This window comes from Lolium perenne, chromosome 4 (genome assembly GCF_019359855.2).
Source record: "Lolium perenne isolate Kyuss_39 chromosome 4, Kyuss_2.0, whole genome shotgun sequence".
In the NCBI taxonomy this organism is placed as follows: domain Eukaryota; kingdom Viridiplantae; phylum Streptophyta; class Magnoliopsida; order Poales; family Poaceae; genus Lolium; species Lolium perenne.
This window is the reverse complement of record NC_067247.2, coordinates 187,165,687-187,309,865: the sequence shown is the minus strand read 5'-3', so window position 1 is coordinate 187,309,865 and position 144,179 is coordinate 187,165,687. Positions and strand designations below refer to the sequence as shown.

Here is a 144,179-nt window from a genome sequence, read left to right as displayed (position 1 = left end):
TTTTGTTTGGATTGTTAGATAGCTGGACTATATTCTTAGATGCAGCTCTTGACATACACGTTATGTCTTGCACAGAACACTCTGAAATAGAATAGTGCCGAGTTTCTTTATCAGCGTTGCCCATTCTTATAAGGGAATCTTTTAAACTTGGTATGTTACTGCTTTATGAGCATCATATAAATTCCTTACCGATGACCGGCAAATGCTTTTACACAGGGCAGTTTATCTGCGGCAATAAGAAGTGTGATGAAAATGTTGGGCTGGGTAGTTACGAGGTATGTTCATTTAGTCTTCTCTTTCGTTGCTGGTGCAACAATACTTAAAATCCTTTTGTTCATTTAGTAACTTTGCTTTATTGTATATGTATACTTAAATGTTTTTTTCAGGTGAACTTTTCTTATGTCGAAGCAGGGGAGCAGAAACAAGCACTTGTGAAGTTGGTAGCTTGCAAAAGGTTAGCTAGTCCATTGAACTTATGCGAACCCAGTTTTTACCCACTACATTCTTTGCTCTGTTTTGCTCTCTTCTAGTCTCCTCTTGCCTTCTTTTTGTTCAAGAAAACACCCAATTGATTATTTATTTAGCTTGATTGCTGTACATTATGAAAGATGTGCAGAAAAGCTTGCTCATAAGAGGCAAAAAGAGAAAGAAAAGGAAATGAAACTTTCTGCTGAAGAGGTGAAAGAAAGGGACAAGAGAAAGAGGTACCTGTAGTTTCCGTGCACCCTCGGTATTTTATTACATCATGGTGTCTGACATGATTGTTCACACTGTAGAGAACATGACGACGAAAGTGAAGATATCACAGAAGACGAATCATCAAAGAAACGTAGCAGAAAGAAAAAAGGTAGAGTTGATTGAATTAACTTCTTTTAAAGTGATAAAGTGCTTGTAGTACTTGAAACAGTAGATCTTTGTGTGTGTGTAAAAATTCAAATGCTATTAGCATGTAGTTGTACTTAACTAAAACCTATTCCGTTGTTGGGCCCTGTGGATTATTCTGTACACATACATGTTTATCTGGTTGTTTTTCCTGGGGTATTCTTGTGCTGTGATAATGTCTCATCAGTTGATTTGCTATAGTATTTGGTATCTGCTGTCAGCATGTAAGATGTTCACATATTTTCATTGGTAGACGAACGGAATAATTTAATGTGAAGTATCTCCAATCTGTATTTATACATCCTCCAAAGCCGTGCTGGCTGGCATCATTTGCATGCTACTTGCTTGTATATGTTCTAAAATATCACAAAAGGCATTAGCAATAAACCTAACGTGTGGAAAATCTTGCAGATCTCAAAGGGACTTTGAACAGGAAAGTGGGCAACAAAGATGACGACTTTGAGGAGTTTCTTGAAGGCATGTTCCCGTGACCTGGTGAAAAAGAAAACTGGCACCATATGTTAATATTGAGCGTGAAGGCTGTTGATATTGAACATGACTTATAATCTGTTGTTGCCTGGAAATATCTTAAGGTGTATCACTCAGTTGTATTTTTATGCCTCCTGTAGTCTTGTATGACCTGTTGAGCCCTTACTGTTAACTTTTGAAACCTGAGATCCAATGAGATGAAATTTCTGACAATTACTGTTAGTAGACACATGAGAATTCTGTTGCATTATCTTCTGTTTCGACATTACAAGACGGTTTTGCGTACTGTTATCTGACTTGTAGTTTTGAAACCATTTTCCCTTTATCGGGCTAACTAGTTGAGCTCGAGAGTGACAATGTTTCACTGAAATTGACAAATACAAATTTACAGAGTGACAAATCAGTTGTTTTTTTTTTTGAAAGGGAGGCAAAAGATGTGCCTCCATCCATTAATTAAGGAGAAGAGTTTTGACACGGGATGTTTCACTGAAATTGACAAATACAAATTTACAGAGTGACAAATCAGTTGTTTTTTTTTTGAAAGGGAGGCAAAAGATGTGCCTCCATCCATTACTCTCCTAGGTGATCCAAAGCTCCTACCAAAGTTTAGCCTCGCTCTTAATGGTCAATTTTACAAAGATGCAGTTCAATTGTGAACTTCAAGAGTCAAAGCCTACTTGTGTTTTTTTTTTCTTCGAGTGGTATGCCTGGCATACGATAGCTTTATAGAAGATATAAATTCTTCTCTTCCACAAAGTAGGATGTATGTAGTTTTTGATTGAAGTTATTTTTTTTAAAAAAAATTGATTAACTATATAGAAAAGAGTATGAACATTTATAATACTAAATGCACACAATATGAAAAGATATTTCATGATGGTTCTAGCAATATTGATTTGAGATTAGAAATATTGACAATTTTTCCTATACGGTTGCTCTAACTTTAATTTTCCGAGTTTAACTGAAAACCTATATGCATCCTATTTAAGAAAGGAGGGAGTAGATTACAGCATCTAAAACTACCTTGGGAAGAAAGGGGCTCAGTAAAACTCACTCCACAGAACCTCTAGCCTACTCTCTCGCAACTAGAATACTCGTTTATGATGCGATATGCCACCACAAGAGGGAAACATTGGTTCAGACTGTGAAAAGCTCTTGCATTTTGTTGTTTCCACAAAGACGAGCCGATGAAGATAACTAAAGCATCAAAGAACCTCTCCTCCTTAATCCACTAGTACTCCCAGGTCTCATTCACCTCCGGAATGACAACAACAATTCCAGCCCTTTGGAAACACGTGAACCAAGTCTCACTAGCATAGACACATTGGGTCAGAATATGATCTATCATACTCCTCCGGGTCCCACAAAACATGTTGAAGATTTAATGTCTAGATACATCAAAATTTTGATAAACCTTAGACATATTTCATGGGACGGAGGGAGTATCATGCTCTTGGAGATAGGAGAAGCACGGTTTAACCTCGTCAGGGCATATATAATGATAGAAAAGGCGTACCTTCCCTTACCCAGCCATATCTAGAGAAGGCAATAGATATAAGTCATACAATGTATTATCTTTTTTTAAAAAATCAACATGATCGCCTTTCCTTTGCTAAGGGATCATCTCTTAAAAAATAAGCAAGGCAATTTTCTCCATTGTAGTACATGTTTTCGCTTAGCAACATAATTATACCAAAATTTAATTAATAATCATTAATTTCTAGGCATGGCTATAAGAGATAATTAATACCCATTAGTTAATAACCATTAATTTTGTTGCTAGCTAGCTTTCTTTTTCATGTCAGCTGTGACTTCAAAAGACTTTTTAGACATGATTTTGTGTGTTGTATAAGACTGCTAAACCTGATTTGCCAGGTTTCATTGATTTTAATCAATGGAACTGGGGCTTTTTTTTTTTTACGTTCGACGAACGATTACCACAATTGATCTAGTCTTTTTGACGTACCATGGCGATTTTTTGATGTACCACCTCCACTTCTAGCAGTTTCTTTATCTTTTTTTTGATGTACCACCCGATTTTACCCCTACACCGCCTGCCAACCTTCTCTCTTTATTATCTCTTCTGAAACTAAGCGAAAATCTGATAGTGAAAGACTGTAGAATTCTGCTGTCGTTGCCTATTCGACGCTACTCCAGAGGAGGGATCCTCATGGAGGGAAGAAGAAGTAAGGGCCACTGGGCGGAGAGTCCTCGGGACGGTGGAATGCGATTTACCCAGCTTCGGAACACCTGCACGATGACAGAGCCTACTTCTGCTTGTCTGGAATTATCTGGGCGCTTTCGCGTTGTTACAATGAGTTGTGGTTGTGCCTCTAGGGCTCCCGGGATCCGGCTTATAAAGGCGCCCGGATCTAGGGTTTTTACGGAGAGTCCTACCCGGAATACAAGATGCCTAACTACGGAACATTACATTGCCGTGCACGTCAAGGATCCACCTATTCCTAACTTGTCATCATGGATCCGACTTCCTTCATGGGCCTTCACGGATCTGACTCCTAGCATAGATCTCTTCGGATCCGGCTACCTTCATGGGCCTTCATGGATCCAGCTACCTCAGTAGGTCGGTTCAGATCCGGCTACCTCAGTAGGTCGGTTAGGATCCGGCTCCTTGTTCCTGGGCTGGACATCTTCCATCTTGATCAACATCAACTGGGCCTCCTGGTGGGCCATATGCCATCACCACCATTTGTGGGCCAACCGGGCTTGCCGAAATCGGACCATGTCGATGGTATACCTATGAAGTATATCCACAACAGTAGCCCCGGAGTTCTCGGAGATTCACCGTTCTTCCGTCCAGCTCAGCTTGCGCATGTATCTTCATCCTTTGGCTGGAACGAATAATACAGAATCTTGAAGGACTCCAAACTTCATATCTCCAACCAAGTATTGGTTGGAAACTTTATGATCCAATGATCAGATTCTTCGGAGATACCATCCAACGTAATCTTCTGTATGGATCCGACTAGCCAAATGTAGGTTCGGATCTGACTAGCCAAAATATAGGTCCGGATCCGACTACCAAAATATAGTTGCGGATCCGACTACCAAAATGTAGGTGCGGACCCGGCTACCAAAACATAGGTGCGGATCCGGCTACCAAAAATTGAGGTGCGGATCCGGCTACCAAAATTCAGGTGCGGATCCGGCTACCAAAAATTGAGGTGTGGATCCGACTACCAAAAATATAGGTGCGGATCCAGCTACCAAAAATTAGGTGCGGATCAGGCTAGTTAGCCAGATTTTCGCCATCTTCTAAATTTTCTTGACATAACCATATGTAGCCCCCGAGAGTTGGGCCGGCTTGCTCCAAGGAGACTCGATGCTCAGAAACTTAGCCCACAAGCGTCAAGGTGGAAATTTTTCGGCTTGTTGCTCCAAAGAGAACTTCATCGATGTAGCCCCCAAGCGCCAAGGTGAATTTACTTGAAAATCCGGCTTGGAGCTCTTAGAGTAGCTTTATCTTTATATGTGACTTAGAAATAGCGTAAATCCCAAGCATCTAGACGGAAATTTCCAGCACTGATACTCGAATGGAAGCACACTCTTCACGTAAGATCAAGTCGCAGCCCCCGAGGTTGGTTCCGGCTAAATAGCGGAATCAATCAAGACTCAAGTTGCTTTTCCAGCTGTGCACACTACGGATCCGCCTAACCTTCTCTCATATGGATCCGGCTAGCTTTCCCTGGGCTTCGTGCGAGTGCTAGGCCTACTTGAAAACAGCTTAAATCGAGGATTATTAAACGTCCAAGAGTCCAAGCGTCACATACCTAATACATAAACATAATTTTTTTTGTATTAAATTGTTTATTTGATCATGTTCAACGAACAAATGTAAGGAGGAACAAAAACAACCTTTGAACAAATGTTTTAAAGCTGAAACTATGCAGCAGTTGAACAACATAAAACTGTCAAGGCAGAAAAATCTCGACTATCTTGAACAGTTCATATATAAATTTGTATATTTTAAGCAAGTGCTGGTTTATCCGTTCTTCTGGTTTATATGCTTGACTTTTCGCGAGACGACAAAATTTAAACACAGAACATCTGCTGAGGCGATAGCGTTTAATAGCGAAACAATCAAGAACCTCAGAAACAGAGGCCGGCTTTAAGTACCGAAATGCCACTACTAAGGAATCCACATATAAACAACAGAAAACGTGTAGGCCAGAAAACTTAAGCTAACGTCCGAAGGCGGAAATTTTATAGCGTACTGGAACCTTAGGCGGCAAAAATAGTACAAAGTTTTTCACGAACGCGAGGCATATCGTGGAAAATATATGATCAACAGTGAAAGCGGTAAAAGACTCAGGACATGAGCGAACCAATCTTAATCTCATGATCATAAAATATTAAAATATTAAATATAAAAAGGGACTTAGCTGTTTGCAGCGGAGTCAACATCGGTCGTGGCGGTTTTTCTTCGGCGTTCCATCGATCCGGTGCGAGATGAATTATCGCGTTGGTCCAATATTTATGTGCAGATCCGACTTCCAAAATTTAGTTGCGGATCCACCTACCAAATTTGTGCGGATCCGACATCCAAAATTTAGGTGCGGATCCACCTACCAAAATTTTAGGTGTGCATCCGACTTCCAAAATTTAGATGCGGATCCACCTACCAAATTTTTTATATGGATCTGGCTACAAAAATATAGGTGCGGATCTGACTACCAAAAATAGGTATGGATCCGGCTGCCAAAATATAGGTGCGGATCCGACTACCAAAAATAGGTATGGATCCAGCTACCAAAATATAGGTGCGGATCCGATTACCAAAAACGTAGGCGCGGATCTGGCAACCAAAAATAGGTATGGATCCGGCTACCAAAACATAGGTGCGGATCCGACTACCAAAACCAGGATTTGAAAATTTCAAATCTAAGGCGGAGTCTTCCTTAGGAAGGTCCAGCAACTCAGATCGAATCTTTGCAGCTGCGTCCAACTCAGCGGCGGTCGTAGCTGCAGTACTTACCAGTGCGTTTCCGTCAGAATCGACGGTCTCACCGATGAAGACGTATATCCCGCCGATTGGGATGATGAAGAACTTGGCGGGGTCTTTCCTAGCCGGAATCCAAAACTCGACCGGAGGGATGATCGGAAAGTTGCCGACGTACAAGACACGCCCCACAACGATGGAGTCGTTGAAGCTTCCCATGGCAGAACCCTCCCGGTTCCGGCCTCCAGACGCTGCTAGCCCCACGGTGCGCGCCAACTGTCGTTGCCTATTCGATGGTACTCCAGAGGAGGGATCCTCATGGAGGGAAGAAGAAGAAGGGGCCATTGGGCGGAGAGTCCTCGGGATGGTGGTACGCGATTTACCCAGCTTCGGAACACCTGCACGATGACAGGGCCTACTGATGCTTTTCTGGAATTATCGGGCGCTTTCGCGTTGTTACAATGAGTTGTGGTTGTACCTCTAGGGCTCCCAGGATCCGGCTTATAAAGGCGCCCGGATCTAGGGTTTCTACGGAGAGTCCTACCGGGAATACAAGATGGTTAACTACGGAACATTACATTGTCGTGCACGTCAAGGATCCACCTATTCCTAACTTGTCGTCCGACTTCCTTCATGGGCCTTCAGGGATCTGACTCCTAGCATAGACCTCTTCGGATCCGGCTACCTTCATGGGCCTTCATGGATCCGGCTACCTCAGTAGGTCGGTTTGAATCCGGCTACCTCAGTAGGTCGGTTAGGATTCGGCTACCTCAGTAGGTCGATTTGGATCCAGCTACCTTCGTAGGCCGGTTGGGATCCAGCTCCTTGTTTTTGGGATGGACATCTTCCATCTTGATCAACAGCAACTGGGCCGACCGGTGAGCCATATGCCATCACCACCATCTGTGAGCCACCCGGGTTTGCCGAATTCGGACCATGTCGATGGTATACCTCTGAAGTATATCCACAACACCTGATGACATGTATTTATATTGGTTACATATGTGTGTTTATATTGAAGGGGTGAAGACGGAGTAATCGAGTGATACCACGTTCCATTATTTTAATATATATAGAAACACCGAAATTAGATACCGTAAAAAATAGATGCGGACTGAGCACAATGTGGATATGGAGTGGAAGTGGATGTTTGGCATAACCAAACGATCCCTTAATTATGCCAAAATAAAACCTCAAGCAACTGAAGCAAACTTATTCGCTAACCCAGAATGAAAGAAGGGCGAACAGTGGAAGCCTCCTCGAATGCATGTAGGGATTACATGGCTATCAGTTTTTGAGTATTTGGATGGTCTCTTGATCGACAAGGTCACATACACATCTCTACGGCCGCAAAATACAGTTCCGTTTAAAAAAATCCGTTTCTTTACATTTCTCAAAATTCCGTTTCCCTGATTTGGGTTTTTCCACGAAAATTCGAAAACTGTTGGCTCTATTTTCATAGTACACATCACAGGAGAGAGCAAGCGCTATAACAGAATCGGCTAGAGTGCGGAGTACTATACGAACCTTGTATCATTTTCCCCTACGTCGTTAGGGTTCCCGAGTTCCTCTCACGGCGACCGTGAGAGTCCCCATCTACCTAAGGGGTTCGGCTGTGATCGACGTAAAAGTGATTGCTCTCAATGCTGGTTTCTGATCGGGGCGGCGCAGACTGTTATCGCTCGGTGGTGTGGGTGCCTGCATGGCGGAAGAGACGGGTATGGCGGCGCTGCCGGGAACGGGGGCGCCGGAATTGATGCCGCCGCTTTTAGCGGAGGCTCCGCCAGAGATCGAGGATCTGAGTAAGAAGAAGGGTCCTGCTGTTGATGCTGCAGAGAAGGCGGGTGGTTCTAAGACTTTTGACGCAGATACAGAACTGCAGGACAGATTTGGTGACCTCAATCTGTGTGGGGAAGAGGTGACGGACCTGGATTTCTCGGCAGAGATCGACGATCTGATGGAAGAAGTTCGCTGGATTGCTCTATTTAGAGTTCATACATCAAAAGCCTTCAGCCATGCTGCAATGTTCAAGCAGATGCGCAATGCTTGGTCGACGGCTCACGACGTTACTTTCAAAACAAAATGTGAAAATCTGTTGCTCAATTCCATTGTTTAGGAGATTGGAATCGGGTTATGGATGGAGGTCCATGGTTATTTCGTAATGCAGCATTAGTTATGGTTGAATATGATGGATTAACAAACGTAGATGATTACAAACTTGATAAAATCCCGGTGTGGACTAGAATTCAAGGGATTCCTGAAGGTTTGATGAAAAAGAAGGAGTTAGCAGAGAAGGTGGCCAGGAAAGTTGGAGATCCACCAATTACTGTGATTGTTAATGAAGGGATTATAAACTCCTCCAAATACCTGCGTGCAAGAGTGCATGTGGTTCTCAGTAGACCTTTGGTTCGATTGGTTCCAATAACATTAAAAGAAAGAAATGTATATCCAATTCAATATGAGAAGCTCCCGGATTTCTGCAATTTTTGTGGTATGATTGGTCATATTGTTACGGAGTGTGGCGATGGTGTACATCCTAAGGATCAATGCCAATGGGGTGAGTGGCTCAAGGTTGCTTTTGATCCCAGCTTCCCCTCGGGGGGTGGAAGAGGGGGTGGTAACCGTGGTGGTTTTGGTAACAGAGGTAGAGGAATAGGGGTTGTTCCAGGAACTCCAAATTTTTCTGAAAGTACTTATATGGATTGGGGTACTGCTGCTACTGATCCAAGAGGACAGGGGATACGAAAGAGACCTATGGGATATGCGGGTACGATGAATAATAGAGTTGAGCCTTCTAATAATTCAGCGGCTCCAGGGAGGGTGGCTCATCAAGTCAATCTTCTGGAGTATGGAAAAGATAATGCAGGAGGAGGAAATCAAGTGGATGTACCCTCACCTCAGAAGGTGCAGCCACCAAAGTGAACCAAGAGAGTTGTTGATGGTGTGGAAATTGATGAAAAATATGGGATCGGCGACCTCCGGTTTGGAGGATCGCCGGGAGCAATGAAACTCTGTGGTTTGAACTGCTACGGTTTGCGTAACCGCCGGGCAGTTCGTGCGCTTCTTGACCTCGAGAAGCAAATAAAGCGGTTGTGTTTTTCCTGTCCGAAACACATTTGGAAAAAGCAAGGGCGGAAAATCTTAGAAGGAAGCTGGGTTTTGATCATTCTTTCGAGAGTGATGGCCAGAGTGGTGGACTTTTGATGCTTTGGAAGGACAATGTTAAAATTACTGAGAAAAGTGTCACAAAAAATTATATTGATGTTCTGATTGAGGATGATGTCACATGGAGGTTTACAGGGGTCTATGGTGTTGGAGATATGCCCAAGAGGCAATAATAAAGTGGTTATTATAATATCTTTGTGTTTATGATAAAATTTTGCATACCATGGTATAATTGTATTAACCGAAACATTGATACATGTGTGTTATGTAAACAACAAGGAGTCCCTAGTAAGCCTCTTGTATAACTAGCTTGTTGATTAATGGATGATCATGGTTTCGTGATCATGAACATTGGATGTTATTAATAACAAGGTTATGTCATTAGTTGAATGATATAATGGACACACACCAAATGAGCATAGCATAAGATCAAGTCATTAAGTTCAATTTGCTATAAGCTTACGATACATAGTTGTCTTAGTCCTTCGACCATGAGATCATGTAAATCACTTACACCGGAAGGGTACTTTGATTACATCAAACACCATTGCGTAAATGGGTGGTTATAAAGATGGGATTAAGTATTTGGAAAGTGTGAGTTGAGGCATATGGATCAATAGTGGGATTTGTCCATCCTGATGACGGATAGATATACTCTGGGCCCTCTCGGTGGAATGTCGTCTGATTAGCTTGCAAGCATATGATTTGATCATAAGAGATGACATACCGCGGTACGAGTAAAGAGTACTTGTCAGTAACGAGGTTGAACAAGGTATGGAGATACCGATGATCAAACCTCGGATAAGTAAAGTATCGTGTGACAAAGGGAATTGACATCGTATGTAAATGGTTCAATCGATCACTAAGTCATCGTTGAATATGTGGGAGCCATTATGGATCTCCAGATCCCGCTATTGGTTATTGTTGGAGATATGCCCAAGAGGCAATAATAAAATGATTATTATAATATCTTTGAGTTTATGATAATGTTTACATACCATGCTATAATTGTATTAACCGAAACATTGATACATGTGTGTTATGTGAACAACAAGGAGTCCCTAGTAAGCCTCTTGTATAACTAGCTTGTTGATTAATAGATGATCATCGTTTCATGATCATGAACATTGGATGTTATTAATAACAAGGTTATGTCATTATGTGAATGATATAATGGACACACCCAATTAAGCGTAGCATAAGATCACGTCATTAAGTTATTTGCTATAAGCTTTCGATACATAGTTACCTAGTCCTTATGACCATGAGATCATATAAATCACTTATACCGGAAAGGTACTTTGATTACATCAAACGCCACTGCGTAAATGGGTGGTTATAAAGGTGGGATTAAGTATTCGGAAAGTATGAGTTGAGGCATATGGATCAACAGTGGGATTTGTCCATCCCGATGACGGATAGATATACTCTGGGCCCTCTCGGTGGAATGTCGTCTAATTAGCTTGCAAGCATATGAATGGTTCATAAGAGACCACATACCAAGGTACGAGTAAAGAGTACTTGTCAGAAAACGAGGTTGAACAAGGTATAGAGAGATACCGATGATCAAACCTCGGACAAGTAAAATATCGCGTGACAAAGGGAATCGGTATCGTATGTGAATGGTTCATTCGATCACTAAGTCATCGTTGAATATGTGGGAGCCATTATGGATCTCCAGATCCCGCTATTGGTTATTGGTCGGAGAGAGGTCTCAACCATGTCTGCATAGTTCGCGAACCGTAGGGTGACACACTTAAGGTTTGATGTCGTTTAAGTAGATATGGAATATGGAATGGAGTTCGAAGTTTTGTTCGGAGTCTCGGATGGGATCCAGGACATCACGAGGAGGTGCGGAATAGTCCGGAGAATAAGATTCATATATAGGAAGTCATATTCCAAGTTTGGAAATGATCCGGTGCATTTATGGCAGGTTCTAGAAGGTTCTAGAAAAGTCCGGAATGTTGTGGAAGGTTCCGGAAGTGTCCGGGACGACCCGGGCTGTCTAAGGAAGTCCGTAGGGTTCCATAATAGGTGTATCCATGTTTTCCTTAAGGGTTAAGAAGTTTCCCCTAAAGCAGATTCGGATTTGGCAAAAGAGTCCTAGTTCTGGTAGGTTTCGGATGACAGAAACCTACCGGAACTCTCCCAAACTTTGGGGGCAGGTCTTGGACGACCCAAGAACCTTTTCCACCTATAAAAGGAGGGCAAGGGGAGCCCCAAGAGGTGCACAAGTCGCAGCCCTTGCCCCTCTCCCCAAACCCTAGCCGCCCTTCCTCCTCCTCCCTCTTGCAGGGCTACGGCGAAGCCCTGCCGGAGATCTCCACCACCACCGCCACCACGACGTCGTGCTAGTGGGATTCCGAGGAGGATCTACTACATCCGCTGCCCGCTGGAACGGGGAGAAGGACATCGTCATCAACACCGAACGTGTGACCGAGTACGGAGGTGCTGCCCGATCGTGGCACCGTGATCAAGATCTTCTACGCGCTTTTGCAAGCGGCAAGTGATCGTCTACCGCAGCAATAAGAGCCTACTCTTATAGGCTTTGGAAATCTTCAAGGGTGAGTCTTGATCATCCCCTCGTTGCTCCCGTCTTCTAGATTGCATCTTGGCTTGGATTGCGTTCTCGCGTTAGGAAATTTTTTGTTTTCTATGCAACGAATCCCTACAGTGGTATCAGAGCCGTGTCTATGCATAGATGGTTGCACGAGTAGAACACAATGGTTTTGTGGGCGTTGATGCTCTTGTTGTCTTTAGTTTGAGTACTTTGCATCTTTGTGGCATAGTAGGATGAAGCGGCCCGGACTAACTTTACATGACCGCGTTCATGAGACTTGTTCCTCGTTCGACATGCAACTTGTATTGCATAAGAGGCTTTGCGGGTGTCTGTCTCTCCTACTATAGTGAAGATTCAATTTACTCTTCTATTGACAACATTAGTATCACCGTTGTGGTTCATGTTCGTAGGTAGATTAGATCTCTCTCGAAAACCCTAAACCACGTAAAATATGCAAACCAAATTAGAGACGTCTAACTTGTTTTTGCAGGGTTTGGTGATGTGATATGGCCATAATGTGATGATGAATATGTATGAGATGATCATTATTGTATTGTGGCAACCGGCAGGAGCCTTATGGTTGTCTTTAAATTTTCATGTTGAGTAGTATTTCAAAGTAGTTGTAATAGTTGCTACATGAGGTGAACAACCATGAAGACGGCGCCATGGACCTTGACGCTACGCCGACGATGATGGAGATCATGCCCGTTGATGATGGAGATCATGTCCGTGCTTTGGAGATGAAGATCGAAGGCGCAAAGACTAAAGGGCCATATCATATCACATATGAATTGCATGTGATGTTAATCCTTTATGCATCTTATTTTGCTTAGAACGCGACGGTAGCATTATAAGATGATCCCTCACATTAATATCAAGATAATAAAGTGTTCTCCCCTCGTATGCACCGTTGTACAGTTCGTCGTTTCGAAGCATCTCGTGATGATCGGATGTGATAGATTCAACGTTCATATACAACGGGTGTAAGCCATGTTGCACACGCGGAATACTTGGGTTTGCTTGACGAGCCTAGCATGTACAGACATGGCCTCGGGACAACGGAAACCGAAAGGTTGAACACGAGTCATATGGATGATATGATCAACATGTTGATGTTCACTATTGAAGCTACATCATCTCACGTGATGATCGGTTTTGGTGTAGTGGATTTGGATCGTGTACCACTTAACAACTATGAGGGATGTTATATTAAGTGGGAGTTCATTAGTAATTAGATTAAAACATGAACTAATTATCGTAAACTTAGTCTGAGTAGTATTTTGAATTAATTTTATAGTATTGGCATTCGTTTACTACTATGCGCTAGTCTTGTAATTGAGATAGAAATACTGTTAAAATCTGACAAGAAACTTTACGGATTGGTACCGTATTGTTAAAGAATCAAGAATTGATTAAGTCCTATTGCAAACTTTTAGTAAACCTCACATTGTTGATTCAAAGAGCTATGTTTTCAATTAGTACCTAAAGTTATCTTGTCTCCGTTCAAATCTGTTTGAAAAGTAAGGAGCTGAAAAATTAGTTTTCAGAAATAATCAAGGTATGAGATATATGTGATATCTAAGACCTTATTACAAGATGATAGAATATAATTTGGTGAGACTACATAAACTCATAAGTTTTATGGGAATGTATGAAGGTTGAAGACGCCAGGCGTCACAATCCTCCAACTATTGGGGCACTAATAATATTCGCATATCCATGAAGTTATCGTCCTTAGTATGCACCGTTGCTAAGACTCGTCGTTTCGAAGCATCACGTGATGATCGGGTGTGATAGATTCTACGTGTGCATACAACGGGTACAAGCCAGATTTGCACATGCGAATACCAAGGTTAAAACTTTACGAGCCTAGCATGTACAGACATGGTCTCAGAAAGTCGTCATGATATTATGGATAAAAATTATGAGTGAAATTGTTCATCATATTACAAAGTTACTAATAGTGAAATCTAAAACACTTGTCATATGATGATCAACTTAAAAGTAAGAACCTCAAGGTTATTGGTATTTGACCAACAAACCTAGAAGTTAATAATGTTAAAGTGTTTTTCTGAATAATGAGGAAAGCTAAAAGAGAAACTGCAAAAGATATTTTGGCAGAAAGAAAAGAAAAGACTAGAAAGTCTAGCTCAGGTGTATATAAATGATATACATGTTATGGTTGTATTCCTAGTTAAGTCACACTATGAAATTCTTGGGTATTAGTACTATATTGGTTGGTATGAAGTGTCATACAAAACAACGCAATACAAGAATACAATGGCCTAAGTGACTGGCAAGGAATATGATAGGAATACACGACTGGAACAAAATAAAGTGTTATTATGTTCGTCGTTGGCATTCTATCTAACCCTTAGAATTTATAATAAAGAACTTAATAATTGTTATTTTGCTCTGGTCAAATAGAAACAATGAGTTGTTCAAATTATGACATTACTCCATGTATGATGGATAAGTTATTATAAATCTTAATGGTGAAACAAACAACATAACACTGACGCTAAAATGCCATAAGGCAAATGATTTGAATTCCACTTATTTGTGGAACCGCCATTTAGGTCATGTTAGAAAGGAACGCATGAAGGAACTCCATGCAAATGGATTTTTGGAGTCATTTGATTTTTTGAATCATTTGGCGCTTGCAAATCTTTTCTAAAAGAGAATGACTAAAATACCGTTCATAGGCCAAGAGTTGAACGGGCAACTAACTTAGTGAAAACATACATAATGATATATGTGGTTCACTGGGCATAGTTGTGTGCGGGAGATTCTTCTACTTCATGAAAACTTTCAACAATGAATTGAGTATATATGTGGATATATTCAATAAGGAAGAAGTTTGAAACATTTGAATGGATTCAAATAAATTTCAGCATGAAGTGGAAATCATCGTAATAGAAAAATCAAATATCTATGATTGGATCATTGGGAAAATATTTGAATTACGAGTTTTAGCGAACATCTAAGAGAGTCATGAAATTGTTCTACAACTCACATTTCTTGGAGTATCATAATGATGATATAGTATCCGAGAGATGTATCCAAACCTTGTTGGATCAATGATGAGATAAAATATTGATGCCATTATATTTTTTGTGGATTATGCTTTAGTGACTACCGCTTTTACACTTAATAGAGCATCATCATGATCCGTTGAAATGACACCATACGAGTTATGGCATGGGTATGAATCCTAATAGTCTTTTCTTAAAATTTTGGTATGCATAGCATAAGTAAATAAGTTTACAACCAAAATCGGATGAATGTCTTTGTTGGTTATCCCAGAGAATTGATTGGGAATTCTTCCCACTATGTAGACAAAGACAAAAGTGTTTGTCAATATTTCTTATTTCCAAGAAATTGTTTCTAGCGAAGTATTTGAGTGGGAGGACAATAGAACTTGATAAGGTTTATGAACCTGAGCATAATGATCAGAGTATCGCAGCATCGGAATTGGTTCCGGAAGCGGCCACGACGATCATGGCTCCCATGACTACAAAGTGTTTTAGCCATGGAGATCGAAGTACATATTGAATCTTGTAGGTATGGTTTACTTTGTGATCAAATAAATGATTTGTGGACAAAGGATTGATTTTGAACAATGATAAACCAACTACAAACAAAGAAGTTATGATGGGCCCTGACTCCGTTAAAATGGCTATACGCCATGAAATCCAAGATAGATAAATACTTTTTGAAAGTAAATAGATCTATAAAATTGATGGACTTGGATGAAATATCCTTGAAGAAGCTCGACTTGTCGAAAAGTTGTTTACGACAGAGTTCAAAGAGTTGACTACGATAAGATTAGATCTTCCGTAGCAATGCTTATAGTCTATGTGGATTATTCTAGTAATCACTACATATTTCTTTTATGAGATATGCTAGTAGGATGGCAAAATACATTACTTAACAGAAGTATGTATTAAAGGTATATACAAGATACAACCAAGAGTTTTGCTGGTCCGTAGAATACTAGATAGGTATACAAACTTCAATTGGATGAAGTGAGTATCGCGGAGTTGGAATCTTCACCAGATGAAATAGTCAAAGAGTTTTTGATTTCATCAGAGACAATGAAGAGTCTTGCATTTGCAAGAAATTAAGTGGGAGCGCTGAGACATATTTGTAATACTTTATGTAGATGACATATAGTTGGTTATAAATGATGTAATTATATACTTGATTAAAAGGTTTCATTGAGAAATTAATTTCAATGAAAGAATATGGACTAAAACATATTTAGTGTCAAGATCTATGAAGATAGATTGGAATACATAAATAAGTTTAAGTCAAAGTACATAGAATGGATATTGAATTAGTTCAATATAGAATTATTAAGAAGGTGTTCTTTTCATGTGAAGGTTTAACAAGACTTGAGTGTATCTGACACTCAATGAGTAAAAACACATGAGTGATTATAGATCACAAATAATATGTACACAATCAGATGTCATGTACTCTTAAAAATGTTATGAGCATGTACCAGAATGATTCATGTGATGATCATTGAAAAGCAGTAAGAATATTCTTGAGTACTTAAGAAGAACCAAGGATATATATATAGTTTTGTATGGAGAAATGACAAACAAATCGCTGTAAAGTGTTGCATCGATATTTGTTTTTGTCACATATAAAAATGAAATTTCAATCTCAAATTAGACTAAGTGTTGTTTAAAAGGTAGCACAATGAGCTAGAAGTTGTCTATGCTAGATTTAGAAGAGTTCTAAATATTATGACGGATTCTACAAAATAAGGCAGAGTATGTCATTGTTTTGACAATGACAAAGGATGTTAAAGTCAAGAGGTTCTTTGAGAACTTGGTGTAGTTCCGACAGAGTCAGAACTTTGAAGCTATATTGTGTGCGACAATATTAGTGACATATTTCAGACCGCAGAATTAAGGTTCCACCAGAAGACCAAACATATTTAATGCCGACCCATTTGGAAATGAGTGATGCGTTGAGACGCAAATGAATTACAAAATACATACGGTTCTGAGCATGTCAGATCCGTTGACTAAAACCTCTCCCGTGAGCAAAACATGATAAAGCACCGGAAGGCCAAGGTGTTATATCTTTACAAATGTAAACTAGATTATTGACTCTAGTGCAAGTGGGAGACTGTTGGAGATATGCCCAAGAGGCAATAATAAAATGGTTATTATAATATCTTTGAGTTTATGATAATGTTTACATACCATGCTATAATTGTATTAACCGAAACATTGATACATGTGTGTTATGTGAACAACAAGGAGTCCCTAGTAAGCCTCTTGTATAACTAGCTTGTTGATTAATAGATGATCATCGTTTCATGATCATGAACATTGGATGTTATTAATAACAAGGTTATGTCATTATGTGAATGATATAATGGACACACCCAATTAAGCGTAGCATAAGATCACGTCATTAAGTTATTTGCTATAAGCTTTCGATACATAGTTACCTAGTCCTTATGACCATGAGATCATATAAATCACTTATACCGGAAAGGTACTTTGATTACATCAAACGCCACTGCGTAAATGGGTGGTTATAAAGGTGGGATTAAGTATTCGGAAAGTATGAGTTGAGGCATATGGATCAACAGTGGGATTTGTCCATCCCGATGACGGATAGATATACTCTGGGCCCTCTCGGTGGAATGTCGTATAATTAGCTTGCAAGCATATGAATGGTTCATAAGAGACCACATACCAAGGTACGAGTAAAGAGTACTTGTCAGAAAACGAGGTTGAACAAGGTATAGAGAGATACCGATGATCAAACCTCGGACAAGTAAAATATCGCGTGACAAAGGGAATCAGTATCGTATGTGAATGGTTCATTCGATCACTAAGTCATCGTTGAATATGTGGGAGCCATTATGGATCTCCAGATCCCGCTATTGGTTATTGGTCGGAGAGAGGTCTCAACCATGTCTGCATAGTTCGCGAACCGTAGGGTGACACACTTAAGGTTTGATGTCGTTTAAGTAGATATGGAATATGGAATGGAGTTCGAAGTTTTGTTCGGAGTCTCGGATGGGATCCAGGACATCACGAGGAGGTGCGGAATAGTCCGGAGAATAAGATTCATATATAGGAAGTCATATTCCAAGTTTGAAAATGATCCGGTGCATTTATGGCAGGTTCTAGAAGGTTCTAGAAAAGTCCGGAATGTTGTGGAAGGTTCCGGAAGTGTCCGGGACGACCCGGGCTGTCTAAGGAAGTCCGTAGGGTTCCATAATAGGTGTATCCATGTTTTCCTTAAGGGTTAAGAAGTTTCCCCTAAAGCAGATTCGGATTTGGCAAAAGAGTCCTAGTTCTGGTAGGTTTCGGATGACAGAAACCTACCGGAACTCTCCCAAACTTTGGGGGCAGGTCTTGGACGACCCAAGAACCTTTTCCACCTATAAAAGGAGGGCAAGGGGAGCCCCAAGAGGTGCACAAGTCGCAGCCCTTGCCCCTCTCCCCAAACCCTAGCCGCCCTTCCTCCTCCTCCCTCTTGCAGGGCTACGGCGAAGCCCTGCCGGAGATCTCCACCACCACCGCCACCACGCCGTCGTGCTAGTGGGATTCCGAGGAGGATCTACTACATCCGCTGCCCGCTGGAACGGGGAGAAGGACATCGTCATCAACACCGAACGTGTGACCGAGTACGGAGGTGCTGCCCGATCGTGGCACCGTGATCAAGATCTTCTACGCGCTTTTGCAAGCGGCAAGTGATCGTCTACCGCAGCAATAAGAGCCTACTCTTATAGGCTTTGGAAATCTTCAAGGGTGAGTCTTGATCATCCCCTCGTTGCTCCCGTCTTCTAGATTGCATCTTGGCTTGGATTGCGTTCTCGCGGTAGGAAATTTTTTGTTTTCTATGCAACGAATCCCTACAGTTATTGCTCGGAGAGGAGTCTCGACCATGTCTACATAGTTCGCGAACCGTAGGGTGACGCGCTTGAGGTTCGATGTCGCATAAGTAGATTTGAATATGGTATGGAGACGAAGTTTGTTCGGAGTCTCGGATGTGATCCAGGATGTCACGAGGAGGTCCGGAATAGTCCGGAGAATAAGATTCATATAAGGGAAGTTGATTTCTGGGTTTCGGAAATGTTCGGGATTTTTCCGGTGGTTGACTGGAAGGTTCTAGAAGGTTCCGGAGGGGTCCTCCATGGGGCCCACGACCTAGGAGGCCTAGCATGGGCCGAGGGGATGCTCCCTGGCCTAATGGGCCAGGGGCACATGGCCCCCAAGGCCCAGGCCGGCCAACCCCCTAGGGTTTCCTAGGGGGGGATCAACTTGGGGGAGGGGAAAGCCCTCTCCCCCCTCTTGGCCGCCGCCCCCCCAACCCTAGATGGGAAGGGGGGCCACCTTGGCCGGCTGGCCCCCTATATAAAGAGGGGAGGGGGTGGCCGGCCACACCCCCCATCCATTGCCTCCTCCTCTGGCCGCCTCTCCCTCCACCATACGCTGCTCCGGCTTAGGCGAAGCCCTGCAGTTTTTCTTCCTCCACTACCACCACCACGCCGTCGTGCTGCTGGAATTTGGAGGAGATCTACCACACCTCCGCTGCCCGCTGGAACGGGAGAGGAAGGAGCTTCATCGACACCGTACGCGCGACCGAGTACGGAAGTGCTGCCGGATTGCAGCACTGGGGACGATCGTCTACACCAACAACGAGATTAATCTCGTAGGCTTTGGAATCTTCGAGGGTTAGTCTCATCTTCATCTCGTTGCTTAGATCTTGTAGATTAGATCTTGGGTGTTCCATAGATTAGATCTTGGATTTATTCATTTTGCGGTAGGAAAATTTTTGTTTTCTATGCTACGAACCCCATCAGTGGTATCAGAGCCATGTCTATGCATAGATCCGTTGCACGAGTAGAACACAATGTTTTTGTGGGCGGTGATGCTCTTGTTGCTTTAGTTTGTGTACTTTGCTTCTTGCGGGATGGTGGGATGAAGCGGCCCGGGCTAACCTTACATGACCGCGTCTCATGAGACTTGCTCCACGCTTGACATGCAACTTGTATTGCATAAGTGGCTTTGCGGGTGTCTGTCTCTCCCACCATAGTGAAGATTGCAATTTACACTTCTATTGTCAACACTAGTATCACCGTTGTGGTTCATGTTCGTAGGTAGATTGGATCTTACTCGAAAACCCTAAACCACGTAAAATATGCAAACCAAATTAGAGGCGTCTAACTTGTTTTTGCAGGGTTTGGTGATGTGATATGGCCATGATGTGATGATGATTATATTTGATGTATGAGATGTTCATTATTGTATTATGGCAACCGGCAGGAGCCTAATGGTTGTCTTTAATTTTGTTAAAGACCTGCGTGTCTATTCATCATGTAATAGCTTTATTTCAAGTAGTTGTTATAGTAGCTATAAGTGATGGACAACCATGAAGCGGCGCCACTGACCTTGACGCCATGCTGGTGATGATGGAGATCATGTCCGTGCTTTGGAGATGGAGATCAAAAGCACAAAGAAGAAAGGCCATATCATATCACACATTATGAATTGCATGTGATGTTAATCCTTTTATGCATCTTATTTTGCTTAGATCGCGACGGTAGCATTATAAGATGATCCCTCTCACTAAATATCAAGATAATAAAGTGTTCATCCTTAGTATGCACCGTTGCTAAGACTTGTCGTTTTGAAGCATCTCGTGATGATCGGGTGTGATAGACTCTACATGTGCATACAACGGGTGCAAGCCAGATTTGCACACGCGGATACCAAGGTTGCCTTGACGAGCCTAGCATGTACAGACATGGTCTCGGAACACGGAATACCGAAAGGTAGAGCATGAATCATATGAATGATATGATGAACACTTTGAGTGTTCGCCTTTGAAGCTACATCTTTTCTCGTGAAGATCGGACTTGGTGTAGTGGATTTGGTTCGTGTAATCACTAAGACAATGCGAGGGATGTTGTTTTAAGTGGGAGTTCACCTAGTTAATTTCAGAATTAAAATTGAACTCAATTTATCATAAACTTAGTCTAAACTCTTTGCAAATATGTTGTAGATCATGGCGCCCTCCATCAATTTTAACCAGTTCCTAGAGAAAGAAAAGCTTAAGGGCAATGGTACCAACTTCACTGACTGGTTCCGTCATGTGAGGATTTTCCTCACTGGTGGAAACCTGCAATTTGTGCTCGAAGCACCGCTAGGTCCCCCACCACCTCCTGCAGTGTCCGAGGACATAAAGAATGTTTATGAGACTCGAGCAACTCGGTACTCCGAAGTTCAGTGTGCCATCTTGTGCAGCTTAGAGGCAGAGCTCCAAAAGCGTTTTGAGCAACACGACCCCTGTGAGATGATGCGTGAGCTCAAACTTATCTTTGAGACTCATGCGGCCGTGGAGAGCTATGAGGCCTCGGCGCTTCTTTACCTGCATGATGGAAGAAGGCAGCTCCGTTAGTGAGCACATGCTCGTCATGTCCGGGCATGTGAAGAAGCTCAATGACTTGGGGATGATGATCCCTAACCAGCTGGGTATTCATCGTGTCCTTCAATCACTGCCACCAAGTTACAAGAACTTTGTGATGAACTACAACATGCAGAACATGAATAAAGATTTACCTGAAATCTTTTCCATGCTGAAATCTGCTGAAGTAGAGATTAAGAAGGAGAACCAAGTGTTGATGGTCAACAAGACCACCAGTTTCAAAAAGCAAGGCAAGCCTAACAAGGGTAACTTCAAGAAGGGCGGCAAGAAAGTTGCACCGCATCCTGAGAAGCCTAAGGCTGGTCCTAAACCTGAGACTGTGTGCTATTACTGCCAGGGGAAGGGGCACTGGAAGCGCAATTGCCCCAAATATTTGGCCGATCTGAAGAGCGGCCACGTCAAAAAGAAAGGTATATTTGATATACATGTTATTGATGTCTATCTTACTGGTTCTCGTAGTAGTGCCTGGGTATTTGATACTGGTTCGGTTGCTCACATTTGTAACTCGAAACAGGAACTGCGGAATAGACGAAGCCTGGCAAGAGACGAGGTGACGATGCGCGTTGGAAATGGATCCAAAGTCGATGTGATCGCTGTCGGCACGCTCCCTCTACATCTACCTTTGGGATTAGTTTTAAACCTTAATAATTGTTATTTGGTACCTGCGTTGAGCATGAACATTATATCTGGATCTTGTTTAATGCAAGACGGTTATTCGTTTAAGTCTGAGAATAATGGTTGTTCGATTTATATGAGTAATGTCTTTTATGGCCATGCACCTGAGATGAATGGTTTATTCTTGTTAAATCTCGATAGTAGTGATACACATGTTCATAACATTAATGCTAAGCGAATGAAAATGAATGATAATTCTACTTATATGTGGCACTGTCGTCTTGGTCATATTGGAGTGAAGCGCATGAAGAAACTCCATTCCGATGGACTTCTTGAGTCACTTGACTTTGAGTCACTTGACAGATGCGAAGCATGTCTAATCGGAAAAATGACTAAGACTCCATTTTCTGGTACAATGGAGCGAGCTACAGACTTATTGGAAATCATTCATACCGATGTGTGCGGACCAATGAGTGTAGCATCGCGCGGTGGTTATCGTTATGTTCTAACCTTCACGGATGATCTGAGTAGATATGGATATATTTACTTTATGAAACATAAGTCCGAGACTTTTGAGAAGTTCAAGGAATTCCAAAGTGAAGTAGAAAATCAACGTAACAAGAAGATTAAGTTTCAAGGCTCGATCGCGGAGGCGAATATCTGAGTTATGAGTTTGGCATGCATTTAAAGAAATGCGGAATACTTTCACAGCTTGACACCGCCGGGAACACCACAACAGAATGGTGTGTCCGAACGTCGTAATCGAACTCTGTTAGATATGGTTCGGTCTATGATGTCTCTTACCGATTTGCCGTTATCGTTTTGGGGTTATGCATTAGAGACAGCCGCATTCACTTTAAATAGGGCACCATCTAAATCCGTTGAAACGACACCGTATGAACTATGGTTTGGAAAGAAACCTAAGTCATCGTTCCTTAAGGTTTGGGGTTGCGAAGCTTATGTAAAGAAGTTACAGCCTGACAAGCTAGAACCCAAAGCGGAGAAATGCATCTTCATAGGATACCCTAAAGAAACAATTGGGTACACTTTCTATCACAGATCCGAAGGCAAAATCTTTGTTGCCAAGAACGGATCTTTTCTTGAGAAGGAGTTTCTCACTAAAGAAGTGACTGGAAGGAAAGTAGAACTCGACGAGGTTAATGAACCTTCTCTCATAGATCGTAGTAGCGCAGCTGCGGAAGAAATTCCTGCACACCGCACCGATAGGAGACGAAGAGAATTATGATGATCATGAAACTTCGAAGGAGGAAGCTACTGAACCTCGCAGATCGACGAGGGAATGTACCACTCCTGATTGGTATGATCCCTGTCTGAATGTCATGATTGTGGACAACAATGATGAGGACCCTGCGACGTATGAAGAAGCAATGATGAGCCCAGATTCCAACAAATGGCAAGAAGCCATGAAATCCGAAATGGGATCCATGTATGATAACAAAGTATGGACTTTGGTAGACTTACCTGATAGCCGCAAGGCTGTCGAGAATAAATGGATCTTTAAGAGAAAAACAGATGCTGATGGTAATATTACTGTCTATAAAGCTCGACTTGTCGCAAAGGGTTTCCGAAAAATTCAAGGAGTTGACTACGATGAGACTTTCTCACCTGTAGCGAAGCTAAAGTCCGTGAGGATTTTGTTAGCAATAGCTGCATTTTTCGATTATGAAATCTGGCAGATGGATGTCAAAATGGCGTTCCTTAATGGTGATATTGAGGAAGAGTTGTATATGGTACAACCCAAAGGTTTTGTCGATCCTGAAAATGCTGACAAGGTATGCAAACTTCAGCGTTCCATTTATGGACTGAAGCAAGCATCCCGGAGTTGGAATTTACGCTTTGATAGAGTGATCAAAGACTTCGGTTTTATACGGACTCATGGTGAGGCCTGTATTTACAAGAAAGTGAGTGGGAGCTCTGTAGCGTTCCTGATATTATATGTGGATGACATATTATTGATTGGGAATGATATAGAACTATTAAGCAGTGTTAAAGGTTATTTGAATAAATGTTTTTCAATGAAAGACCTTGGTGAAGCAGCATACATTTTAGGCATCAAGATTTATAGAGATAGATCAAGACGCCTAATAGGCCTTTCACAGAGTACATACTTGGACAAGATTCTAAAGAAGTTTAGAATTGATGAAAGCAAGAAAGGGTTCTTGCCTATGTTGCCAGGTAAGGTCTTGAGTAAGACTCAAGGTCCAGCTACAGCAGAAGAAAGAGAGAGGATGAGCAAGATCCCCTATGCTTCGGCAGTAGGCTCTCTCATGTATGCCATGCTGTGTACTAGACCGGATATCGCACATGCTGTTAGTTTGACCAGCAGATATCAAAGTGATCCAGGAATGGAACACTGGACATCGGTCAAGAATATCCTGAAGTACTTGAAAAGGACTAAGGATATGTTTCTTTGTTATGGCGGTGACCAAGAGCTCGTTGTAACTAGTTACACCGATGCAAGTTGGAACACCGATCCTGATGACTCTAAGTCTCGGGCCCTGGGTACGTGTTTATATTGAATGGTGCGGCAAGAAGCCGGGAGCAAGCCTTCCAAAGGCACGGTGGCGAAATCTTCATTAATCTGAATATATAGCGGCTTCAGAGGCTTCATCGGAAGCGGTATGGATGAAGAGGTTCATTGTTGAGCTTGGTGTGGTTCCTAGTGCATTGGACCCGTTAGTCATTTATTGTGACAACACGGGTGCCATCGCCAATGCAAAGGAACCAAGGTCACACAAGAAGCTGAAGCATATCAAGCTGCGTTTTCATTCGATTCGCGAGTACATCAAAGATGGTGAAGTAGAGATTTGCAAAGTACACACAGATCTGAATGTTGCAGATCCGTTGACTAAAGCTCTCCCTAGGGCAAAGCATGACCAACACCAGAATGCTATGGGTGTTAGGTACCTTACAATGTAATCTAGATTATTGACTCTAGTGCAAGTGGGAGACTGTTGGAGATATACCCAAGAGGCAATAATAAAGTGGTTATTATAATATCTTTGTGTTTATGATAAAAGTTTGCATACCATGCTATAATTGTATTAACCGAAACATTGATACATGTGTGTTATGTAAACAACAAGGAGTCCCTAGTAAGCCTCTTGTATAACTAGCTTGTTGATTAATGGATGATCATGGTTTCGTGATCATGAACATTGGATGTTATTAATAACAAGGTTATGTCATTAGTTGAATGATATAATGGACACACACCCAAATGAGCATAGCATAAGATCAAGTCATTAAGTTCAATTTGCTATAAGCTTACGATACATAGTTGTCTTAGTCCTTCGACCATGAGATCATGTAAATCACTTACACCGGAAGGGTACTTTGATTACATCAAACGCCATTGCGTAAATGGGTGGTTATAAATATGGGATTAAGTATTTGGAAAGTGTGAGTTGAGGCATATGGATCAATAGTGGGATTTGTCCATCCTGATGACGGATAGATATACTCTGGGCCCTCTCGGTGGAATGTCGTCTGATTAGCTTGCAAGCATATGATTTCATCATAAGAGATGACATACCGCGGTACGAGTAAAGAGTACTTGTCAGTAACGAGGTTGAACAAGGTATGGAGATACCGATGATCAAACCTCGGATAAGTAAAGTATCGTGTGACAAAGGGAATTGACATCGTATGTAAATGGTTCAATCGATCACTAAGTCATCGTTGAATATGTGGGAGCCATTATGGATCTCCAGATCCCGCTATTGGTTATTGCTCGGAGAGGAGTCTCGACCATGTCTACATAGTTCGCGAACCGTAGGGTGACGCGCTTAAGGTTCGATGTCGCATAAGTAGATTTGAATATGGTATGGAGACGAAGTTTGTTCGGAGTCTCGGATGTGATCCAGGATGTCACGAGGAGGTCCGGAATAGTCCGGAGAATAAGATTCATATAAGGGAAGTTGATTTCTGGGTTTCGGAAATGTTCGAGATTTTTCCGGTGGTTGACTGGAAGGTTCTAGAAGGTTCTGGAGGGGTCCTCCATGGGGCCCACGACCTAGGAGGCCTAGCATGGGCCGAGGGGATGCTCCCTGGCCTAATGGGCCAGGGGCACATGGCCCCCAAGGCCCAGGCCGGCCAACCCCCTAGGGTTTCCTAGGGGGGGATCAACTTGGGGGAGGGGAAAGCCCTCTCCCCCCTCTTGGCCGCCGCCCCCCAACCCTAGATGGGAAGGGGGGCCACCTTGGCCGGCTGGCCCCCTATATAAAGAGGGGAGGGGGTGGCCGGCCACACCCCCCATCCATTGCCTCCTCCTCTGGCCGCCTCTCCCTCCACCATACGCTGCTCCGGCTTAGGCGAAGCCCTGCAGTTTTTCTTCCTCCACTACCACCACCACGCCGTCGTGCTGCTGGAATTTGGAGGAGATCTACCACACCTCCGCTGCCCGCTGGAACGGGAGAGGAAGGAGCTTCATCGACACCGTACGCGCGACCGAGTACGGAAGTGCTGCCGGATTGCAAAGACTGGGACGATCGTCTACACCAACAACGAGATTAATCTCGTAGGCTTTGGAATCTTCGAGGGTTAGTCTCATCTTCATCTCGTTGCTTAGATCTTGTAGATTAGATCTTGGGTGTTCCATAGATTAGATCTTGGATTTATTCGTTTTGCGGTAGGAAAATTTTTGTTTTCTATGCTACGAACCCCATCATATGGGGAACCTAGTTGGGGACAGAAGCATATCACATGGGATTCTTTGCGTACCCTACATGGCCAAATGAACTTTCCATGGTTAGCGTTGGGGGATTTTAATGAGATCTTATTCAATTATGAAAAGGAAGGAGGTCGACCAAGATCACAGAAGGCTATGCAAGATTTTCATGATGTTTTGAAAGATTGTGAATTGGAAGACATGGGTTATGTGGGTGATCTCTTTACTTGGAGAAGAGGTGAGCTAAGGGAAAGACTGGATAGAGGATTGGTGAATGAGCAATGGAATAATTTGTTTCCTTTTGCTACTCTGGTAAACAGTGAAACAACTAGGTCTGACCATAGGCCTTTGCTAGTGAACACAGAGTATCTGTCTAACACTCATGCCAAGACGGATAGCCCTCGTAGGTTTGAGGCGAGATGGCTCCAAGAAGATGTGGTGGAAGATATGGTGAAAGCTGCATGGGAAAGGGCAAAATTGAGGGGTGAAGATCTTACGCTCATGGAAAAATGCAATGATGTCCATTCAGAGTTGCACACTTGGGATAAGCAGGTGCTCAAAGGACCGGCGAGAAGGATCAGAGAACTGAAGCGAGATTTGGAGCAACTTAGAAGGGGGCCGATGACGAATGCCGCTTTGGCCACCCAAAAAGAAATTGAAATGAAAATCGAGCAAACCTTGGAGAAGGAGGAGATGTTTTGGGTCCAAACAGCTCGTGCTAACTGGTTGAAGCATGGGGACCGAAATACAAATTTCTTCCATAATTTTGCATCCAAACGGAAGAAACAGAATACGATTAAGTATTTGATTGATGATAATGGTATCAAGCATGAGGATAGGGATGCCATGTGCAATGTTGTTTTTAACTATTTTAATGAACTTTTTTCAGCTGAAGTGACCGAACCAATGAGGGGGTCTTCGCGGACGTACATCGCCTAGTTACTGATGATATGAATACGGGGCTTCTTGCTCCATTTACTGCCGAGGAGGTGAGGAAGGCTTTATTTAGCATTGGAGATCTGAAGGCTCCAGGCCCAGATGGTTTGCATGTGGTTTTTTATAAGAGATTTTGGGATATGTTGGGAGATGATCTGATCAAAGAAGTATTACATGCAGTGAACAACATTTATGTCCCGGATGGATGGAACAGTACAACAATTGTCTTGATCCCCAAAATTGAAAATCTGGAGAAAGTCACACAATTTCGGCCCATCAGTTTATGTAACGTGGTTTACAAAGTTATTTCAAAGATACTGTCAGACAGACTGAAGATATACCTGCCTGACATTATCAGTGATCACCAATGTGCTTTTGTTCCAGGACGTTTAATCACTGATAATATTCTACTAGCATATGAGAGTATTCATACTATGAAGAAAAAGAAGGGTAAGCAAGGTTTGTGTGCTGTCAAATTAGATATGCATAAGGCCTATGATCGTGTTGAATGGTGTTATCTCAAGAACATTATGTTGAGAATGGGATTTGATAGAAGATGGGTTGATATGGTGATGGCTTGTGTTTCATCAGTAAGCTACAGTGTCAGATTTAACTCTTTGGAGACAGAAGTTTTCCAACCATCTAGAGGCTTGAGACAGGGTGATCCCTTGTCACCTTATTTATTCCTGTTGGTGGCGCATGGTTTATCAAGTATGCTCAAGGGAGCGGAACAGAGGGGAGAAATAGAAGGTGTGCGGGTCTGTCGAGGTGCGCCAATGGTATCACATTTACTCTTTGCGGACGACTCGCTGATTCTTCTGAATGCAGATAGCAAGAATGCAACTAAGCTGAAGGAAATTTTGGAGAATTATTGTGCTAGCTCGGGGCAAAAACTGTCTGAAAGTAAGTCGAGTATTTATTTTAGTCCGAACACTAATGTGGATGTGAGAGGAGAGGTTTGCCAGATTCTGAATATTATGACGGAGTCTCTGAATGAAAAATATCTGGGCTTACCAGCGATGGTGGGTATTGATAAAAGCGATTGTTTTAGATACTTGGTGGATAGAGTGATTGCAAGGATAAGTGGTTGGAAGGAGAGAATGCTTATTTTGGGAGGGAAAGAAATCCTTATAAAGGCTATTGCTCAAGCAATACCAGTTTTTGCTATGATGGTTTTCAAGATTCCAAAAAACATATGTAAAGGAATATCTGACGCCATCTCTCAATTCTGGTGGGGTGATGAGGAAGAGCAAAAACATATGCATTGGAAGGCATGGTGGAAATTATGTGTACCAAAGAAGAGTGGAGGTATGGGATTTAGAGATTTGCAATGTTTTAATTTATCTATGCTTACAAAACAGGTTTGGAGGCTACTTAGTGAGCCGGATTCTCTTTGTGCAAGGGTATTGAGAGCAAAATACTACCCTGATGGTCGACTCCTTAATGCGAAGTTGAAAAGTGGGAGCTCTTTTACTTGGCAAAGCATTCTTGCAGGTTTGGAATGCTTCAAGAAGGGGTGTATCTGGAGAGTTGGTGATGGTAGCCAGATTAATATTTGGGAGGATAGTTGGATACCGTCAAGCCATAATCTAAAGGTAATGACGACGAGAGGGATCAACATTATCACATGTGTGGCTGATCTGATAAATCCAGTGAATGGTACTTGGGATGAAGAGTTGATTGAGGATATATTCTGGCCGGTTGATGCACATAGAATTTTGCAGATTCCGTTGACACCGGATAGAGAAGATTTCGTGGCTTGGCATTATAACAAGTTGGGTCTATTTTCAGTCCGATCAGCGTATTATTGTCAGTGGAATTATAAGTTTGGAAGGAATAATAGAAATGAGACAATAGCGGAAGGTGCGAATAATTCAGTTTGGGAGAAACTATGGAGCTTAGAAATTCCTAGTAAAATTAATTTTTTTGGCTGGATAGTTCTTTATGCCATGATCCCTTACCGTGGAGTCCTTCCAAATCGCCACATTGGGAATCAAGGGGGCTGCCCTATATGCATGGAGAGCTGTGAGGATATCAAACATATGCTATTCACTTGTCCAAGAGCAAGGGAGGTTTGGAATTGCCTGGGCATGACCAATATTCTAGATGAAGTTATTAATCTGGACAGATCCGGGTCTGTGGTGGTAGAGGAAATTATAAAAAGGGGAGGGCGTGTGCAATCTCTTGATGAGGTCGGCTTAGCCGAGCTGGTCCTTATTGCTGGCTGGTACATTTGATGGGAAAGAAGACAAAAGGTTCATGGTGAAAATGTCCAAACTCCGTTTAGATCAGCTATGTCTATCAGGGTTTTAGCGAAAAATTATATGACAGTGTTGAAGAAACCGGATGCAAACAAAGAGAAGGATGGAAAAAACCGTTGGAAGGTTGTTTGTTAATCAATGTTGATGCGGCATTCGATGAAGATTCTGGTAAGGGGGCGACATGAGTTGTTATTAGAGATAGCACGGGCAATTGTATTGCTGCCAGGCAAATTTTCCTACCACATGTGGTAGATGCTCCTATGGCTGAAGCCTATGCATTCCGGGAAGGATTATCTTTGGCTCAACATATTGGAATCCAGAATTTTACGATTCAAACTGATTGTGCTCAAGTGGTACAAACTATGAAGGATGGGGGTTTTTCAGCGACATCGGCTGCAGCCATTTATGATGATTGTAATATTCTTTGGAGTGGTTTCGGCAATGTGCTTATTGAGTTCTGTAATAGGGAGGCTAACCAGGTAGCTCATGAGCTTGCTAGAGTTTCTTGTAGTTCTGGTAGTTCCTGTACTTGGGTCGATGAGCCCCCTAGTTTCATACTCAGCAATCTCGTAAACGATGTAACTATTTTCTGATGAGGGGCAGTAGGTTCCAGACGCATTCTTTTCCTTCCAGAGTACCGAAGGGGCTGGAAGGTTTTTAATGAGGTAGTATGCTGTCCAGATATATAATGGAATTTGTTTTTTTTTTTAAAAGTGCGGAGTACTATGACGTAATACATGCAGTGTAGATGTAGATCATCGGGATCGTGGTGAACATGCAGGCTTGGGCGCCGTGAGACGCGGTCGAGACTGTTGCTCCGTGTAGGCGTAGCCGAACGACAATGGTCAGTTGACGCCGTGCCGTAGAAATGGTGACTGGAGCTTTTTCCTAATTTCATTCACATGTGATTTATTAGAGCAGGTCTAACAGACCGTAAAAGGGGCAAACCCGTATAATAACCGCCGATTTGAGGGTTTCGGCTCTACCCGGCCGTCTAGCACGCCCCGTAAAAATGGCCCCCGAATCGTTTTTTGCTGTTTTCGAGTACGGGACGGGTCCTCGCCCCCTACTTGTGCGGGGTGGGAGCGGGGATAGTGGGCGAAACCACTATCGCCCACTCCACTGCGCGGGAAGCATTTCGCTGAAGCCAACTGCCGCCGCCCGATCTCCTCCCCCGCGCCCTTCCCGGCCGGATCCGGCCGCCATGGACCGTCCGCAAGAGCCGCCTACCGCCGGCGGTACACCTCCTTCGGGCGCGGTGGTTGATGTCCCCGTCGGAGGTCCGCCGGCCGCCGGCGTCGTGTCGGCCATGATCGCCTCCACCATCCCGTCGAAGAGGAAGAGGATCCCGAAGCAATTCTTCGAAGCACCGGCGGCGGCCGCCGATTCACCGGGCGAAGCGCCGCCGGCTGCGAAGAAGACGGGCCGGGTGAAGACCAAGGCCGCCGGGCCGAGGGGCGTGGCGCCGGCCAAGGTGCGGACAAAGGCAATCAGCCGCATCGGCCTCGCGCCTCCGCCGCCCTCCAAGGTCACGACCCCTCCTCCGTCCGTTCCGGCCGTTGCGCTGCCCGCGCCGCCGCCAACCACCATCGACGTAGAACTTGAGGCAAGGAGAGGGTCAAGGTAGAACTTGAAGCAGCTAGCTTCCGGGAGAAGTTGGATCAACTCATGAAGTCCAAGGAGGCATTGACGATGAAGACGTTGGAGACCAAGCTCCTCATCACCGACAAGAAGAGTGAGGTGAAGCTTGCCAAGGTGCAAGCAAGGAAGGAGCTTGACATGAAGATGATCAAAGCCAAAGAAGCCAAGGCCATGAAGGAGCTCTTGGCCGAGGAGAGGGAAATCATGATGATGCGCACGGACGGCATGGACGAGGATCAGCTGGCGTGGTGGAAGGAGACCAAGGCGGACATCATTGCGAGGAAGATGGCTGCGCGTCAAGCTCGTGATCAAGGTGAGTCTCCGGCGAGCGGTGGCTCCGGTGGCGATGGATCCCTTGATGGTTGATCACATTTGGGAACTTCCGTGGCTTGAACATTGCCTATGATCGCGTTGTGATGTTAAAACTATGAATTATGCATCATATATTTTGGATGTGCTATGTTTGATGTGAAATTGTTGTGCAAATTGCTGTCTAAAACCCTGTTTTGAGGGGCCGAAAACTCGGACGAGCTAGCAGAACCCGTATCCCCACCCCGTAAAACAGAATGGCCGGTGAAATCCGGATACAGAGCCCTCTACTCGAGTTTTACGGGGCGAAAAAATACGGGGTCTGTTAGACATGCTCTTAGACGATCCCGTAATATAAGGCGAGGACGGGCGTCCACTTTCAGATCCGCCGCCACCCCGCCGCCGATCCCAAGCAAAGCCGCGTAGAGCATGGCCATGGCGGACGTTCCGACGCGGCTGTCTCCAGACCTGCCGGACGAGATTGTCCACGAGATCCTCTTCCGTCTCCCGCCGGACGACCCCGCGGGCCTCGCCCGCCTCTCTCTCCTCTCCAAGCCCTGGCGCCTCCTCCTCGCCGACTCCTCCTTCCACCGTCGCTACCGCCAGTTCCACCGGAAACCTCCAATGCGTGGCTTCTTCCACACGCTCTATGGTAGGGGGATGATGGCCAGCGGCTTCGTCCCTACCACAAGCTCCTGCCCCCAGCCCATCCCCGACCGCAGCCCGGCTCACTACGGAGTGTGTGACAGCCGCCACGGCCGCGTTCTCCTCGACGATGGTGCAGCGCCTATTCGGCTCGTGGTATGGGACCCCATGACGGGCCTCCGGACTACGCTGAGCCCCAGCGACCATGTTGACAGATCGATCTACGTCGGCACCGCGGTGCTCTGCGCCGTGGACGGCTGCGACCACGCCGCCTGCCACGACGGCCCCTTCCGCGTCGTCTATGTCGGCGTCCGCTCACACGAGAAGGCCGTCGCCATCGTGTACTCCTCCGAGACCGGCAAGTGGGGCACGCCCACCTCCGAGCTTCAGCTCGTCAAGAACTGCTACCTCGACATGTGGCCCAGCGTGCTCGTCGGAGACGGCCTGCACTTCCTCCTTACAAAACATGGCTCCAGAATTCTCAAGTACCATCTAGACACACATCACCTCTCGTTGATCGAAATGCCACCGGACATGGCAGTGTGCAAGCGAGGCCCCATCCTCATGGCGGCCGAGGATGGCGGACTTGGAATCGCCCACCTGCTGGACAAGAAGAAGTTGGAGCTCTGCCTGTGGTCCCGGGAGTCAGCTCTCGACGGAGCTGCGGCATGGACACGGCGTAGAGTCATTGACCTCAAGCCGTTTGTGCCCGTCAAGAGGAAGAGGAACCCCGCGATCAAAGTAGAGCTGGTTGGCTCCCTGGAGGGTGCCGATGTAATCTTCGCAACCATGGCTCTTGGCGTCTACGTCCTTGATCTCAAGCTGTTGCAGTTGCAGCCAAAGAAGGTGTGTGAGATTGAGCCAGGATACTTTCGAGAACTATATCCTTTCACGGGCTTCTGCATTCCAACTCCACCAGGTACCTCCGTTTTTTTTTGACAGAAACAACGCTTTATTGATTAAATCACATTAATACACTACTATATAGTAATAGCTTCTAAATTTCATTTGCAAACATATTTAGCCAGTCTTACCTCCATTCCAATGAATAAGACTATAAATTTAGTTAAAAATTAAAGTTTACTAGTATTACATCCGCTTTAAAATACAAGCCTGTTAGAAAGCCAAATTAGATTTCTAAAATGGTTTGGCTAGTTGTTCTTAGTCGAGTCCTACACCACTAGATTTGCATCTTATTTACTAGACAAAACCTAAACATTGCAGGACTAGATGCGTGACAAGCTCTTCTACAAGAGGGCACAATCAATAATTTGTTGCAACACGCCGGCAAGGAGTGTTGAACAGAGACCAATGGTGTGGGCCGTCAATAATGGGAGGGATGATCGCCTGGAGGCAACTAGGGCTCTTGCGATGCCGTACTGAACTATATATTTCAGGAGCAGCTAGGTGTTTTGGTTGTTTCCCATGTTTTCTTTTTGCCTTTGTGAACAAGCTTGATGCAGTTTGATATGTTTATCATGTTGACTTTCCAATTTCTTATTGAAATTGTTGGCTTCGCTCTGCTTAGACCAAAATATTGTGCCAATATGTTCGTCTCCAAAAGCATATTCAGGTTCAATAGAGTTAACCAAACAAGTTGTGGCTCTCCTGCAGAAGCTACATGATGATGATTTTTCTGTGATTGGACACTGCCAAAATTCACAGGTTCGACCCTGTACGGATGTAGACCAAAGTGCGTTTCTCTTTTTCAGTATGCAGACAGAAATTTCGCGTCTTAGCTGAGCAGATGCCACTTGCAAGTCAAAAACATACTCATCTGCCTTTCTTTCTGCAAATGGTGTTGTACGGACCAGTTTTCTGAATACCGTGAAAATGGCTCTTTTTGAAAACTCCAGCACAAAATAGGCCAGATTTGATTTTTTTTTTCTTAAAAAATTGGCCTCTTTCCATGACGCTCATCTAGTATGACACTCTTTCTTTTTGAGATGTAGTATGACACTCTTGGTTGATGTAGTTATCCATTGTGATGCCTAGGGATGAAAACAGAGTGGATACGGTCAAATTGAGTGGTGCCACATCTGTTTTCACATTTTTGCGGAAGCAAAAACAAATACAGAAACCCCGGAAGTTAAAACAGAACCAGATATTGTCAGAAACAGATACAGATCGAATACGGTACGGACACGGAGTGATGCAAATATCGGCTGGAACCAAGAAAACCCTTGAATCCTGCAAAAAAAAAATCTTAAGCATTCAAACAGCCAGCAAAGTTGTTCCCTAATTCTAGCATGGTTCTAGATTTACTATGGAATAAGGAAAGCTCAAACCTTGGAAGCCTCCTCAAATTCATGAAGGGATTACATGATCGGCAATTTTGGGAATCGCCGCTTTGCAATTTCGGATTGGCAAGGTCATGTGATGGACATGTGGAATTGGGCGATACACATCAACCCTAAAACGGAAATTTCATATTAGCCGGAAATGGAAATTTTGTTTCCACGTCTGCTCCGCCAAACGTTGTTCCGTTTTTGTTTCCGTTTCCACAAATAAAGTTTCATTTCTTTGCAAAATTCAGTTTCTGTTTTCACATTTCCATTCCATTTTCACTTTTTTTGCGGAAAAGTCGGAAACTTTCTGCTCCCCTTTCATGCCTAGTGACGCGCCAGCCCCAGGCGTCATGGAAAAAAGGCTATATATTTTTGTTTTAATCCGGTCCATATTATGCTAAAATTTTCGAACAGGCCTTTTTTTAAATCGATTTTGATTTTTTTACTTAGTCCCAAATTGGAATTTATATTTAATTTCCGACCTGTGAATATTTTCTGATGTGTTTCATTGCGCCCACGCGATCGAGGTTAGTTTTTGTTCGGATAGAACTTCTTTTCATCTTCTCCAGCTTCCATTGTGTGCGCTGAGCCACGGAGCTCTCGTTGCTAAAAGCCACAACTAGTCTGTGAGATATTACGGATTCATGATGTAGGAAACAAGAACGGGAAAATCAAAGCCACGAAATAAACAACGATCCAACTGCAGATTTCTGAAACTATTTTTTTCCCGAAAAAGTCAACCAGTCTATTGATAATTATCTATATAGTTGTACAAGTAACACGAAAAGTAATAACAATTATAAAGCTCGTTCTATTAGAGTTTGTTGTCGAAGGCAAGCGGGAAGTTGTTGTGCTAAAGCACAAAGGACCAACACACCATAGTAACAACCATCGTCAAAGATGAAATTCGTAGATCAGAAGAGCTAGACCTGAAACCACACCAGCGAAGAAGTAACTACACACGCCCTTCACCGGTGCTAGATGCAGCACAAGAGTGAGGATTGGGCGGATATCACCTTCTGACTTCGAGATGTATCCGTCACCTCAACACTGAAAAAACCTAAACAAAGAACGGGAACCTCCTTGCAGTGAGGGGCCATGGTCTGCGACGCCTCCAAGGCCCAAAGCCATCGTAGGCGGAGCGGGCTGGCAATGTTGCCCGCACGGGGGACAAAACCCTATGTTGGTTTTAGGTTATGGCCTGTATTTTTTACATCGAATTTGACTAAAAAGGTGAATCAAGCGGAGCCTTAAGGTGGCTAGAACGTTCGTTTAGAACCTTTAGGCATACATTCACTTTTATCAAACCACGAGTGTTAAATTGTGGCTTTCTTATTGAGTTTATTTGGTGACATTGATGTATTACCGTTGTATGTTGTGATGAACTCCATATGTTCCGGTTTATAGGTCTTATATACCTAGATCCTTATTTTTACCAATAGAATATAATTTTAATAACATAAAGTTATACATTAGAAACTATAACATCTAAAGTTTCTAATGATATATCATTTCTAATACATGCTCATTATGTTGGTCAAATTGATGATCTAGAAATACACACACGACCTATAAATCAGATGGAGGAAATACTGCATATATTAATTGTGTTGTGATATGTGTTTGTTAAGTTTGAACTATGAATGTTATACCCATTGTTTCCCTCAAACCTCCACACCCCTGCATCTGCATTACATGTCATCTAACACTTGCCCCTTGACTCCCAAGTTCAAATTTTCTTCTAAAATAAAGGAGAAAGCTTTTGCCATCGCATTGATTAGGAAGAATAATGCCCAAGTAATTATAAAAACATTGGAAAAAAATCATTACGGTACTATCATGGAACATGACATGACATAAGGCAAAGGATGACGTGGCTACCAACATAGATTCCACATATAAGACCAAAAGGAGAATCCTTCGATCATCGTCATGATCATCATCCCCTTTCAAAAAAGTCATCATCATCATCATCATCATCATCATCATCGCCCTAGCTTGGTCCAAAGACTACCGCTTCACTGCAAACGGCGACCAAGGTGAAAGTTTTCTATGGTCGAAGCGGTACCCTTTGGTCTCAAGTTCGTCTATATTTACACCCGTCTACACAACCCACTAATAGATTTGTTACACATGTTAGACTACAAATTGGAGAACACGAAATGTTAGAAAGATAAGATCATACCTATCTACTTCGGCTCATATTCCTAAACTGTACAATAGAATAGCAACTTCTAACACTGCACCAAGTTAAGATAGTTTTTGAGTCCTTCCAAATAATTGCAGCCTTTAATGAACCTTTCACAATATGGCCATATATAAGAACAAACTGAATGTCCAATAATTTATTTGCTACCATTTCTCGCACAAAGTGGTAACAAGTTTCAACATGTTTAGTATTAGCGCGAAAAATATGATATGTTACCTCAATGCTATCACACCATAACCTGGCAACCCTTGCACGAAAAATACTTCTCTTGATTCGAGTGAGTATACCGCCATTAACCTTTGTTTCTTAAATGACCACGAAAAAGTTAATGTTTGTTTACCGATCAAGTTGCAACCAAAAATTTAAAAGTCGAAAATGTATTGCTGGCTGTGGGGTTCGAACCCACGCGCACTTATGTGCAGAAGATCTTAAGTCTTCCCCCTTAACCACTCGGGCAAACCAGCTGATTGATATCCCGTCTAGGCAGTCTCTATTTAACCTCTAACTACACAGATAGTGCCTACACAGATATTGTACGCATACGCGCGTACCGCGTACACGACAAGCACACAGCATGCTTCACTATAGAGAGCGCATATCTTGCCAAATCCCGGCAAGGAAACCAACCTACTTCTAGGCACACAGCATGCTTCACTACTTCCCCTCCGCCCCCTCCAACTTCTCCAAAATTCACATCTTTCCACCGCCGCTCTTTTCTCCGGCAGCGACGGCGGCCATGAGATGAGGGGCTCCGACCTCATCAACCTCCTCCTCCCGCAGGACCTCCTGGAGGACGTGCTCCGCCGCGTCGGCACCGACAAGCGCGACCTCGACGCATGCGCCCTCGTCTGCACCCGCTGGCGCGCCCTCGAGCGCGCCACGCGCCGCTCCGCCAGGCTCCCGGCCTCCGGCGCCCACGCCGACGAGGTCGTGGGCCTCTTCGCGGACCGGTTCCCCGCGCTCGTCGACGTCTCCATCGACGAGCGCATCTCGGCTGATACCGGCGCTGCCGCCGGCGCCGTTCCTAGATCGCGCCGCCCCGTGAGTACCCTCGATCTGATTGCCAGAGCTGCCCCTTGCGGTGCGTCCGTACGTACGCGTATCGTTGGAATTCTTGCTCCTTGCGGTTATATATCAGATCAAGCATGCTAAAGAACTCTATTTTGGAAAAAAAAATAGCTGTGAAATTTTTAGGCTTTTGGTTTTGACTTGCGTTTCCATAGCTTGAACAATACATTGCTGGAAATCGTAGCATGAACGGGTTATGCATTGCGATCGTTACAACGGACAACATTACTCCACCGACTAGCAATGCTGCAAAATACGAAGGACGCACTAAAATCCCAACTCTGATTTTGGATGCAGGGGATTAGCACCAACCCATCTGGGCGCCGTACAAGGATCTACCGGATGCCACGCTTTGCAAGGTTTATATCCCCGCCCCGATCCAACCTGACAACCGGTGCTGATGGGATACAGAGCACTTGTTTGACTGATGTTGGCCTAACTAGTCTAGCCAGAGGTTGCAAAGGCCTTGAGAAACTAAGTCTAGTATGGTGCTCTGCCATATCTTCCACAGGCTTGGTGAGAATAGCAGAGAACTGCAAGAAACTGACTTCTTTGGATATCCAGGTAAATGTTGTGCTATCCTGTTCTGCATCTATTGGTCTGTTATTGACTTCATGAGCTCTGTGTTCTATCATGTGTATTCATAAGAAGACTTAGAACATCAGCCTCTATATAGTCCACTGTATAAATGGTCAATTCCCAACATAGAGTTTACAAGCATTGTGGTCAATTGAATGTAACATTATCTGAGAATGGACAGTGAGTGATCATGGCTTTTTAGTTAATCAGAGGAAAACACTTCTGCTTTATAAACTTGCGGTACATATATTTATATACTGGAATAGTTCCCTCCACAATTTTGTAGACCAGATACATATATTACTTTTCTTGAGCAGTCTCAGTCGTGAATACCTACTTTTGGATCAAACGTGCAGGCTTGCTATATTGGAGATCCAGGACTTGTTGCTATTGGGGAAGGCTGCAAGTTACTTAACAATTTGAACCTGCGCTTTGTCGAAGGCGCGACGGATGAAGGCTTGATTGGCCTAGTAAAAAACTGTGGACAATCACTGGTTTCTCTGGGTGTTGCTACTTGTGCTTGGATGACTGATGCATCTTTGCGTGCTGTTGGATCCCACTGTCCTAACCTTGAGTTCCTGTCTCTGGAAGCAGAACATGTTAAAAACGAAGGAGTCATATCTGTTGCTAAAGGATGCCGCTTGTTGAAAACTTTGAAGCTGCAATGCATTGGTGCTGGTGATGAGGCCCTAGAAGCTATTGGTTCATACTGTTCGTTATTAGAAAGCTTATCGCTAAATAACTTTGAAAGATTCACAGACAGGTACTGAGTGTAATTTTAGTCTAATCTGTTGAGGCACAACCTCCACTTTTGTAGCATATAGTTTGTTATTAAATTTTTATTTGGACTTTCTATGCTAGGGCAAAGATATTTGATATCCTTTATATGATTCTCAATTCGATGTAACATAGTGGGCATTGCCGAAACTTACTTCACTAGGATGTTAGGAGGACACATCTGTTGTTTCCCATTGAATTATGATTTCTCAGTTGAATTTATTGACCATCTTTAAATTCTCGTCGTTCCAACTTGTGCTTCTTTTGTTAGTTTTGTAGTTCTCTTAATGATTTGCTGACCTCCTTTTGCATTTGCAGGAGCCTTTCTTCCATCGCTAAAGGGTGCAAGAATCTTACAGATCTTGCTCTCAATGATTGCATGTTACTAACTGATAAAAGCCTTGAATTTGTAGCACGCAGCTGCAAGAAAATAGCACGTCTAAAGATCAACGGTTGTCAGAATATGGATACTGCTGCACTGGAGCACATTGGACGGTGGTGCCCGTATGTTCTTCCTTCATTTGACATTTATGATTTATGTAGATTGATTATCGTATATTAATCAAGTGTGTTGCAGCTCAAGTAAGTGAATTAGTATGGTAGAAGAATTGACTTTTAAAAGGAATATGTTAGAAAACTGGATCAATGTCCATGTAATTACAAGTTGGTTTTGTATTATAACATTTACAAGAAAAGTATGGGCAATCCTAGTATGCAAATGTGCGTAAAGCAACTCTTTCACATTACTATGTTAGTGTTAGCTTACCTGCACTTCTTTGCTATGTATTTTTGTGTGTGTGTGTGTGTGTGGTAATGATACATGCTTTTTCCTCTTATGAAAGCAGGGGCCTTTTGGAACTCTCTCTGATTTACTGCCCAAGGGTCCGGGATAGTGCATTTCTGGAGCTTGGTAGAGGATGCTCCCTTCTCCGATCGCTTTATTTAGTTGACTGTTCAAAAATAGGTGATGATGCTATGTGCCATATAGCTCAAGGCTGTAAGAACTTGACAGAAATTTCCATTCGGCGTGGTTATGAGGTAAGTTCGAAGTTTGCATCAACTTACTGTGTGTATGGAGACAGATTAGAACTTTTTGCGTATGCTTAGTTTATGTGTTCGTTCTGTTTAACCTAGAACTTTGCATGGTTTTCTGGTTTCTACTTTCTACACAATTTGTTGCTTCTTAAGTATGAAACAGGATGTGCTTAGATGGGGCATCATGATCTTGTTACATGCACCTTTTGAAATCCAGAACTGATATGTGTTTCGTTGTTTGTATGAAGATAGGAGACAAAGCATTGATATCGGTTGCCGAGAATTGTAAGTCACTTAAAGAGTTATCGCTACAATTTTGTGAGAGGTAAATACTGTCACACATTTATCCTATCATTTTTATTTCTCTTGCTGATGTATATTGTTCCTGTACTGAAGTACATCTCTTTGATGATATGTTGACATCTCAGTTTGTGATTTTTTCCCAACTTTCTTTTTAGGGTATCTGATGCAGGGCTAGCTGCCATTGCTGATGGTTGCTCTCTCGAAAAGTTAAATTTGTGTGGATGCCAATTAATCACTGATAAAGGACTGACTTTCATTGCAAGAGGATGCCCTGATATTCTCTTTCTGGATATAAGTGTTCTCCCGGTACATACTTATGACACTCAATTTACTGCACTATCAATCATCCAGTAATTGCGAATGAAAATGGCCTCTAGTTCAACTAGTTTCCTTAGCACAGCCTGTTATGAGTTAGAATTAAATGTAGCTTCATTCTTAACCAAAAAACTCATAGCGACTGGATACAACTCCGAGTTCAGTCTCAGATCCAGATTCTGATATATAGGAAACTTTGAAACTTTATAAGAGTACATTGTGTTCATAGCAGTTGGATTTATCACTTACATCCATATATTTAAAATAGTGAAACATAACAAATAAAAATGATTTTTGTACCTCAGTAAAACAAGGTGAGATACCAATATGAGCTGTTCAAACATGAACTATGCTGGTCGCCAAAAGAAAAATGAAGTATGTCATGAGATGAATTCTTCTGCATCACTAACATGGAAATCTTGCATTGGACTAACTGCCTTGCATGCAAGGGATCAACAGCAATCTCAGAAAGTCTAGTTGCCTTGTACGCAAGGGATCATTAGCATCGTTCAGTAAGTATAGGTACAACAAAGGAGTATTAAAAATGTAAGCCTCTTAGCTGGAACCTGCACTACAAAGGAATTTGGCGCTAATCTTGCTAGATTGTATTTTTTTATAAGAAGTGGTGAGGTCCATTTTGGATTATCCCAATAGTAAGTAGCATTCAAGTTCTGGTATCCTTCTTGATGATTTCCCTCAAAACTGCAGCTGATAGGGGACATGGGGCTAGCAGAGATTGGTGAAGGTTGCCCCCAGCTTAAGGACATTGCACTCTCGCACTGCCCAGGAGCGACCGATGTTGGTCTGGGACACCTTGTCAGGGGGTGCTTGCAACTGCAGACATGTCAGTTGGTGTACTGTAAGCGAGTGACCAGCACTGGGGTAGCGACTGTCGTCTCGAGCTGCTCTAGGCTGAAGAAGCTCCTCGTTGAGGAGACGAAGGTCAGCGAGAGGACGCGGCGGAGGGCAGGACCCATCTTATCCTTTCTCTGCACTGGGCTTTAGCCTCAAACGAAAAAAAGTTGTGTTGTATAAAACTTCTTTGTTATTTAGTTTTTACAAAGCAGCTACACTTCATACCTTACAGAATCTTCAGAAAAGTTGTTGTATGAAACCCAAAATTGTTGAACCAAATTAGATGTTGTATCAATTGTATAACTCATAGTGGTGAACCAAATAAAATTGAACCGGTGAATTGTTCCCTTGAATATGTGTACGATTGTAGTGATGCAGAAACAAACCTTTTGCTGCAGTTGTTACTTCTTTACTGGCCTATCTTGAATCAAAATTTGAAATAGAAATTTAAACCCTTATCTGTCTGCCTCTCCCAGTTTTTTTTAGTAAGATACCTTGCAAGAGAGTACATCTCTTTTGTCACGCTTGGAATTGCTTCGAATAGCGATATTCCAATTCCAAATGGATTTGCTTCCTGTGGCATCTGGAATAATAAAGCACAAGGATAAAAAAATGAAGCCAGAATCTTTGCCTGTGATCAGGAAGCAAAGAACCTTTGTTTCTCCATCTTTCTCCAACATCCATTTCCACCAGGAACATCATCCCAGCGGCAAGGAATGGATTCCCATCTCTTGCACTTTCGGCTACCTTGTCCCTTCCTTATCCACTGAAGTGCGTCTATAAAGTTCATTCCACCATTTTTGCATCTCAAGAATCAAACACAGAGCACGCTTGTGCTTCCAATGGAGAAAGGTGTGAGTGGGGGCGACGATTCGGCGAGGGCCGTCGGCATGTGTGACCGATTCCTGACGTTCCTGGCCAAGAACCTGTCGATTAACAGGCAGAAGAACATCACCGAGGGGCCAAGAAATGACGGCGATCATAGGAGCCATGCAGAGGAGGAAGAGGACGAGTTTGCCGTGAAGATCGAGAAGGCCGACTGCAAGTTCAACCACGAGGAGGAAGAGCCCAGGAGCCTCCCTGCAACCATCCTAGAAGAGAGGAGTGCTGATGCGAGGGCAAGTGATCAGCATAAGGAGGCAGTGGCGGAAGCTAGTCGCAAGGTGGCGGCGACGGAAGCGAGCTTGGCGGCGGCGCCGGCGGTGCAGGAGAAGAAGGTGAGAAAGTCGGTAACCATAAAGGAGGAGCCCGCCGGCGACAAGGAGAAGGCGAAGAAGTCGCTATCGAAGAAGCGGCAAGCATCGTCGGTAAGTGGTGCCGGAGTTGAGGAGCCGGTCCCAAGGCCGCCGCTGAGGTGGGGGCTCCGGCCGAGGATGCCGTCGGCAAACTTGAGGGTGGCGTCCAACATCAATGAGAAGTCGTCAAACTTCATCGAGGCGCGCAGGAAGGGCTTCGGCGCCGGCGGAAAGCCGGAGAAATGAGCTGCAGCTCCCACCATGGCGTCATTATGTATAGTGTGTGCCTGTGTGTATGTGTCCGAAGTACTGTATTAATGATGATCAGAAGAACTTGTAACTGTGAACAAGTTTGTCAGATTCACGGCAATGTTATTGTTTCGTGCTGACTAGCTTATATTTGCTACGCGCGCACTCAGTCCACCCCCGATTGATGATGCACACATACGTGTATGTGTACGTAGTGTTGGTTTGGATATCTGATGGTTGTGTCCAATGGATTGATGATGATCATAAGAATTTTTAAATGTGAACAAGTTTGTCAGATTCATGCCGATGTTATTGTTTCCTGCTAACTAGCTTGCTATATGGTTAGGTGTGCTCCAACATTCCAAATTCTGAACATCCGGAATTTTCAAACGTACAAATAAAATTCGTCACTTTTAAGAGTAGATTTCAACTTTCGGAAGCTACACTATGGATCCTTTATTGGCACTGGCAGGATGGAACTCATGAGACATGAATTCATTTTATTGACAAGGGAAGAGCACAAGACAAGCTGCAAATGTGCAGGTACACACATGAAACAACACTAGTAGTAGGCACCCAGCTATTTGAATCATAATCCACTGGTTACAGCATGGATCCCTTATTCCGGTTGTTTTCCAGTTTGGTTGCTACATGTACTACAGCATGGATTCCTTATTGACAGATTGGAATTCAAGGGACACACACAAGTTCCTTTTATTGACAAGGGGAAGAGTGGAAGACAGTAGCTGCAAATTCAAGTACACTCGTAGGCATCGAGGTCTTTGAATCATGCTACATACTACAAAAAAATCATCAAATCCTAGCAGACTATCAGCATTGGCCACCAGATCAGCTTCAGTGCTTTACGTCAGAACTAGAGCGACTTGTGATCTGCTTCCGCCGCACCTTCTCTTGAAACTCGGGTCCTGCTGCCTCTGATCGTCCCATGCCGTCCTCTTCCTGCCGTCGTGGCGTTCGCCGTGGTAGCCATACGAAGCTTCCATGTTGCCCATGGCGTCGACATGGTGCGGGCCCATCGGGTAACCTCCACCGTAAGCGTAAGGCATGCCGCCGTAGCCGTACCCGTAGTACATGGAAGGATCAGCTGACCAGGGAAAGAAAGGATTGTAGCACGCCGGAGGGAACGGAGGAAGGTCGTGGCAGCCGTACTGATGATCGGCATGGTTGGCGGCGCGCGCTCCGGCTGTGTCCGTCGTCTCTAGCTCCTTCTTTCTTGGCTCATGCGCCGCCGCTGGAGCCGACGTGGAGGATTCGCTTCCGTCGCTGTGCTCCGAGGAGGCGTTCTTTTTGGAGGATGCGTGGCTGTGTTGCGAGGCGGCTGGACTCTGAGTCTCCGCGTTGCTGCCGACGGAGCTCCTCTGCTTCTCTGTTCTTCCACACGAAGCGCTGGTGGCCCTGGCGGCGAGAATGTTGGAGATGGTGGTGCGCAGCGTCGGGTTGGGGATCAGGTCGTTGGCGCGCGCGCGTGCCCCGCACGCGCACTTGGAGTTGGCGACGATGTGCGCTCTGATGCACCGGTCGCAGAAGCTGCTGAAGCAGCACTTGCTCGTCATCACCGCGTCCGCCATCACCTTCTTGCAGATCTTGCAGTACAGATCCGCCGGGACGCCGCCGTCGTCGTCATCGTTGTCGTCGGCCTGCGCCTGGGGAAGCACCGTCCTGGCCTTTCCGAAGTCGAATCGTGGGTCGCCATTGGTGGGGCAGTGCTGGATGAGGTGTCCCGGGACGCGGCACCTGTGGCACACGTACCCGGCCGGCGGCGCCCGCACAGGGACAGGGCCGCGGTGACCGTAGTGAGACGGCCCTTCCCACTTGAGTTCCGTGGCGTTGATCACCGCGTTGATGGCCTTGGCCTCGTCGTCGTCCTCGGCTCCCGCCGACGCGCTCGACGTGGAGGCAGCAGAATCCGACGATGAGTCTTGGTTCGTCTTGGGGCGTTGGGTGGAAGGCTCCACGATGGTACCGGCCGGAGGCCCGGCGACTCGGCGCACCACCACCGTCGAGTTGCGCAGGACCAAGGCGTTGTCATCCGCGTACTCCTCGCCGGTCTGCGCGTCGGCGATGGCGATGCCCTCCCTGGGACCCCGTCCGCGTGTCCGGCCGTGGCCGTGGCGGCTGGTCTCCATGATCAGGCGCTTCAGCTCGGCGACGGAGACGGAAGGCGCCGCGACGGGCAGGGAGAACGTGTCGACGCCGCTCCTGTACCGGTAGTACACCGCCATCGATCTCCTTCCCTGGAGATTGGTCGGTCAGCTACGGCGAACGAGATGTTGCGTCGGGGACACGCTCGCTGGAGAGGTCGATCAGGAAGCGAGGAATATGCATCTCAGTGATCATGGTTCATGGCCTTATATCATCGCGTAGTACGAATCCGAGTTGCGCATCTATTCCGTGTCTGTTCGCTTTGCGTAGTTGAACCTGAACTGAACCAGTCCATCGGTACATAGGGAGTTCTATTTTCCAGCGTGAACAATACAATGCCAATTAATACGGCCACCAAAGACATTAAAGGGTACGGCCCTCATCTCCTGGCGTAAAAAGCTGTGCTCCGAGAAGTTTTGCCTCTGGCTCTGAATCGAAGTGGCGACATTAGCAGCATCAGATTCCATCGCCACAGGGTGATGAGCCCAGGTAGCAGCAAGTCTCAGGCCATCCAGGCACGCCGTAGCTTAATTAGACTACATATAGTGAGAGTAACTTAGGTAGTACCGTATACTATGCCAACTAGAATGATATAGTCATGCGAACTCATAAAGTAGATGAACATGTTAAATCGTCTAAATAGAATAAAAACATTGCACATCTAATCCGGTTGCTAGAACAATTAACAGTAGCATGATCTCGAAGGGAGAGGACAAAATCACACATGATGCGGGCATTTTGCGTTTGTGTTGGTTTCGTTAGCCATGTCGTCGAAGATGTTGTTGACGTTCGGAAAGAAGTTGCCGTGAAGGAAAAACTTCCCGGACGAGGTGTTGCTAGTATTTGCGCGAGCACGCTCCCCAAAAATCCGACCGCCCCTCGCCTATATAGATCGATGAGAGGTGGGGTTCCAGAGGCCTAGCTACCGTCCTATCCCGCGGTGTACGCCGAAATATGGGATAAGGAAGATATGGACGGCGACACAAGGTATACAACCTGGGGGAGGAGCAGCCTCTTTATAGATAGCGGAGGCGAAACGAATGATCATAGGAAAGCCGATGAGTTGAACGAATCAGATGGATCCTTTCATCCTCAACTGCAGATTGAAAAACCATCTAGCTTCTGCAAACATGCATTAAAAAAAGAAAGGCAACTCGTACACGTTGCATAGATGGTTTCTTAGTTCGACTCATTTCCAAAAACCGACGCACCTCGTGACTGAGACCACCGGGATGCGGAGGAGGAGCATGCAAGTAAGTATCCTTTTCTCATGCTCATACAACATGGGAAAGAGCGACCCTTATAAGCAGGAGGTCCAACTCCTTATAAACTATTAATGTAGGATCAAACTTTCGTTTCACCTCTTGCCATACATGAATGAGTCAAATTGGTCTATGGTATTTTCACCAGAAATCATTGGATATTTTAATGGCCTGGCCCAAAACACTATAATTCGAACAGGTAGAAGCTAAAGTCGAGATGCTTAAAGAGAACACTAAACTATTTTTTGTTCCCCATTTCTTGAAATGCATAGTTTTTTCTAAAGAAAATTATTTAACACATGTCTATAGTTTTTAGTCACTAATGTTAATGTTGGGGGCAATCTTAACTAAGAGAAAATAACCAGAATACTAATGGTCGATAGCAGTAACTGAAACACTTTTATTAGTCCATAAAAATCTGAGCTCTTTAGTGCTGAAAAGAAGCGTGAATAATGTTCAAAAAGAATCTCAAACTATCAATGGAAAATAGTAAGTTAAATTGGAAGAGGTACATAAAATCTTAAAGATAGCTCGGAACAAGATACATAATAAGTGACCACCATTCACACTACATTTTATGTTGTTAAAGGGTCTATGCTGACTTTATAAAATTCAACTGTGCCCCTATATCCTAAGGCAGCCACCACGTTCTTGTCCTAGGAAAAATTATCTTGTCTATTTCTTAATTTTTTGACTATACAAATATTGTGAAGATAACACTTTTTATGCCCATGTAGATAAGTATTTCGAGTCTACATATTCTTAATTTACATCATATAAAGACTTAGATATCCTACCCAAACATCTTTTGTGGCGTGTTCAATATTCTCGAAGTAGAAATATGGTGGACTTTGAGTTATAACAAAACAACTTTCTTACAAACACCTAATTTTAGAGTGCAAAAAACACACATGCCCAGTTTTTCTCGATATTTCAACCAATCTACTAATCTCATAGCCAAGCTATTATTATATTATTATTACTGCCGATCTTATTGTTAGTTGGACTAGGACAAGTTAAATAAATTGCCATTATTTCTATATACAAAATGTTTTAATTAGAGATGGCTCATTTTTTCACCATATATATTTTGTTGTTCATGTGTATATCGACATGCAACTTTAGCTATCCCCTCCGTCTAAACAAAAGCTTCTTAACTTTTTCTAGATATGGCTATATCTATAATTAAAATATGCCTATATACATCAATATCTAGGCGAAGTTTAGAAACTTCTTTTACATATGGAGGGCGTAGTATTTTTCTATCTTCTCGACCACAAATTACTATCTATATTTTTACGTTGGTAATAATACATTCATTGAATGAAATATCATATGTTGTAGTTTTATAGTGTGTTTTGCTAATACATAGTACCAAAGTAAAATTGTATTTTTAATTTAGTTCTTCATATATTTTTAAGTTCAGTATGAAAATGTTTCACTAAACTAAAATAGTTTCATCTTAGTCTAACAAAGCTTAAATAGACAAGATCCCTTATTTCATATATTAAGTATTACCACTTTGGATGTTGTATTATATCATATTTATATTTATATGTGTTGTGTCTATTTTTAATAACCTTGTAGATGGTTCTCCAACTTATGAGTCTAACAAATATTATTTTCGTGATTGAGTGAAATATTCCCATATCTACGCCTTTAAACCTAGTATCGGTTTACTTACCCCTTAGTTGCACATTGTACGCCTCTAAAAAATCGCAGGGTCTCTTTGGTTTGTAGGAAAAGTAGAGAAAAAGTATAGGGTAGGAGGTTTACCTTTGATGGAGCTATTCTTCCGTTTGAATCAAATGAGTGAAGCAAAGAAAGTCGCAGAAGTTTTTCTCTAATCTTAGTTTCAAATTAGAGGACATTCACGGATTTACAGCTCACTTGAACTTCCTTTGAGAACCACCCAAAATGACCTTTTGAGACCATAGCGTCAATCTCATGTTTTATGGTGAACAAATCAAATAAATTGCAAGTAGAATCCCAATCGTGATATATACCCGTGTAGATTCTACCTAAATTCTCAGTTTAGCTTGGCAATTCTACTAAAACTTCTTTGTTAAGCCTGCTTCTCCTTCATTACCAACCTATTTAACAACGCAATACATACCCCTATCTCTACTATATTAAATGGCTAGAGGTGGTGTCCCATGGTACGTCCAAGCCTCCCACCTCGAATCAAAAATAAAACCCCGCGGCTCTTGTCCCGCACGCCACGTTTATACGTAAAAAACGGAATAAACCAGGCACAAAATCGACCAAGCAGGTCACCACCCACGCACGGTCTTTGACCTCTCGTCCCGCACAGCCAAAATGAAAAAAATATCCCCTGATTGATTCCTTGCCTTGCCGTCGATGCGCCGCCTCTCTCCGGCCGCCCCTCTCCGGCTGCCTCTCTCCGCCCCCCTCTCCGCTGTCTCTACCGTCAGGGGCGCCGCGTCGCCGATGCCTCCTTCTCCGCCCCCCCCCCCCTCTCCGGCCGCCCCTCTCCAACCGCCGGTCTGCCCCGTGCGGGTCAATCCATGCAACCGCCGGTCAGCTCCTTGCGCGGCAACTGCCGATCGTGGAGGTCGTGGAGATTACCACCTCCTGCACAAAATGCTCAAAGCCCCCTCCCCGCCCTTGTTCTCCCCTCGTCTCCCAGTCACCTCTCTCAAATCCGGCGACGGACCAGCTGCTGCCGCCACCGGGAAACCTCCGACCACAGAATAGGTCAGACGCCGCCGATAGTGGCCACGCTGCTGCACCGTCCATCTTGCTCGTCGCCCACCAGAAGACAGGAGGGCGTGCACAGGACGTCTTCCTCCTCCTTACGCCGCATCTTTGGACGAAGAAGTGTTGGTCTGCTACACCCCTCGACATCCTCTGCGCGCATGCCCCCATGCACTGATGCTGCTTGTTCTTTTGGTTTGATTGAGATTCATGACGTGCAGGTGGAGGGCGGTGGCTCCAGGGGCAGTGACCATCGCGAGGAGGTGACTGCAGGGTACACGAAGGAGTTCTACTTCCACAACCTGCTGCTTGAATCCTATTCCTTCTACTGGTTCAGGAGGTAACGAACATTTGTGTATTCATTAGGCCTCAAGATTGTGCTGTTCGTGGTTAAACATTTCAGATCATCTCCTAGAGTACCTTTTGAATTGCAGACAAACATGTCTGACATAGAAGCCTACATGCTCAATAGGAGCTACACACCCTGGTATATGCCAACAATTGACGGGGTTGGTAGATGTGCTCATGTGCAGAACTAGGCGACATCATCCCCCTCCCTGTATTATTTACCGCAGATTGTGGTGTTTCAATTATGCCCATCTACTCTATATGGCTGTTTAATCTTGTTGTCAGATTCTCATTACTGATTTTTTATCTAGAAATTCATCCTATTATAATCATAGATGAGCTTGTTGTTTGCTGTGATTTCTTTGTGCAATTCGGATTATAAAAACAGATTCGAGCCCTTGCATTGATGGCGTGTTCTATACTGTCGTGGCCTCCCTCAGATCTGGTCATTTGTTTCTACCATAGTATGTAGTAAAGCATTTGCAATTTGAAGGGGGAAGCTTGAACAAAACAATATTTCCTGCTCTTTGTTTGTGTAATGATAGCTTGTGCTCGACGACTGCTGATTATTTTCCCGGACCAGCATTAGATGAAATTTTGACACACTAAGCCTTTTCAGAGATCTAACGCAAATAGAATTTTTTTTTGCAGAAGAGGAATCCCCTACTTGGGTGGTACTCAAGGAACTCTCTACTTGAATGACACTAAGTGCAGATATCATAAAACGCTTATCATAATATTATATGGTGCCATAGTTATGCCATAGTTCTGCAATTCGATAACCAGTATTAGCTTGACAATTATTTGGTTCTGGAAACCTGAAGGATGGTGTATTCTATGTGTTGTTATTATTCTTTTCTCCTTTTGACAAGCATACAAGTTAACATGCCATTTTTTTTTGGCAGATACCTGACCAAGGTTTGCATTATTGGGCACATGATCTGGAGGAAGTTAAGTTAGCAACAACGTTAGTAGGGACCCTATCTCTCTGCCTCTGATAGCCTTCCAAGCATTCAACAAGGTGAGAGTTCTAGCAAACATCAAAGCTGAATTCGTAGCAAATAACTGTGTCATGGCCTATGTTTAACGTGATCACTGAATGGCCTCACTTCAAAAATATTGTAGCATGATAAAAGCAAACCCTGCTAATGATATTCCTTACTGCTTCATTATTTATTTTCAGTGGCTCAAACGCAGCAGTAACAATTGACAAATTGAAAAAGGAAGTTTGCATATGCTGCTTTAGAAATTGTATTGGAGAGGCTGCATACATTTCAATATTTGTAACTAAATTGTGAGCAACCTGTCTACATGTATTCAGCTTTAATCTCTGATTTTTTTAGTTGCATTGTTTGTTTGTCGGTCTCATATTTATCAGCCTTCAGTGTAATACGTAGAGCTTGATAGGTGCCATAAAAAATTAAACCAGCTTTGCAGTTAAAAGTTAGATATCTAGGACATTCAAGGAATACTACTGTATATCTTCTAAGATTTCTCAAGCAGATTTAGTTATTGTTGCAGATTTCCCCTTTGTTTTGGGCGGGCATTTCTTATTAAAAATAAGCATATTGTCCTGTGTTGATTGTTAGTTGATCCATCACACAATTTTATAACTCGCTATATTTCTAGGTGAAACAGTAATCATATTTTTTTCCAGGACAATATTTCTGGATCCTCTCCTGGAAAATAAAAAGGGCCAAGCTTATTATTGATATAGAGCTGCAGGTCACCACATGTTGCTTATCTTTCCCCTATAGCCTTATGGTTCTTATGTTGTGGATTCCTTCTCTGCTGCATCTAAGTCAGAGAACTCTTGTTTCTCTGCTTTGGTTATATGCATATTTCAAGATTGGTTAATGCTATCTTACCTGCATGGTAGTTCTTGCAGTAGAATCTACATATCACTGAATTTAGCTCCATTGTTATGTATTCATAACTCTAAACTATCCATAATTGTTTATCTACTTATATCCATGTTTATTTACAGAACAATGTTATTTCCAGTAGCACAATTATCTTTATTCCTAAAAGAGCTGCTCAAGTACAAATCAACTATGTTACATTGTTTCTTCTTTGGCTGCTGGGAATTTCTTACATGGTTTAGTAGAGATGGTACATGGTTCATGTGCATGATAAAAGGACGACTGCCTGGGTTACTTCTGAAACTATGCGATCATTTTGTGCTTGCTATAGAGTGGTTATCACTGAAGAAGGGAGGTAAAATATTTTACAGAAATCAAATATGCGGTTTTTTGTAACCGACATCTTATATTACAAGCTTTAGTGTGAGAAAATATCATCCAAGCTTCTAAAATGTTTGTGCATGATATCGTGGTAGCCAATTCTGAGCAAACTAGATCATGAAATAAACATTCTTTTTTGATGACATAGTACATGTGGTTTTAGGAAAAAGAGAACTCTATTTCTACATGCTTTTTAGCAGTGTAGCTTCGATCCACTTCAGCCTCCCTCATAAATTGCAAGAATACCATACGGCAAACCTTTGGTAACCTCTGCTTGTTTTAGCATTAGATCCCTTAATAACCTACAATATTACCCTGTAAGTGTGTGTGAATGTGAAGTTAATGGTTGAACACACCTTTGCTAACCTCTGCTTATTCCCCTTGTTTAGCATCGTGTGTAGTCAGAAGCACCCTGGCGAAAGTTAATTTACAGGGTAATTTAAACATAGCGGCCACATAATACGCATGGAACATTTAAGCATGATGGCATTGGTATTGATATACTAGACGCTTCTAGGAGCAACGTTTACCAACTACGTAAACGAAGAACTTGCTGATATGTCAATAGTTATGATGATTTTATAAAACACACTGAAAGATGGGCATAGAATAATCATCTGACCTAAAAGTTGAATTATTTTGCTGATGCCATATGCTATCTTGTCATTATGTACACTAAAATGAAGTTGAGAGTTCTAAATAGTGCTTTCGTATTTAGGAAAAACTTATTCTTTGTTGAGCATATGCATGTAAGTATGCCACAAATAAATTAGTGAAAACTGATGCATTATTTATAGTGGAGTGAGTGATGCGAACATGCAATATTAGTTGCCAAGAAAAAAGCTCTATATTTGTTACATGCTTCCATACTGACATTTTTGTTATATTTCATTTGTCATGCAGCCAATGGTTCAAAGTAAGTGCATCAAAATGCCATCCTTCTTAGTGTCGTCAGACACGTGTAGGTCGAGGGCTAAACGATACGCTGAAACCATGGCCTTCATTGCGACTCTTGGGCATCCCTACATGCCGGATTCACTATCCATGAAACACACACTTCATGCTTTGATGATGACTGACTTCATGGGGGAAATATCGCGTATGCGACTGAAGTATGCTACATGTGCTGGTAAGTGATGCCCTTACACCAGCCATGAGCTCACTTCTTAGGGCTCACCAGATGGTGAATGTTTAGGTGCATTTCCTAACATAAAGCGTTCTTTTCTACAGCTACTATCCGTCATGAAGAAGAGAAGATGATGCTGGAACTGTTAACCTCCGCTCCACACGAGCCCAACCGAGGAGAATGAGCGGTTCAACGGTGTGACAATACACGCTGAAGAAGTTATAGTGGTAGTGTTCAGTGTTGTGTTAAACTGATAGAATATCATCTATCTCTTGATCATCTATCTATCGTAAGATTTGTACTCAGAATCATCAATATTTTGTAGGCATGATGTATGGATGTCTTATCATGTCTCCTACCTATATATGATTGGAGCATAAGAATGATATGAAAAGTAAGTAGTGGTGACGTCAATTTGTTTTTCCTTGTGTGTTTTCTAATTGGAATAATTGCACCTGGCATTCTACCAAACTTTACATGTAACATGGTACAAGGTAATGTGCCCATTTTAATCTGGTCATGTGACGAGGCCACAAGTGGCTGAGTGAAGCAAAATATGTAGTCGCTGGCCATGTTGTTCGATAGTTGGCATGGGATAGACTACAAAATATCTTCACGCAAATTGGTAATGATAATTTACTTGTCCAACTTTGAAGGTTTGCTTCCTTATGCATCCATGGGAAACTTTAAATTGTTCTCCATTGATAAGGATGCATCTTATGTATTGGTTCTGGATCCTCTTTCGGTGTTGTCATCACTAGAGAATAAAATTATCCAATCTCACAACTAGCAATTGAAGTTACAAAGAATTGAAACCTAACTCGCATTAGCGCAACCTGGCTGGGATGCCGATATTTTTGCATGGCCACGTAGATCACCGGTTGGTATTCCACACAGTCATGAATTCATTATTTGTGTTTTATATTATGCTCTTATGGAATGGTAAAGAATAGGTAGGATGGTTACGAGCCGCGGAAAAACTTTTTGATACACTTGATATTGTACAACAATATCTAAGGAGCATCAGGGTGTAGATTAGTTGATAAAAATAATTAGTGGAGTGTTTATTTTCATATTCAAATGATGTCAGTTATGTCTCTTGTCAAAATATACTTAGAATGAGGTACAACTTTAAGCGTTCTCAGAAATATCTTGTGGCTGTAGTTTCGTACACATAAATTTGTTCATGTATTTTATTAACGTATTGCAAAAAAGAACCCGTAGCAACGCACGGGTATTCAACTAGTATTACCAATATCTCTAACCGGCCCGGCCCATTAGGATCCCTAGTGTTTTGGTATTTTCAGTTCTAGCAAAGGTTCTAGAACCTTTAGGTCCGGTTTACCTCAATTTGTTTGGTGTTTTATTATAGGGATTTGTTATTTCTCAGCTACCTGAGAACTAAGTTCATGCTCAGTTAAGTTTTACATTATTAGATTTGCTTCGTGACGTGCTAGGTATCAGTTGCAATATGAGTTGCAATTGAGATTTGATGACATCATCTGACTGAGAACGAAATTAATTCTCAGTCGAATGAGCAATAGCCACACCCTTTTTTATATGCATGTTTGTTCGTTTGTTTTCATTTTCATTTTAAAAGTCTGAACAATTTGAAACTTGATTTTTTTAAGAATTTTCAAAGTTTGAACAATCTCCAAATTTGAACATGTTAAAAAATCCATGATCATAACATTTTTCTTTCATAATCTGAACAATTTTCGAATCTAAACATTTTTTCAAATCCAAACGTTTTTGAATCAGAGCAATTTCAAATCTGATTTTTTTTTGCAAAATCCTAAAACTTTCAAATCTGAACAATTTTCAAAGAAACATAACAAAAAAAAAACCAAAAACAAAAAAAAAGAATAGAGAGAAAATCGAAGGGAAGAAAGCCGAGGTACCTGGGCCGACTCGGCAGCTACATGCACGCTGGTGTCGATGCCATAGTTTATTTTTTGTGAACTAACAGGGAACTGGACAGAGATTTGGTGCACATGGGCACCAGTGATCTCGTTTTTTTAAAAAAGTAAAAATCATATTTTTGAGTTTCAAAAAATTCTGCAAAAAAATCCACACATAGTCAAAGATATACCCCACAAACGTGCAAAAAATCAATTTCAAATACTTAATATTTTGAGCTACACAAAAATGACAAAATTGTAGATCTGAGTAGTCATTTTCAAATCTCAAAAACATATCAGATTTTGTCATTTTTCTCTAGCTCAAAATAAAAATAATTTCGGATTGGGATTTTTCATGATTGTGGGATGTATCAATGACATTCTTCAGAATTATTTTCATGATTTTTATAACTTGTAAAAATATTTTTAAACTTTTTTTAACATAGCGAGAGCACTGGAGCTCGGGAGCTAAAAGCACTTTTCGGAACTAACACGCCTATATTCAAATAGAGTTGATGATTAGAGGCATGTTTGGACCTACTAGTGGCTCCAATAACAACAGATGTCTTCCCATTGGAAGAGACTATGCAAATCTCGCTAGGCGATGAGCTTCTATATTTGACTCTCTCCTCTTGCTTGAAGGAGGTACCTCCTCTTTGTTGAGCTATGTTCTTTGTTCCAGTCAGAATGCTCTCGAAAACACCTAGGTTCTCTCTGTGTAGACAATGGACGACCTCCAGGAAGTCCGATGCCAGGCAGATGTGGCCTAGTAGAAGAACATCAACAATGTCCGAGGCCTCCCTACAGGCTAAATCTTCAAGAGATCCTGGATGAGTTATGCCATGAAAAACTATCGTCCATACTCCCAGAAAAACTCATGTATCTGAGCAGCAAACAATGCCCACTGCTCACTTCGCTGTCATTTTAGCAACATCCGCATCCACATTAATATTGGTGCAATCTGAAGGACGAGTTATCCACTTCACCAGCTGAGCAACTGCCGGTTCTTTGTGAAAGAACATATCTCTAATTATAGTTTTGTGTGTTTGATGATAATATGTGTGATACACTAATGTGTGATGATATAGTGCAGAAATTATTAATGGTTGAATTTGTGTTGAGAAACACGAGAAAGGAAGCAGGAAAATTAATTTGTGTTGCAAAATATCCGACCCCTGAAAATTGGCCAAGGACTTTGGCGTCGGGGATCTCAGTATACCCCTGGATCAAGGTCGGATATTTATGTTTGCCCCGGATAATCCGGGGGGAGGGTGGGGGGAGGGGCAGATTATCCGACCCTTTGGATATCCGCCCCCAAATTTCCTGCAACGGCTCGATTGGTGGTGCTACTATTCCGATTAAACCTGCTAGCTAGGCGGCGAGTGTTGGGGCGCGGGCGGCGTGCTCTTGGGCGCGGGGAGGCCCAGCTAGGGGCGTGGGCGGCGGCCACGCGGGGAGACCTAGGCAGCGGCGCAGACAGTTCTCGTGAGGAAGACGATGACTTTTCAAATATTTTATTTTTCAGTTTTAGTTTACAGTGTCTAATCTGCGCCAGCCGTTTTGCGACCCGCGAACACGTTTTTGAAAGACTGAACTCGAGTTTTTCGGTTTGCACTTTCACGGACTCTGCTAGAAATGCTCTTGGATGTATACTTTTGTCATTTTTGTGTAGCCCAAAGTACACAATATTTTCAATTAAAAATTTGCACGGTTGTGAGATACATTTACATCATGGTTTTTTTTTTCAGAATATTTTGGAATGTAGAAATATGAGATCACTGATCTCTGTCCCGTCTATCTTCCATATCTTTGGGCACCCGAGTGTCCTTTCGTCCACATCGAGCGCGCTCTGCTAATATCGATCGGTTGGTTAGGTTACCAGTTCGGGTCGCCGGAGAGATGTGTCTAACGGCTAGACGCCCGTGCGACTCGGGCGACGGCGAAGGCGACTGCGGGGTCGTCGCCGCTCGACGCCACCTGCGCCTGGCTGAGCGCCTCCGCGCCCGGCGCTCCGGGGTGCCCTCGTCGCGGCCCGTAAGGAACCGCTTCGCCGTGCTTTCCGCCCTCGAGGACGAAGCCTCCGACGTAGAAGAAACCCCCGCCGACCCGCAGGTGCCCTTTTCCTCAACCCCGCTCCCCTCCCCCTCCCCCTCCCTGTCTCCGGTGCCGTTCGCCTCCTTCCTCGACCTCGCCTGCGCTGGACCCCGCTCCTCGTTGCGCCGTCCGGAACCCTCGGCAACACCTCCGACATCTTCTCCGGCGAGATCTGCTCCTCCGGTTTGGGGACCTGAGGCCTTCCCTCTGCTCCCATCGCGCGGGTGCGCGGGAGCCCAGATTTGCGCCTCCTCCGCCGTGGCGCGGCCTCCCAACCTCCTCAGGGTGGAGTGTTGGTGGGAGGATTGGTCGTTCCGCTTCCGACCGCCGCGCCTCCGCCGCCGCCAGCTGACGAGGGGTCGCCGGGGGTAGGGTTTGCGTGCGCCCCGCCCGTTCCCTCGGTGGGCCTGATGGGCCAGGTTCCGCCGGGCCGTATCGGCCCAGCCCAGGACGGTCCTGGAGGGTCGCGGCCTGCTTCGGTCTCCTTCTGCCCGGATGGGCGCCACGTGGCCCAGGGGCAAAGTGTGACAGTCTCGATGGATTGTGTCGGGGAAAGGGTTCCCTCGGACGATTCTACCCCTCAGCCGCCGCCTTTTAAGTGGTCATGGATTCCTTCCGGAACCCTAGATCCAGAGTTAGGGTTTCCTGCACCTCCTCGCGACATCCGCCGCAACCGCAAGCACGCGAAGTTCCTTTCCCTCTCCACCGACCCCACCTCCGGCGAGTCCCGCCGTCGCCTGCTGCCCATGGAGCGCGACCATGACCGCTCCAACCGCAACAAGCGCCCCTTTGGCGACATGGACGGCGGCCACGCCAGAGACCGCGACGCCGATCTTCGCCAGCGGCTTGAGAAGGAGCAGGCCGAGCAGCATCGCCAACAACGCCATTACGACCGTGACCGAGCAAGTTCCTCTGGCTGGCGTCATGGGGATGACCAGCACCCTCCTCGCCCCTCCCCCTCCCCCGGCTCCGCGTGGGCGTGACAAGGGTCGGGGAGCGCACAAGAAGTACTCCTCCAGGGCGGCTCGGTCTCTGCTTGGTGCGGGGCCCTCCCTCCCGGGTGCGAACGCCCCCGCGGCGAACTCCACTGCCTCCGTCGGGGCGAAGGCGGCGCGCATCACCTGTTACAATTGCGGGAACCAAGGCCACATGCAATCGGAGTGCAAGTCAGAAGCCTTCTGTGTCAAGTGCAACAAAGCGGGCCACCCCACGGCGATGTGTGCGCTGTTCTCCAAAGGGCCAGACCCTTATTGGGCGGGTTTTGGCGGTCAACAACATGGCTTCTTCTGCTGTGAAGTGCCGGAGGAAGAACTGTACCAGCACGTCGCCAACGCTGCTCTCGTCATCCTGGAGAATGGAAGCTTGCATGAAGAGCAGCTAGAAGAGGAACTCAAAGACTTAGTGGATGAAACCTGGGCATGGCAAGTCTGCAAGATCAATGAATCTGACTTTTCCGTGGTTTTCCCCTCTAAGGAAAGTCTCCGCATGACGATCCAGGGAGGAGGCATTACGCTCCTGGCATGCAAGATCAAGGCCATCGTCACTGTCCCCACGGGCGACCCCACGGCCACCGTGCGCCTCCAAGAGACCTGGGTTCGCCTACACGGGGTCCCTCCGCCCCTTCGACATGCGGACAGACTGCTCATGAGCACCAGAGAGATTGGGCGCCCTATTGGGGTGGATGCTGACTCGCTCTCCCACCCCTCCAACCCAATTCGCATGTCCTTTGGCTGCCGCGGCCCTGCTCTCATTCCTAGGTCCATCACGATTTTAGTCAACATGGAGGGATTCAAGATTCATGTGGTCCCGGAGGACAACAGTGCTGTCGGCTCACCGCCACACGCTCCGCCCCTTCTCACAACAAAGACAGAGAAGAAGAAAAAGATGAGGACTTGGAGGAAACTGACGAGGACAGGTGGGCCGGCCGCAGGGGCCGCCACCCACACAAGGAACGCAATGCTTCTCACTCGGCTCCTGCCGGGGGCAAGGCTGGACCCGCCCACAAGTCTGCTGCTGCTGGACAAGATGCGCCCCTACAACCTCTCCTCCTGCCTGCTTCGGCCATCTCTCAATATGGCTCCAACCTCACCGAGCAAGGTGACATTTTCCCCATCGTGGCCAAGTTTGTGAATGCGTCCGCGAAGTCCCCTCACCTCTCCCCTCCCTTGGAGGAAACCGAGTGCCTCTCGCCCTCTGTCCTGTCCCCTGGTGACTCGAACAAGGACAATACGCCATATGTGACACCTGGGAAAGCTCCGAATCTTGGCGAAGAGGACAGGCGGGCTATTGGGTGGCAGAGCCCGCCCTCGGCGACCTCGGACACTTTGGAGGAGATCCGCGCGCGGGAAAAGAGAAGCAAAAGTAACCAGGACCGTCCCTCCAAGATTCCGGCCAAGGTTTTGGCAACTCACCTCCAGTTCGAGCCGGTTGTGGAAGAGAAAGAAGACTCTCCTGCTGCCTTGGGCCTACATCAAGCGACGGCCATCCAGGTCAACTCCACCGTCGTCCCGCTGGCAGAAGAAGATCCTATCCCTGCGATGGGAGCTCCAGTCACCCGGGCCCCTAGAAGCAGGAGCGCTACTCCTTCGGAGGCTCATCGCAAGAGCGCAAGGGGAGCGGGCTGCACGGAGGGTTCGGTGCTGGACCGGGCGATGCGCCTCGCCAACGACAAAGACGCGCCCTCCTCAAGCACTCCAGGTACCCACCTTACCTCTCCTCCCTCCCTCTCTGCCTTCACTGCTTTCTAAGACGTTCCAGCGCAAAATCTTCTGAAAGTGGCCCATGACAGTTGCGTCATTTTCCCCTCCGCGGCGGGGGCGCCCGAGGATATCATCTCCCTTATCCAAGCTAAAGAACTGGCACAAGCGGACTTGGCGGCGTCCAGATTCAGGGCTGACCAAGAGGCCGCCAAGGAGAAAGTGGCTGCGGAGAGGAATGCTGCCTCAGCATAGGAAGGGCCTGTGCTTGAGGAGAACGGTGACTCTGTTACGGGGTCAGTCCGGAAACCTGTCCCCAAGAAAAAGCCTAGGGCGTACAAGAAGAAGAAGCAGCCCATCGTGAGCTCGAGACCCCTCACCCGCCGAGCACGTGCTTTATCCTTGGTTTCCCAATGAAGTGTCTCATTTGGAACATCAGAGGGTTCGGGCGCAGGGGGCGCCGTACCCTTCTCAAAGACTACCTCCGCGAGCACAAGATCGATGTAGTTCTCCTCCAAGAAACGATTAAGCAAGATTTCACTGATTCTGAACTCCGCAGCCTTGAAGCAAGGGACAAGTTTTTCTGGCATTGGCTCCCGGCCAATGGGCACTCGGGGGGAATGCTCATTGGCGTCAAGGATAGCTCCTTCGAGGTGGGAGAAATTGACATAGGCCAATTCTTCATAAGCATGTCCATCCTTCACAGGGCGTCCAAGCGTATCTTTGAGGTGGTGGCCATCTACGGTCCCGCTGATCACAGCAGATCCCGCGCCTTCCTGGAGGAGATTTCTGCTAAGGTTGCCCGCGCCACGCGCCCTCTGATTACTAGGGGGAGACTTCAATCTCATCCGCTCTACTGAAGACAAGAACAATAACAATCTTAGCTGGCCCCTTATCGACCTCTTCAATGACCATGTGGCCTCTTGGGCCCTTCGTGAAATACCTCGCACTTGGGCGAGGTATACCTGGACGAACCGGCAGCTTAGCCCGGTCCGCTCGGTGTTAGACAGGGTGTTCATCTCACCTGAGCTTGAAGAGTTCTTCCCGCTGTGCTCCCTCGTGGCTGAAACCACACTTGGTTCTGACCATACTCCTCCGGTGTTTGACTCCGGAGACGGGCTCCCGCCTCGCACAAACCGGTTCTTCTTCGAATCTGAGTGGTTTGAGAGACCCGACTTCTGCCCCATGCTTTCCCAGCTCTGGATCGACCTGGCCGCCCGCGCAAGGGGTAGAGACATCATCGATTGGTGGCACCACATGAACTCGGGGCTCAGACAGTACCTCTGTGGCTGGAGCCGTAATCAGGGAGCGGCTACGAGAAGAGAAAAATCGGCGCTCCTTGCCCAGATTGAGCAGCTGGATGCTAGAGCGGACTCCCTTGGTCTGGATGAAGAGGAATGGGCTGAACGGTATACCCTTGAAGATCAACTCCTCCACATCGTTCGCGAGGAAGAGGATTACTGGCAACAAAGGGGTAGGACAAAGTGGGCTCTCCAGGGGGACGCCAACACAGCCTACTTTCATGCCGTCGCCAACGGCAGGAGACGCAAGTGCACCATCTCCACTATTGTCACCCCTTCAGGCCCTACCTCGGACCCCAACATCATCCAACAAGTGATCTACAACTTCTATCACGAGCTGTTGGGCTCTTCCTCTCAGAGGGTGTGCTTCGTGGCCCCAAATACTTGGGGCGAGGCGGCCAAGGTGTCTGACGCGGACAATGAGCAGCTCATGTTAACCTTCTCGGAGAAGGAGCTCGAGGACATTGTGGCGGACATGAAATCCAACACGGCCCCGGGCCCAGACGGTTTCCCTCCAATCTTCTTCAAGCACATGTGGCCTTGGCTCAAGCTTGGAGTCCTCCACATCCTAAACGACTTTGTGCTGGGGCGCATTGACATCTCAAGACTCAACTTCGGGATCCTCGCGCTTATCCCCAAAGTCCCTGGCGCTGACTTGGTGTCCCAGTTCTACCCAATTGCTCTCATCAATGTGGTGTTCAAGATAATCTCCAAAGCCTATGCTTCCCGCCTTGATCCCGTCGCCAACAAAATCACGAGCCCTTTCCAGACAACCTTCATTCGGGGAAGGAATATCCTGGAAGGCCCGCTTGCCCTCATCGAGATTGTCCATGAGCTGCGGGTCAAGAAGTTAGGAGGGATTTTGTTAAAGCTAGACTTCGAGAAAGCTTACGACAGGGTCAACTGGGGCTTCCTAGAGGAAGTACTCCGCGCCAAAGGCTTCAACCAGGGTTACATTGATACGCGTACAACACGCGTCCGTTGGAAACCCCAAGAGGAAGGTGTGATGTGTACAGCGGCAAGTTTTCCCTCAGTAAGAAACCAAGGTTTATCGAACCAGTAGGAGCCAAGAAGCACGTTGAAGGTTGATGGCGGCGGGATGTAGTGCGGCGCAACACCAGGGATTCCGGCGCCAACGTGGAACCTGCACAACACAACCAAAGTACTTTGCCCCAACGTAACAGTGAGGTTGTCAATCTCACCGGCTTGCTGTAACAAAGGATTAGATGTATAGTGTGGATGATGATGTTTGCAGAAAACAGTAAAGAACAATTGCAGTAGATTGTATTTCAGATGTAAAGAATAGGACCGGGGTCCACAGTTCACTAGAGGTGTCTCTCCCATAAGAATTAGCATGTTGGGTGAACAAATTACAGTTGGGCAATTGACAAATAATGAGGGCATGACAATGCACATACATGATATGAAGAGTATTGTGAGATTTAATTGGGCATTACGACAAAGTACATAGACCGCTATCCAGCATGCATCTATGCCTAGAAAGTCCACCTTCAGGTTATCATCCGAACCCCTTCCAGTATTAAGTTATAAACAACAGACAATTGCATTAAGTATGGTGCGTAATGTAACCGACAACTACATCCTCGGACATAGCATCGATGTTTTATCCCTAGTGGCAACAGCACATCCACAACCTTAGAACTTTCTGTCACTGTCCCAGATTTAATGGAGGCATGAACCCACTATCGAGCATAAATACTCCCTCTTGGAGTTACAAGCAAAAACTTGGCCAGAGCCTCTACTAGCAACGGAGAGCATGCAAGATCATAAACAACACATGATAGATTTATAATCAACATAACAAAGCATTCACTATCCATCGGATCCCAACAAACACAACATATAGTATTACAGATAGATGATCTTGATCATGTTAGGCAGCTCACAAGATCCGACAATGATAGCACAATGAGGAGAAGACAACCATCTTGCTACTGCTATGGACCCATAGTCCAGGGGTGAACTACTCACACATCACTCCGGAGGCGACCATGGCGGTGTAGAGTCCTCCGGGAGATGATTCCCCTCTCCGGCAGGGTGCCGGAGGCGATCTCCTGAATCCCCCGAGATGGGATTGGCGGCGGCGGCGTCTCTGGAAAGTTTTCCGTATCGTGGCTCTCGGTACTGGGGGTTTCGCGACAAAGGCTTTAAGTAGGCGGAAGGGCAGGTCAAGGGGCGTCACGGGGCCCCCACACAACAGGCCGGCGCGGCCAGGGCTTGGGCCGCGCCGCCCTGGTGTGTCGCCACCTCGTGGCCCCACTTCGTCTCCTCTTCGGTCTTCTGGAAGCTTCGTGAAAAATAGGCCCCTGGGCGTTGATTTCGTCCAATTCCGATAATATTTCCTTACTAGGATTTCTGAAACCAAAAACAGCAGAAAACAACAACTGGCTCTTCGGCATCTTGTTAATAGGTTAGTGCCGGAAAATGCATAAATATGACATAAAGTATGCATAAAACATGTAGGTATCATCAATAAAGTAGCATGGAACATAAGAAATTATCGATACGTTGGAGACGTATCAGCATCCCCAAGCTTAGTTCCTACTCGTCCCAAGTAGGTAAACGATAACAAAGATAATTTCTGGAGTGACATGCCATCATAATCTTGATCATACTATTGTAAGCATATGTAATGAATGCAGCGATCCAAGACAATGGTAAAGACAATGAGTAAACAACTGAATCATACAGCAAAGACTTTTCATGAATATTACTTTCAAGACAAGCATCAATAAGTCTTGCATAAGAGTTAACTCATAAAGCAATAAATTTATAGTAAAGGTATTGAAGCAACAAAAAGGAAGATTAAGTTTCAGCGGTTGCTTTCAACTTGTAATATGTATATCTCATGGATAGGTGTCAACATAAAGTAGTATGATGAATGCAAATATGCAAGCATGTAAGAATCAATGCACAGTTAACACAAGTATTTGCTTCTTGAGGTGGGAGGAAATAGGTAGACTGACTCAACATAAAAGTAAAAGAAAGGCCCTTCAAAGAGGAAAGCATCGATTGCTATATTTGTGCTAGAGCTTTTATTTTGAAAACAAGAAACAATTTTGTCAATGGTAGTAATAAAGCATATGTGTTATGTAAATTATATCCTACAAGTTGCAAGCCTCATGCATAGTATACCAATAGTGCCCGCACCTTGTTCTAATTAGCTCGGATTACCTGGATTATCACCGCAATACATATGTTTTAACAAAGTGTCACAAAGGGGTACCTCTATGCCGCCTGTACAAAGCTCTAAGGAGAAAGCTCGCATTGGATTTCTCGCTTTTGATTATTCTCAACTTAGACATCCATACCGGGACAACATAGACAATAGATAATGGACTCCTCTTTAATGCTTAAGCATTCAACAACAATTAATTTTCTCATTAGAGATTTGAGGATTGTTGTCCAAAACTGAAACTTCCACCATGAATCATGGCTTTAGTTAGCGGCCCAATGTTCTTCTCTAACAATATGCATGCTCAAACCTTTCAACTCATGGTAAATCGCCCTTACTTCAGACAAGATGAACATGCATAGCAACTCACATGATATTCAACAAAGAGTAGTTGATGGCGTCCCCAGGAACATGGTTATCGCACAGCAAGCAACTTAATAAGAAATAAAATGCATAAGTACATATTCAATACCACAATAGTTTTTAAGCTATTTGTCCCATGAGCTATATATTGCAAAGGCAAAGGATGGAAATTTAAAGGTAGCACTCAAGCAATTTACTTTGGAATGGCGGAGAAATACCATGTAGTAGGTAGGTATGGTGGACACAAATGGCATAGTTATTGGCTCAAGGATTTGGATGCATGAGAAGTAATCCTTCTCAATACAAGGCTTAGGCTAGCAAGGTTATTTGAAGCAAACACAAGCATGAACCGGTACAGCAAAACTCACATAAAAACATATTGCAAGCATTATAAGACTCTACACTGTCATCCTTGTTGCTCAAACCTTTACTAGAAAATATCTAGACTTTAGAGAGACCAATCGTGCAAACCAAATTTAAACAAGCTCTATGTATTTCTTCACTAATAGGTGCAAAGTATATGATGCAAGAGCTTAAACATGATCTATAACAATTGCCAAGTGTCAAATTATCCAAGACATTTTACCAATTACCACATGTAGCATTTTCCGTTTCCAACCATATAACAATTAACGAAGCAGATTATCCTTCGCCATGAACATTATGAGTAAAGCCAAGGACATATTTGTCCATATGCAACAGCGGAGCGTGTCTCTCTCCCACAAGATGAATGCTAGGATCCATTTTATTCAAACAAAACAAAAACAAAAAACAAACAGACGCTCCAAGCAAAGTACATAAGATGTGATGGAATAAAAATATAGTTTCACTAGAGGAACCTGATAATGTTGTCGATGAAGAAGGGGATGCCTTGGGCATCCCCAAGATTAGATGCTTGAGTCTTCTTGAAATATGCAGGGATGAACCACCGGGGCATCCCCAAGCTTAGAGCTTTCACTCTCCTTGATCATATTGTATCATCCTCCTCTCTTGATCCTTGAAAACTTCCTCCACACCAAACTCAAAACAACTCATTAGAGGGTTAGTGCACAATCAAAATTTACATGTTCAGAGGTGACATAATCATTCTTAACACTTCTGGACATTGCACAAAGCTACTGAAAGTGAATGGAACAAAGAAATCCATCAAGCATAGCAAAACAGGCAATGCGAAATAAAAGGCAGAATCTGTCAAAACAGAACAGTTCGTAAAGATGAATTTCTAACAGGCACCAGACTTGCTCAAATGAAAATTCTCAAATTGAATGAAAGTTGTGTACGTATCTGAGGATCACTCACGTAAATTGGCATAATTTTCTGAGTTACCTACAGAGGATTAGGCCCAGATTCGTGACAGCAAGAAATCTGTTTCTGCGCAGTAATCCAAATCTAGTATGAACCTTACTATCAAAGTCTTTACTTGGCACAACAATGCAACAAAACTAAGATAAGGAGAGGTTGCTACAGTAGTAACAACTTCCAAGACTCAAATATAAAACAAAGGTACTGTAGTAAAATCATGGGTTGTCTCCCATAAGCGCTTTTCTTTAATGCCTTTCAGCTAGGCGCAGAAAGTGTGTATCAAGTATTATCAAGAGATGATGCATTACCATTACCTTGGGCTTTACACCTAACTTTCTTGTTCTTTTTCTTACTCTTTGATTTAGGGAATACATGTCTACCCCCTGGTGTAGAGGTGAATTTTAGGGTGCCTTCTCCCACATCTATGACTGCTCCCAATAGTTTCAGCAGGGATCTTCCGAGTGTGATTTGTCCTGTTCCTACACATTCAATAACAAGATAATCAATGGATATTGTTCTTCCAAGAATGGTGGTATGCACACCTGCGGCTATTCCCTTAGGAATTATAACAGAGTTATCAATAAGAGCTATTCCTTCTCCCCCTTCAACGAGTCCCAAAAGTGTCAAAGATTCATGAATACTCTTAGGCATAAGGCAAAATTCAGACATAATATCACAATCATCATGAAAAGTTTTACCACAGATAACAATTTTAATAGTAGGGTCCCATAATGAAGGTTCAGAGTTCACTAAAACTTGATCAAGACGGTTACGAACATAGCTATAATTTTCGTTCAAGCGAGATGCACTTGTCTCAAGAGTGTTTAATCTATTATAAATGCTAATAAGGGCTGAATCAAAGTTATTAGCTGAATCATGTGATGCAACCAACTTCTCTATAGCATTAAAAGCTTGATCCCCATTGCAATGAAGGAAATCTCCTCCCACTACAGCATCCAAGGCATATCTATAGCGAATCATAAGCTCAAAATAAAAGTTACTAAGAAGCAAACTTAGAGTCATTTGAGGTTCAGCTTTACGATAAGAATCAAAAATTCTGGACCAAGCATCTTTAAAACTCTCCTCATCCCCTTGTTTGAAAGTGAAGACTAATTCCTCAGGTGAAGAAGTAACAGGTGCTGAACTAGACATGGTAACAAAAGTAAAATGCAAGTAACTAATTTTTTTGTGTTTTTAATATAGAGATTGCAAACAATAAAGTAAAGCTAGCAACTAATTTTTTTTTGTGTTTTGATATAATGCAGCAAACAAAATACTAAATAAAATAAAGCAAGACAAAAACAAAGTAAAGAGATTGGAAGTGGAGACTCCCCTTGCAGCGTGTCTTGATCTCCCCGGCAACGGCGCCAGAAAATCTAGCTTGATACGCGTACAGCATGCGTCCGTTGGGAACCCCAAGAGGAAGGTGTGATGCGTACAGCGGCAAGTTTTCGCTCAGTAAGAAACCAAGGTTTATTGAACCAGTAGGAGCCAAGAAGCACGTTGAAAGTTGATGGCGGCGGGATGTAGTGCGGCGCAACACCAGGGATTCCGGCGCCAACGTGGAACCTGCACAACACAACCAAAGTACTTTGCCCCAACGTAACAGTGAGGTTGTCAATCTCACCGGCTTGCTGTAACAAAGGATTAGATGTATAGTGTGGATGATGATGTTTGCAGAAAACAGTAAAGAACAATTGCAGTAGATTGTATTTCAGATGTAAAGAATAGGACCGGGGTCCACAGTTCACTAGAGGTGTCTCTCCCATAAGAATTAGCATGTTGGGTGAACAAATTACAGTTGGGAAATTGACAAATAATGAGGGCATGACAATGCACATACATGATATGAAGAGTATTGTGAGATTTAATTGGGCATTACGACAAAGTACATAGACCGCTATGCAGCATGCATCTATGCCTAAAAAGTCCACCTTCAGGTTATCATCCGAACCCCTTCCAGTATTAAGTTGTAAACAGCAGACAATTGCATTAAGTATGGTGCGTATGTAACCGACAACTACATCCTCGGACATAGCATCGATGTTTTATCCCTAGTGGCAACAGCACATTCACAACCTTAGAACTTTCTGTCACTGTCCCAGATTTAATGGAGGCATGAACCCACTATCGAGCATAAATACTCCCTCTTGGAGTTACAAGCAAAAACTTGGACAGAGCCTCTGATACGTCTCCGACGTATCGATAATTTCTTATGTTCCATGCCACATTATTGATGATATCTACATGTTTTATGCACACTTTATGTCATATTCATGCATTTTCTGGAACTAACCTATTAACAAGATGCCGAAGTGCCGCTGTCAGCTGTTTTTGGTTTCAGAAATCCTAGTAAGGAAATATTCTCGGAATTGGACGAAATCAACGCCCAGGGTCCTATTTTGCCACGAAGCTTCCGGAAGACCGAAGAGGAGACGAAGTGGGGCCACGAGGCGGCCACACCCTAGGGCGGCGCGGCCCAGGCCCTGGCCGCGCCGACCTATGGTGTGGGCCCCTCGTGCCGCCTCTTTACCTGCCCTTCCGCCTACTTAAAGCCTCCGTCGCGAAACCCCCAGTACCGAGAGCCACGATACGGAAAACCTTCCAGAGACGCCGCCGCCGCCAATCCCATCTCGGGGGATTCAGGAGATCGCCTCCGGCACCCTGCCGGAGAGGGGATTCATCTCCCGGAGGACTCTACGCCGCCATGGTCGCCTCCGGAGTGATGAGTGAGTAGTTCACCCCTGGACTATGGGTCCATAGCAGTAGCTAGATGGTTGTCTTCTCCCCATTGTGCTTAATTGTCGGGTCTTGTGAGCTGCCTAACATGATTAAGATCATCTATCTATAATTCTATATGTTGCGTTTGTTGGGATCCGATGAATAGAGAATACTATGTTATGTTGATTATCAATTCATGTCTATGTATTGTTTATGATCTTGCATGCTCTCCGTTACTAGTAGATGCTCTGGCCAAGTAGATGCTTGTAACTCCAAGAGGGAGTATTTATGCTCGATAGTGGGTTCATGTCTCCGTGAATCTGGGGGAGTAACAGAAACCTCTAAGATTATGGATGTGCTGTTGCCACTAGGGATAAAACATTGGTGCTATGTTCGAGGATGTAGTTACTGATTACATTACGTGCAATACTTAATGCAATTGTCTGTTGTTAGCAACTTAATACTGGAGGGGGTTCGGATGATAACCTGAAGGTGGACTTTTTAGGCATAGATGCATGCTGGATAGCGGTCTATGTACTTTGTCGTAATGCCCAATTAAATCTCACAATACTCATCATAATATGTATGTGCATGGTCATGCCCTCTTTATTTTTCAATTGCCCAACTGTAATTTGTTCACCCAACATGCTGTTTATCTTATGGGAGAGACACCTCTAGTGAACTGTGGACCCCGGTCCAATTCTCTATACTGAAATACAATCTACTGCAATACTGTTCTACTGTTTTCTGCGAACAATCATCATCCACACTATACATCTAATCCTTTGTTACAGCAAGCCGATGAGATTGACAACCTCGCTGTTTCGTTGGGGCAAAGTACTTTGATTGTGTTGTGCAGGTTCCACGTTGGCGCCGGAATCTCTGGTGTTGCGCCGCACTACATCCCGCCGCCATCAACCTTCAACGTGCTTCTTGACTCCTACTGGTTCGATTAAACCTTGGTTTCTTACTGAGGGAAACTTGCCGCTGTGCGCATCACACCTTCCTCTTGGGGTTCCCAACGGACGTGTCAACTGCACGCATCAAGCAAATTTCTGGTGTCGTTGCCGGGGAGATCAAGACACGCTGCAAGGGGAGTCTCCACTTCCCAATCTCTTTACTTTATTTTTGTCTTGCTTAGTTTTATTTACTACTTTGTTTGCTGCACTAAACCAAAATACAAAAAAATTAGTTGCTAGTTTTACTTTATTTGCTATCTTGTTTGCTATATCAAAAACCCAAAAAAAATTAGTTACTTGCATTTACTTTATCTAGTTTGCTTTATTTACTACTGCTAAAATGAGTAATCCTGAAGTTGAAGTTCGTACGTTTAAGCAACGAGGGGGAGAATGTTTAAGAGATGCTTGGTATAGAATTAGTGATGCCCATAATAGGTGCACTAAGAAACACTCCACCACTATCTTACTCAGGAATTTTTATGTTGGTATCTCTAGCTGGAATAGGTATGTTCTTGATAGTCTCGCGAAAGGTAACTTCCTAAGTACTCCTGCATTAGAAGCTAGCTGCATTATTGAGAGTCTATTTGGAATACCTCCTGTCGATGAAGTTAAAACTGAAATCTCTCTTGAAGATGTTATGAAAAAATTGGAAACCATAGAGAAAATTTTTCCAAGTATTGAAGCTAAATTGGAGATGTTACTTGATAAAACTGATGAACTTGATAAATCCTTAGGAGAAATTGATGAAAGAATTAGTATCCTAGGAACTTGTTCTATCCATGATGATCAAATCAATAGGATTGACGAACTTGAAAAAGCTATGGGAACCTTGGGTTCAACATTTTCTTCTCTTAAATATAAGGAGAAAGCTTATGTGGGTAAGGAGCAAAAGTTTATGTATGTCTCTAAAGTACCTAAACCAAAGAAATATTATTATAGGCCTAAAATTGACAAAGCCCTTAGTACCACTACGGATGGGGGAGCTTGTGATAACAACACTTCGTTTCTTGATAATACTTGATACACACTTTCTGCGCCTAGCTGAAAGACGTTAAAGAAAAGCGCTTATGGGAGACAACCCATGGTTTTTACTACAGTACTTTGTTTTTATTTTGTGTCTTGGAAGTTGTTTACTACTGTAGCAACCTCTCCTTATCTTAGTTTAGTGTTTTATTGTGCCAAGTAAAGTCGTTGATAGTAAAGTTCATACTAGATTTGGATTACTGCGCAGAAACAGATTTCTTTGCTGTCATGAATCTGGGCTGTTTTCTCTGTAGGTAACTCAGAAAATTATGCCAATTTACGTGAGTGATCCTCAGATATGTACGCAACTTTCATTCAATTTGAGCATTTTCATTTGAGCAAGTCTGGTGCCTCAATAAAATTCGTCAATACGAACTGTTCTGTTTTGACAGATTCTGCCTTTTATTTCGCATTGCCTCTTTTGCTATGTTGGATGAATTTCTTTGATCCATTAATGTCCAGTAGCTTTATGCAATGTCCAGAAGTGTTAAGAATGATTGTGTCACCTCTGAACATGTTAATTTTTATTGTCCACTAACCCTCTAATGAGTTGTTCTAAGTTTGGTGTGGAGGAAGTTTTCAAGGATCAAGAGAGGAGTATGATACAACATGATCAAGGAGAGTGAAAGCTCTAAGCTTAGGGATTCCCCGGTGGTTCACCCCTGCATATTCTAAGAAGACTCAAGCGTCTAAGCTTGGGGATGCCCAAGGCATCCCTTCTTCATCGACAACATTATCAGGTTCCTCCCCTGAAACTATATTTTTATTCCATCACATCTTATGTGCTTTTCTTGGAGCGTCGGTTTGTTTTTGTTTTTTGTTTTGTTTGAATAAAATGGATCCTAGCATTCACTTTGTGGGAGAGAGACACGCTCCGCTGTAGCATATGGACAAGTATGTCCTTAGGCTTTACTCATAGTATTCATGGCGAAGTTTCTTCTTCGTTAAATTGTTATATGGTTGGAATTGGAAAATGCTACATGTAGTAAATTGCTATAATGTCTTGGATAATGTGATACTTGGCAATTGTTGTGCTCATGTTTAAGCTCTTGCATAATATACTTTGCACCCATTAATGAAGAAATACATAGAGCATGCTAAAATTTGGTTTGCATATTTGGTTTCTCTAAGGTCTAGATAATTTCTAGTATTGAGTTTGAACAACAAGGAAGACGGTGTAGAGTCTTATAATGTTTACAATATGTCTTTTATGTGAGTTTTGCTGCACCGTTCATCCTTGTGTTTGTTTCAAATAAGCCTTGCTAGCCTAAACCTTGTATCGAGAGGGAATACCTCTCATGCATCCAAAATACTTGAGCCAACCACTATGCCATTTGTGTCCACCATACCTACCTACTACATGGTATTTCTCCGCCATTCCAAAGTAAATTGCTTGAGTGCTACCTTTAAATTTCCATTCTTCACCTTTACAATATATAGCTCATGGGACAAATAGCTTAAAAACTATTGTGGTATTGAATATGTAATTATGCACTTTATCTCTTATTAAGTTGCTTGTTGTGCGATAACCATGTTTACTGGGGACGCCATCAACTCTTCATTGTTGAATTTCATGTGAGTTGCTATGCATGTTCGTCTTGTCTGAAGTAAGGGCGATCTACACTGAGTTGAATGGTTTGAGCATGCATATTGTTAGAGAAGAACATTGGGCCGCTAACTAAAGCCATGATTCATGGTGGAAGTTTCAGTTTTGGACATATATCCTCAATCTCATATGAGAATAATAATTGTTGCCACATGCTTATGCATTAAAGAGGAGTCCATTATCTGTTGTCCATGTTGTCCCGGTATGGATGTCTAAGTTGAGAATAATCAAAAGCGAGAAATCCAAAATGCGAGCTTTCTCCTTAGACCTTTGTACAGGCGGCATGGAGGTACCCCATTGTGACACTTGGTTAAAACATGTGTATTGCGATGATCCGGTAGTCCAAGCTAATTAGGACAAGGTGCGGGCACTATTAGTATACTATGCATGAGGCTTGCAACTTGTAAGATATAATTTACATAATACATATGCTTTATTACTACCGTTGACAAAATTGTTTCATGTTTTCAAAATCAAAGCTCTAGCACAAATATAGCAATCGATGCTTTTCCTCTATGGAAGACCATTCTTTTACTTTTATGTTGAGTCAGTTCACCTATTTCTCTCCACCTCAAGAAGCAAACACTTGTGTGAACTGTGCATTGATTCCTACATACTTGCATATTGCACTTATTATATTACTCTATGTTGACAATTATCCATGAGATATACATGTTATAAGTTGAAAGCAACCGCTGAAACTTAATCTTCCTTTGTGTTGCTTCAATACCTTTACTTTGATTTATTGCTTTATGAGTTAACTCTTATGCAAGACTTATTGATGCTTGTCTTGAAGTACTATTCATGAAAAGTCTTTGCTATATGATTCACTTGTTTACTCATGTCATTTACATTGTTTTGATCGCTGCATTCACTACATATGCTTTACAAATAGTATGATCAAGGTTATGATGGCATGTCACTCCAGAAATTATCCTTGTTATCGTTTTACCTGCTCGGGACGAGCAGAACTAAGCTTGGGGATGCTGATACGTCTCCGACGTATCGATAATTTCTTATGTTCCATGCCACATTATTGATGATATCTACATGTTTAATGCACACTTTATGTCATATTCGTGCATTTTCTGGAACTAACCTATTAACAAGATGCCGAAGTGCCAGTTGCTGTTTTCTGCTGTTTTTGGTTTCAAAAATCCTAGTAAGGAAATATTCTCGGAATTGGACGAAATCAACGCCCAGGGTCCTATTTTGCCACGAAGCTTTCGGAAGACCGAAGAGGAGACGAAGTGGGGCCACGAGGCGGCCACACCCTAGGGTGGCGTGGCCCAGGCCCTGGCCGCGCCGACCTATGGTGTGGGCCCCTCGTGCCGCCTATTTACCTGCCCTTCCGCCTACTTAAAGCCTCCGTCGCGAAACCCCCAGTACTGAGAGCCACGATACGGAAAACCTTCCAGAGACGCCGCCGCCGCCAATCCCATCTCGGGGGATTCAGGAGATCGCCTCCGGCACCCTGCCGGAGAGGGGATTCATCTCCCGGAGGACTCTACGCCGCCATGGTCGCCTCCGGAGTGATGAGTGAGTAGTTCACCCCTGGACTATGGGTCCATAGCAGTAGCTAGATGGTTGTCTTCTCCCCATTGTGCTTAATTGTCGGGTCTTGTGAGCTACCTAACATGATCAAGATCATCTATCTGTAATTCTATATGTTGCGTTTGTTGGGATCCGATGAATAGAGAATACTATGTTATGTTGATTATCAATTCATGTCTATGTGTTGTTTATGATCTTGCATGCTCTCCGTTACTAGTAGATGCTCTGGCCAAGTAGATGCTTGTAACTTCAAGAGGGAGTATTTATGCTCGATAGTGGGTTCATGTCTCCGTGAATCTGGGGGAGTGACAGAAACCTCTAAGATTATGGATGTGCTGTTGCCACTAGGGATAAAACATTGGTGCTATGTTCGAGGATGTAGTTACTGATTACATTACGCGCAATACTTAATGCAATTGTCTGTTGTTAGCAACTTAATACTGGAGGGGGTTCGGATGATAACCTGAAGGTGGACTTTTTAGGCATAGATGCATGCTGGATAGCGGTCTATGTACTTTGTCGTAATGCCCAATTAAATCTCACAATACTCATCATAATATGTATGTGCATGGTCATGCCCTCTTTATTTGTCAATTGCCCAACTGTAATTTGTTCACCCAACATGCTGTTTATCTTATGGGAGAGACACCTCTAGTGAACTGTGGACCCCGGTCCAATTCTCTATACTAAAATACAATCTACTGCAATACTGTTCTACTGTTTTCTGCGAACAATCATCATCCACACTATACATCTAATCCTTTGTTACAGCAAGCCGGTGAGATTGACAACCTCGCTGTTTCGTTGGGGCAAAGTACTTTGGTTGTGTTGTGCAGGTTCCACGTTGGCGCCGGAATCTCTGGTGTTGCGCCGCACTACATCCCGCCGCCATCAACCTTCAACGTGCTTCTTGACTCCTACTGGTTCGATTAAACCTTGGTTTCTTACTGAGGGAAGCTTGCCGCTGTGCGCATCACACCTTCCTCTTGGGGTTCCCAACGGACGTGTCAACTGCACGCATCAGCCTCTACTAGCAATAGAGAGCATGCAAGATCATAAACAACACATGATAGATTGATAATCAACATAACATAGCATTCACTATCCATCGGATCCCAACAAACACAACATATAGTATTACAGATAGATGATCTTGATCATGTTTGGCAGCTCACAAGATCCGACAATGATAGCACAATGAGGAGAGGACAACCATCTAGCTACTGCTATGGACCCATAGTCCAGGGGTGAACTACTTGTAGGATAACGTTGCATAGAAAACAAAAAATTTCCTACCGCGAACACGCAATCCAAGCCAAGATGCAATCTAGAAGATGGTAGCAACGAGGGGATTATCGAGTCTCACCCTTGAAGAGATTCCAAAGCCTACTAGATGAGGCTCTTGTTGCTGTGGTAGACGTTCACTTGCCGCTTGCAAAAGCGCGTAGAAGATCTTGATCACGGCGCCACGAACGGGCAGCACCTCCGTACTCGGTCACACGTTCGGTTGTTGATGAAGACGACGTCCACCTCCCGTTCCAGCGGGCAGCGGAAGTAGTAGCTCCTCTTGAATCTGACAGCACGACGGCGTGGTGTCGGTGGTGGTGGAGAAATCCGGCGGAGCTTCGCTAAGCGTGCGGGATGTGGTGGAGGAGAGAGAGCCGCTAGGGTTTGGGAGAGGGGGCGCCGACCTCAAGGGGTGCGGCCACCTTGGTGGTTGTTGGGGGTGGCCGGCCCCCTCCCCTTGGCCCTCATTATATAGGTGGAAGCCCCAAGTGTTGGACTCCAAGTCTCCGAATAAGACCCGAACCCAAAACCTTCCATGTGATAGGGAAACCTACCCAAGGTGGGAATTTCACTTGGGGTGGGATTCCCCCCTTCCATGTGAGGGGGTGGCCGGCCCCCCTTGGGGAGTCCACTTGGGACTCCTCCCCCTTTAGGGTTGGCCGGCCATGAAGGTGGAGTCCCTCCGGGACTCCGCCTTCCTTAGTGGTTTCTTCCGGACTTTTCTAGAACCTTCTAGAACCTTCCATAGAACCTTCCAGATCATTTTAAATCTTATAAAATGACTTCCTATATATGAATCTTATTCTCCGGACCATTCCGGGACTCCTCGTGATGTCCGGGATCTCATCCGGGACTCCGAACAAATATTCGAACTCCATTCCATATTCAAGTTCTACCATTTCAACATCCAACTTTAAGTGTGTCACCCTACGGTTCGCGAACTATGCAGACATGGTTGAGTACTCACTCCGACCAATAACCAATAGCGGGATCTGGAGATCCATAATGGCTCCCACATATTCAACGATGACTTTAGTGATCGAATGAACCATTCACATACGATACCAATTCCCTTTGTCACGCGATATTTTACTTGTCCGAGGTTTGATCATCGGTATCACTCTATACCTTGTTCAACCTCGTCTCCTGACAAGTACTCTTTACTCGTACCGTGGTATGTGGTATCTTATGAACTTATTCATATGCTTGCAAGACATTAGACGACATTCCACCAAGAGGGCCCAGAGTATATCTATCCGTCATCGAGATGGACAAATCCCACTGTTGATCCATATGCCTCAACTCATACTTTCCGGATACTTAATCCCACCTTTATAACCACCCATTTACGCAGTGGCGTTTGATGTAATCAAAGTACCTTTCCGGTATAAGTGATTTACATGATCTCATGGTCATAAGGACTAGGTAACTATGTATCGAAAGCTTATAGCAAATAACTTAATGACGTGATCTTATGCTACGCTTAATTGGGTGTGTCCATTACATCATTCATACAATGATATAACCTTGTTATTAATAACATCCAATGTTCATGATTATGAAACTAATCATCCATTAATCAACAAGCTAGTTAAGAGGCATACTAGGGACTCTTTGTTGTTTACATATCACACATGTATCAATGTTTCGGTTAATACAATTATAGCATGGTATATAAACATTTATCATAAACATAAAGATATATAATAACCACTTTATTATTGCCTCTAGGGCATATCTCCTTCAGTCTCCCACTTGCACTAGAGTCAATAATCTAGATTACATTGTAAAATACCTAACACCCATGGCATTCTGGTGTTGGTCATGCTTTGCCCTAGGGAGAGCTTTAGTCAACGGATCTGCTACATTCAGATCAGTGTGTACTTTGCAAATCTTTACTTCTCCATCTTCGATGTACTCACGAATCGAGTGGTAACGCAGCTTGATATGCTTCAGCCTCTTGTGTGACCTTGGCTCTTGTGCATTGGCGATGGCACCCATGTTATCACAGTAGATGATTAATGGGTCCAATGCACTAGGAACCACACCGAGCTCTACAATGAACCTCTTCATCCATACCGCTTCTGATGAAGCCTCTGAAGCCGCTATGTACTCTGATTCTGTTGAAGACTTCACCACCGTGCACTGCTTCGAGCTTGCCTAGCTTACTGCAGCACCATTCAATATAAACACGTACCCAGACTGTGACTTAGAGTCATCAGGATCAGTGTTCCAACTTGCATCGGTGTAACCGTTTACAACGAGCTCTTGGTCACCTCCATAACAAAGAAACATATCCTTAGTTCTTTTCAAGTTCTTCAGGATATTCTTGACCGCTGTCCAGTGTTCCATTCCTGGATCACTTTGATATCTGCTAGTTAAACTAACCGCATGTGCTATATCCGGTCTAGTACACAGCATGGCATACATGATAGATCCTACTGCCGAGGCATATGGGATATTACTCATCCTTTCTCTTTCTTCTGCCGTAGCCGGTCCTTGAGTCATACTCAAGACCTTACCTGGTAACATAGGTAAGAACCCTTTCTTACTTTCGTCCATTCTAAACTTCTTTAGAATCTTGTCCAGGTATGTACTCTGTGACAGCCCTATTAGGCGTCTTGATCTATCTCTATAAATCTTGATGCCTAATATATACGATGCTTCACCAAGGTCTTTCATTGAAAAACTATTATTCAAATAACCTTTTACACTGCTTAATAGTTCTATATCATTCCCAATCAATAATATGTCATCTACATATAATATCAGGAATGCTACAGAGCTCCCACTCACTTTCTTGTAAATGCAGGCCTCTCCATGACACTGTATAAACCCGAAGTCTTTGATCACCTTATCAAAGTGTCGGTTCCAACTTCTTGATGCTTACTTCAGTCCATAGATTGAACTCTGAAGTTTGCATACTTTGTCAGCATTTTTAGGATCGACAAAACCTTTGGGTTGTACCATATACAACTCTTCCTCAATGTCTCCATTAAGGAACGCCGTTTTGACATCCATCTGCCAAATCTCATAATCGAAAAATGCAGCTATTGCTAACAAAATCCTCACAGATTTTAGCTTCGCTACAGGTGAGAAAGTCTCATCGTAGTCAACTCCTTGAATTTGTCGGAAACCCTTTGCGACAAGTCGAGCTTTATAGACAGTAATATTACCATCAGCATCTGTTTTTCTTTTGAAGATCCATTTATTCTCGACAGCCTTTCGGCTATCAGGTAAGTCTACCAAAGTCCATACTTTGTTATCATACATGGATCCCATTTCGGATTTCATGGCTTCTTGCCATTTGTTGGAATCAGGGCTCATCATCGCTTCTTCATACGTCGCAGGGTCCTTATCATTGTTATCCACAATCATGACATTTAGACAAGGATCATACCAATCAGGAGTGGCACGTTCCCTTGTCGATCTGCGAGGTTCAGTAGTTTCCTCGTTCGAAGTTTCATGATCATTATCATTAGCTTCCTCTGTTGCCGGTGTAGGCGGTACAGGTACAACTTCCGGATCGCGCTACTCGATCAACGAGTATAGATTCATCAATCTCATCGAGTTCTACTTTTCTTCCAGTCACTTCTTTAGTGAGAAATTCTTTCTCAAGAAAGGTTCCGTTCTTAGCAACAAAGATTTTGCCTTCGGATCTGTGATAGAAAGTGTACCCTATAGTTTCCTTAGGGTATCCTATGAAGACGCACTTCTCCGCTTTGGGTTCTAGCTTGTCCGGTTATAACTTCTTTACATAGGCTTCGCAACCCCAAACTTTAAGGAACGACAGCTTAGGTTTCTTGTTAAACCATAATTCATACGGTGTCGTTTCAACGGATTTTGATGGTGCTCTATTTAAAGTGAATGCGGCTGTCTCTAATGCATAACTCCAAAATGATAACGGCAAATCAGTAAGAGACATCATAGAACGAACCATATCTAAGAGAGTTCGATTACGACGTTCGGACACACCGTTTCGTTGTGGTGTTCCCGGTGGTGTCACTTGTGAAAGTATTCCGCATTTCTTTAAATGCATGCCAAACTCATAACTCAGATATTCACCTCCACGATCAGATCGTAGAAATTTAATCTTCTTGTTACGTTGATTTTCTACTTCACTTTGGAATTCCTTAAACTTCTCGAAAGTTTCGGATTTATGTTTCATGAAATAGATATACCCATATCTACTCAGATCATCTGTGAAGGTTAGAACATAACGATAACCACCGCGCGATGCTACGCTCATTGGTCCGCATACATCGGTATGTATGATTTCCATCATACCAGAAAATGGAGTCTTAGTCATTTTTCCCATTAGACATGCTTCGCATCTATCAAGTGACTCAAAGTCAAGTGATTCAAGTAATCCATCAGTATGGAGTTTCTTCATGCGTTTCACTCCAATATGACCAAGACGACAGTGCCACATATAAGTAGAATTATCATTCAATTTAATTCGTTTAGCATCAATGTTATGTATATGCGTATCACTACTATCAAGATCTAACAGAAATAAGCCATTCTTTTCAGGTGCTCGACCATAAAAGATATTATTCATAAAAATAGAACAACTATTATTCTCAGACTTGAATGAATAACCGTCTTGCATTAAACAAGATCCAGATATAATGTTCATGCTAATGCGGGTACAAAATAACAATTATTTAGGCTTAAAACTAATCCCGAAGGTAGATGTAGAGGAAGTGTGCCGACAGCGATCACATCGACTTTGGATCCGTTTCCAACGCACATCGTCACTTCATCTTTCAGTAGTCTTCGTTTATTCTTTAGTTCCTGTTTCGAGTTACAAATATGAGCAACCGAACCAGTATCAAATACCCAGGTACTAGAACGAGAACCAGTGAGATAAACATTTATAACATGTATATCAGATATACCTTCTTTCTTTTTCTTGACAAGACCGCTCTTCAGATCAGCCAGATACTTGGAGCAATTACGCTTCCAGTGTCCCTTCTCCTTGCAGTAATAGCACTCAGCATCAGGCTTAGGGCCGTTCTTAGGTTTCATAGGAGGCGTGGCAGCTTTCTTGCCACCCTTCTTGAATTTTCCCTTAGACTTGCCCTGTTTCTTGAAACTGGTGGTCTTGTTGACCATCAACACTTGGTGCTCTTTCTTGATCTCAATCTCAGCAGCTTTTAGCATGCCAAAGAGTTCAGGTAACTCCTTGTTCATGTTCTGCATATTGTAGTTCATCACAAAGTTCTTGTAACTTGGTGGCAGTGATTTAAAGAACACGATTAATCCCCAATCTATTAGGAATCACTATTCCCAAGTCACTGAGTTTCTTCGCATGCCCGGTCATGGCGAGCATGTGCTCACTAACGGAGCTGCCTTCTTCCATCATGCAGCTGAAGAAGTGTTTCGATGCTTTATAGCATTCCACGGCCGCATGAGTCTCGAATATAGCTTTCAGCTCATTCATCAACTGATGAGGATCATGGTGCTCAAAACGTTTTTGAAGATCGGCTTCCAGACTACACAGGATGGCACACTGAACTTGAGAGTACCGAGTTTTCCGAGTCTCGTAAACAGCTTTTACTTCATCGGTTTCAGTTTCTGCAGGAGGGTCACCTAGCGGTGCATCAAGCACATATTGCAGATTTTCGCCAGAGAGGAAGATCCTCACATGACGGAACCAGTCGGTGAAGTTGCTACCGTTACTCTTAAGTTTTTCTTTCTCTAGGAACTGGTTAAAATTGATTGGGGACGCCATCTCTACAACATATATTTGCAATAGTTTAGACTAAGTTTATGACAAATTGAGTTCAAATTTTAATTCAACATAATTAAAAATCTAGGTGAACTCCCACTCAAAACAATATCCCTCGCATTGTCTTAGTGATCACACGAACCAAATCCACCGCACCTAAGTCCGATCATCACGAGACAAGGTGTGATTTCAATGGCGAACACTCAAAGTGTTCATCATATCAACCATATGATTCATGCTCTACCTTTCGGTATCACGTGTTCCGATACCATATCTGTACATTCTAGGCTCGTCAAGGCCACCTTAGTATCCGCATGTGCAAAACTGTCTTGCACCCGTTGTATGCACTTATTGATTCTATCACACCCGATCATCACGAGATGCTTCGAAACGACAAGTCTTGGCAACGGTGCTACTAAGGATGAACACTTTATTATCTTGAGATTTTAGTGAGGGATCATCTTATAATGCTACCGTCGCGATCTAAGCAAAATAAGATGCATAAAAGGATTAACATCACATGCAGTTCATATGTGATATGATATGGCCCTTTTGTCTTTGCGCCTTTGATCTTCATCTCCAAAGCACGGACATGATCTCCATCATCTTCGGGCATGATCTCCATCATCGTCGGCGTAGCGTCAAGGTCAATGGCGCCGTCTTCATGATCATCCTCCATGTAGCAACTATTACAACTACTTTGAAATACTACTCAACATGAAATTTAAAGACAACCATAAGGCTCCTGCCGGTTGCCACAATACAATAATGATCATCTCATACATATTCATCATCACATTATGGCCATATCACATCACCAAACCCTGCAAAAATAAGTTAGACGTCTCTAATATGGTTTGCATATTTTACGTGGTTTAGGGTTTTCGATAGAGATCTAATCTACCTACGAACATGAACCACAACGTTGATACTAATGTTGTCAATAGAAGAGTAAATTGAATCTTCACTATAGTAGGAGAGACAGACACCCGCAAAGCCTCTTATGCAATACAAGTTGCATGTCGAACGAGGAACAAGTCTCATGAACGCGGTCATGTAAAGTTAGTCCGAGCCGCTTCATCCCACTATGCCACAAAGATGCAAAGTACTCAACTAAAGATAACAAGAGCATCAACGCCCACAAAACCATTGTGTTCTACTCGTGCAACCATCTATGCATAGACACGGCTCTGATACCACTGTAGGATAACGTTGCATAGAAAACAAAAATTTTCCTACCGCGAACACGCAATCCAAGCCAAGATGCAATCTAGAAGACGGTAGCAACGAGGGGATTATCGAGTCTCACCCTTGAAGAGATTCCAAAGCCTACAAGATGAGGCTCTTGTTGCTGCGGTAGACGTTCACTTGCCGCTTGCAAAAGCGCGTAGAAGATCTTGATCACGGCGCCACGAACGGGCAGCACCTCCGTACTCGGTCACACGTTCGGTTGTTGATGAAGACGATGTCCACCTCCCGTTCCAGCGGGCAGCGAAAGTAGTAGCTCCTCTTGAATCCGACAGCACGATGGCGTGGTGTCGGTGGTGGTGGAGAAATCCGGCGGAGTTTCGCTAAGCGTGCGGGATGTGGTGGAGGACAGAGAGCCGCTAGGGTTTGGGAGAGGGGGGCGCCGGCCTCAAGGGGTGCGGCCACCTTGGTGGTTGTTGGGGGTGGCCGGCCCCCTCCCCTTGGCCCTCATTATATAGGTGGAAGCCCCAAGTGTTGGACTCCAAGTCTCCGAATAAGACCCGAACCCAAAACCTTCCATGTGATAGGGAAACCTACCCAAGGTGGGAATCCCACTTGGGATGGGATTCCCCCCTTCCATGTGAGGGGGTGGCCGGCCCCCCTTGGGGAGTCCACTTGGGACTCCTCCCCCTTTAGGGTTGGCTGGCCATGGAGGTGGAGTCCCTCCGGGACTCCGCCTTCCTTAGTGGTTTCTTCCGGACTTTTCTAGAACCTTCTAGAACCTTCCATAGAACCTTCCGGATCATTTTAAATCATATAAAATGACTTCCTATATATGAATCTTATTCTCCGGACCATTCCGGGACTCCTCGTGATGTCCGGGATCTCATCCGGGACTCCGAACAAATATTCGAACTCCATTCCATATTCAAGTTCTACCATTTCAACATCCAACTTTAAGTGTGTCACCCTACGGTTCGCGAACTATGCGGACATGGTTGAGTACTCACTCCGACCAATAACCAATAGCGGGATATGAAGATCCATAATGGCTCCCACATATTCGACGACGACTTTAGTGATCGAATGAACCATTCACATACGATACCAATTCCCTTTGTCACGCGATATTTTACTTGTCCGAGGTTTGATCATCGGTATCACTCTATACCTTGTTCAACCTCGTCTCCTGACAAGTACTCTTTACTCGTACCGTGGTATGTGGTCTCTTATGAACTTATTCATATGCTTGCAAGACATTAGACGACATTCCACCGAGAGGGCCCAGAGTATATCTATCCGTCATCGGGATGGACAAATCCCACTGTTGATCCATATGCCTCAACTCATACTTTCCGGATACTTAATCCCACCTTTATAACCACCCATTTACGCAGTGGCGTTTGATGTAATCAAAGTACCTTTCCGGTATAATGATTTACATGATCTCATGGTCATAAGGACTAGGTAACTATGTATCGAAAGCTTATAGCAAATAACTTAATGACGTGACCTTATGCTACGCTTAATTGGGTGTGTCCATTACATCATTCATACAATGATATAACCTTGTTATTAATAACATCCAATGTTCATGATTATGAAACTAATCATCCATTAATCAACAAGCTAGTTAAGAGGCATACTAGGGACTCTTTGTTGTTTACATATCACACATGTATCAATGTTTCGGTTAATACAATTATAGCATGGTATATAAACATTTATCATAAACATAAAGATATATAATAACCACTTTATTATTGCCTCTAGGGCATATCTCCTTCACTACTCACACATCACTCCGGAGACGACCATGGCGGTGTAGAGTCCTCCGAGAGATGATTCCCCTCTCCGGCAGGGTACCGGAGGCGATCTCCTGAATCCCCCGAGATGGGATTGGCGGCGGCGGCGTCTCTGGAAAGTTTTTCGTATCGTGGCTCTCGGTACTGGGGTTTTCGCGACGAAGGCTTTAAGTAGGCGGAAGGGCAGGTCAAGGGGCGTCACGGGGGCCCCACACAACAGGCCGGCGCGGCCAGGGCTTGGGCCGCGCCGCCCTGGTGTGTCGCCACCTCGTGGCCCCACTTCGTCTCCTCTTCGGTCTTCTGGAAGCTTCGTGGAAAAATAGGCCCCTGGGCGTTGATTTCGTCCAATTCCGAGAATATTTCCTTACTAGGATTTCTGAAACCAAAAACAGCAGAAAACAGCAACTGGCTCTTCGGCATCTTGTTAATAGGTTAGTGCCGGAAAATGCATAAATATGACATAAAGTATGCATAAAACATGTAGGTATCATCAATAAAGTAGCATGGAACATAAGAAATTATCGATACGTTGGAGACGTATCATACATCCACAGGATTTTGCAGCTTGTGTCCGGGGGCCAGACTGCGATTTCCATCAATGGGGTTATCGGTCCGTATTTTAGAAACAAACGAGGAGTGCGTCAAGGGGACCCTCTTTCGCCGCTGATGTTCAACCTCATTGGGGAGGCGCTGTCCGGCATTCTCTCTGCTGCTGGCTCGGCGGGCCACATCCATGGAGTAGTCCCTCACTTACTTCCTGGAGGCATCTCTCACCTCCAGTATGCGGACGACACCCTCATCCTGATCCAAAACGCGGAGGAAGACATTGCCAACCTCAATTTCCTTCTGATGTGCTTCGAAGACATGTCTGGTCTCAAGATCAACTATCACAAAAGTGAAGTCATAGTCATGGGCCAACCTAGAGACGAACAGATCAGGGTCGCCAATAAGTTGAACTGCAAACTGGGGTCCTTCCCCTTCCTCTATCTTGGTTTGCCCATCTCTGATCGTAAGCTGCGCCTCGAGCAATGGCTCTATCTCGTCAGAAAGCTGGCTGACCGTATCGAACCTTGGATGAGTAGGTTACTCACCTCGGGTGGGAGACTTATCCTCTCCAATGCTTGCCTTGACAACACGCCTATCTATGCCATGGGCCTGTTTCTCCTCCACGAGGGGATTCACGCCCGCTTCGACTCTCATCGCTCCAAGTTCTTCTGGGAAGGTAGAGGGGCAAAGCGTAAGTATCACTTGGTTAACTGGCCCACGGTGTGCCGGCCCAAGGCCATGCGGGGCTTGGGCCTCCTCAATACAAGGAAAATGAACATTGCGCTGCTCCTCAAATGGGTTTGGAAGCTGTACAACGAGGATGACACCATCTGGTCCAAAATCATCAAGGCCAAGTATCCGGATGCGTCTGATCTCTTTACAGGCTCGGGCCATGGTGGTTCCCAGTTCTGGAAGAGTATCCACAAGATCAAGCACTACTTCAAGCTCGGAGCCAAGCATGCTGTTGGCGACGGTCGCCGCACTCGTTTCTGGTCCGATTGGTGGCTAGGACGGGAACCTTTGAAAGACTCCTTCCCTTACTTATTCTCTGTTTGCGAGGACACAAACCAATCGGTGGCCTCCGTGTGTGCCCCGGGCGGCCCACACATCAGGTTTCGCCGTTCTTTGGACTGAGAGGGCATGAATCAATGGAACTTGCTCACCTCCCAGCTCCAGTCCTTCTCAGCTTCTGAAGTGCAAGACAAGGTGGTCTGGCATCTGTCCCCCTCTGGCCTCTACTCCGTCCAGTCGATGTACCTCAAACTTTCGCAAGGGGCGTCGGTTGCTTACCACAAGGACGTGTGGGAGGCCAAGGTTCCGCTCAAGATCAAGATCTTTGCCTGGTTGCTCATCCTTGACATGCTCCCCTCCAGTCTCTTGGTGGCGGGCAGAAACGGTCCTGCTTCGGGGGCGTGTGCTCTCTGTGGCGCCCTGGAGGACTCATCCCACATCCTGTTTTCCTGTTCGATGGCAAGATTTGCTTGGAGTGCGCTGCGCAGTGTCTTGGGTTGCAACTGGTGCCCTGCCAATTTTTCCCAGTTCCACGCCATCCTCTCTAGTTTCTCTGGGAGGGTCAGGGGAGACTCCTCTGGACCCTCTTCCTGGCTCAGTCTTGGGCTCTCTGGACCGTGCGCAATAAACTTACCATAGAGAAGAAAGTTTTAAGCAACCCCGCTAACCTGATCTACAAAATTTGTATCTTCTTGCAGCTCTGGAGCGTCAAGGTAAAACCAGAAGACAGGGAGGATCTCAGACGGCTAACAAGCGAGAGGGAGCTCTACGAGTCCGTGAGACCAAGAAGTCAAAGTCCAAGACCGCGGCGTAATCTCTCCAGTCACTCTTAGAGCGGTCTTTGTGGGGTGCCGCCCCCGGTTTGTGTGTTTTATGCTTTTGCACTCTTGGCTAAGCTGTATTCCGCAGCGGTTTGTATGCTAGCGTGAACCTTGCTGGCTTTATTAATTTAAAGTCGGGCCACCTCTGGCCTTTTATCTAAAAAAAATATCTTTGGGCATCCTCTTCCTTTTCCTTTTTCTGTTGATCGCGAATTCGGGACGAGGCAGTCTTTCCATCGAGCCACTCCACTTCGATTTTTTAGAACCCAGGTACTGCGGAACCCAATTAGACTTAGACGAGCAGTAAGTTACGTAGTTGTCTCGACCTCTAAGTTATAGAAATTACTGTGCTGATGAGTATCCTCCATTCTATTCATCTGAAACTTTTTTTTTCCTAAGCTACCTAGTTTTGAATTTGAGTATGAAAAATGGCACGCACGTACATATGTGCGTCCTCTACATGCTGGAATTTTTGGAGCCTCGCTAGCAATACGTATTTTCGTCCTTTTTGTGACGGACAGGACAGGGCAGGATAGCATGATCGGACAGAGAAAAGTCCATTCCGCTGAAAATGCCAAGCCCAAAATATGTTTGCACTCGATTTGTGAGTGGACAATGCCGCCTTCAGGCCCGCCGATGAGCCCACCGTCTCCTCTCTCGACTTCGCAACTGACCCGATAAATAGCCTACACCGCTTCGACCTTCAAACCGACTCCTAGGAGAAATCTATCGATCACAATACGGTTCCATGATCGCCTGCTGCGGATTATAAATTTCCGATCGCGTCCAGAATCCCAGATCGCCTCGCGTCGCATCCTTTCCTGCGCGACGGCTGCGAACGTCGACGATGGCCGGCTGCGACCGCCTCTCGGCCCTTCCCGACGACCTCCTCCTTCGCGTCCTCCACTTCGCCCCCTTGAGGGAGTCCGCGTCCACCAGCGCGCTCTCGACCCGGTGGCGCGGGCTCTATCGCTCCTCGGACACCGTCAACCTCGAGATGCGCGTGGAGAAAGACAGCGGCGTCTCCTTCCTCCAAGCCGAAGACCCCCTGTTGTCGCGGCGCGACGCTTTCGTCTCTGCCGCCAAGGCGGCGCTCGTTGCCTCCGAAGCCACCGTCAGGAGGCTCACCTTCTGCGTGGAGGGCGGCAACAGCGAATACTCGATGCATAGGTTCCTGTACCACGCCAAGAGCAGCGACAGAAGAATCGACGTGGTCGCGGACTTGCTCTCCCACCCTGCAATGCGACGCGTGGAGGAGCTGCGGCTCGCCATAGTAGGGATGTCCGCAGGGTTATACTTATACGATCTCAGCTTCCTCTCTCTGCCGTCGGAGACCCTCCGCGTGCTGGAACTCGTCGGTTGTAAGGGCCTCAAATTCAAGCCCCCTGCCTGCGTGTTCCCGGTGCTAGGGTCGCTTCGTCTAAGCTCCTGCGAATTCCTGATCCAACATCTCCAGAGCTTCATCGACGCCGCGCCGGCGCTCACCACTTTACACCTCCAGTCCGTCAATTTCAAGGTGGAAGAACGGGGCTTGCTGCGCCTCCGCTGCCCGTCGGTTACAGCGCTACTGCTAGAGAAGTACATCTACGGGAAGGGCGAGTTAGACGCAGGCCGGCGCACGCCCGTGGAGATCGACGCGCCCAGGCTGCGGTGTTCCACGTACAGGGGGTGTCTCCGGCAAATCTCGCTGAGCTCGCGCGCGCCAGATTTGGCACGGGTGGACGTGCACATTTTCGATGATATGCTCCCTGGATATAACTATTACAACTACTTTGAAATACTACTCAACATGAAATTTAAAGACAACCATAAGGCTCCTGCCGGTTGCCACAATACAATAATGATCATCTCATACATATTCATCATCACATTATGGCCATATCACATCACCAAACCCTGCAAAAACAAGTTAGACGTCTCTAATATGGTTTGCATATTTTACGTGGTTTAGGGTTTTCGATAGAGATCTAATCTACCTACGAACATGAACCACAACGTTGATACTAATGTTGTCAATAGAAGAGTAAATTGAATCTTCACTATAGTAGGAGAGACAGACACCCGCAAAGCCTCTTATGCAATACAAGTTGCATGTCGACCGAGGAACAAGTCTCATGAACGCGGTCATGTAAAGTTAGTCCGAGCCGCTTCATCCCACTATGCCACAAAGATGCAAAGTACTCAACTAAAGATAACAAGAGCATCAACGCCCACAAAACCATTGTGTTCTAATCGTGCAACCATCTATGCATAGACACGGCTCTGATACCACTGTAGGATAACGTTGCATAGAAAAAAAAAATTCCTACCGCGAACACGCAATCCAAGCCAAGATGCAATCTAGAAGACGGTAGCAATGAGGGGATTATCGAGTCTCACCCTTGAAGAGATTCCAAAGCCTACAAGATGAGGCTCTTGTTGCTGCGGTAGACGTTCACTTGCCGCTTGCAAAAGCGCGTAGAAGATCTTGATCACGGCGCCACGAACGGGCAGCACCTCCGTACTCGGTCACACGTTCGGTTGTTGATGAAGACGATGTCCACCTCCCGTTCCAGCGGGCAGCGGAAGTAGTAGCTCCTCTTGAATCCGACAGCACGATGGCGTGGTGTCGGTGGTGGTGGAGAAATCCGGCGGAGCTTCGCTAAGCGTGCGGGATGTGGTGGAGGAGAGAGCCGCTAGGGTTTGGGAGAGGGGGCGCCAGCCTCAAGGGGTGCGGCCACCTTGGTGGTTGTTGGGGGTGGCCGGCCCCCTCCCCTTGGCCCTCATTATATAGGTGGAAGCCCCAAGTGTTGGACTCCAAGTCTCCGAATAAGGCTCGAACCCAAAACATTCCATGTGATAGGGAAACCTACCCAAGGTGGGAATCCCACTTGGGATGGGATTCACCCCTTCCATGTGAGGGGATGGCCGGCCCCCCTTGGGAAGTCCACTTGGGACTCCTCCCCCTTTAGGGTTGGCCGGCCATGGAGGTGGAGTCCCTCCGGGACTCCGCCTTCCTTAGTGGTTTCTTCCGGACTTTTCTAGAACCTTCTAGAACCTTCCATAGAGCCTTTCGGATCATTTTAAATCTTATAAAATGACTTCCTATATATGAATCTTATTCTCCGGACCATTCCAGGACTCCTCGTGATGTCCGGGATCTCATCCGGGACTCCAAACAAATATTTGAACTCCATTCCATATTCAAGTTCTACCATTTCAACATCCAACTTTAAGTGTGTCACCCTACGGTTCGCGAATTATGCGGACATGGTTGAGTACTCACTCCGACCAATAACCAATAGCGGGATCTGAAGATCCATAATGGCTCCCACATATTCGACGATAACTTCAGTGATCGAATGAACCATTCACATACGATACAAATTCCCTTTGTCACGCGATATTTTACTTGTCCGAGGTTTGATCATCGGTATCACTCTATACCTTGTTCAACCTCGTCTCCTGACAAGTACTCTTTACTCGTACCGTGGTATGTGGTCTCTTATGAACTTATTCATATGCTTGCAAGACATTAGACGACATTCCACCGAGAGGGCCCAGAGTATATCTATCCGTCATCGGGATGGACAAATCCCACTGTTGATCCATATGCCTCAACTCATACTTTCCGGATACTTAATCCCACCTTTATATCCACCCATTTACGCAGTGGCGTTTGATGTAATCAAAGTACCTTTCCGGTATAAGTGATTTACATGATCTCATGGTCATAAGGACTAGGTAACTATGTATCGAAAGCTTATAGCAAATAACTTAATGACGTGACCTTATGCTACGCTTAATTGGGTATGTCCATTACATCATTCATACAATGATATAACCTTGTTATTAATAACATCCAATGTTCATGATTATGAAACTAATCATCCATTAATCAACAAGCTAGTTAAGAGGCATACTAGGGACTCTTTGTTGTTTACATATCACACATGTATCAATGTTTCGGTTAATACAATTATAGCATGGTATATAAACATTTATCATAAACATAAAGATATATAATAACCACTTTATTATTGCCTCTAGGGCATATCTCCTTCACTACTCACACATCACTCCGGAGGCGACCATGGCGGTGTAGAGTCCTCCGAGAGATGATTCCCCTCTCCGGCAGGGTGCCGGAGGCGATCTCCTGAATCCCCCGAGATGGGATTGGCGGCGGCGGCGTCTCTGGAAAGTTTTTCGTATCGTGGCTCTCGGTACTGGGGTTTTCGCGACGAAGGCTTTAAGTAGGCGGAAGGGCAGGTCAAGGGGCGTCACGGGGGCCCCACACAACAGGCCGGCGTGGCCAGGGCTTGGGCCACGCCGCCCTGGTGTGTCGCCACCTCGTGGCCCCACTTCATCTCCTCTTCGGTCTTCTGGAAGCTTCGTGGAAAAATAGGCCCCTGGGCGTTGATTTCGTCCAATTCCGAGAATATTTCCTTACTAGGATTTCTGAAACCAAAAACAGCAGAAAACAGCAACTGGCTCTTCGGCATCTTGTTAATAGGTTAGTGCCGGAAAATGCATAAATATGACATAAAGTATGCATAAAACATGTAGGTATCATCAATAAAGTAGCATGGAACATAAGAAATTATCGATACGTTGGAGACGTATCATACATCCACAGGATTTTGCAGCTTGTGTCCGGGGGCCAGACTGCGATTTCCATCAATGGGGTTATCGGTCCGTATTTTAGAAACAAACGAGGAGTGCGTCAAGGGGACCCTCTTTCGCCGCTGCTGTTCAACCTCATTGGAGAGGCGCTGTCCTGCATTCTCTCTGCTGCTGGCTCGGCGGGCCACATCCATGGAGTAGTCCCTCACTTACTTCCTGGAGGCATCTCTCACCTCCAGTATGCGGACGACACCCTCATCCTGATCCAAAACGCGGAGGAAGACATTGCCAACCTCAATTTCCTTCTGATGTGCTTCGAAGACATGTCTGGTCTCAAGATCAACTATCACAAAAGTGAAGTCATAGTCATGGGCCAACCTAGAGACGAACAGATCAGGGTCGCCAATAAGTTGAACTGCAAACTGGGGTCCTTCCCCTTCCTCTATCTTGGTTTGCCCATCTCTGATCGTAAGCTGCGCCTCGAGCAATGGCTCTATCTCGTCGTAAAGTCGGGCTGACCGTATCGAACCTTGGATGAGTAGGTTACTCACCTCGGGTGGGAGACTTATCCTCTCCAATGCTTGCCTTGACAACACGCCTATCTATGCCATGGGCCTGTTTCTCCTCCACGAGGGGATTCACGCCCGCTTCGACTCTCATCGCTCCAAGTTCTTCTGGGAAGGTAGAGGGGCAAAGCGCAAGTATCACTTGGTTAACTGGCCCACGGTGTGCCGGCCCAAGGCCATGCGGGGCTTGGGCCTCCTCAATACAAGGAAAATGAACATTGCGCTGCTCCTCAAATGGGTTTGGAAGCTGTACAACGAGGATGACACCATCTGGTCCAAAATCATCAAGGCCAAGTATCCGGATGCGTCTGATCTCTTTACAGGCTCGGGCCATGGTGGTTCCCGCTCGAAGAGTATCCACAAGATCAAGCACTACTTCAAGCTCGGAGCCAAGCATGCTGTTGGCGACGGTCGCCGCACTCGTTTCTGGTCCGATTGGTGGCTAGGACGGGAACCTTTGAAAGACTCCTTCCCTTACTTATTCTCTGTTTGCGAGGACACAAACCAATCGGTGGCCTCCGTGTGTGCCCCGGCGGCCCACACATCAGGTTTCGCCGTTCTTTGACCGAGAGGGCATGAATCAATGGAACTTGCTCACCTCCCAGCTCCGGTCCTTCTCAGCTTCCGAAGTGCAAGACAAGGTGGTCCGCATCTGTCCCCCTCTGGCCTCTACTCCGTCCAGTCGATGTACCTCAAACTTTCGCAAGGGGCGTCGGTTGCTTACCACAAGGACGTGTGGGAGGCCAAGGTTCCGCTCAAGATCAAGATCTTTGCCTGGTTGCTCATCCTTGACATGCTCCCCTCCGCCTCTTGGTGGCGGGCGTAAACGGTCCTGCTTCGGGGGCGTGTGCTCTCTGTGGGCGCCCTGGAGGACTCATCCCACATCCTGTTTTCCTGTTCGATGGCAAGATTTGCTTGGAGTGCGCTGCGCAGTGTCTTGGGTTGCAACTGGTGCCCTGCCAATTTTTCCCAGTTCCACGCCATCCTCTCTAGTTTCTCTGGGAGGGCCAGGGGAGACTCCTCTGGACCCTCTTCCTGGCTCAGTCTTGGGCTCTCTGGACCGTGCGCAATAAACTTACCATAGAGAAGAAAGTTTTAAGCAACCCCGCTAACCTGATCTACAAAATTTGTATCTTCTTGCAGCTCTGAGCGTCAAGGTAAAACCAGAAGACAGGGAGGATCTCAGACGGCTAACAAGCGAGAGGGAGCTCTACGAGTCCGTGAGACCAAGAAGTCAAAGTCCAAGACCGCGGCGTAATCTCTCCAGTCACTCTTAGAGCGGTCTTTGTGGGGTGCCACCCCCGGTTTGTGTGTTTTATGCTTTTGCACTCTTGGCTAAGCTGTATTCCGCAGCGGTTTGTATGCTAGCGTGAACCTTGCTGGCTTTATTAATTTAAAGTCGGGCCACCTCTGGCCTTTTATCTAAAAAAAATATCTTTGGGCATCCTCTTCCTTTTCCTTTTTCTGTTGATCGCGAATTCGGGACGAGGCAGTCTTTCCATCGAGCCACTCCACTTCGATTTTTTAGAACCCAGGTACTGCGGAACCCAATTAGACTTAGACGAGCAGTAAGTTACGTAGTTGTCTCGACCTCTAAGTTATAGAAATTACTGTGCTGATGAGTATCCTCCATTCTATTCATCTGAAACTTTTTTTTTCCTAAGCTACCTAGTTTTGAATTTGAGTATGAAAAATGGCACGCACGTACATATGTGCGTCCTCTACATGCTGGAATTTTTGGAGCCTCGCTAGCAATACGTATTTTCGTCCTTTTTGTGACGGACAGGACAGGGCAGGATAGCATGATCGGACAGAGAAAAGTCCATTCCGCTGAAAATGCCAAGCCCAAAATATGTTTGCACTCGATTTGTGAGTGGACAATGCCGCCTTCAGGCCCGCCGATGAGCCCACCGTCTCCTCTCTCGACTTCGCAACTGACCCGATAAATAGCCTACACCGCTTCGACCTTCAAACCGACTCCTAGGAGAAATCTATCGATCACAATACGGTTCCATGATCGCCTGCTGCGGATTATAAATTTCCGATCGCGTCCAGAATCCCAGATCGCCTCGCGTCGCATCCTTTCCTGCGCGACGGCTGCGAACGTCGACGATGGCCGGCTGCGACCGCCTCTCGGCCCTTCCCGACGACCTCCTCCTTCGCGTCCTCCACTTCGCCCCCTTGAGGGAGTCCGCGTCCACCAGCGCGCTCTCGACCCGGTGGCGCGGGCTCTATCGCTCCTCGGACACCGTCAACCTCGAGATGCGCGTGGAGAAAGACAGCGGCGTCTCCTTCCTCCAAGCCGAAGACCCCCTGTTGTCGCGGCGCGACGCTTTCGTCTCTGCCGCCAAGGCGGCGCTCGTTGCCTCCGAAGCCACCGTCAGGAGGCTCACCTTCTGCGTGGAGGGCGGCAACAGCGAATACTCGATGCATAGGTTCCTGTACCACGCCAAGAGCAGCGACAGAAGAATCGACGTGGTCGCGGACTTGCTCTCCCACCCTGCAATGCGACGCGTGGAGGAGCTGCGGCTCGCCATAGTAGGGATGTCCGCAGGGTTATACTTATACGATCTCAGCTTCCTCTCTCTGCCGTCGGAGACCCTCCGCGTGCTGGAACTCGTCGGTTGTAAGGGCCTCAAATTCAAGCCCCCTGCCTGCGTGTTCCCGGTGCTAGGGTCGCTTCGTCTAAGCTCCTGCGAATTCCTGATCCAACATCTCCAGAGCTTCATCGACGCCGCGCCGGCGCTCACCACTTTACACCTCCAGTCCGTCAATCTCAAGGTGGAAGAAGAGGGCTTGCTGCGCCTCCGCTGCCCGTCGGTTACAGCGCTACTGCTAGAGAAGTACATCTACGGGAAGGGTGAGTTCGACGCAGACCGGCGCACGCCCGTGGAGATCGACGCGCCCAGGCTGCGGTATTTCAGGTACAGGGGGTTTCTCCGGCAAATCTCGCTGAGCTCGCGCGCGCCAGATTTGGCACGGGTGGACGTGCACATTTTCGATGATATGCTCCCTGGATGTAACAGCGTAGACAAGAATCTAGGACGCGCGGTCTTTTGGAAATTCCTTCACAACTTCAGCAACGCCAAAGAGATGAAGCTCAAGTTGGACCACCACCTCGAGGACATCGCCGTTGTTACCGCCGCCGAGCGGACCGAGCTCCTGCACCCGTTCCACAACCTAGGGCGCCTCGAGCTACAAGGATTACACAGGCCCAAAGGCAAGAGTGCCGCAGTGGCGATCGCTAACCTGCTCCGGTGCTGCCCCGTTGTCTGTGACCTCCGGATCAGCCTGACCACGGCGCAGGCACATTCCTTCAGAAACCCTCACTATTGGACCTGCTTCTTGGAGAGAAAATTTCGGCATGATCTTGACAAGTCGATCCATGGTTACAAGCGCCGCATGATAGAGCCAATCGTTTCCATAGAGGATGAGGATGCCGATGATGATGCTGTCCTCGATCAGGTTCCTCATCTCCCTGCCTTGAGCGGACGAGTTTTCCCCTGTTTGCAGAGTAGCTTGAGATGTCTGCGCATACGATTCCGGCAGGAGAAGACAAAATGCTTCGGGCGCAAGTTGATCGAATTCTTTGTTGACAATGCGCTGCTTCTTGAAGAGATTCATATCGACAGTGGGAATGGTAAGATGTGCGAGCACATGAATTGCGAGGTTCAAAGATGGGTTGCTCATTCATCATCCAAAAAGACTAAAATGGGCTTGAGAGTCTTGCCCCTAGAAAGGCAAAACTAACATGATATATATGGTTCCGATAATGAAGGTTCTCGCAGGTTCATGGCCCAACTTTGCTACTTAGATCTAGCTTTGAAGAAAACTAGATGAATAGGCGGGCTTCGCCCCGCCGCATGAATTTCGTTTTTGCACAACGTGGATAGCGTCGTAGAATCAAAGGTATTTTTAGCTACGACATCCCAGCGTGTTACGCGTTTAGGATTTTAAATGTTGTTCCAATAGCACGTGCAGCTCTGCCCCCCACCACCACCACCGTTGATTTCATCGAAGGGCTTCAAACCACCAACAAAGTGTTGAGGATTTCACCAGCGATGATGTTGAAGCTCATTATCATCATCACAAACCAAAACTACTGGAAACCAAATCATAACCTGTATACATCACAAACTTTGTAATCAGAAGCTTGCGTTGTTTTTTTGGGTAAACCAAAAGCTAACGTATCTTTTTTTGTAACCAGAAGCTGCGTTTTTTTTAGCGGCTCTAGACTAAGCCTACTACAAATAGACTAACTTCAGGATCCAATCAGGACTAACTTCTATGGCAACCCCACCCACATATATATACATGATGTTATCCTCCACTCCCAGTCCAAAAACATCGGCTAGATCCTACCCTCCCATCCAATGGCAGAGCAACATAAGAATATCAAACATCAACCGTCCTTAAAATTAACCACTAAGTTGTTGTGGTACGTGCAGCTAAATGGAAAATTAATTTGTGTGTTGAAAATTTTCTAGTAGTAAATAAATCTAGCGTTGTAGTGAGAACATTAAAAATAAATATTTCGTAGATATTATTATCACATTTTCTGAAACTTAACACAACGCTTGTAACCATCCAGACCAAAGAGAATATACCTTTCACAGGTTAAATCATGTCAACCATTGTCTGTCCTCAAATTGTCAAACCAGGAAACATCGTAAAAATTGAGTCATGCAGGAAGTAACATCAAGGAGATTTTATACATAAGTAGTAAGAAGGTATACATAGAACATAGTCTCACAAGAAACAATAGCGGCACAGAGATAAACACAAATGAATTAAAGACCTCGTCATGAAAAAAAAATTGAATCAAAATTTCAATGGTATACATATAAATTAACTGCACATGAAAGAGTAACGAACAGATCCACATGGCTAAATCCTATGTACATATTCCAAACATTTTTTTCAAATCAACTAAATGCAGTGGGCAAAAACAAAACACGGAGAAAAAGCTTCACAACATCATACGTACATCCAGTCCACAATGTTCAGGACTGAACCTGCAATGCATATTGCCAATCGTTATGTTCCCTCAAACCAAATAAATAAGAGAGGAGCAAGCATAAATTACGAACAATGCCACATAAAGGAGTGTAAAGTGGAATTAAAACATATCTTGAAAAACATGAACAAAAAAAGAAATTAAGTAAGTCTCTCCAGAAACGCCATGACATGCCTTCTATTAATATATTTGTCACTATCTGTAAGAAAACAGATCACTCATGTGTTGCGCAACAAACTGCATATATAACAGTGGTGTGAGATATAACTTTTGGAGGCTGGCTTTTGAAATTAATTATACTACCTCCAAAATGACAGTAGACATATGTTTATGAATTTACCAGAAGGTAGCTCAACACCATAAGCACTTCTTGTCTGCAAAGAAAAGAACACAACTCTGAGCCTGGTAAGATGATAAAAAATAATGCCTGATTAAAGAACTGAAATAAAGGCTAAATTAGGACATACAGATTTCAATCACCTGTAAGGCCAATAAAATATCCGCCTCTAAAAAACCTGAAAATTTTCATTTTTCTTCACATGTACTATTTCTAAATATATATAACAATTGCATGTACCCCCGCAAACAAAAGAATGTCATAAGGTGTAAAGGTTGAAGTATAAAATAATACAGAAAATAACCAATAAAGTAATTAATTGTTAAAATATTTGGTCAGAAATCTTGGCCGTAGAAAAAGTCAACAGCTCAGATGTCCATGCCATACAAATCCAATCCTAATAAGATGCAGTTCAAGATGTATCTATATGGAATAAACCCTAGACATGAGTGGTAATATAGAACATGGATTAACATAAATCATGTGGCGTGCGATTACAAATTACATGAAGATAGAGTCTATAGTGCAGTGTCATGGTTCAAGATGGAAGTTAGAAGTAGAAACACCTATGTCTTTTTTTCTCAATGGAAATCAAATATATTCTTGACGTCCCTATGTTTTCTCGTCAGGCTTACTGTCTTGGGGCATTCTATTTGATATGCTAACTGAGATGGTGGCAAGTATATTTTGTAAAAGAAGAAGAAACGTCAACTCAAATCTACTAAAATAGGAACTTTTGTGGTCTCGGCAAGGAACATATGGCGTCGCATACTGAAACGGATAGAACATTAAGATGCTAAGAATCTTCAGTTTCTCGTGTATTTTTCTATATTCACTGTAAAGATGAAAATAGGAAACAAAAAATGAAATGGTAAGATCATAAGCAGGCAAGGTGACAATTTTTAAATAATAGAAATCTGGCAGTCTAAGATACTTAGGTTAGTCCTCCTATTCTTTGTCCTTGGACTTCCAGCTTGTTTTCTTTTTATAATTCTGGTATGATCTTAGCAGGTTCATGTCCATAAATGTTCTCCTACCATAGGGTATAGAATTTGATCATACGCTCTTAGGTAAGTAGCTAGTTTCATGTCCATCAATGTTCTCCTACCATAGGGTATAGAATTTGATCATATGCTCTCAGGTAAGTAGCTGTTCCGGTGAGATAGATTCGTGAATAAGCCATGGAGAAATTTGAACAGGCCAAATATCATCTATATTGATGTTTTCTATTTGATCTGAAAGAAAAAAAGAAGAGGAATACCTTCAGACTTCTCTAGGTAAATAGTTGTTCCGCGGTCAGCTACACAACATGAGTCAACTTATTCAGTAAGGCTATTTGAAACAACATATTAAAGGCATTAGTAACATGAGGCAACAACTTAATAGCCCCCTTGCAAAAAAAAAAACAACTTAATAGCCCAGCTTGTAACACCCAACAGTTCTCATGTTAATGAACATGTGTGTGCATCAATGCAGATGAGAGCTGAATGGAGGATGTCCATCCTGCCTGATATTTGGCATAAATGTTTTCCTGCTGGACAGTCTTTTCGGTGAGGCTAAGCGACGCGGACAACTCGTTGTTGACAAAAAGCGGCAAAAAACCGAGATGTAGTGGATTTGCCTCCCTTCTTGCCTACGCCAAGCTGGGAGAAAATTCTTGTACGGTCACCACTTGACCAGAAGATTCACCATGCCGAAGTTCGGCATGCGGTCACTACCACACGACCATGAGATTAAATCAACAGCCTGTGCGGTAGCTCCACCTAATCGCCGATATCTTCCTTTCCACCGCTCCATCTCCAACACCACGACAATAGCCGAAAGAAGGGGAAACTGGGAGCACAACTTCCTGAAGTTCAGAACCAGGCACTCAACCACATGCATCTATGTTGTGGCCAATGGGAACGGAAACACCACAGCGTCGACCAGCGGAGCTGATACCTCCCAGGATAGCGCTCGCCTTAGGCCAAGTCCAAGCACCGAGCTCCACCAACATGACAGACATGGCCTTGAAATAGTTTTAAATGGTAACATCAATACATGACTATAGCAACATATTGCTCGGCAAGCAAATTGCTGATGATGCTTTACTCTACAGTACTGACACAAAAAAGATCGCAATACATATGAACATCCCAATATATCAAAGTATGTTTGGCAATACAAACAAAGCTAAATTTTCATCATATATAACACACTTGTTGATAATTGGCTTGTAAAAGGAGTTTATCGCTGTTGTTTTCCTCTTCATATTTGAGGCACCGCAAAATTTGAAGAAAAAACACATCAAATTAATATTTTTAGCTATTGGTTTATACTATGTAAATGTGATAATTAACCAATACTGGCAAGCTGTAAATGGGCAATAGATTAAAAAAATTGAAGCTAGTAGCTAAAAGAACTTGTGCAGGTTTGACAATTTATAAAAATACTTACGGTACAGACAACATGACTTTTTTTTTTGCGAGGATGGCACGACGTGGCATATGGCAGGAAGGAGCGATGTATCAGCTAGCGTTGCGGCCATATTCTGATTAGGTCCCATTGCCCCTTTAGATGGCTAGCGGCAGCATCGGGCATGTGCCTTAGCAGCGAGACGTACCGATGAAGAGTCGGATTGATATCATTTGGAACAGGGAAAGAACTCCAGATGAAGGAGCACATGGCCGTGAACTACACCGAATTCCGGCGATCATGACTCCTCCCACAGCCTCCACCTTGTACTGTATGGATAATAACAGAATAGGAAGAAGAAGATCCCACAACACAAATCAGAATTATTTTGAGAAAGAAGCCTACATGAGCGGAAACAACTTCTACATCTCCGGTCCTCTTTCCCCCTCACCGCTGGCCACCTTGGCCACCGGCAATAGTGAAGAGGACGGTCGGGATCTCGAACGGGAGGGGCAGAAAAAACGGTTAGGGTTTTGCGCAGTTGTGTGTGCGGATGCGGGCAGGCTTCACGGTGCAGGGAAACGGAGGAGGAGACCTGGGTGTTGCCTCGTCGGAAAGCAGCGGCAGCGGATGTGGCCGGCGACAGCCGAAATCGAGGCGGCGGCGAGCGCACCTCCAGGTGGTCTCGTATGCGTGTTGACTGTTGAGAGCTGAGTGGATTGAGAGAAACCCCGCCGCCCAGCCGCCATCTAGAAGAAATCGGAGGAGCGCAACGAAGGAGATGAAGTCGCCCCAATCGATGAACCCATAGACGACGGGGAAGAAAGGATACACTATACGCTGGCCCACCGTGCATTACGCTTGCACCGTCCAATCCCTGGGAGTGCTCAATCTCAACAGCAGCCCATGGAGCCCACATTCAGAGACACAAAGCGCAGAGATGACACGTATAGGGGCTGAGAGTGCACCGATTCTAACAGCATTACTTCTTGTATCTAATACTTGTTTCACTATTCAATGGAAGCCAAAAGTTTGACCTTTTTCCATCATGCTGTTTGGTGTTAATTTGAGCTGAGAGAAGTCCAATTTACCCCCTAAACTTGTCTCAAAGTTCAGCTTTCAATCCTTAACTTTAATTTGGTTCAACTTTCAATCTTGAATTCAAAAAAGGTTCAGAATCACCCCTTGCATTGTATTAAGCTGTTTTTTCTTGTACCGTGTATGTTGTATATTCATGAGTTGGTACAGTATATATGAAGAAAACCCGCTAACTAGCGAGAAAAACCAGTTCAAAACATGTCAAAAAAGGGTATAAGGTCCAATTCCAAACTAATTATAGAATTCAGGGTTGAAGATTGAATCAAAATAAAGTTGAGGGTTGTACTCTGAACTTTGAGACGAGTTTAGGGGAGTAAATTGGACTTCTCTCATTTGAGCTCTTAAGGAAGTTTCATGATTATAATTCAGGGCCATCTGCTGGTTTCTCAGCGGCCTTTCCATCTTTTTCCTAGTTGAAAGCGAGCACATCTAGACCCTCACTACTTTTTGATGTGTTTTGGAAATAAATTATAACAAAAAAAAGTTTAAAAGGGTGAGTGTACTACAAGATTATACCATGTCACACAAAAATATTAAGAGAAAACTTGTAATATGCGGTCTGCAAAATAAACTTAACACGTTGTATATGTGAATACAAAATGCAGTAGATTTATCTCTTTTGTTTCTCTCAAAAAGCACAACTTATTAACCTCAAACCTCACAGATAAATAAAACTTTATGCCACAACACGTCTAATTTTTTTACACCGAATTCCAGTACACAAAAAATCAGGAGGGTGTAGCTGTACCTAGCTTTTCATGTGTGGATGAAGACAAAAGGTTTGTCATCAATCAATTAGGATGTAATTTTACAAAAAAAAAATCAAAATCCTTGACAGAGTAACGCCCGTGGAGATCGACGCGCCGAGGCTGCGGTGTTTCACGTACAGGGGGTTTCTCCGGCAGATCTCGCTGAGCTCGCGCGCGCCAGATTTGGCACGTGTGGACGTGCACATTTTCCATGATATGTTCCTTGGATATAACATCATAGACAAGAAACTAGGACGCGCGGTTTTCTGAAAATTCCTTCACAACTTCACCAACGCCAAGGAGATGAAGCTGAACCACCACCTCGAGGACGTCGCCGTTGTTACCGCCGCCGAGCGGACCGAGCTCCTGCGCCCGTTCGAAAACCTAGGGCGCCTCGAGCTAAAGGTTGTTAAGTGCATCTATCTTGGATATAAATCATGTGTGAAAAGATATAAGTTGTTTATTTGTTCAATGCTCTTAAGGATTTTATTTTTATTTTCTGCTATGGAGTCGCAAACGAGGCCATCGTAAAGATCAATGAATATGTTTTGGGAAAATGGGAAGACTACAAGAAAGAAGAGACTTGGAAAATAGACAAGTATAGAGAATTGGTTACCAACTCCAAAGTCTTATTTTTTTTCTAGCTCTCACTTACTCAGGCTGCTCATAGTCGGGGTAACGTAGGTGGTAACATCACATATTTCAAGATATTTTGGTGACATGATATGACAATAAATGAAAAAAAGAGTGAGGTGATAACTAGCTATGTTACCATATCACACATCACAAAGCGATATGAGTCTACAATATAATTAATGACACATTGCATTAAACCACATCTAAGTTACTACCCACAATGGATGTAGTAACTCAGACTAGTAACATGACATATGTAACTAGTCTAAGTTACTCTCCACTATGAGCAGACTCATAGTGGGACAATAAATGAAGAAAAAGACTAAGATGTAACTAACTTTGTTATCGTAACATCACACTTTCGAAGATAAGATGAGTCTACAACCTAATAAATATGATCTTGCATGATACCACACATATGTTAGTATCCACTATAGATGTAATAACATGGAGTAGTAACATGTGCATTTAGTACTCTATGTTACTCCCCACTATGAGTAGCCTTAGACTAGTCACAATGCATAATATCATATAGAAGTATAATGCGTATGATACTACTACATGTTACTATTTTCACAATGCATGGTATCATATACTAGTATCATAGTCTCCATATATTAACTGTTTTGTAGAATATCAATGTAAATATGTGTATAAGATTTACTTGACATTATTTTTTCTAGTAGTATGTGCTATGATACGGTATCTACCTATGATACTAGTACACTCTCTCTCATCATTAATTGCACTGCCACATCAGCATTTTGCATGTATGGAATGCATGATACTACCATTGTGGGTATCCATCAACGGAACATCATGTTAGCTTCATTGTTCATCACCCAACCTTTCATCTCGTGCATTAACTGGGTCTGGATCCACAAGGGCCCCTCGGCGAACTGGCAAAACAGTCGATCAAGAAGCGGAGCGTTGGAGAGCAAGAACTTGGCCAATGTCCTCTGGGCTTCCCCCCCTTGGTAGTGCACGAAGTTGATCTCGCTCACGCTGTACGTCAAGCAAGTGATCATGGCGCTTGGCGCGTTGATGACGCTGTACTGGTTGTACTCGAGGTGGTGCGCGTCGAGGAATACCCTCTCGTTGCACAGGTTCGGGGCATGGCTGACCTGAGGAGGCTGTGTTTCGAAGATGAGCGAGAGCACCTCCAGGTTCGGGGCCTGGCTGAGGATCCCATACATGACGGCGGCGATGGTGGCGGTGTCTTGGTGAAATAAGTGCCCTTGCAGCTCGAGGTGTTGGAGGCCCAAGAACGCCGACTGTCTTGGCAAAGCGCCGATGCCGGAGCCAAAGCCAAAGCGAGCAGACCGGAGGTGCAGGTGCCTCGCGCAGTGGAAGCGGTTGTGCACGAACCAGCTGAGGTTGGCGACCTCCTCCCAGGAGGAGATGGGTTCCTGGCGGCAGATGTCGATAGTGCACGTACTGAGCAACGGCAGTGCGGTGAACCAACGGCCGGACACGCTGCTGAGTATGTACGTTTCCAGGAGATGATTGCGAGGGACGGCGCCGCGGTACTCAAATGCGTCAAGCTCCGATACGTCCAGGCTGACGCTGGCCAGATTGTGGCAGCACCGGACGGCGAGCCTGCGGAGGCGCGTGTCGAAGAGGGAGAGGCCGGTCACCGTGTGGCAGGTTTCGAGCGTGAGGTCGGCGAGGCGCGGGCATGCGGAGATGAGCCTCTGCACTTGTTGCCCGTCGTCGGATACGCCCGAGAGAAGAAGCTCCTGGAGAGACGGCAGGCTGATTGTGTGCGGCGGGGAGAGCCTGCAGGGCCCGATGCGGAGTGATCGCAGCACGGCACAGGCGAACAGCCCCCTCGGAACGGCGTACTCTGCAGGTGGCAGCTCACCCCCCTCGTCTTCGGAGGAGACGGCGTCATCTCCGTCGTCGTCGTCGACGGTGCGATCCTTCTCCGGGCTGAGCGCGACAGCATCGCCGCTGCTGACCTCACAACTGGTTTGGGGATTCTGGCCAATCACGGAGGCTTCAGCGAAGCAGGGCTGCCCGTAAGGTGCGCCGTCGCATTGGAGCGGAGCGCGGCGGAGGCAGAGGTCGAGCGCGAGACTGGGCCCGGCCTGCTTCATGGTGTAGGAGACGCACTGGTCCACGGCGCGGAAATCGCGGCTTCTGTATTCGTTCAAGGCCACGCGGAGCGCGCGCAGAGGCGGTGCGGCGGCCGGACCGCGGTGGCGGGCGACGATGGCGGCGGTGACGGTGGCCGTGAATCGCGTCGGCGGGTCGGGGTCCATGGCCTTGGGCGGCCGCCCGTATTCGGGGCTGTAGCAGTAGTTGTCGTCGTCGTTGTCGTCGGCGATGGGGATCTCCGGCTCCTCCAGCGAGAGGGTGTGGACACTGGCGAAGACGTCGCGCCACCGGGTGGAGAGCGCGGCCGCACGCGCGGCCTCCTGGGACGGGAGGAAGGATAGGATGTGGCCCAGCACGTCGTCGCCGAGCTTGCCGATGCGGTCCTCGCGCCTCCGTAGTTTGGCTTTGGCGGCGTCGGTGGCGATCTCCATCGCTTCAACTTCAATCGGCCTCACTAGATTGATTTTGTTTCTCGAGATGCCGGCGAACGGCTGACTTGTTTTTGTATGGCTATATGGGAGGGAGTACACAAACCGACCTGGCCTGGGTAATACGTGTCCGTCTCACCAAATAAAGTAAAAAAAAAAGAGGGTTGGCAGAGGTAGTCCAAATTAAACCTTGGATTTCCAATCCTGGAAATTGGCAGTTTTTTTTTTTTTTTTGAGATGGAAATTGGCAGTTTGGGTCGTGAACTTTCAACATGTTACTTCAGGCTTTTAACAGACTAGTTCAATGCCCGTGCGTTGCTACGGGATCAATTTTTCTCTATCACATATGTAACACACGCAGAAATTTTTATATTTCAACAAGGATACCACCAAGTTGAGGGAAAGAGCATACATTTAGACTTACTCAAACCATAATGCATTGCCACCGAACAATAGTAAGTGTATGTGTGCATCAACTACTTAGTTGTCAAATGCATCGAGCACAATATATTCTTAGTTTCACCACATATCTATGAACTTGAATTTATTAATTTTTCTTCCTCCCCTCGGCCACCATGTGCACCACTTCTCCTTACCAGCCCACTGCCCCCATCCTGCAAAAAAACATGCGCAACTTGAGTAGGGTTTCTAATACCCTCACAACAAACAACCCATCACACATTTCGCCCTCTACCCTCTCTTCAGTCAACCACCCTTATAAACTATAAACCCCGATGCCATTTGATGGAAGGAAAAACTGGCAATGGAATCAATGGTCGGCTTTGTTTTTGGTTTTGCTCCGCCTCTAGCAAGGCCTTCACATCTACCTAGCCTGAGCTGGTTTTTCTCCGCCTCTAGCAAGGCCTTCACATCTACCTGGCCCGAGCAAGCACAATCATTCATTGCACGCTGCAATTAGCAAAAATATGGTATTTGCAAAAACATATATTCTATAAGTTGACTTCCTACCCCAAGACCATCATCTTAATTAACTGAATGTTTTTACTTAGTATTACAAAGTTTAGTAGTGCAGGCATATCTAGAATTTCTACACCACGGCTGTTAAATGTGTATGTTACGTTCACGTAGAAAAATCTATTAGCATGATAGTGAATTGTCATTGTTTCTCTATCTTCCTCACTTCTCCATTTTTTCGTCACACCACTCCTTCCGCCACAAATGAAAACATATACAATATTACCGAATATTTACATGTATGTAAATCACACTTATAAGCATATGTGCAGTTCTTTACAAAAAAAAATCGTGATCCTCCAAACGAGGGCACTCTCTTATAGGAGCATAGACAACTGAGAACTCTATGAATTGACAAAGCACTTTATTTCCTGTTTAGAAACTTAGCTTATCTGGAGCAATTTTATTCAACACAATTGTCCTCAACACATTACATACAAACGCTTGTTGCCCCACAAGTACTTACAGAGTATATATTATTTATATATCAACTAAACTTTGAATATATATTATTTATATAGTCTACTAAACAAATACCTATTTGTCATTCCAACACTTACAAAAAAAATCCTCGGTAAACAGGTAGATCTCTTTTTAGCCTGCATTTCATGTATACTATGTATGTGAGTCCTGCGCATCAGTGGGTGTTCTATCTCCTACCTTGACTCTGTACGAATACTCCAACTACACATTCTCAATTTCTCTCTAGTAATATAAAGGTAAGGAAAGCCCTAAATTTCTGGAATAGATGCCAAAAAATAATATAAACTACACTCACAAACTTGTCCAGAAAATATGAATCACCAGCAAACAGAAAAATCAAGAAAGATCTGCACAAACCTTATCCTGGTTCAGTGGCGTGATCAACAGGCTTTCCTCCACCACCGTCGCTAGTCACTGTCTCGCTGACTGACATAATTGCAAAATTTTAGAAAAGTAAATTATCTATCCTCTTCGCTGCCCCATTCCCCTTCCAGCCTCCCTCTTCATTTTTTGCACTTGTTGACACAAAATCTGATAAGTCAGCGAAGACACCATTAGTTGGAGCAAGAATTATAGAAGAAATCTGACAAATCAACAAATGTGCTGATGTCTGACGACCTGGTCCTTATGTTCATACATACGAAATCAAGAAATACAAGGCATTGAGAATTCGAGATGGAGCAAACTTTGATAGCTCGACGTATATGCCTCAGGAATCTAGAAATGTATTTCCTGATCAATTTTGACACACTGAAGAAGGTACTCATCTCTACAAAATGTCATTAAAGTTGATATTAAAGCACTCAAGGATGGGATATCACATTGAAGAAACTATCCTCACCAATAGATATTGCAAAATGTCAGGTGTTGAATTACTAAACTAATATATAAGAACCATAACTCCAAGAATTTCCCAAAGAAATGAACCTGGAAAAACTGAGACCAAACAAAATGTTTTGTTTTGGAAAGAAGCATTTTAATAATGCAGGGAAATAGCTAACAGTCCCAACAATGTTATTAGCCATTTGTCTATTTTTCTTAATGAATCGGCAACGCCCCTGACATTGCTCTAAATTAGCTAACAGTTCCAATAATAGCAAGCGCATATATTACATAGAGTAGCAGACGGGCAGTGATGCATGTGTTAGCACAATAGATCATACCATGACTTCAATTCCTGATGGAATAAGGATATATATCAGGTGGAATGAAGTTCAGTAGTGACCGCACTTCTGCTAGGTTATTCTAAATAGGTGTATCAGTCAAAAGGGGCTTGTTATCCATTGGAATGCACCTTAACTCCCTCAATAATTAGAACTCCTTAATTTTTAACCGATGCCCCTAGAAAGAGAAGTAGAGGGATATCACATAAATACATAGGGAAGGGAGAGCAACGCGCTAGGAAAACAATTCAGAGCATGTGATATTCCATCATTTCATCTACAGCGACATACTTCCATTTATAAGTAGCTGATAACCAGCGGGTTACTTATCTATTCCAGTTTGATATTTCAGATTTTATTTTATATGGCTTGCTCCCCAAAGTAGGTTGTTTCTTTGATGTGAGTACAACATCAAGGTAACACTAATATTGGTATTACTTTGAACGCAAATAGCCATGGATGGTATAAAATCTACCGGTTCAAACCAGTAAGACCAGTACCTGACATATTTTATTGGAATTCAGCTATAAAAAGAGCACTAAACCCTCAAAATTCAGATGTAAGAGCTTCCTTAAACCAGTGCTCTCATGAACCTAAGTGGCTGCAAGTTATTTAGAAATCTACTCTCGTATAATATAACAGGCCCTGAATCCTCAAAATTGTTGATCACACCGGGACATGGATTTATAACGCTAGTCTACATCCAACCAAAACATAGCGGCACTCTATATACATGGCCATCTCATATGAAATTATTATTATCAGAACATTAGTAATGACAGTTTTGTGCATGTATTTTCTCGTTAGCTCTCTCAGAGAATTTTTCATTCCATGGTAAATCAAACCAATCAGAGATAGAGCAAACCTAATTAAGCATTGAGTAGCTTTACAGAGATGGAGAATTGAGTAGCTTACAAAGAAAAAATTGTACGCAGTGGGTTTCTCTCCAGAGCGCCTCTATGATTCCTCTGCCGCCTCCTCTGCCCCGGAGCCATTGCCGGCGGTCTCCGGTAGTTGCTTGATTTCCCGTGCCCCGGCCGCAGCAAGGTCCTCCGCCCATGCCTCGCTCTCGGCCGCAGCTCGGGCTGCTGGGCAAATCTCCTCGTGTGCGCGCGACGCGCCCATGTCGGCAGCTGCCAGAGGAAGAGACGCTGCTCCCTCTGCCTTTCAGGCGGGGCGGAGCCGGTCTCACACATGTGAGGCATGGGCGGTGGAGGTGGTGGTGTTGGGGATCGATGGAGGCGGCGGTGGAGATGGGGAGAGGGGAAGATACGGTTTGGGGTTTCTCCTGGACGAAGCCGAAGCGAGAGTGAAGACCGGCCACATGGGTCTCGTTGGGCTTGGCCCAGTGAGGGGAAGTAGGACGAAACGACGACGTATCGGGAGCGGAACAAACCATCGACGAAGCAAACGACGTACCGCCTGACGACGGAACTTGTTCAGTAGAGATACAAACAGGGACGCGCAGTTTGCGAAGTGAAAATGAAGTTGTCACAACCATTGTTCCTATTTACGTTCCTCGAGGTTCGGTCCGACATGGTTCACGTGAAAACATAATCTACAGCTAAAATTCACTAAATATATCATCAAAATAGTAGGTAAAATTGCATATTTCATAGCTAAATTTTTACTAATAAGTTACGGATCGGTGGTGTTGGTACGTTAGAAAACCATGGTATGTCAAAAAGAACGGGACGCGGAAGAAAAAGCCCGGCGACGTCACCAGACGTTCGCTTCATCGCCCTCGGCCCATCCGTTGACTTCTCCACAGGCTGCGTATACCGGGCTCTTCACTCCTCCGGTTGTATCGTCCCGGGCCAGGATGTCAACTGGAACTGCTTCGCGCCCCTCAAAGTAAAGGTGTTCTTCTGGATCATGCCCCTCCAGAAAACAAGGACGCGTGCGCTGCTGCATCGTTTTGGGTGTGTGCCCTCTACGGATTGCCCCTTCTGCCCCGGCCAGCCGGAAGACATCTCGCACCTGTTCGTCGGCTGCCCCCGCCTCCGCCCCTTGTGGAATATCATCTCTCCCTCGGGGCGCCCCCGGACTGACGACGACGTGCCGGGCCTCCTCGATGCTCTCTCCGAAGACTTACCTCCCATGCACCCGAAAGCGCGTAACACCGCCATCCTTGCCTTGTTGTGGTCCATCTGAAAATCCTGCAATAGAATGGTCTTCGACGCAGATCTCATGTCTACCACGCGCGTGTTGGATATGGTGGCCGCCCACCTCCACCTGTGGATCGTCCGCGCCCCCTCTAGTATCGACACGACCCCCCCGCTAGCTTGGTGTGGATATATCTCTTAGCCCCCCTATATACTTGTACCCCTCCTCTAGCTGGCTCCCCTTTCTTGATGTGCGCGGTATGCCGCCTCCCAGACCCAGGATTGTTGGCTACGGCCACCCTAGTGTCGTCTTGTAACCCCCGTTAATTAATGAAAACTGAGTTCAGGTGGGCGATCGCCCCCCGTTGATTCTTCAACAAAAAAAAGCCCGGCGACGTACGCTGGTGTGTGTCCTATCCGAAGAAAAAACCTGCGACCGAGACCTAAAATAAACCATTAAGGGCATCTCCAACGGGGCAACCCAAACCGCGCCCGCGCGTCCGGATGGGTCCAACCGGACAAAAACGCGGCCCAGCGCGCGGACCCATCCCTAAAACGGATGGCCGCGGCGTCCGGGACGACCCAAACCCGGCCCAAATCTGGGACGAGTTTGCGTGGCCGCGGATGCCGGATGCTGGTCGCTCGCGTCCTCCCCTTGTCCGCCCCTGGCCCGCCTGTCTGTCTCCCAAAACACAGCCATTCCACTCCACTCCCAAAACCTAGAGATGGCCGACGAAGCGACTGCCGCCGCCACCGCCACCATCGGAGACGAGGCACAGCTCGCGGCCGTTGCCGGTCCTCCCTTGGCGGTGGCTCCTCAACTGGACGGGCCGGTGGTCGTGGAGCCCGGGCCGGCGACGAAGAAGGCGAAGGCCGACCTCACCGCGGAGCAGAGGAAGATCGAGAGCAAGAAGAGGGCCGACCGCCGCAGGGCGCTCGAGCAACGGAAGAGGGATGTCGCTGCCGCGGAGGAGCGGCAGCGGGCGGCGAAGCAGCTTCTCCAACTCAAGACGGAGGCGAAGGCGGACGTCATGCAAGAGCATGGCATGCTCTTTTATGGCCACGCAGCGCTCGCTCAGCACTTGATCCTCCCGGGCGCCGGCACGGTCTCGGGGGGGGGGGGGGGGGAGCTTGGCCTCGGCCTCGTCCGTGACCCGGCCCCTTCCTCCAAGGTCAACATCCCTGCCGACTGCCCCGTTTGGGTAAACGCCCGGCGCGCACGAATTGGGGGTCGGCGCGGTACGCGTACCCATTACGGGATGGGTCACCGGAGGTGGGCGAGTCGTTCACGGGGCCGTCTCCTTCGTCCATTGACCTGAACCGTGCGCCGGCGAACTCCAAAGGCCCCAAGCACATGGGAGCAGTAGCGATGGCCGGTGCACGGAACCTGCTCGACGATTTGTCCACCGTGCAGGCACCGTCCACCGTGCAGGCCCCTCCGTCCTACACGCAGCCAATGCCGACCACCATGCCCTCTGCTTCGACCGAGCAGGCTCCCCAGCCACCTCCCATTGACACACAACAGGACAGCACTGCCTGTCCCGGCAGCATTAACATCGAGGAGGAGCCGTTGTTCGCTCAGGAGTTCATGCAAGCCGCAGCTGCACAAGCTCGAGGTCGCCGCGTAAGCAAAAGAACCAGCAACTACACGGAGAAGGAGGACAAGGTGCTCGTCGATGGATGGTTGACCATCGGGCAAGATGCATTGACGGGTGCCGAGCAGAAGGGGACCGCATTCTGGCGCCGGATCTATGAATACTTTCATGAGCATCGCAAATACGGACTGGAGCCATTTGAGAGCGACCGCAGCGACATATCGCTCCAAAAGAGGTGGGGAACAATTCAAACGGAATGCAACAAGTTCCAGGCGGCGTATGATCACGTGAAGCGGCTCCCCGTTAGCGGCTTGGGCATCAAGGTCTTGGTATGATTCTTAACTTCAACATATTCATCCAATGTTTGAACATATGTTTATCGTTCTTGTCTCGCTTTGCTCTAGGTGTGGCAAGCTTTGGAATGGTACAAATCGTCCAATGGAGAAAAGACCTTTGCCTTCCCTCAAGGTTGGAAGATACTCCAAGGAACCCCCAAGTTCCAGGAGGGGTACGAGGGGTACATGGCGACCTTGACTGGCAACAAGACCGCCAAAGATCCGACGGTCATTGACCTTGATGGTGGCCAGCCTTGCGGTAGCTCCGCTTCTCGTGCAAGTCGTCCTCGCGGCCACAAGGCAACCAAAGCCGACTTGAAGCGTGATGCCTCGTCCATGCTATTGTTTGGCACTTTGAAGGAGCTGCATGCCGATAGAGAGGTGTCCACGGACAAGAGGGATGAGAGAAGGCGCCGGGAGAAAGATGAGGACAGGAAGAACTACTTCGATGTCCAAAAGAAGAAGCTTGAGATTGAAGAGGTCAAGGCCAAGACCAAAGCTAGAGAAATTAAGCTCAAAGAGAGAGAAATTGAGCTCACAGCACTGGCAAGGGCCCAAGAGGTGGAGTTGAAGGCGAAGGAAGTTGAGCTCAAACGCCAAGCCGAGGACAACCTGATCATGAACGCCGACTTGACCAATATGAGCGAGGCGAAGAGAGCTTGGTTCGAGAAGAGGCAGAAGGAGATCCTAGAGCGTCCAAATTGAGTTGACAATCTCAATTTGTAATTTTTATATTTGTTCGAACTATGGCACATTTTATTTCTTCATCATGCAACATTTTATTTGATATTATTTTATGCTATTTGATATTATTCTATAATTGTTAGATATTATTTCTATATTTGTTAGATACTATTTATAAGTATGTGTGGCCAGATGGCCTATTTCCCAAAGAAATACGCCAAATGGCCAAATGGGTGGCCGCTGCGTTGGGCGCAGTGTGCGACCCAAACGGACACGCGGACGCGGGGCGCTGTCCTGGTGTCCGTGCTGGCACGCAAACGGCCCAAAACGGACGGCCCAGCGCGTTCGTTTGGGTCGGCCCGGTTGGAGATGCCCTGAGGATTGAACAATCCAATCTTGGGCGGCCGGTGGCGGCTGGTGATAGCGGATGGGAGGGTGCGGACGCGAGCCCACGGCCGTGGTGGAGCACATGCCGAACCACCCGCGCCACTTCATCATCGACAAGTGTGATGCATCAGCAGAAGGGTGGTGGGGCAGCATGTTCATGCCGTTGTCGGCCGACCACAAGCTAGGCGCTGGCGATTCCGGCAATCTGCAACGAGGTATCGGGGAAGTCGTGGTCGCTGGCGTGGTCCAGGTCAATGCCTGACGGGTGTGTCGTGTCTTTGTGGCAGCGACATCTTGAAGCATCTCACGTCAATGACGACCGTTCGCAGCATAGGGGAAAAGAGGAGTCGGGATAATAGAGGTTTGGCCGGAGGAGGATCTGGTCGGGAGGCCGAAACATCCAAACAGGACGCGAGCTAGCAGCAGACGGCGTCCCAGTGGTTAAGATTTTGCTTCCAATGGATCATGAGATGACCAGAGAAGGAGATGTTGAATATATAAGCAAATATCCTTATGAAATAATCCGTATAAATAATTGATAAATCATGACAATGAAATTAACAAATAAACTAATCGTGTAGACTAGTAAGATAGATGAACAGATCACATCTAAACAAGATAAACCGATCGCATCTACCACAGAAACTAGAAGAAGGAACTCTAACAGAAACTGAAAGAGAAACGACAAGATCACATACTTCGCAGCAGCGTCGTTGTCGCCCATGTTGAGGTTGTCGAAGAAGTCGCTGAGGTCCGGGAAGAAGTTGTCGGTGTGGAGGAACTCGTCGTCCGATGACGACGTCGTGATGCCAATAGTCGCGCCGGAGCGCTCCCCAAAAAACCTGATTGCCCCTCACCCGTACAGGTTCACGAGAGGCAGGGTTCCGGAGGCCTACTGTCCCGGCAGTCGGTGCACGCCGACGGACGGGGTGAGGAAGACGAAGGCGGCGGCGCAATGAACTGGAAACAGGTAGTCGCATATGCGTCTGATACAGACTAGGGTTGACGTCCGCGCTTATATAGTGCGGTTCGGGAAGGTCGTGGGACGCAGCCCACGTCCGAGTCGGCACAGCCACGATCCAGAAAAACCGGAAGGCAAAACGGCTGAGTAACGCGTCCGTTAATGACTCGAGATTGATTACACAATTAATTTCCCAAACAGCAAAAAGATAAGCTCGGCTCGGCGAGATTCCCGCAACCCGCGGCGCGTCGTGACGTTTCGTGACGAGGCGAGGCGAGGCGGGCGGCGGAGGAGGAGGAGTGCGCGAGGGCTCTCTCTCTTCTCACTCACTTACTAGGACTAGAACAGCCCACCTTATATACCACTCCAACTCTCTCCCAACTAGCAATGTGGGACTAAACTTTAGCCCCTACTAATGCTGCCACTGATTATTGGAATGGGCCATGTGAGTTTCAGAATTTGGTAATGGACCATGGGCCAAAGGCCAAATGCCCAAAATTCCAGCAATCCCCCACAAACTCTCATTGGCACATCTCATCAATAAGTTTCCAGAACATTGTTTTATATACCGGTATGTCGTGGAGACTGTTAAGTTGAACTTCCACTTAAAGCTTTATATTACACTAGGTTGCAACTTGGATAGTGGACTATGCCTTGAACTACAAGTTTTCTGCGTACTAGCTTCATACAAAGCCTAGACCGATACTAGGCTGCCACGAGACTTCCTCGCGGTTTGGAGCTTATACGTCATACTCCAGGGCCTTTCATGAGTTTACTAGAGAGCACCCAACTCTCATAGATTGCGACGTTTAACAACCAGACTCATATAGGTATGTTCTTCAAAAGATGTTCTGCAGGACAACATCTCTGCTAAAATAAGCCACTTAGAACACATTAAGATAATTATCAACCTGCCATGCAGATTAGGAGAGTATTGCATCTTACGGAGTGGTAAAATTGCTATAGGGATATATACTCTCCTCTCAGCTGACCAACAGCTTGTCTCCTAGCTCTAATTCACGGGATCTCCGATCACATAGAGTGGGTTACCACCGTGGGCAGCTCATAGTGTGGGTCTCACACCCATCTCCCTCGATGCATTTTCTATCACATTTCGTGATAGTCCCTTTGTGAAGGGGTCTGCCAGGTTTCTAGACGTATGGATATAATCCAACGCTATAACTCCGGAGTTTCTCATTTTCCTGACAGTTTTCAGTCTCCTCTTCACATGCCTTGATGACTTCATATTATCCTTAGAACTGTTTACTTTGACGATCACAGTTTGATTATCACAGTTCATAGGAATAGCGGGTATTGGTTTCTCAACCACAGGTAAGTCCATCAAAAGCTCACGAAGCCACTCGCTTCAACAAGGCTGTGTCTAATGTCGTGAGTTCTGCTTCCATAGTTGACCTCATAATGATGGTCTCGCTTGCAAGACTTCCAGAAACAGCGCCACCTCCAAGTGTAAACAAATAACCACTTGTGGCCTTAGTCTCATCAAAGATCAGATATCCAATTTGCATCACTATAACCCTCAAGTACCCTTGGATACCCAAGATAGTGAATGCCATAACTCGCAGTTGCCTTTCAAATAGCGCAAAACTCTCTCAAGAGCATGCCAATGAACATCTCCGTGTCTAGACACAAAACGGCTGAGTTTACTTACAGCAAAGGAGATGTCAGGCCTAGTGGCGCTGGCTAAATACATAAGCGAGCCAATGATCTGCGAATATCGCAATTGATCTCTAGCAATTCTTTTATTCTTTCGAATTATCACACTAGGATCATAAGGCGTTGGAGAAGATTTGCAGTCGCTATACCCGAAGCGACTCAGGATCTTTTCCACATAGTGGGACTGAAGCAACGTAATCCCACCATCGTCATCCTTCAGCAGCTTGATGGTTAAGATCACATCAGCTACTCCCAAGTCCTTCATCTCAAAACAACGAGATAGGAACTCCTTGACCTCCTTAATCACAGTAAGGCTGGTCCCGAATATCAATATGTCATTGATGCGTGTGGTTGACACGTCCGTTGGGAACCCCAAGAGGAAGGTGTGATGCGCACAGCGGCAAGTTTCCCTCAGTAAGAAACCAAGGTTTAATCGAACCAGTAGGAGTCAAGAAGCACGTTGAAGGTTGATGGCGGCGGGATGTAGTGCGGCGCAACACCAGAGATTCCGGCGCCAACGTGGAACCTGCACAACACAACCAAAGTACTTTGCCCCAACGAAACAGTGAGGTTGTCAATCTCACCGGCTTGCTGTAACAAAGGATTAACCGTATTGTGTGGAAGATGATTGTTTGCAGAAAACAGTAGAACAAGTATTGCAGTAGATTGTATTTCAGTATAGAGAATTGGACCGGGGTCCACAGTTCACTAGAGGTGTCTCTCCCATAAGATAAACAACATGTTGGGTGAACAAATTACAGTTGGGCAATTGACAAATAAAGAGGGCATGACCATGCACATACATATTATGATGAGTATAGTGAGATTTAATTGGGCATTACGACAAAGTACATAGACCGCCATCCAACTGCATCTATGCCTAAAAAGTCCACCTTCAGGTTATCATCCGAACCCCCTCCAGTATTAAGTTGCTAACAACAGACAATTGCATTAAGTATTGCGCGTAATGTAATTAGTAACTACATCCTTGAACATAGCACTAATGTTTTATCACTAGTGGCAACAAAGACATCCACAACCTTAGAACTTTCTCGTCACATCGTCCCGAGATATCAATGGAGGCATGAACCCACTATCGAGCATAAATACTCCCTCTTGGAGTTACAAGCATCTACTTGGCCAGAGCATCTACTAGTAACGGAGAGCATGCAAGATCATAAACAACACATAGACATAACTTTGATAATCAACATAACAAGTATTCTCTATTCATCGGATCCCAACAAACGCAACATATAGAATTACAGATAGATGATCTTGATCATGTTAGGCAGCTCACAAGATCCGACAATGAAGCACAATGGGGAGAAGACAACCATCTAGCTACTGCTATGGACCCATAGTCCAGGGGTAGACTAACTCACACATCACTCCGGAGGCGACCATGGCGGCGTAGAGTCCTCCGGGAGATGAATCCCCTCTCCGGCAGGTCTTTGGAGGCGATCTCCGGATCCCCCGAGATGGGATCGGCGGCGGCGGCGTCTCTGGAAGGTTTTCCGTATCGTGGCTCTCGGTACTGGGGGTTTCGCGACGGAGGCTTTAAGTAGGCGGAAGGGCAGGTCAGGAGGCGGCACGAGGGCCCCACACCACAGGGCCGCGCGGCCAAGGGGGGGGGCCGCGCCGCCCTAGGGTGTGGCCACCTCGTGGCCCCACTTCGTCTCCTCTTCGGACTTCTGGAAGTTTCGTGGCAAAATAGGACCCCAGGCGTTGATTTCGTCCAATTCCGAGAATATTTCGTTACTAGGATTTCTGAAACCAAAAACAGTAAAAACAGAATCGGCACTTCGGCATCTTGTTAATAGGTTAGTTCCAGAAAATGCACGAATATGACAGAAAGTGTGCATAAAACATGTAGATAACATCAATAATGTGGCATGGAACATAAGAAATTATCGATACGTCGGAGACGTATCAGCATCCCTGCTTAGTTCTGCTCGTCCCGAGCAGGTAAAACGATAACACGTATAATTTTCGGAGTGACATGCCATCATAACCTTGATCATACTATTTGTAAAGCATATGTAGTGAATGCAGCGATCAAAACAATGTATATGACATGAGTAAACAAGTGAATCATATAGCAAAGACTTTTCATGAATAGCACTTCAAGACAAGCATCAATAAGTCTTGCATAAGAGTTAACTCATAAAGCAATAATTCAAAGTAAAGGCATTGAAACAACACAAAGGAAGATTAAGTTTCAGCGGTTGCTTTCAACTTATAACATGTATATCTCATGGATATTGTCAATATAGAGTAATATAATAAGTGCAATAAGCAAGTATGTAGGAATCAATGCACAGTTCACACAAGTGTTTGCTTCTTGAGGTGGAGAGAAATAGGTGAACTGACTCAACATTGAAAGTAAAAGAATGGTCCTCATAGAGGAAAAACATCGATTGCTATATTTGTGCTAGAGCTTTGATTTTGAAAACATGAAACAATTTTGTCAACGGTAGTAATAAAGCATATGTATCATGTAAATTATATCTTATAAGTTGCAAGCCTCATGCATAGTATACTAATAGTGCCCGCACCTTGTCCTAATTAGCTTGGACTACCGGATCATCACAATGCACATGTTTTAACCAAGTGTCACAAAGGGGTACCTCTATGCCGCCTGTACAAAGGTCTAAGGAGAAAGCTCGCATTGGATTTCTCGCTATTGATTATTCTCAACTTAGACATCCATACCGGGACAACATAGACAACAGATAATGGACTCCTCTTTTATGCATAAGCATGTAACAATAATTAATTATTTTCTCATTTGAGATTGAGGATATATGTCCAAAACTGAAACTTCCACCATGGATCATGGCTTTAGTTAGCGGCCCAATGTTCTTCTCTAACAATATGCATGCTTAACCATAAGGTGGTAGATCGCTCTTACTTCAGACAAGACGAACATGCATAGCAACTCACATGAAATTCAACAAAGAGTAGTTGATGGCGTCCCCAGTGAACATGGTTATCGCACAACAAGCAACTTAATAAGAGATAAAGTGCATAATTACATATTCAATACCACAATAGTTTTTAAGCTATTTGTCCCATGAGCTATATATTGCAAAGGTGAATGATGGAATTTTAAAGGTAGCACTCAAGCAATTTACTTTGGAATGGCGGAAAATACCATGTAGTAGGTAGGTATGGTGGACACAAATGGCATAGTGGTTGGCTCAAGTATTTTGGATGCATGAGAAGTATTCCCTCTCGATACAAGGTTTAGGCTAGCAAGGTTTATTTGAAACAAACACAAGGATGAACCGGTGCAGCAAAACTCACATAAAAGACATATTGTAAACATTATAAGACTCTACACCGTCTTCCTTGTTGTTCAAACTCAATACTAGAAATTATCTAGACCTTAGAGAAACCAAATATGCAAACCAAATTTTAGCATGCTCTATGTATTTCTTCATTAATGGGTGCAAAGCATATGATGCAAGAGCTTAAACATGAGCACAACAATTGCCAAGTATCACATTACCCAAGACATTATAGCAATTTACTACATGTATCATTTTCTAATTCCAACCATATAACAATTTAACGAAGAAGAAACTTCGCCATGAATACTATGAGTAGAAACTAAGGACATACTTGTCCATATGCTACAGCGGAGCGTGTCTCTCTCCCATAAAGTGAATGCTAGGATCCATTTTATTCAAACAAAATAAAAAAACAAAAACAAACCGACGCTCCAAGCAAAGCACATAAGATGTGATGGAATAAAAATATAGTTTCAGGGGAGGAACCTGATAATGTTGTCGATGAAGAAGGGGATGCCTTGGGCATCCCCAAGCTTAGACGCTTGAGTCTTCTTGATATATGCAGGGGTGAACCACCGGGGCATCCCCAAGCTTAGAGCTTTCACTCTCCTTGATCATGTTGCATCATACTCCTCTCTTGATCCTTGAAAACTTCGTCCACACCAAACTTAGAACAACTCATTAGAGGGTTAGTGACAATAAAAATTAACATGTTCAGAGGTGACACAATCATTCTTAACACTTCTGGACATTGCATAAAGCTACTGGACATTAATGGATCAAAGAAATTCATCCAACATAGCAAAAGAGGCAATGCGAAATAAAAGGCAGAATCTGTCAAAACAGAACAGTTCGTATTGACGAATTTTATCGAGGCACCAGACTTGCTCAAATGAAAATGCTCAAATTGAATGAAAGTTGCGTACATATCTGAGGATCACGCACGTAAATTGGCATATTTTTCTGAGCTACCTACAGAGAGGCAGGTCGGAATTCGTGACAGCAAAGAAATCTGAAACTGCGCAGTAATCCAAATCTAGTATGAACTTTTCTATCAACGACTTTACTTGGCACAACAAAACACTAAACTAAGATAAGGAGAGGTTGCTACAGTAGTAAACAACTTCCAAGACACAAAATAAAAACAAAGTACTATAGGTAAAAACATGGGTTGTCTCCCATAAGCGCTTTTCTTTAACGCCTTTCAGCTAGGCGCAGAAAGTGTGTATCAAGTATTATCAAGAGACGAAGTGTCAACATCATAATTTGTTCTCATAATAGAATCAAAAGGTAACTTCATTCTCTTTCTAGGGAAGTGTTCCATACCTTTCTTGAGAGGAAATTGATATTTTATATTACCTTCCTTCATATCAATGATAGCACCAACGGTTCGAAGAAAAGGTCTTCCCAATATAATGGGACAAGATGCATTGCATTCAATATCCAAGACAACAAAATCAACGGGGACAAGGTTATTGTTAACGGTAATGCGAACATTATCAACTTTCCCCAAAGGTTTCTTTGTAGAATGATCAGCAAGATTAACATCCAAATAACAATTTTTCAGCGGTGGCAAGTCAAGCATATTATAAATTTTCTTAGGCATAACAGAAATACTTGCACCAAGATCACATAAAGCATTACAATCAAAATCTTTAACCTTCATCTTAATGATGGGCTCCCAACCATCCTCTAGCTTTTTAGGAATAGAGGCTTCGCGCTCTAGTTTCTCTTCTCTAGCTTTTATGAGAGCATTTGTAATATGTTGCGTGAAAGCCAAATTTATAGCACTAGCATTAGGACTTTTAGCAAGTTTTTGCAAGAACTTTATAACTTCAGAGATGTGGCAATCATCAAAATTCAAACCATTATAATCTAAAGCAATGGGATCATCATCCCCAATGTTGGAAAAAATTTCAGCAGCTTTATCACAGGCAGTTTCAGCAGTTTTAGCAGTTTCAGGTAGTTTCTCGCGCTTTGCATTAGAAGTGGAAACATTGCTAACACCAATTCTTTTATTATTAATAGTAGGAGGTGCAGCAACATGTGTAGCATTAGCATTACTAGTGGTGGTAATAGTCCAAACTTTAGCTACATTCTTCTCTTTAGCTAGTTTTTCATTTTCTTCTCTATCCCACCTAGCACGCAGTTCAGCCATCGACCTTATATTCTCATTAATTCTAACTTGGATGGCATTTGCTGTAGTAACAATTTTATTATGATGATTTTCATTAGGCATAACTTTCGATTTCAAAAGATCAACATCAGCAGCAAGACTATCGACTTTAGAAGCAAGTATATCAATTTTCCCAAGCTTTTCTTCAACAGATTTGTTAAAAGCAGTTTGTGTACTAATAAATTCTTTAAGCATGGCTTCAAGTCCAGGGGGTGAATTCCTATTATTGTTGTAAGAATTCCCATAAGAATTACCATAGCCGTTGCCATTATTATAAGGATATGGCCTATAGTTGTTACTAGAATTGTTCCGGTAAGCATTGTTGTTGAAATTATTATTTTTAATGAAGTTCACATCAACATGTTCTTCTTGTGCAACCAATGAAGCTAACGGAACATTATTAGGATAAACATTAGTCCTATCATTCACAAGCATAGACATAATAGCATCAATCTTATCACAAGGAAGAGGTTTCTTCGACAGAATTTACCTTCTTACCTTGTGGAGCTCTTTCCGTGTGCCATTCAGAGTAGTTGATCATCATATTATCAAGAAGCTTTGTTGCTTCACCAAGAGTGATGGACATAAAGGTACCTCCAGCAGCTAAATCCAATAAATTCCGCGAAGAAAAATTTAGTCCTGCATAGAAGGTTTGGATGATCATCCAAGTAGTCAGTCCATGGGTTGGGCAATTTTTAACCAAAGATTTCATTCTTTCCCAAGCTTGAGCAACATGTTCAGTATCTAATTGTTTAAAATTCATTATGCTACTCCTCAAAGATATAATTTTAGCAGGGGGATAATATCTACCAATAAAAGCATCCTTGCATTTAGTCCATGAATCAATACTATTCTTAGGCAGAGATAGCAACCAATCTTTAGCTCTTCCTCTTAATGAGAAAGGGAACAATTTTAATTTTATAATGTCACCATCTACATCCTTATACTTTTGCATTTCACATAATTCAACAAAATTATTGAGATGGGCAGCAGCATCATCAGAACTAACACCAGAAAATTGCTCTCGCATAACAAGATTCAAGAAAGCAGTTTAATTTCAAAGAATTCTGCTGTAGTAGCAGGTGGAGCAATAGGTGTGCATAAGAAATCATTATTATTTGTGGTTGTGAAGTCACACAACTTAGTATTTTCAGGGTTGGCCATTTTAGCAACAGTAAATAAAGCAAACTAGATAAAGTAAATGCAAGTAACTAATTTTTTTTTTGGGTTTTTAATATAGCAAACAAGATAGCAAATAAAGTAAAACTAGCAACTAATTTTTTTGTATTTTGATTTAGTGCAGCAAACAAAGTAGTAAATAAAACTAAGCAAGACAAAAACAAAGTAAAGAGATTGGGATGTGGAGACTCCCCTTGCAGCGTGTCTTGATCTCCCCGGCAACGGCGCCAGAAATTTGCTTGATGCGTGTGGTTGACACGTCCGTTGGGAACCCCAAGAGGAAGGTGTGATGCGCACAGCGGCAAGTTTCCCTCAGTAAGAAACCAAGGTTTAATCGAACCAGTAGGAGTCAAGAAGCACGTTGAAGGTTGATGGCGGCGGGATGTAGTGCGGCGCAACACCAGAGATTCCGGCGCCAACGTGGAACCTGCACAACACAACCAAAGTACTTTGCCCCAACGAAACAGTGAGGTTGTCAATCTCACCGGCTTGCTGTAACAAAGGATTAACCGTATTGTGTGGAAGATGATTGTTTGTAGAAAACAGTAGAACAAGTATTGCAGTAGATTGTATTTCAGTATAGAGAATTGGACCGGGGTCCACAGTTCACTAGAGGTGTCTCTCCCATAAGATAAACAACATGTTGGGTGAACAAATTACAGTTGGGCAATTGACAAATAAAGAGGGCATGACCATGCACATACATATTATGATGAGTATAGTGAGATTTAATTGGGCATTACGACAAAGTACATAGACCGCCATCCAACTGCATCTATGCCTAAAAAGTCCACCTTCAGGTTATCATCCGAACCCCCTCCAGTATTAAGTTGCTAACAACAGACAATTGCATTAAGTATTGCGCGTAATGTAATTAGTAACTACATCCTTGAACATAGCACTAATGTTTTATCCCTAGTGGCAACAACACATCCACAACCTTAGAACTTTTCATCACATCGTCCCGTATATCAATGGAGGCATGAACCCACTATCGAGCATAAATACTCCCTCTTGGAGTTACAAGCATCTACTTGGCCAGAGCATCTACTAGTAACGGAGAGCATGCAAGATCATAAACAACACATAGACATAACTTTGATAATCAACATAACAAGTATTCTCTATTCATCGGATCCCAACAAACGCAACATATAGAATTACAGATAGATGATCTTGATCATGTTAGGCAGCTCACAAGATCCGACAATGAAGCACAATGGGGAGAAGACAACCATCTAGCTACTGCTATGGACCCATAGTCCAGGGGTAGACTACTCACACATCACTCCGGAGGCGACCATGGCGGCGTAGAGTCCTCCGGGAGATGAATCCCCTCTCCGGCAGGGTGCCGGAGGCGATCTCCTGGATCCCCCGAGATGGGATCGGCGGCGGTGGCGTCTCTGGAAGGTTTTCCGTATCGTGGCTCTCGGTACTGGGGGTTTCGCGACGGAGGCTTTAAGTAGGCGGAAGGGCAGGTCAGGAGGCGGCACGAGGGCCCCACACCACAGGGCCGCGCGGCCAAGGGGGGGCCGCGCCGCCTTAGGGTGTGGCCACCTCGTGGCCCCACTTCGTCTCCTCTTCGTACTTCTGGAAGCTTCGTGGCAAAATAGGACCCTGGGCGTTGATTTCGTCTAATTCCGAGAATATTTCGTTACTAGGATTTCTGAAACCAAAAACAGCAGAAAAACAGAATCGGCACTTCGGCATCTTGTTAATAGGTTAGTTCCAGAAAATGCACGAATATGACATAAAGTGTGCATAAAACATGTAGATATCATCAATAATGTGGTATGGAACATAAGAAATTATCGATACGTCGGAGACGTATCAGTCATCGACATAGAGACAAAGAATAACTCCCTCGCTCCCACCATGGCGATAGTATACACACTTGTCAGCTTCGTTTACAACAAAGCCTTCAGCGGTTAAAGTTCTTTCAAACTTCTCATGCCACTGCTTAGGTGCTTGCTTAAGCCCATACAAAGACTTCAGTAATTTACACACCTTTCCTTCTTGACCATCTACTACAAATCCATCAGGCTGCTCCATATAAATTTCCTCTTCAAGCTCTCCATTTAGGAAAGCAGTCTTAACATCCATTTGATGAACGAGAAGACCATGTGAGGCAGCCAAGGAAAGTAGTACTCGAATAGTGGTCAGTCGAGCTACAGGTGAGTATGTATCAAAGAAGTCTTCGCCTTCTTTCTGAGTATAACCCTTAGCCACAAGTCGTGCCTTGTACTTTTCAATAGTACCATCGGGCCTAAGCTTTTTCTTGAACACCCACTTGCATCCCACAGGTTTGCACCCATAAGGACGATCAGTAACCTCCCAAGTTCCATTAGCTAAGATGGAATCCATCTCGCTACGGACAGCTTCCTTCCAGTAGTCAGCATCCTGAGACGCATAGGCTTCTGAAATAGAAGTGGGAGTATCATCCACGAGGTACACAATGAAATCATGTCCAAAAGACTTTGCAGTCCTCTGTCTCTTGCTCCTTCTGGGAGCTTCATTGTCATCCTCCACAGGATTATCAAAGTGTTCTATAGCCATGGTAGGTTCAGGAAATAATTCCTGAGTAGATGAACTGGACATCTCCTGAATTGATGAGCTAGACGTTTCTTTCATAGGAAAGATGTCCTCAAAGAAAGTCGCATCATTCGACTCCATAATTGTACCAACATGCATGTCGGATACCTCAGATTTTACTATCAAAAATCTGTAGCCAATGCTATGAAATGCATATCCCAGAAGAACACAATCCACGGTTTTTGGTCCAAGCTTGCGCTTCTTGGGTATTGGCACATTTACTTTCGCCATACAGCCCCAAGTTCGTAGGTAAGAGAGTTTCAACCTTTTCCTTTCCCATTCCTCAAACGGGGTAATGGTTTTGTTCTTTGTGGGGACACGGTTTAGGACATGACATGCAGTCAATATCGCTTCCCCCCACCATGCCTTGGATAGACCCGATGTATCTAACATGGCGTTAACCAAATCAGTTAGAGTACGGTTCTTTCTTTCAGCCACCCCATTTGACTGAGGTAAGTAGGGAGGCGTCCTCTCATGGATAATACCATGTTCCGCACAAAAAGAATCAAACTCGTTGGAAAAATACTCTCCACCACGATCAGACCTTAACCGCTTGATCTTTCGATCAAGTTGGTTTTCTGCTTCAGCTTTAAAGATTTTGAAGTAATTAAGAGCTTCATCTTTAGATTTCAGGAGGTACACATAACAATATCGAGTGGAGTCATCAATTAAAGTCATGAAGTATCTTTTACCTCCTTTTGTCAATTCACCATTCATTTCACAAAGATCAGAATGTATAAGCTCCAGCGGTGCCAAGTCTCTTGCCTCCGCAGTCTTGTGAGACTTACGTGGTTGCTTAGCTTGCACGCATACTTGGCACTTGGATTTCTTGACAATAGCAAATTTCGGAATTATATTCATATTCGCTAGCCGCGTCATGCACCCAAAATTAATATGACAAAGTCGTGAATGCCAAATATCGGACTCACTATCATTGCAAACATGATTAATAATTTGAGTGCATAAGTCTGACAGAGATAAGCGGAACAAGCCTCCGCACACATAACCTTTTCCAACAAATTGTCCACACTTGGAAATTACAACTTTATTGGACTCAAAAACCAACTTAAAACCATCTCGACATAAAAGCGATCCGCTGACGAGATTCTTATTAATGGAGGGAACGTGCTGCACATTCTTCAGCTGGATGGTCTTTCCTGAAGTAAACTTCAGATCCACCGTACCAACACCACGGACAGAAGCACGTGAGCCGTTTCCCATCAGCACGGAGCAAGTCCTTGCGACCTGATAAGAAGAAAACATAGAGACATCAGAACATACATGTGTATTGGCTCCGGTGTCTATCCACCAATCAGGAGAATTACATACTGAAAGGACAGTAGGAGAAGTACCGTACCCAACGTCCTTCATCTCAGTATCAACACCAATAACAACATTTGCGGACTTGCCGCTGTTCCCACGCCGATCATGGCGTTCTGGGCAATCAGGAGCCCAATGTCCAGGAGCGCCACAAACATGGCAGTTCCCTTTCTTCTTATAAGGAGTCTTCCTCTTGAAGTTGGTTCAGTTAGAGGCTTTGTTCTTCTCGTCAAACTTGCCTTTTCCATTATTCTTATTCTTAGACTTGTGAGATTGGAAGTTTTTCTTCTGTACCACATTGGCACTAGAACCTCCACTCAAAGCTACGAGCGCGTGTGTCCTTTGCTCTCGCCTTCTCTTCCACATGAAGCAAGCCAATGAGATTCGAAACGGAAAACTCTTGTCTCTTATGTTTCAGAGAAGTAGCAAAGTTCCTCCACGAAGGAGGAAGCTTGGCAATAATGCCACCGGCCACAAATTTGTCCGGTAAGGTACACTTAAACTGCTCGAGTTCTTTGGCAAGTGACTGAATCTCATGAGCCTGCTCAACCACGGAGCGCTCATCAGTCATCCTGTAGTCATAGTATTGCTCCATGACATACAATTCAGTGCCAGCGTCCGAGACCCCAAATTTGGCCTCGAGCGCATCCCACGCATCTTTACCATGGTCGAAAGCCATGTACGGGTCAACAATGTTGTCCCCAAAAATGCTGAACAAGGCCGCCTTAAACATGGCGTCGACCTTCTCAAACTTTTCCTGCTCCTCTGCAGAAAGAGGCCCCTCAGGTCTAGCATATGTGGCGCTAAAACAGTCTAGGTTTGTAAACCATAGGACTGCCTTTGTGCGCCACCTCTTGTAATGCATACCATCAACGAGGGGAGGTCGAGTAGCGGCAGCAACGCTGCTTGAATTGATTTGCCTAAAATCAGGTTTTTGGATTGTTGAATATATAAGCAAATATCCATATGAAATAATCCGTACAAATAATTGATAAATCATGACAATGAAAATAACAAATAAACTAATTGTGTAGACTAGTAAGATAGATGAACAGATCACATCTAAACAAGATAAACCGATCGCATCTACCACAGAAACTAGAAGAAGGAACTCTAACAGAAACTGAAAGAGAAACGACAAGATCACATACTTCGCAACAGCGTCGTTGTCGCCCATGTTGAGGTTGTCGAAGAAGTCGCTGAGGTCCGAGAAGAAGTTGTCGGTGTGGAGGAACTCGTCGTCCGATGACGACGTCGTGATGCCAGTAGTCGCGCCGGAGCGCTCCCCAAAAACCTGATTGCCCCTCACTCGTACAGGTTCACGAGAGGCAGGGTTCTGGAGGCCTACTGTCCCGGCAGTCGGTGCATGCCGACGGACGGGATGAGGAAGACGAAGGCGGCAGCGCAATAAACTGGAAACAGGTAGTCGCATATGCGTCTGATACAGACTAGGGTTGACGTCCGCGCTTATATAGTGCGGTTCGGGAAGGTCGTGGGACGCAGCCCACGTCCGAGTCGGCACAGCCACGATCCAGAAAAACCGGAAGGCAAAACGGCTGAGTAACGCGTCCGTTAATGACTCAAGATTGATTACACAATTAATTTCCCAAACAGCAAAAAGATAAGCTCGGCTCGGCGAGATTCCCGCAACCCGCGGCGCGGCGCGGCGGGACGAGGCGAGGCGAGCGGCGGAGGAGGAGTGCGCGAGGGCTCTCTCTCTTCTCACTCACTTACTAGGACTAGAACAACCCACCTTATATACCACTCCAACTCTCTCCAACTAGCAATGTGGGACTAAACTTTAGCCCCTACTAGTGCTAGTGCTGCCACTGATTATTGGAATGGGCCATGTAAGTTTCAGAATTTGGTAATGGGCCATGGGCCAAAGGCCAAATGCCCAAAATTCCAGCAGGAGAGCCGAGTAGCCTTCTTTGACTCGTCATCACAACTCATGATATAATCTTCAGACCTTCTAGCCATTAAGCAAGTGGTCCAACTGTCACAAATTATGGTATTTCGTTGTTGCCTCACTGATTTTCATTGTGTTTCCCATGAATAGGACTCTCGTTTTTCAATCCTCCTGTGCTCAAAATTAAAATGTAAACTGCTAGGGATTTGAATACATTATGGATATAAATTCAGGACTTCAAAACAAATTAACCCTCTGTCACAAATTATTATTACGTGTGGCATTTTTCTTGTGTTCTCAGTCATAGCTTTGTCAGTCAATCTACAGAACTTAAGCAATGGTATATGCAGAAAATAAATATAGGTAAACTATATTGGCACTAGTGGAGAAGAGGCCTTTGGTCCCAAGCAAATGTCCCACTGCTGAACCAAACCGGGTCCAATGGGGGCATTGGTCCCGGTTCGTTTCTACCCAGGACGACCCCACCCGCTGGCGCCTGTCCTGTAGTGGCCTTTGGACCCGGTTTGTAATACAAACCGGGACTAAAGGGTCCACCGCAGGGCGCGGCAGGCCGTGTCAGTCGTGGGGAACCCTTTAGTCCCGGTTTGTATTACAAACCGGGCCCAAAGGCCCCCCTCTGGCTATATAACCTTGCCCCTGCCCAAGTGTGAGCCACACTTAGCCATTTTTTCACTATCTTCACAAGAGGGGTGTATTGCTTTCCTCTCTTCTTCACATGCACAAGAGGTGTTCGATGAAATGCTTAAGAGGATTTGCCACTTGAGTTTACACAAATCAAGCCACGCTTAACTTGCTTTTTTCTTCTTCATCGAGGTTAACAACTTTATCCTTTTCATCTGCAATTGATAAAATGCATGTGTATATATACATCGTGATGTTCTGTAATGGTTTTGATCAGCTTAATTATATCATGCAGATGAATCGGCAATGGATGTACATTGACCGACGGTTTGACGAGTTCACTGTGGGCCTGGATAATTTTATGGCCGTGGCGGAGGCAAACAAACATGGTGGCTTCATGTATTGTCCATGTGTGGACTGCAAGAATACCGTAAATTACGCTCACTCGAGTCTCATTCACAGCCACCTTCTGCGATCCGGTTTCATGCCCCGGGACGATGGTTGGACCAAGCACGGCGACAGAGGGGGTTTGATGGAAGACAATGACGAAGAGGAAGAGGATGATGATGGTTATCCCAATTTCCCTGAATATGATGATATCGCAGAAGGCAATGAAAACAATGAAGTAGAAGATCAAGAGGCACCAGATGAGCCTCGCCGATGATGATCTTGGCCGGGCCATTGCTGATGCAAGGAGAGAATGTGAAACTGAAAAGGAAAGGTTGGCCTTCGACAAGATGATAGAAGATCACAACAAATTGTTATACCCAACTTGCGAAGATGGCCATAAAAAGCTAGGCAGCACACCGGAATTGTTGCAATGGAAGGCAGAGAACGGTGTCACTGACTCAGGATTTGGAAAGTTGCTGACAATAATTAAGAGGAAGCTTCCAAGGGGTAACGAATTGCCCGCCAGTACGTACGAAGCGAAGAAGATTGTCTGCCCTCTAGGATTAGATGTGCAAAAGATACATGCATGCATTAATGACTGCATCCTCTACCGCGATGAGTACGAGAATTTGGATGCATGTCCGGTGTGCACTGCATTGCGGTATAAGATCAGACGAGATGACCCTGGTGATGTTGAGGGCGAGCGCCCCAGGAAGAGGGTTCCTGCCAAGGTTATGTGGTATGCTCCTATAATACCACGGCTGAAACGCTTGTTCAGAAATAAAGAGCATGCTAGGTTGTTGCGATGGCACAAAGAAGACCGTAAGAAAGACGTGATGTTGAGGCACCCGCCGATGGCTCCCAATGGAGAAAAATCGATAGAGAGTTCCCAAACTTTGCACAGGATGCAAGGAACTTACGGTTTGGTCTAAGTACAGATGGCATGAATCCTTTTGGAGAGCAGAGCTGCAGCCATAGCACCTGGCCTGTGACTCTTTGTATATATAACCTTCCTCCTTGGTTGTGCATGAAGCGGAAGTTCATTATGATGCCAGTGCTCATACAAGGCCCGAAGCAACCCGGGAACGACATTGATGTGTACCTGAAGCCATTAGTCGAAGAACTTCTACAGCTGTGGTCCCTAGCAGGTGTACGTGTGTGGGACGAGCACAAGCAGGAGGAATTTGACCTAAGAGCGATGCTTTTCGTAACCATCAATGACTGGCCTGCTCTTGGTAACATTTCATGACAGTCAAACAAGGGATACAATGCATGCACACACTGTTTACATGAGCTCGAAGGTGATTATTTGGAAAAGGTCAGAAGGTCGTGTACCTGGGGCATCGTCGATTTCTTAGGCTTACCCATCCCGTAAGAAAGAAAGGCAAGCATTACAATGGTGAGGCTGATCACCGGAGGAAGCCTCCCCATCGTGATGGTGTTGATATATTTGGTATGGTCAAGGATCTAGATGTAATATTTGGAAAGGGTCCTGGCGGCCGGTCTGTTCCGAATGACGATGCCGGACACGCGCCCATGTGGAAGAAGAAATCTATATTTTGGGATCTACCCTATTGGGAAGTCTTAGAGGTCCGCTCTTCAATCGATGTGATGCACGTGACGAAGAATCTTTGCGTGAACTCTGCTAGGCTTTCTGGGTGTGTACGGGAAGACAAAAGATACACCAGAAGCACGGGAGGACCAGCAACGTTGGAAAGACCCCAAAAAGCTGCATGAGAGAGTTAAAGGACGTCATTTATCCAGCTACGCTCTTACAAAAGCAGAGAAGGAAATATTTTTGAATGTCTTAGCAGTATCAAGGTCCCGTCGCTTCTCCTCCAATATAAAGGGAATAATAAATATGGAGAAGAAAACATTCCAACCTGAAGTCTCATGACTGTCACGTGATAATGACACAGCTTGCTTCCGATTGCATTGAGGGGGCTTCTACCGAAAATGTTCGACTGCCCATTGTGAAGCTATGTGCATTCCTCAATGCAATTTCTCGAAGGTAATAAATCCAGAAATTCTACCGAGGTTGCGTAATGATGTGGTCCAATGTCTCGTTAGTTTTGATCTGGTGGTCCAACCTTAATTCTTCAATATTATGACACATCTCCTCGTTCACCTGGTAGATGATATTTCCATTCTCGGTCCTGTGTTTCTACACAATATGGTCCCCTTGTTTAGGTTCTTGGGAGTCTTGAAGAAATATGTTCATAACCGTGCTAGGCCGTAAGGAAGCATCTCCAAGGGCTATGGAACAGAGGAGGTCATTGAATTCTCGTGTTGACTTTATTCCTGACCTTAAGCCGATTGGTGTTCCCGAATCGCGGCATGAAGGGAGACTAAGTGGAAAAGGCACGCTAGGAAGGAAATCAATGATATGTAGGGACGGGATTTCTTTGACTCAAGCACACTACACGCTTCTACAAAGTTCCACCTTGGTGGCGCCGTATATCGGTGACCACAAGAACTTTCTACGCTCCTAACCCGGGGCAGTCGAACGATTGGATTAGACGTGAACACATGTCGACTTTCGCGGTTGGTTGCAAAAACATCTCCCGAATAACAAACATATTGAAGATCAGTTGTACTTGCCGGCCTGCATACACCATCTTCGATCGTAGTGACTTTCCAAGGGTACGAGATAAATGGGAATACATTTTACACGATCGCCCAAGATAAAAAGAGCACCAACCAAAACAGTGGTGTCCGGTTTGATGCAATAATGAATGAAGGCCCAAATGGCACATATTATGGTTACATAGAGGATATATGGGAACTTGACTATGGACCTTCTTTTAAGGTCCCTTTGTTTAGGTGCAAATGGGTCAACAAAACAGGAGGCGGGGTTCAGGTAGACAAGTTGTATGGAATGACAACAAGGATCTCAACAATCTTGGGTATAGAGACGAACCATTCGTCCTAGCCAAGGATGTGGCCCAGGTTTTCTATGTGAAGGATATGTCTACCAAAACCAAGAAAAAGGAAACATAAGGAAACAAATACATCAAACGATGAGCCAAAGCGCCACATAGTTCTTTCTGGAAAAGAAACATCGTGGGAGTGGAGGACAAGACAGACATGTCAGAAGATTATAATCAGTTTGATGAAATTCCACCCTTCAGAGTGAACATTGATCCAATCATCAAGTTAAATGATGAAGATGCTCCATGGTTACGGCCGAAGAAGATTAATTAAATGATGAAGATGCTCCATCATCAAGTTAATTGAAGAATGTTCATGGCACAAATGAGTATCTCAACATGGCAATCAATTTCCCATTTATTTTTGTGTAATCATGCAACTGTATGTAAGATATTAAAAGTGGAGATGCGCCACGGGAGATTTCCCAACCCTTTCCCCAACACTGTTAGATGAGATGTAGTCGTTCAGGGGCTTGCAGGAAAAAATTCCAAGGCGCAGTTTCTGAAGATGCCGTTGGGCGTGTGCACCAACGACATCTTCGAGAAACTGCGCCACGGGAGATTTCCCAACCCTTTCCCCAACACTGTTAGATGAGATGTAGTCGTTTAGGGGCTTGCAGGGAAAAATTCCGAGGAGCAGCTTCCGAAGATGTCGTAGGGCGTGTGCACCAACGACATCTTCGAGAAGCTGCGCCACGGGAGATTTCCCAACCCTTCCCTTCATCCATGGGAATGAAACTCTGCTTGGCTTGTTGATCTGCTTGGCAAGGCGTATCGATGCTCCTTTTATAGGCACGGCACCTCTTCTACTTTGTCTTGTTCCTTCGACAGGGCGTCGTGCGCTACATGCTTTATCTCATTGAGCAGTGCGTCTACCCATGCGTTCTTATCCTGCCGACATCTTTAGTCCCGGTTGTACCCACCAGCCGGGACTAAAGGTTACCCACACGTCCTTATCCCACCGACAGTTTTGTTAGATGACACAAAAAAGGATCTTTAGTCCCGGTTGTACCCACCAGCCGGGACCCACACGTCCTTATCCCACCGACAGTTTTTGGCGCCACTGCGTTCCCGCCTATTTTTCTTCCCGCGCTTTCCACTGCTTCCCGCCTCCGTCCTCCCACCATTTTTTCACTATATATATGTTGGCTTGGCCTCCATTTACATATCACATCTAGATTCATATCTGCAAACCTCATCACCAGGTCACATGGCTTCCATCGTATCTCTAACCCTCCGGGAGGCGGAGGCGCTTTGCACGTGGAAGCGGCGGCGACACGTGGCACGGGGAAGGGACACGTGTGGCGGTGGCGGTGGTGGCCAGTACATGGCGGTGGCGGTGGTGGGCAGTACATGGCGGTGGCCCGTACATGGCGGTGACGGTGGTGGCCAGGCGGTGGCGGTGGCGACGGTGGCCAGTACACGGCGGTGGCGACGGTGGCCAGTACACGGCGGTGGCGACGGTGGCCTGTACATGCATGGCGGTGGCGGCGGGGCGAGGCACGTGGAAGCGGCGGCGACACGTGGCACGGGGAAGGGACACGTGTGGCGGTGGCGGTGGTGGCCAGTACATGGCGGTGGCGGTGGTGGGCAGTACACGGCGGTGGCCCGTACATGGTGGTGACGGCGGGGCGAGGCACGTGGAAGCGGCGGCGACACGTGGCACGGGGAAGGGACACGTGTGGCGGTGGCGGTGGTGGGCAGTACACGGCGGTGGCCCGTACATGGCGGTGACGGTGGTGGCCAGGCGGTGGCGGTGGCGACGGTGGCCAGTACACGGCGGTGGCGACGGTGGCCTGTACATGCATGGCGGTGGCGGCGGTGGACACGTGTGGCAGTGCGGTGGCTTTTTTTCATTTGAAATAAGGCGGGAATGAAACTTTTTTTAAAAAAATGGCCTTTGGACCCGGTTTGTATTACAAACGGGGACTAAAGGCCTTTTTTGCGCGCGCAGCGAAAACGCAGCAAAAATGGCCTTTAGTCCCGGTTTGTATTACAAACCGGGTCCAAAGGGGGGCCTTTGGACCCGGTTGGTGCCACGAACCGGGACCAAAGGGTCCTCCACTATATAAGCCAACACTTCGTCTCCGCGGAGATCAATCCCGCGGAGACGAAGCAGTTGGACGCCGCCAGGCTGCCCGACTGCGCCGCGCCCGCCGCTCGTCGTTGCCGTGCGCCACCACCTCCGCCGCCGCGTGCGCCACCGCCTCCACCGCCGCCTCCGCCCCCTCCTGCCGCCGCCTCCTCTCCGTCCGCCACCATCTCCCGGCCCGCGCGCGCGCCCTCCGCATCGGCCGCCGTCCTCCTCGACCACCGCCGCCGCCCACGCACCACCGCGCGTGCCTCCTCGATCGACCACCGCCGCACGACGCCGCCGGCCGCCGTCCTCCTCTCCGCGGCAAGGTGAGCCCGCGCCCCGGCCCCTTTTTTTTCTAATTTGTTAGTTTAGTTAATTATAAAATTTGTTAGTTTAGTTAATTATAAAATTTGTTAGTATAGTTGTTAATTAGTATAGTTGTTAGTATATATTGTTAGTGTGTTAGTGTGTTAGTAAATTAGTTAGTGTGTTAGTAAAATTAGTTAGTGTGTTAGTAAAATTAGTTAGTTAGTGTTAGTAAAATTAGTTAGAGAAAATTTAGAAAATTAGTTATTTAGTGTTAGTAAAATTAGTTAGAAAAAAGTTAGTAAAATTAGTTAGAAAAAGTTAGAAAAGTTACAAAATAGATTCGTTTGTGTCGGCGCCGCCCCCCGCGCGCGCCGACGACTTAGACCGTGGCGGTGCCGAGTCCGTAGCGGTGCCGCCGCGCGACATAGACTTAGGGTCGCGAAATAGAGAAAGAGCGAGCGAGGAGGAGCGCCGAGTCCGTGGCGGTGCCGGTACTGCCGGCGCCCCTGCCGACGCCCCCAAAACAGGGTCGTGGAACGCGGCGTTTAGTACAAAAGTAGTGAAGTTTTTTATTTAGCACAATATCATGTTTTTTATTTATATTAGTACATATATGATTTGTTTTCGTAGCTACGATGCCGCGACAGCCGCCGCGCCGTGGTCTGACTCTTCTAGAGGAGATGGAGCAGATGGGGGAGGTCCGGGACTGGGCTCCGCCGGGGTGGCACTGGGAGGTCTTAGCTTCCGGGTCGCGCACCTTGGTGCGGAATCCGGGTCCCGTTGTCGACCCGGATATTCTTTGGTGGAGGTCTTATGGGCCACGGTCGTTTCAGAGGGAGCCGGCCCCGCCGGAGGAGGTAGCTCAGCGCATTGAAGCGGAGGACCAGCACGTTCGCCGTTACATGTACGCGTTAGACAACATGTATAGGACCGGATGGAGCGTTATGCGGGGATCTCATGTTAGCTATGCTCCCGTTGTTGTTCCGTTGGTTTGGGGGCACACCAGCGGCTCAGACCCGGTCGGCGCCCTCTAGGACCCGGTCTGCGCGGTTGAGTGGTTGTAGTAGTGATTGATATGTATTAGGATTAAATAAACATGAACCCGATCTATGTATGCATGTAACTGCAGTATCTGCTTTCAGCACTATATTATCGATCCTTAGTTAAGAACTACATATGTAACTCCATTTTCAGTTTTCTGCATTATCCTTAATTTGATCATATGATGGTTCCTATGTATAGCTTGCAGGTCGTTGTAGAAAGCATGGACAGAGATGAAATTCAAGAAAATTTCATGGAGGAACTCATAGCAAACGGTACTCTGGATGATCGCGACGACGACGTTATTCCAGATGATGGCGGTGACGATGTCACCGCAACTTATTTGAATGACTCCGGTGAGGGAGCGGAGAATATTGAGGAAGAAGATCCTAGTGGCGCCGGTGAGGAACAAGATCATCATAATGGCTCCCGAACTATAGTTATCACCGAGGTATATAAATTAATTAAGCCGCTGTTGATCGACTAGATGCATTAACTAATTAAATTGTACTGACTATGAACTATTTCTTTTTTAGCCCTCCGGATCGAGCACTTCTTCTGTAAAGTCGAGGAAGCGAGGCCCGGCCAAAAAGTTGGATGACGGTGTTAGGCACGACATCACCCACATTGAAAAGGATGGTAAACCGATTGCTCCAGAGAAAGGTGCAAAGGCATTTATAGCTCAATGCAGAGTGCTTGTTAGGGACCACGTCCCGATCACCGTTCGAGAATGGCACAAGCCGAAGGGACTAGTGCTGTCTGCAGAGGAAGAAGCTCAAGGTCTTTATATCGATGATGTAGCCAAAAATAGAATTATGAGCAAGCTCATGTCACATTTCAACATAGTACCCGAAGAGGGGGGTGACGCTGAAAAGGCCAAGATGGAGCAGGCCCTCCGCGAGTTTGGCAAGAAGAAGATGGCCGAACTATTCAAGAGCCACAAGAAAAGATTGCGCCGCCTTATCAAGTTAAAGAAGACTCCGGACAGTGAGAAGGTAAAAAATCACTGGGACGAATTCGTGAAGTACAGCACGGAGTCAGAAGAATTTAAGAGAAGGTCGGAAATAAATAAGGCAAATGCTGCGTTGAAGCTATATCACCAAATTCTGGGTCCAGGTGGATACAGGGCTAACCGTCCTAAGTGGCAGGCAGCTGAGGCGGAACTGACCATTAAAGGGATCAGATTAGGGACACACGGTTGGATCAAACGGTGCAAGGAGTGGTTCTACGGGATTGGGGGAACGTTGGATCCAGAAACAGGGAAGTGCATCTATAAGAAAGCTCATCTGAAGGTTCCCATTGATGCCCTGGAAAAAGCACATAGGGACGTGGAGGCGGGGTTGTTCCAGCCCGAAAGAGAGAACGATGAGCTGACACGCGCCCTTGGGAACAAAGAACACGGCGGACGAACACGAGGCACAGCAGGCTCCGTTCCGTGGAAGTATGGCTTTCCTGCGGAAAGGAAGAGATTTCCTGATAAAAGCCATGAGAGGAGGAAGGCAAGGGAAACAGACCGCCTGGCTAACTTAGAGGAGGGTATGAGCACCATGAAAGCCCAATTAACCATGGTAACCCAAGTACTTACATCTCAGATGGCTCGGGGGCAGGCTGTAGATCCTGCACTGCTCAATGCCCTCGCCCCGCTGCAATCTCAACCACACCGGAAAAGCAGCGTGGCTTCCTCTCAGCAGGTGGATAATGATGATGATGATGACCAGGTGGTCGAGCCTCCTCGCTACCCCCCCGTGGATGATCTCACTGAGAGCCGTCCTTGTGAGCTGCATGTTAAAGTTTTCAACCTATCCTTCAAGGCGGCGGTCAGCATCCTCTTACCTACAAGGTCTTACCATTGCCGTCCGGTCCAAGACGACTTTGCTGTTGTGATGGTGGATGAAGTGTTGAGAGAGTATGAGGGGTTGGTGCTTGAGCACCCTGCAGGTGAAGATGGGGAAATCAAAGAACTGGGAGAAGCACGTAGAACCACCGTGCAATGGCGGAAGGAGAACATTGTGTTTCCAGGTGAGAAGCCAACAAGCAGGCCACCTCCGCCTCCTCCGCCACCTGTGCAGTCTCCTCCGCGTGATGATTCTCCTCTGCGCGATGATGATTCCCCTATCCATGACCAGTCTCCTCCGCGTGAAAATACTCCGCCGCCTCCTCCTCCTCGTCAGGAGACTCCGCCGCCTCCACCTAAGCAAAAGAGGAAGCGGTCCGTGGCACCTCCTACAGCTCCGAAGAGATCATCAACTCCAATGAGGGCACAGACTCCAGAGTTGTTACCACATGAGCAGACTGAAGAGCAAAAGGCGTTTCTTGCGCCGAAGAAGATGTTTATTCCACCATGCAGACAAGTGAAGCACTTTGCCGAGACGAGAATGAAGAGACCTGAGCTGAGAGCTGATTATGACCGCTCTCTTGGACAGTCCTCTAGAGCGAGCAAAGAAGCAAAAAGTCGCCCACTTGGACAAAGGGACATTCGGGCCGCACCCCACTTCATCGTGGAGCCATATCATGATCCAGAGACGGCATCGATGATCGAACGGGCGGCTAGAGCTCGAGGAGCATCGGTTGAGTACGAAGATTACTATCCAACGGCTCAAGTGGTAAACAAGTATAGATACGGATCTGATCTCATCAAACCTGGCGAGCTCGCGCGTCTAGGGACTCAGATGCGAAGGTTGCATGACTGGTACCTGAAAGCCTGTCGAAGATGTGAAAGCTACATCACGGTGTATCTTAGAGATGAGCATTACTTCCGGGGGGAAGACGAGATAAACCTTGAGTTAGAAGAACTGTTTCAGTTATTCAATCAAGACGCCCTCGACAAAGCTGCCATCAGTTGCTACCGCTCGTAAGTGATTTATTTGTGTAATTAAGTTTGTAGCTCATTCATTTGCACTAACAATTATCCTCATTATATTCTTTGTGTACGCTATACATTTAATTATGCGTAATGAAGAAGCTGGAATACAAAAGAGGCAAGCTCCTACCGCTGGGGTTCATAGACCCAAACACAGTTCATGAAGTTACGGTTCGACGGTACCCCAAGGACACAGAGGACAACATCGTAATGTTTTTAGAGAAGCAAGCGAGACAAAGAGGATATATTCTTTCCCTACAACTTCAAGTGAGTGTTATATATAACATACATTATGCTTGTGCACCTTCCACTTTATTCTCGTAATCATTGAGCTATGCTTATGCAGTTTCCACTTTATTCTCCTAATCATTGATCTTCACCTTGGAGTCGTAAACGTCATGGACTCGAAACGTAAAGAATATGCGGAATGGGCGGACATGGCTGTCATCCTCCAGAGGTAGTTTCAATCAATTTCGTATTGGCATCTTCATCTGCTCTAATTCGAAGATATCATCAACTAATCAATTACTCATTTACTCATTATTTTTTGCCGGGCAGGGCTTGGAAACGGTTCATCAATACTGTTCCGGGTGAATGGAAACCGGAGCTTACATTTAAAGATTACCCTGTAAGTAGTACTATATATATAGCTATGTCCGTGAAACTTTATATATGATATTTACTTTCAATACGATGCTTGATTATTAGTTTGATCGAACTATTTTTTCGTAAAGTGTATGAGGCAGGAACAAGGGAATAACTTATGTGGATACTACGTCTGCACCTTCATGCGTGACATGTCCTGTCCCAAGGGTGGGGATGCCCAAATACACCACACTCGTGTACGATAACAAATTTTCACAATTAATCTTAATTAGTACCATCTATTGTATTGAGTTCCATTCATATATTGATCTCCTTTTTTAAATATAGATGACACGCCTGCGGGACACTCTCATAACAGCGGATCAAATAAAAGCAATTCAAGAGGAAATCGCGGGATTCTTTATTACCGAGGTCCTTACCCCAGGTGGAGAGCACTATCGGAAGATCGTGACGGCGGAGGATATTCGTTCAGGAGATGTTGTATTGTAAATATGCATGCATTACGTGTACTGTGTTGACTATGTCGTGTACTGTTGACGATGTCTATATATATTCATGACGATTTTTTGTGGTTTCTTGAATGATATATATGCATTGCTGAAACTCTGCCGCGGCAGAGAAACGCCCTGTTTCTCTACCGCGGCAGAGAAACGCTGGTACAGCCTAAATCTGTGCCGCGGCAGAGAAATAGCAATTCTCTGCCGCGGCAGAGAAACCTAGGCCCGGTTCGTACCACGAACCGGGACCAAAGGCCTTCCACCGCGAGCTCCCTGGCCGCACCACGTGTCGAGGCCTTTAGGCCCGGTTGATCTTTGAACCGGGACTAAAGGGTACCCCCTTTAGTCCCGCCTAGTTGGTCCCGGTTCGGGAACCGGGTCTAAAGGCCCAAATGGACCGGGCCTATTGCCCCGTTTTCCACTAGTGTGGTATGCAGAATAACAACTTGGATTAACCTACCCTAGCTAAGCAACATACAAGCATGTCAAGCATTTGCCTATTTTAAGGAGATATGATTCAAATCATATCGTTAGACTGTTATAATGAAGGGGTCTTATAGTGTTAAAATCTGATTTACAGGGCCAGCCCATGCAACTGCTTCTCAATAATTAGGCTTCTAATTGGAATAAGTGACTAACATGCACTGTTCAAAAGGTGAGGCCTAACTTCTTTCTTATGACGTGCATGTATCTTGCAGGCAATTTTGGTGAAGCGCATACCGTATAAATATTCTCTCAACTATTTGTTTTTTGGGCATGCAGCAAAGCGCGGGCATAGTGCTAGTATACACATAATCAGCAAATCTTCAAATTCACGGCAATATCATAACACAATGTTCACACCAATATCATAATATATTGGTCACATCACCTTCAAATTCATTACAATGAGTTAATTAACATGTTAACAAGAAGATGACCAACAGACCAAAATGACCAATAGGTTCAACTTCACGGCAACTTGTTCATCAACATGTACCCATGATAACATAAGACAACTCCCCGGAATAGCAAGTTCACCAAAATAATCACCAAATTTCTAGGACCAAAATATCATCAAGTTTCGCGGAAGGACCACCAAGTTCCCATATAGTTTCCAGGCATGTTAGTTCCAAACAAAGCCAGCATGTGACCAAACCTTGCATCATTCTCTTCCATCCGCTTGAGCAGCTGCTGCTAATCCTTGTCACGTTGAGCTTGTGTGGCTTTAGCTTCATCTGACTTCTTCTTGATGGCAGCCAATTCTTCACATGTCTCTTCAGATCTCTTCAGCTGATCTTCGGGATGAAGGACATATGGGCAGATACAACTGCATTGGACTTCTTGAACTTGTTCTTGCAGCCTGACTAGAGGCCAATATTCTTCAACAATGTGTTCGATGGGCGATCCTTGGCAAGAACTTTTGCAACAACCCTCAACATCAGACTTTGGTTGTTCATCTTTTGGAACCGGCATAGCCATCGCAACTTCCATGTCAGCCCGTATATCATTTTAAAAATGATTGTATGGATTCATAAAAAACAAGTGCAAGCATGGTTTTGGTATGGATTTAGGAAAGCACAAGTGCAAGCATGGTTCAAAGTTGAGAAATACACAAGTCACCTATTGTAGCAACTTGAACTGCCTCCGAGTAACGGTCTTCTTGTTGTTATGGGTCGCCCTGAAGATGTCACTTGCAGAAATCTCTCCGCCCTTGTGTTTCTCCCTACGAAATGTTGGTAAGCAAGAATCAAAACACAAGCATATGTAGACACAAGAGTTAAATGCCTAGAATAGGTGAAAAGTGTTTTGTGGTGGTTGTGCATGTCCTAGATATGTGGAAAATAGATATGCGGGAACGACGTTTTGAGCTTCCATAACAACAGCCTTTATCGAAAAGATATGTACATGCCCCTGTGTAGCTCTGATGTGCTTGAATAGTTGAATTATAGTTTTGAACATTTATTAGAAAGTGATAATTATTACCTATGGGCAAACATTCATCATGAAATGGTATTTTGAGCAATTTGCTCAGAATAAAAAAAAACAATCCACATATATTATTGATAATTCTAATTTCCAGGTTTCACTGTCATATAGATAACCAAATATGCGCTTGTTATTACACATATCTCTCAAACAGAAAGGCTGCCAACTTACATTGTTAGCTACAAAAGGAAACCGAAATCCCGGATGAGGATATTGATCATTACTATTTTCAACGCATCTTCTTATTTTCACCTCTTGAGTGGCAAGACTTTCAATGTTGTGTTTCTTTTGTGAGATGATGAGTTAGCGATCCACCTCTCAACCTTGCGATTCGCATGGTCGTTCATCCAGTTGTTGCCATCATCGATGCGCATTTCTTCTAGAGCCACCCCATTTTCAGCAAAGAATCTGATGAGCTTCATTCCAAAGCAGTTGGTGTTCTCCGGCCAGAACCGCAAGCTGACACGTCTTAAACTATCTTGCAGGCACGGAAACGACCGCCCGCTCAGAGCAGGAATATCGGCAGCCTCATCGTAGTCATCAGCATCGTCATGGCCGCCTTCACCTTTCAGAGAAACGACGCGCTCCAAATCCAATCTGCGGCGCAGAAAATGCTGGATGGAGTTGTGGAGATCATCTCGGGATTTCCTTTGCAAGAATTCGCGCACGTGCCGAGGGTGCTTGTCAGAATCGTTCTTGGTGGTGCTCAGGTTTATGTGGAGGTCGCGAACCGCGGGGCAGCAGCGGAGCAGGTTGGCGATCGCCACCGCAGCGGTCTTGCCCTTGGGCCTGTGCACTCCTCCGAGCTCGAGGCGCTCGAGGTTACGGAACGGGCGGAGAAGCTTGGCCCGCTCCGCCGCATCGACAACGGCAATGTACTCGAGGACTTGTACCAACAGCTTCAACTCCTTGGCACTGCGGAAGTTGTGAAGGAATTTCCAGAGGAGCACGCGGTCGCGGCATGGAGGCCCATAACCGGAGATGAAATGCAGGTCCACGCGACTCAGATCCGGCGGCGGCTGTGGGCTCAGCGAGAGCCGCCGGAGAAGCCCCGTGTACTTGAAGCGTCGCAGCCTCGGCGCATCGATCTCCAGCTCGCATCCCCCCTCTGTCCAGCCGCATTTGTCCAGCACGAGCCATGTGACGGCCGGGCATTGGAGCCGGACCACTGTTCCTTCTTCCTTTCCGTCACAGCGGCCTAGAAAGACGGATTCGAGGTGAAGCGCGTGGAGCGCCGGGGCGGAGAAGATGACGCTCTGCAGATGCTCGAGAGAGACGTAGCAGTTGTCCATCCGTAGAGACGCCAGGCACGGGAACTTAACGGCCGCCGGCAGCGTAAATATTTTGCAGCTAATGAGCTCCAGAACGCGGAGGGTCTTGGACGGGATCGAACCGAGCTTGATCACGTAGACCCCAGTTCGATGCGAGCTTGCCTCTGCGTCGAAGGACCCGTGGTCGTAGTCCATGGCGATCTGGAGCTCCTCCACGCGTCGCAGCTTCGGGTGGGAGAGCACGTCTGCGACCACATCGATGTTGTTCGTCCAACCCCCATCAGAGCGGAGGTGTACAAAGTTGCGGATCGTGTCGTCTGCGCGGGCCTGCAAGCGTATGGAGAACCTCGTGACGTGGTCGTCGGCCGCGTGGAGAGCCGCCTTGGCGCCCGAGACGAAGGCGTCGCGATGGGATAGGAAGCGGCGGGTTTGCTGCTCGCTGTTGTAGCTGCAGCGGTAGCGGCCGTCGTCCTCCAGGGCGCGTGCCTCGAGGTTGACGGCGTCCGAGGAGCGCCAGACCGAGCGGAACCGTCGCGAGAACGCCCCGGTGGACGCGGCCTCCTTGACGGAGGCGAAGTGGAAGACGCGCCGGATGAGGTCGTCGGGGAGCTCCGAGAGGCGGTCCATCGTAGACGTCGGCGGCGCAAAGCTGCGTACGAATAGATCTCAATGGGATTGGAACTTGCAGGGTCCTTGAGGAGATCGGTTTGGAACTTTTAACTAGACTAGAACAAGTCTAAGCCGGCGCAGGGCCTGGTCTCTACTCGCTCGCTTGATTGGGCCTTCGTTTCTAGTAGGTCAGGCCCAAATGATCAGATAGATGCTTCCACGAAATATAAAAAATAAAAAAGGAAAAAAGGAAAGCTTCGCAAAAGAAAGATGTGCGCTGTGATGCCGACACATGGTCTGCGAGAAAATTTTATCTTTCTGTTAGAAAACCCTTGCCATCTCTACTTCAGCCTCCTTCATAGATCGCCTCACCCCCCTCTTTCAACCGGTTTGGCCAGCGTCGGGAGGGGTGAGGAACCCAATCTATGCGTGTAGTTTTTAATAAAAATATGTTTTCAATAGTTTATGTTAGTGCTTTGATAGCCATTTTCTTGCTGGTTTCCCCTCAATGAAGATGTCATCTTTTGCACCAAACGATTTTTGGTTTTTCGTTCGACAACGAGATCTCCTTCCCGGTGTCATTGGTGGTGTTGAAAGATTACAATTATCTATATATGACCGTTCAGATCTTGTTTCGCCAAATCGATTTTGGATCTTTTCTCATGGTTGCCGCGAGAAGGATTATCCTCGTAGTTTTTATTTCGGCTGTTACATCCTCGACAATGGTGATTCGTACTCTCGACTCTCCAACGACATCACAAGGCTGGTCGGTTTTATTTCCTGACATACTGGTGTTAGTACTTTTGCCGATGTTGATTGAATACTTCAATAGTTGTGCGCGTGCACGCAACCTTGGCATTGCAGCTCAAATTCAAATTTTTGGGAGAACTTTCGTTGGTATTTACATGTCTATGTTTCGTTATCTATCTTTGGCTGCTGTCGAGGGTACTCCTCGGCAATGCCCTCCGATTGGGGCTTAGGGTTGATGGAATCCTGTAGGCTGACACGAGACATCGGTGAATAGACAAGCGGGGAGAGCAATTTACCCAGGTTCGGGGCCCTCGATGAGGTAAAACCCTTACGTCATGCCTGTCTGATCTTGATTATGAGAATATTGGGTTACAATGGGGTGCCGAAGGTTTCGGCTATGATCTCGTCGAGAGGCTAAGCGCTACGGCGACATAGCTCTAGACTTCTGGTAGCTAAGGTTGCTATAATTGATTCTGTCCCCCGGCAGCCCCTCTCCTGGCCTTTATATAGGAGGCCAGGTCTCAAGAGATCTGTCCGGTTACGACTAGGTTTACAAAAGACCTAGCTCTAAACTTTCCTTCTTCCACTCCTCTCTGTCTTGTTCTTCAAGGAATCTTCTCCAACACCGTCCTAGTGGCCCGCCTTGCCATCGGGTATCTTCATGGGCCTCCAGTTGGGCCGCACAGGATAGGGCAATGTCAGTTACACGAAGGATAATGCCCACGTCAGTAGCCCTCGAGTATCTAGCCGAAGATATTTCGGATAGAGACTAAAGCATGCCTCCGCTTAATGATCTTCTCCTTAATTGTCCTTGTCCATCTTGTAATAGTACCATTTTTTTTATCGGGTGCGCGCTCAGCGCTCCCGATGGGAGTAGCCCCCGAGTCTAGGTACGGATGCTTGCAATCCATGCGTAGACTCAAGTTGTGCTACTCGAACGTTTTCTTATGCCGAAGTTTTCTGCAAGTC

At 45.3% G+C, this 144,179-nt stretch overlaps 6 protein-coding genes, 3 long non-coding RNA genes and 1 other non-coding gene across 16 annotated transcripts in view; 6 read left to right on the top strand and 4 right to left on the bottom strand.

The window, feature by feature from the left end:
* Positions 1-1,584, top strand: part of LOC127295390 (uncharacterized) — a 6,415-nt gene extending 4,831 nt beyond the window's left edge. The window contains exons 7-11 of the mRNA XM_051325329.1: positions 217-275; positions 387-454; positions 609-704; positions 777-847; positions 1,294-1,584. Coding sequence (XP_051181289.1) covers positions 217-275; positions 387-454; positions 609-704; positions 777-847; positions 1,294-1,373 — 374 coding nt within the window. The 3' untranslated portion in view covers positions 1,374-1,584. The remainder of the gene's footprint in view (positions 1-216; positions 276-386; positions 455-608; positions 705-776; positions 848-1,293) is intronic.
* Positions 1,585-32,408: 30,824 nt separating this feature from the next.
* On the top strand, positions 32,409-33,194 carry LOC127348927 (uncharacterized; the record flags this gene model as incomplete). Its single annotated transcript, XM_051374780.2, has 1 exon — positions 32,409-33,194. A coding segment is annotated over exon 1 (786 nt), but the record flags the coding sequence as incomplete, so codon positions are not given.
* A 4,302-nt stretch (positions 33,195-37,496) lies between these two features.
* TRNAL-UAA (transfer RNA leucine (anticodon UAA)) lies at positions 37,497-37,579 on the bottom strand. The gene has a single exon. It is a non-coding gene; the product is annotated as a tRNA-Leu (tRNA).
* A 165-nt stretch (positions 37,580-37,744) lies between these two features.
* Positions 37,745-42,400, top strand: LOC127295391 (uncharacterized). The gene is made up of 8 exons (XM_051325330.2): positions 37,745-38,156; positions 38,481-38,747; positions 39,119-39,525; positions 39,858-40,043; positions 40,385-40,577; positions 40,823-40,899; positions 41,033-41,183; positions 41,901-42,400. The coding sequence occupies exons 1-8, from the start codon at positions 37,857-37,859 to the stop codon at positions 42,195-42,197; spliced, it is 1,878 nt and encodes a 625-aa protein (XP_051181290.1). The 5' UTR covers positions 37,745-37,856; the 3' UTR covers positions 42,198-42,400.
* Positions 42,401-42,615: 215 nt separating this feature from the next.
* On the top strand, positions 42,616-43,696 carry LOC127295392 (uncharacterized). The gene has a single exon (XM_051325331.2). The coding sequence runs from the start codon at positions 42,890-42,892 to the stop codon at positions 43,526-43,528; it is 639 nt and encodes a 212-aa protein (XP_051181291.1). The 5' UTR covers positions 42,616-42,889; the 3' UTR covers positions 43,529-43,696.
* A 456-nt stretch (positions 43,697-44,152) lies between these two features.
* LOC127348928 (E3 ubiquitin ligase PQT3-like) lies at positions 44,153-46,003 on the bottom strand. Its single transcript, XM_051374782.2, has one exon. It carries the CDS (start codon positions 45,772-45,774, stop codon positions 44,395-44,397), a length of 1,380 nt encoding a protein of 459 aa, XP_051230742.1. The 5' UTR covers positions 45,775-46,003; the 3' UTR covers positions 44,153-44,394.
* Positions 46,004-49,239: 3,236 nt separating this feature from the next.
* Positions 49,240-53,852, top strand: LOC127295393 (uncharacterized). Of its 7 annotated transcripts, none has more exons than XR_011743147.1 (5): positions 49,240-49,803; positions 49,896-50,014; positions 50,928-51,043; positions 51,680-53,394; positions 53,496-53,852. It is a non-coding gene; the product is annotated as an uncharacterized lncRNA (long non-coding RNA). The 7 variants fall into 7 exon arrangements; XR_011743146.1 differs by having other exon boundaries at positions 50,674-51,043; XR_007847761.2 differs by having other exon boundaries at positions 49,896-51,043; positions 51,680-51,747; positions 53,169-53,394.
* A 6,643-nt stretch (positions 53,853-60,495) lies between these two features.
* On the top strand, positions 60,496-84,788 carry LOC139839230 (uncharacterized). The gene is made up of 3 exons (XM_071829281.1): positions 60,496-60,879; positions 61,064-62,348; positions 84,745-84,788. The coding sequence occupies exons 1-3, from the start codon at positions 60,496-60,498 to the stop codon at positions 84,786-84,788; spliced, it is 1,713 nt and encodes a 570-aa protein (XP_071685382.1).
* An 11,651-nt stretch (positions 84,789-96,439) lies between these two features.
* LOC127295394 (uncharacterized) lies at positions 96,440-100,241 on the bottom strand. Its single transcript, XR_007847766.2, has 2 exons — positions 97,152-100,241; positions 96,440-97,058 (listed from the first exon to the last, which is right to left on the bottom strand). It is a non-coding gene; the product is annotated as an uncharacterized lncRNA (long non-coding RNA).
* A 4,532-nt stretch (positions 100,242-104,773) lies between these two features.
* LOC127295395 (uncharacterized) lies at positions 104,774-108,384 on the bottom strand. Its single transcript, XR_007847767.2, has 3 exons — positions 107,963-108,384; positions 106,242-106,415; positions 104,774-105,040 (listed from the first exon to the last, which is right to left on the bottom strand). It is a non-coding gene; the product is annotated as an uncharacterized lncRNA (long non-coding RNA).
* Between the last annotated feature and the right edge of the window lie 35,795 nt (positions 108,385-144,179).

Bases quoted from the DNA above. Each gene is read 5' to 3' on its own strand.
- LOC127295391 (XM_051325330.2), top strand. From the start codon at position 37,857: ATGAGGGGCTCCGACCTCATCAACCTCCTCCTCCCGCAGGACCTCCTG. The intron at 39,526-39,857 runs GTACTGAGTGTA...TTGCATTTGCAG, and splicing joins TTTGAAAGATTCACAGACAG to GAGCCTTTCTTCCATCGCTA. The intron at 41,184-41,900 runs GTACATACTTAT...TCAAAACTGCAG, and splicing joins TGGATATAAGTGTTCTCCCG to CTGATAGGGGACATGGGGCT.
- LOC127295392 (XM_051325331.2), top strand. From the start codon at position 42,890: ATGGAGAAAGGTGTGAGTGGGGGCGACGATTCGGCGAGGGCCGTCGGC.
- LOC127348928 (XM_051374782.2), bottom strand. From the start codon at position 45,774: ATGGCGGTGTACTACCGGTACAGGAGCGGCGTCGACACGTTCTCCCTG.
- LOC139839230 (XM_071829281.1), top strand. From the start codon at position 60,496: ATGAAGTGTCTCATTTGGAACATCAGAGGGTTCGGGCGCAGGGGGCGC. The intron at 60,880-61,063 runs GTTGCCCGCGCC...ACGAACCGGCAG, and splicing joins TGGAGGAGATTTCTGCTAAG to CTTAGCCCGGTCCGCTCGGT. The intron at 62,349-84,744 runs GTACAACACGCG...TCCGTATTTTAG, and splicing joins CCAGGGTTACATTGATACGC to AAACAAACGAGGAGTGCGTC.